This window comes from Alligator mississippiensis, chromosome 2 (genome assembly GCF_030867095.1).
Source record: "Alligator mississippiensis isolate rAllMis1 chromosome 2, rAllMis1, whole genome shotgun sequence".
In the NCBI taxonomy this organism is placed as follows: domain Eukaryota; kingdom Metazoa; phylum Chordata; order Crocodylia; family Alligatoridae; genus Alligator; species Alligator mississippiensis.
In genome coordinates, this window is record NC_081825.1 from 129,907,413 (window position 1) to 130,051,591 (window position 144,179).

At 42.5% G+C, this 144,179-nt stretch overlaps 1 protein-coding gene across 2 annotated transcripts; it reads left to right on the top strand.

Annotated features, from left to right (window-relative positions):
• The first annotated feature begins 13,857 nt into the window (after positions 1–13,857).
• Positions 13,858–82,533, top strand: PAPSS1 (3'-phosphoadenosine 5'-phosphosulfate synthase 1). Of its 2 annotated transcripts, none has more exons than XM_006274123.4 (12): positions 13,858–14,105; positions 24,213–24,327; positions 26,372–26,607; positions 30,140–30,278; positions 33,731–33,849; positions 50,714–50,827; positions 52,620–52,731; positions 58,568–58,773; positions 61,050–61,185; positions 64,703–64,971; positions 75,922–76,151; positions 81,814–82,533. In XM_006274123.4, the coding sequence occupies exons 1-12, from the start codon at positions 14,046–14,048 to the stop codon at positions 81,950–81,952; spliced, it is 1,875 nt and encodes a 624-aa protein (XP_006274185.1). In that variant the 5' UTR covers positions 13,858–14,045; the 3' UTR covers positions 81,953–82,533. The 2 variants fall into 2 exon arrangements, with proteins under 2 accessions (XP_006274185.1, XP_059578118.1); XM_059722135.1 differs by lacking the exon at positions 13,858–14,105 and adding an exon at positions 14,829–14,882.
• Positions 82,534–144,179: the final 61,646 nt, after the last annotated feature.

Genomic DNA, 144,179 nt, shown 5'->3' on the forward strand with positions numbered 1-144,179 from the left:
CTTAGCAGGCTCTGCTCGGGCTGCAAGAGGTTCATACCTGTTGCAAAGCTCCAGCGGGGCAGGGACTTTGGTGCGGTGGGCCTTGGGGCCCTTGGCCACCTTGGTCCAACCCCTGGGCTAGACAGTATGGGAGGTCCCTGAGTCCTCCCTTGTTCTGGAGGGAGACTGTGGTCTACCCTCTGCCTCCCAGGGGAGAAGGGCCTGGCAGTAGGAGTCAATCTCCTGCTCACAGTCCCTGATGGCACGCAGTCTCTGGACTGCAACCTGGAGCTCTTCCAGCTGGCGTGCCAGAGACCCCAAAAGGGAGCAGACCTCACAAGGGGAGGTAGCAATGTTCCCGGTCCCCAGAGCCTGAAAAAGTGACAGCCAGCCCCCACAGTCAAGAGCCAGAGGCTCTGTCTGTGTGGAGCCCGGAACCATGGGCTCCGTCTGGGTGGAGGCCTCTGAGGAGCCAGAGGAGGGGGCTGCAGGCCCCGAGGGGACCCTTGGGTTGCAGTGTGTGCCCATCCACGGCATGATGCTGGTAGGCCAGCTACAGCTGGGAATGTCTGCCCTAGGAGGTGCACAGGCAGGGCCTCGGGACCTCCTGCTCGCCCTCCTGCACCAACTCTGTGCTAACTCACGTGCTGGGCAGACAAGCATACCTCTTTGTGCAGCCTGTTCATGTGGCTCCCTTGGGGGCTGGGCAAAGTAGGGGCTGGGGTGGGGCGAGACCCTCCCGGGCTCCGGCTTAGCCACCTCCCCATAGCTAGGCTGGGGCTAGTCCCTCCCACCAGGGGCCCTGCTTACTTCTGGCTGCTGCTGGGGGTCGGTGGGGGTGCTCTGCGGCAGTTAGAGGTTGCTGGGGGGGTGGGGGTGCAGCGGGCTTGCACCTGCGTGTCTCGCACTGCTCCCAGAGCCTGTCTTATCTTGTGGTCATGATTGACCACAAGATGAATATGAGCCACCAATGCGATTTCCCAGGTGGTAAAGTGAGCAAAACTCTGGCTTGCATCCATAGATGCTTCTCAAGCAAATCCTAGGATTTCATCCTCCTGCTGTACTTGGCTTTGGTGAGGCTGCAGCTGGAGTACTGCATCCAATTTTGGGCTCCACAATTTAAAAAGTATGTGGAGAAGCTTGAGAGAGTCCAGAGGACAGCCACACACATGAACAGAGGGCAGCAGAACAGACCTTATGATGAGAGGCTGAGAGCCATGGGACTCTTCAGTCTGGAAAAGCTCAGGCTCAGGGGGGACCTGGTGGCTGCCTATAAGTATATAAGGGGTGTACATCAGGATCTGGGGAATGCCTGTTCACCAAAGCGCCTCAAGGGATGACAAGGTCAGATAGTCACAAACTCCTCCAAGACGGTTTAAGGCTGGACATAAGGAAGACCTTCTTTACAGTCTGAGCCTCCAAGGCCTGGAACAGACTGCCACCAGAGGTGGTACAAGCACCTACTCTGGACTCTTTGAAGAGACATTTATCTTGCTGGAATCCTTTGACCCCAGCTGACTTCCTGCCCCTGGGGCAGGGGGCTGGACTCGATGATCTTCCAAGGTCCCTTCCAGCCCTAATGTCTATGAAATATTTGGGGTATGTCATTGGTGACGCATACAGAGGGCACAGGGGGGCACATGCCCCCGTTGGCAGGGCTGTCCCCACCACTGACACCACCGGCGGTGTCTGCGGATGCTAGACAGCTCCACCCCTGCCACCAACACTGTCTGTGGATGCTTGCCAGCTCTGGCTCCACTGCTGACGCTGCCAGGAGCAGCTGCAGGAGCTCACCAGCTCTACCCCTGCCACCGACACCACTGCCAGCTTCTGCAGGTGCCCCCCAACTCAGAAGGCACCAGTCATCCATGGGGCATACTGTCAGAAATGGGGAGGCTAGCCCCCTTGTTGCCAAGATAAAAGTGCTGGTGGAGTCTCCATGCCTAAAATTAAAAGACAACTAAAGTGCTTTCTCAGGTTAACTAGCTACAACTGCTGTTTTATCCTATAGGTTTTTGGCACTTACCACCCTGCTGACAGACAAGCTGCATAAGATAGCACCCAAAACAATGCAGTGGTTGCCAGCCTGCACCTCTGCTTTTGGAGAGATAAAGTGAATTCTAGGTACCACCCCAGTATTACACAGTCCAGATTTTAGCTGGAGGTCCATCCTACAAATAGATATCTTGCAGTGAGACCTACAAGCTATGCTCTCAGGACTTTGAGGATGGAGAACACCTGATTCTGTATCTAAGCTGGAAACTCCTTTGTTGAGAACCAAAATATTCTGTGATTTAAAAAGGAGAGTTTGGTGATAAGATGGGCAGTTGAGGCCCTGCCCTTCTATCTCCTCAGGGGCCCCCCTTACTCTACTCATGGCCCATGCCCCGCTGGCATGGCTATGTGTGCTGAAGGAAGTTAACCTCCAGCTTATATGTTGGTATCTTGCAGTCATATTCATTTAACGTCTGCTGTTGCCCTAGAGCAGTATGTGCCAACATCTCACAGGGATGGGAGAAGGAAGAAGAGCTGAAAGAGCAAGAGTGAGTGAATCTCAAACTCTTGGGGGTGAAGCAATCTGGACCCAGAGGGGCTCACCTCTAGAAGCTAAAGGGCCCTCTCCTGCTGCCTGGAGAAAGGCTAAAGGTACGTTTTATTCATTTGTTTGTTTGGACCAAGGAGTATTGTTTTGTCTGGCTGAGAGGTTCCCAGGAATGCAAAGCCAGAAAGCAAGGCTGCAGGCACACAAGCCTGTTTGAGGACTATTGTTTGGACTTTCTGAAGGACTCCTAAACAGACAAAGACCACCCATGCAGCAGTAGGTACCCTAGCCCACTTATAGGGACCAGGGAAGATGGCAGAGAAGTATGAACAATTCCTTTTTGCACTTGTACCTTCCCCCTTACAGAGTGAAAAACTGGAACACTAAGGGTGAAAGAAAACAGTATTATTACTCTGTAATTCATTCATTGTTCCACATCTGTTCCAGCTTCTCTTTTTCTTTCCCAGCTATTACCGTGCCATCCACATTCATCTTCATTCAACCCATTCTTTTTTTTACATTCTCATACTCCTTTTATTTTCACCCTTGCCACCCCAAACCATTTATGTCCTTCCCAGCTCAGATCCTCCCACACATTACCTTTGCTCCCTCCAACCAATCCTTCACTCCCATAGCTGCAAAATCAGTTTCCTACCAGACTTCCTTCTCGCCAAATCAGTTGCAATGCAGCCCTCCAGTTCAGCTGCATCACTCAGAAATCTCTCTCCCTTCTTCTAAAACATGGATGCCCAACCGCCAGCCTGAGGGACAAATGCAGTCTGCAGAGCCATGGAATCTGGCCCATGGGGCTCCCCAGGGGGTGGGCAATTTGGCAATAGGGGAGGGGTGGCCATTTATAAAATTACACTCCTTTTTTTCAAATTCCCAAGCCCCAAGCCCTACACAGCAGACCGGGCTGGGCTGCAATCCCTTCCCCAGTGAGGCTGGTTTGGGGCCTGGCCATGCCTCTCTTCCCCCTCCACCCCGCAGGGCCAGACTATGTCCCACTCTCTCCCTGCAGGCCAGGTTGGGATCTGGCCATACCCTCTTCCCCCTTTTCATATCAGGGCTGGGCCACGCCCCTTCCCTCTCCATGAGGATAGGTCAAGCTCCTTTCCCCCCTGCAGGGCTGTGTTGAGGCCAGTCTGTTTTTTGCCCCCCTCTGTGTAGCCAGATAGTGCCCACTATGACTGCCCAGGCACTGGATTGGGAACACCAGCTGGATCTAGTCCACAGACAGACCAGGCACTGCCAGTCCAGTCCAGCCCACTGGGCAAAAAAGGTTGAGCACCACTGCTCTAAAACTTTCCATAGGTACAACTGCACCCTTTTTCTATCCAATCTTCCAATCAAAACTCATTCTCCTTTCCCTTCAGTCTGAAACTTTTTTCTTTCCTTTTATGTTGATGTGGCTGTCTTTATAATCTCAACATGATTTTAACTCAAAGAGTCATTACCAAGGAGGGAGATGCTGAAGTTAAAGCTTTGAACTTGCAGAAGGTCAAAGGAAACCTCAGTCTGGCTTTATATGGATAGAAGAGGGCTTGAAAGAAAAGGTAAGCTTCAAATGGCAAGTGGGGTGAGCTGTCTTCAGTCATGAGACTAACCTACATTAGGACTGAAGAAACAGATTTTCTCAAACTCTGTATCTCATGGAAGAAATGTTTGTGAAATGAGAAACCCAGATACCTGCAGAATCTAGAGACATCTGAAAGTTATTCTGGATAAAGTAACAAGTTTATTTAGACCAGAATAAGTCTGTATGTGGATACTCATGTTCTGGGATATTGGCTCCTTTTTCACTTAATTCCTTTTTCAGTCATTTCCTAAGCAGATTAGATAAACTTGGTCAAAGGTAAACTGAGTCTGGAAAAAGAGTTACTTCAGGAAAAAAAACAAACAGTGGCCTATATGCGTTGCACGTATTATGCAATTAATTGCACAATTAATTTAGACTGGCTACATGTGCAAAGTAAACGTCACACTATAAAAAGGTCCATCTAGCTATGAATTTAGAGCTGGAAAATGTGTAATAACTTTTGTAGCCATTTTCTATTCAGCCTTAATTTGCACATGTAGCAAGATAGCTTTGCCCCTAAAGCTGGGAGCTGCATCAGCTGACAGGGTTGCAGCTGCGGGGATGCACCATATGCTGCCCTGGCTAGAAGTCCCATCAGTGGCAGGGCTCTCAGCTACAACAGCTTGCTACCTGCTGGTGCAGGGGGAGCCCAGGATGGCAATCCTGATTGGATTTGATGCTGGATCCCACAGGCACACCTCTTGCCATACATGTGTAGCATAGCAGGAAGTGCAATTGTGTGGATCACGTATCAGATCCTATAATGCCTTTACTTGAATGTCTATAGGGGCCTTGTGTGTAAAATCTACTTGTACCTCTTGTCTCATTTGTATGACAGATGTATGGATTCCCAAAAATTTCATTGGACTTTAAAAACATTCAGAGGTGCACCTTGCACTAGGTGAGATTTAGTTATACAAAAGTCCCAAGACAGTTCTGTTTAGGGGATTAGCATCAGGATGGTTACAGCCATTTTCCTCTAGGCTGGTATTTCCAATCTAGTGTTAGTGACTTGAGCTGATCTGGAATTTTTGGACTGCATGCTTTTTGGCAGAAAATGCTGATTTGTTGAAATTAAGACTTTTTGCGGGAGCATATCAGTTTGATTAAACTTTTGTTGGAAACGTTTCTGAGGTCTAGAGAGAGAGAGGGAGGAACCTATCACTGCCCTCCCCTCACACTTTCAACAATATATCTGGTAGCACAGTGATTAAGGCAATGATGTGGAAGACCCAGATTCAAGTCTCAGAAGTGTGTGATTTGAAGCATGGACATAAGGGCATGTGAGTGCCTTAATCGCTAGAGAACTGGCTATTCTGGGATAGGTTAAGGTGTCCCTTGCTGCGTGGAAGGCTTCTTAGAGTTCTTGTTTTATTTTGATAGAGAACAGGAAGATTTTTGAAATCCTGACAAACATCATGGAGCAGGAAACTTCTTTCCACAATTCAGCTGTAGTGGTGACCCAAAAGTGAAAACCATGTGAGAACAGCTTTCAGATTAAAGATCTTCAGCTCCAGAGGGAGCATCTGATACTGAGGATTATTGGTGAAAGAGTTGAAAATGGAGAGGGAGGAGCAACTGATGCTTGAGACTGAAAAGCTGTAGAGAACCAGGAGAGAGGTATTTCACAGCAGTAAGAGCAGCACACATAGAAGCATCAGATGTGGACAACTGTTAACTGTGCCTATTAAACAGTGAAGACATTGATGAATAGATAAAAGAAGAATATTATTACTGAATATGATGTCTGCAGATGGCCCATTTCAACCTTCCTTCCATGTGTTTAAATATACTTTAGGAGTAGCACTATGTAATGGGCATTGTTTTGGGGACTAGGGCTCTATATTAAGTTCCAATTTCCCTCCAGTGGTAAGGTTGGCCTTCCAAATTGTAATGGGTTAGGTCATAATATCACTTCTAGTACTTCATTATTTCTACATCAGTCCTTTGGTTATTTAATGACGGCAAATTGCTGTTACTTTGGAAAAGCAGGAAATAGCCACAAATATCCTTAGAGGCAAGTAGTAGTACTTACCAAGAGTTTTTTTAATATAATGTTGAAGGCAGATTCAGAAAATAACAATACAAAAGGTTATTCTTTGTTTCGGAATTTCCCTGAAACCTCCCACTGTCTCCTGCCAATCTGTGTTGCTGTGATAACTGCAAATTTTAGTATCTACAAAGTTTAGTATATGAGAACTGTGAATAAATAGGAACTATGAACGATCACTGCTTCTGAAAATCTGGCCCTCTTTTTCTTTTGCTGTTTATTCTCCTGTTTGCACAGAGTCCATCTGTGAGATTATCACAAATGCTGCATGCTGCTGCTATTTCCTTATTCCCTTTTAGGAAGGTAAAAGAAATGGCTGGCATGAGGATTCAAATATCAGCAAGGGTCAGATATGAATCTTAGTTTTTAAGATATCAGATTATTACCAGTCCTGCCATTCTCTTTCTCTGTTGTAGGGCGGGGTTGGCAGTAATGCCAACTCTCATGAAAAAATCATGAGACTCCTTATTTCCAAGTCAAATTAACTCTAACTCATGATCTCCTTATAGAGAGATCAAATCTCAGGATTTTTTCTTCTGGTGCATGTAGAGAGCGCCAAGCTGTTAAGTCTGTGGAGGGAAAGGGGCAGGAGGAGAGGGAAGGGACAAGGGGAGGGAGGCAGATTGAGGCCCCCACAGTGAGGGAGAGAGTTGGGCAGGAGCTGGGGTGAATGGGGCCCCGGGGCTGGGGTAAGTCATGCAACAGAGCCATGGGCAGCTGTCTGTCTATGTGCGTGTGTTGGTGTGTGTGTGTGTCTGCCCCTCACTCCCAAGCCACAGCCTCCCCGGGCCTGCTGCTGCCCCTCATTCCTGACCCACAGTACCCTGCATCCTGCCAGGGTGTGCAGGGCCCCCTCCATCCCTGGTCTCTAAACCCCACACACACATGCCCACAGCCCCCCACAACTTCACAAATAACGCCCCCCCCACACACACACACACTTCAAAAAATAGCATCTCATGATTTACATTCCAGATCTCTCTATTTTTTAAATCTGTCTCAAGATTTTTCACATAGTAAAGTTGGCAATACTGGGTTGGACAGCACAGACTTTTATGCTGTCAGCCTTGGCCATTTTAAAAGGAATTTATGCTAAGCTACAGAAGTATTTCCAAGTAAACATTTGCTGCCATTAGCCTAGTCAGCAAAGTAAAAGAACACGGTGAGCAGCGTTCCCAGATGCTGAAGGAAAGAGATAAAAAGTTTTCCATTCCAAAATTGTAATTTTTCTCGAGGACAGAGATCCCAGCTAATTGGCATCTTCCAAGACCAAAGCGTAACCAGTTCAGTCCAGTTCCCAAAGTCTCAGTGAAACAAAGAAATTTGACTAAAATCAATCAGAGAACATGTATTAAAATAAGTCATAGGCAATGTATAAATATTGGGTGTAAACAGTGGGGAGGGAGGAGTTTGGGACACCTCGACAAATTCAAGACAACTTGCTGCCCATCTACATGCTTCTATCCTTCTCACTCATTGCCCAGCTGGTATAGGTAAGCATTTCTATTGTGCTGTTGCAGGAAACTAGACAGGTAGTGAGAAAAGTGCTTATTCTTGTGCTTTGGGTTGCAATCAATAAGTAGAACTAGAGACCCGTCTCCTGGTCTTTTTATCTGACCTGGGCAGTAGTAATATCCTATTTGCCAGGAAGGAATGGAGGATCATTAGGAAATGTAATTGTATCTTGATTTGGTGTACAGAAAGGGTAATCATGAAAGAAACTGAAACTGTCTCAGTTCTATAAGGTGCAAATCTACCCTGCCTTCTACTTGACTTAAGACTAACACATCTAACTATGACTCCGTAAATTCTGTGTTTTAAGCTTGCAAAACTTCCTGATCATAGATGGTCTGTAGTTTTATCTCTAGAAAAACTGAATGGCCCTGGGTTTTTGGTAACATCACTTGGATCCTCTGGCATGACTTCTTCACCAGCCCCCTCAGGTGATTGATGACAGACCCTTCGAAGGAGACTTTGTTGCCAAGGCAACCTCCCCTTGACAAACCAGTTTGTCTTCATAGGACAAGATATTGTCCAAGATATTTGTACTATGTCGCCCAGTTAGATCTTTTTTTAACATCTCCATTTAACGATCCTTTATAGTTAGGACTCCGCTACTCACATGTTGGAACTGTGGCACAAAATACAAGTAAAAAACACAAGAAAAAGATAAAGGTATGCACATCTGCAAAGGACTTAGCTTGGTAAAGATACATACAGTGTATCTTTACGGAACTCATAACCTCACATAAAATTAGCAAATTGTACAGACAGAGTCCTTAAAACATCATATAAACTTTTGTTTTTACTTAGATGAAAAGAATATTATTTTTACTTCCCTTTAAATACTTGGGAGATGCTAAAATACTATGAAGATGGGAACCACAACACTACCTAAATGGAACAGGATTGACTTACATATCTTCCAGAGACAAAAAAATTACTTAAACCTTTGTTGAGACAAGGTTATCAAAGGTTAGCATACAATCTGTACTTCAGAGTTTTGCATCAATAAAACCTCTTAATGTTACTGATTGTCTTATATATCTAATCTAAGTCTCTATTACTTTTTATAATCAGGTTTACAGCTAGAAGTATAGCTGTTCCACAAATAGCTTTGAAAAAAGTTTCAGTCAATATGTTCTTGTTTTTTCTGAGAAAGTATTATTCGTTTGGTCAGGAGAGTTATTGCTTATAATCATGTTATGAGTCTCTCCTTGCTCATCTACTTTTATACCAGTTTCTTTGCAACATTTGCTGAGGTGGGACCCAGGAATTTCTTTGCAATGACCTGTATGCTTGGATCCTGTTTTTCCATCTTTCTTAAGACTGCTGAGCATTAAGGTTTAAAGTCAATGCTTTCTCCTGAGAGCATTCAGGGAGGTCTTGTCCCCCAAACCATGAATTAATCATAAACTAGATTAAAGGTTCAGCTCTGCCTGCTTTGGGTTACTTGGATGGCACAAAGGGGTGAGATTCTGGTATTGAGTGGCCAGCAGATAGTTTTGTGCAGCAGGAGGGAGAGTCTTCATTAGCACAGAGCTGGCTCCTGTATCCCTACCTAATTACCAGCACAGATTGTGTACTGAAAAAAAGGGTGGGAATATGCAGGAGCTGCTCCACTGATCATCTATTGGTATACTTTGGAGCAGTCTTTAGGCTGCTCTAACTCATACCAAGCACAGGGTGACACAGAAATAGCTGTTCTTTCACTGCCCCTTTCTAACCTCCACACTGACCAGATCTTTGACAAATGAGAGAGTGGAACTATACTACAAAATTCAGCCAGCTTCAAACAAAACTAACACTTATATTTCTGTTCAAATTAAGTTATGTTTCATGTGATTCTATCTTTATTTTCAATCATATGCTATATATTTGGAAAAAAAATGTAAAAAAAAATGTAACTAATTAAGTCTGACCTGATTCCAAACAAATAGTCAAGCTGGAGGAAAGCTGTAAGCCTAATTTTGTTAGCTACCTGCTGCTGCTTTGACATTCTTCAGAAGTCTGTGAGAGATGATCCATTAATCTAAGTGTATCAAGAGTCTTTGTCTCTCTGTCTCTGTCAGGATCAGAATCATAGAATCATAGAAAATTATAGTTGGAAGGGACCTCAGGAGGTCACCTAGTCCAACCAACCCCCTGCTCAAAGCAGGAGACCATCCCCAACTAGACCATCCCAGTCAAGGCTTTGTCTAGCTGGGTCTTAAAACCCTCCAAGGATGGAGATTCCACCACCGCTCTGGGTAACCTGTTCCAGTGCTTTACTACCCTTCTAGTGAGAGTTTTTCCTAGTATCTAATCTAAACTTCCCTTGCTGCAACTTGAAACCGTTGCTCCTTGTTCTGTCATCTGCCATCGTTGAGAACAGTCTAGCTCCATCCTCTTTGTAACCACCCTTCAGGCAATTGACGGCTGCTATTTAATCCCCTCTCAGTCTTCTCTTCTCTTCTCCAAAGGAAATAAGCCCAGTTCCCTCAGTCTCTCCTCATGAGTCATGTGCCCCAGCTCCTTAACCATTTTTGTTACCCTCTGCTGGACCTTCTTCAATTTGTCCACATCCTTTCTGTAGTGGGGGGCCCAAAACTGGACACAGTACTCCAGATGTGGCCTCAACAGTGCTGAATAGAGGGCAATTGCTGGCAATGCTCCTAGTAATGTAGCCCAGTATGCCATTAGCCTTCTTCGCAAGGGCACATTGTTGGCTCATATGTCCACTGTAACTCCCAGGTCCTTTTCTGCAGAGCTGCGATTTATCCAGTCATTCCCCAGTCTGTACCGGTATATGGGATTGTTCTATCCTAAGTGCAGGAGTTTGCACTTGTCCTTATTGAACCTCATGAGATTTCTTTTGGTCCAATCATCTGTCTAGGTCTCCCTGAATCCTATCCCTACCCTCCGGTGTATCTACTACTCCCCCAGCTTAGTATCATCTTCAAACTTGCTGAGGGTATGCTCCATCCCATCTCCCAGGTTGTTGATAAATATACTTAACAGGACCAGCCCCAGGACCAACCTACTTTATATTAGCAGCCAGCTAGACATCAAGCCATTGATTACTACCTGTGGAGCTTGACAATCCTTATAATCCATTCATCCAAACTGTACTTCCTTAGCTTACTTGCATGAATGTTGTGGGAGACTGTTATCAAAAGTTTTGCAAAAGTAAAGGACTCGGGTCTTTCTTTATGCAAATTTGTTTTGTGCGAAGCAGGGAACAGCTGAGCTGCACAGAGAAAGTACTTGCCCCATACCGCCTTGGTGATGTGACCGCTGTGCATGCTGCTGCTTGGAGCGCAGGGTGAGCACCTTTTCCTTGCATGCCTGAGCAATACTCTTATACTTCTTCCTAGTTCTTTGTTCAAGTTTCCACTTCTTGCAAGCTGCCTTTCAGTGTTTTAGCTCACTGAAGAGTTTCCTGCTAAGCCAAGCTAGTCTTCTGCCATGCTTGCTAGTCTTTTTGCACATTGATTGGGATGGTTTGTTCTTTTGCCCTCAGGTAGGTTTTTTTTTTTAAATACAACCACTTCTCATGGACTCCTCTGCCCCTCAGATTGGCCTCCCAGGGGATCTTGCCCATCAGTTTCCTGGGTGAGTTGAAGTCTGCTTTTCTGAAGTTCAGGGTCCTTACTCTGCTACTCTCCTTCCTTCTTTTCCTCAGGATCCTGAACTCAATCATTCTGTGCTCGCTGCTGCCCAAGTTGCCATCCACTTCTTTATTCCTCATCAATTCTCCCCTGTTTGTGAGCAGCAGGTCAAAAAAAGCATGGCCCCTAGTTGGCCTCTCCAACATGACAAAGCTATCCTCAACACTCTCCAAAAACTTGGATTGCTTGTGCACTGCTGTATTGCCCTCCCAGCAGATGTCAGGGTGAATCTCAGTACGTAACAAGGGCTCATCTGTTTATGGTTCTAGCAAGTATTTTTTTCTGTCACTAAACATTGCATTAGCATGCTGGGTATTACCTTATAATTCAATTTAGACCTCAATACATAATTACAATAATTGTATTTAATTCCAACATTTCATTGAATTTACTACTAAATTTCTGATTTGCTCTTGCAAATGCAAACATGTAAATTATTATTTTCCTTTTTCAAAGAAGTTTAAATTCTTAATTGAATATGCAATGCTAACTGTAAAAACATCACCCTGACATCTTTGAAAGGTTTTTCCTAATTTCTGGATGTGAATAAATATCCTCCCTTGAACAGTGACTTTTTGTTTCTCACTAAGGAGTCAAATAACATGCAGTACACAGATTCATTTTAGTTTTTTAGTTCATTTTAGTCCTTCAAAGTACAGTATCATTTCCCTCTGAAATCTAGCATGTCATAAAGCAGTCCAAAAATATCTCCTTTTAAACTCCCATTGAGAATAAGTTCCTGAAATATAACAAGGAAGTGAACCAATATAGCCGCTTGTGAAGTCAGAGGCTATTGATTTTGTGTTTTGTTTTTTTTGTTGGTAACATGGGGTACATAATATTAGAATGGGAACATTTCAATGATTGCTTTTAATTGTCTTATTAGTTGTCATGTGTTTCCTACAGCTGTTGGCTATGCTTAATCTAATTGAGTCTGATAGATTCAACTCAAGATACATGGAAGAGACAGTTAAGCACGTGTTTTAGCTGGCTATCATTTTGGAAAGAGGATTGGGTGCATGTTAGCAAGAGAAAGGAAACAGCACACAGAAACAGACTGATAAGAAGGCCTGATAGCCTGAATTGTGTAAGCCTAGGAAAAAACTAAAGAATGAGCTTCTGAATTTGGGGTGCTGTCTGAAAGCACTTCGGAGCGGTGAGTTGGGAAACTCTCTGTTTGAATCCTCCTGCATTCAAAAAAACAGGACTGTACATTCTTATAAATAAAAGGAATTCAGCAAAAAGAGCTGACTCTGTCACCCATTACTCCTTCTCACTGGAATAACTTGCAGAACCCTGAATTTTGGCATGCCTCTGAGATCAAAAACAGTAGCACCATTCTTCTCTCCTCTTCTCTATTCCTTCCCTGTTTTGTTGGCCCCCCACCCTCCGCACTGGTTGACAGAATTGGCCAGCTACAGTGGAGAATATGCTGAATCATTTGAAGGGATTTTATGCCTGACACAGACTGAGCCCTTTGTTGTCTAGGTCTGTGAATTCACTGCCTTGACAGCCTCCTGCAAGCCTAGGTTTAAACTTGGACGGTGCTGAACCGGGACGTGTTAAGATGCACTCCTTCTTTCAAACACAATTATAACAGAACTACCACATCTGACAGTCCGTTTAAGGAGTGGGAGTTGTGTGTTGCAACTTCACAACACCACACCAATTGTGCAATCCCACGCAATGCACGGGCTCTGCCTTAACGTTATCACTAAACCAGGATGCGGGTTGCCACCATGCTGTGGCACCAGCGCATTGATTGCAACCCCCTGATCTTGCCATGTGTCTCCGGGGTGTAGAGACAGTGATGACACAACAGGCAGGAACTGCATTGCAACAGTTTCATCATTTCACCATGGGGCTGGCTTGGCCCTGAAAGGGCAAGACAGGCAGGTCGGCACCCTAGCCTGAAGTCACAAGGCAGGGTAGGGACGCATCTGAGACTGGCTGAAGCAGCGAGAGCTCTAAATTGGATATCTGGAGAGCACACGCATCTAGAAGCAGGACGAAATCTGTGCCTCCTCTTCTCTGAGGCTCTTTATCCCAATGTCTTGGGGCAGAGACTCCGCATGCAGAGGGCTCAGCACACAGGGACTCTGACCCCACCAAGCCCCTCTTCTCCCCAGTATGCCCAACCCGCATGATTTCTGGCGTTGTTCTTAAAGTCTGCGCTTCGGGAATGTGAAAAACTTAGCTCTTTCTTTTATACGTATTTATATTGCAGATTCTCCTGTTACCGTCAAGGCCAAGTGGAGACACGGACAATAATGCACCCACCCTGACTGCTAGGAAGTGGAGCAGGGCTCTCCTGAGGCGGCCGAGGGGCCACGCTGGAGCCCATTTGGGTGGAGGGAGGGGGATGGAGCCCCACCCCTGCCTTGCCCTGATTGGACCAGGTGCGGTCTCCCCTGCCCCCCATCTCCCCCAGCCCATCGGGACAGTAGAGAGGGGCGGGCAGCTCGGCTAGAACGCCGACACCGGAAGTACCCCAGCCCCCCCCTTTTTTTTTCCGGACTGCGTTCCACCCGGCGGTAGCGTCACGACTGGGCGCATGCGCTAGGGCCACCCCGGTGCGTGGCAGTGCCTGTGAGCGGTGGGGAGAGGAGTCAGCCTCCCTCTCTCTCCGCCCCAACCCCCTCCCCCCCGCCAGCCTCTCTCTGGCTGCAGTAGCAGCTGCGTCTGGGGAGGAACGTCCCGCGTGGAATTTCCCCCCTCCGGCTCCTCCCCCCCGCCCACCCTGGGATGGAACAGCCCGGCAGCCGCTGCAAGAAGGTCAAGCTGAGCAACAGGGCACAAAGCTGGGTGAGCTGGGGATGGAGATGGGGGGGGGTGTCTGTCTCTTGTCTGTCTGTTTGGTGATGTGGCAGTGGGCGGGTCTGAAATGTGCACCAAAAAAAAAAAGAAATGTGCAAAAAAAATTAAATGTGGAAATAATAAAATGCAAGCCCAGCCCCTTGGTAGCAAAGGGGGAGGGGAGAGCCTGGCTGGAGCAATGGGGATCTGGAGGCTTCAGCCTCAGGGGTGTTGGTTGTAGCTGTATTGGATGTAGGCAGACAAGAGTCTTTGGGTAGATGGGATATCCTTGATTAGACCAACTGAGTAGCTGGACAGAATTGTTCTTTGCAGGTTTTGGGGCACAAACGCTCTTCTTCAGGCCTGGAGGAGGGTGTTTGTGCCCGAAAGCCTGCAGAGAACAATTTTTCCGATTACTTAGTTGGTGTAATAAAAGATATCAGCATCTGGGAGCATTTGGGGAAGGGCAGGCGCAGATGGAAAGTGATGCACCCCCACCCCTTTCACAGCAAGGCAGAGCAGCTTTAAATGCTGCCTTTGGGAATGAGAGACCCTGCCCCTTGAGCCTCTGCCTTTGCTTGCTCTTACTTAACTTTTGCAAGCTGGAGTGGGTGAAGGGAAGCCTGTAGAGGGAGGAATTGGGGGAAGGGGGTGGGGAGGGGGCTAAGGTCTGACCATGTCTTACAGGAGGTGATTCTTCAGCTGGGCAGCCCGAGGAAGAGGGGAGGCTTCCGCATCTGGCGCACAATGCAACCATTCATGGCTCTGGGGCAGCTGGAGACTGAGGTTCTTTTGCAGTGTGGTTATTTCATAGAGTGGGCTGGGGGACATCATGGCCAGGCACAAAAATGAACCACAGCCTTGGTTTGTGAAGGTGTGGGCAGCTCAGTGTACGGTCCATGCTAAGAAAGAGGCCTTTTTCCCCATCCTGCCCCCAGAATACTGAGAGGTTTCTAATGGGAGAGAAAATATTTAAAGAAGAAGAAATTGAGCGTTTGAAAGGAGGACTCCCAGGCATGTTATGCTGAGCAGGAAGGTGTTTGAAAGAGCAACATTGTGGCACAGACACAGATTTCTTTTTATGCCTTGCTGAAAGGTAATTCAGGTCCCAAAGTTAACGTTTTGAATGAAAAAGTCTTAAATTTCTTTTTTTTTTTTTTTAATACCAAGCGAAACAAATGAGCCTCTGTTACCTCAACATAACCTTTTGCAAAGGTGACTTTCGCAAAAGCCAAAGGTGTTCTGTCGGGTATTTAACCCTAAAACCTGTTTGTTTGCACAGGTTTAGGCTGGCCTGCTTAAAAGGGATTGTCTTGACATAACTTCTTTTTCTTTATTTCTGTTTGAGAGAGCTTGGAATGGAGCCAGTGATATGAAAAAGGGAAGAAAAAAAAAGTCCCAAACTAGTAGTGAAATACAGGAATGAAGCCTTCAAAGTAGGTGTTGCAAGCTTTGCCCTAAATGGGGAAATGATTTGTCAGAATTTTAATTAATGTTCTCAGTGACGTATTTTTCTGTTTAGTGAAGGCTTATTTTTGGCTGACTTGGAACAAATATGCTGAAGAAGTGTGGTATGCTGGAAACTTTGCTCTGTACCTTTTTTTTCAGGAACTAGGTAGAATGTAACTCCATTAGCCATCTTGTCAAACGATCTCTGAAGGTTTAACTATCACTAGTGGCCAAGACCTAGATGGAAGCTGCTTGAACCTTATCATCCTTATTGCTGTCATTTTACTTGAGCAGAGTTAAGGCTGAATGGTGCTCCTGATGGAAATGTTCAAGAAGTGTAGCTCTACTGCTTTTCCACTCTTTTATTGTTCAGTATATATCTGCCCTCCAGATTGTCCCTGTGTTCAGGCTCCTGTGCATGGCTTGTCATGCTTGTTTTCTGTTCACACTGAAAGCCTAATACTGAAGAAACACACATGACCTATGCCTGTAGGGGCTACATTCACCAGTGCATTTGGCAGGCCAAAGGGAGGATGGTGCATATTATCATTGGAGCTGGTTGCATAGATGCACAGTGCCTGCAAATGCAGCATGGAGTGTTGTGAATAAGTAATGTGTTTTCTACTCCTGTAGCATATATCTTATATTGGGTGTTTTATCACGCAGTTGTATCCAAAGGTTTTAATAAAGTATTCTGTTCTTTCTACTATCACTCCCATAGCAGTGTACTGCACAGTCAGACCAGTTTATTGACAAACAAAATCAGGTCAGTCATTTTTCACAAGTCTTGCAGATAGCTCAGTTCTCTGTAAACAAAAAGCAGCCCTCCAGCATCCTCCAACAAGAGGTTAGCATGCAGAACTCCAACATTAAATAAAACTCAATATGATGCTTCATCTTCCTGGTCTGGTGGTCTATAACACATACCCATCATGACATCACCTTTGTTTCTCTTCCCTCTGACCCTAGTTCAGAGACTTTCAATAGGCCTATCTCCAGTTTCATAGTGAAGCTTTGAGCAATCATACAGCTCTTTTATATAAAGCTCAGTTCCTCCTCTTCTCCCCTTCCTGAACAGTTTATACCCATCCACAACAGTGCTGCAGTCATGTGAGTTGTCCTACCAAGTTTGTTATTCCAATCACATCTTAGTTCAATGCATAGGCAACGTGTAGGAGGGGCACAGGAGGGCATGTGGCCGCTGCCGGCTTCTGCGGGTGGTTGCCGCCCTGCCCTTGCTGCCAGCGCGGTCGCCAGTGGCTGTGAGTGGTCCCTGCTTTCTGCTGCTGACAGTGTGGATGGCGGCCATGGGTGGTCCCCGCTTGCCCCTGACACTGCTGCGGTTGCCTGTGGGCGGTTCCCAACTTGCCCTGGCCTCGCTGCCGACGTCACTGGGGCTGCCTGTGGGTGCTGCCTGCAGGTACTCACTGTGCCCCACCCCCAACCTCAGGAGGCACGCATCATTCATGGTTCAATGACTGCGATGATTCCCATTTTTCCTGCTTCTTTCCCAAGCTCTGTGCATTTGTGTACAGATGCCTGAGGTAACTAGCTGATTGTCCTACTTTCTCAGGAAGGATGAGAAGGCTTCTGTTGCCCCCTCCTGCTTGTTGCTTCCTCCAGGTCACCCTGCTTACCTCAGAGCTTTGGTCTCCGTCCCCTGGCTAACCTAGTTTAAAGTCCTTCTCGCTAGGCTAGTGAGCTTGTCTCCAAACATGCTGTTCCCTCTCTTTTATCAGGTGGATCCCATCTCTTCCTAGCAATCCTTGGAACAATGTCCTGTGGTCAAAGAATCAAAAGCCCTGCTGGTGACACCATCTGGAAGATGAGTGCTCCTTCCTCAGGCCCTTCTCCTTGACTAGAAGGAATGAGAAGAACACCACCAGACCCTCTCTGCCCTTCAGCCTTGCACTCAGATCCCTGTAGTCCCTTTTGATCTGTGCAGAGGCATCTCTGGTAGTATCATTGGTGCCAGCGTGGATGAGCGTCATGGGGTAGTAGTCAGAGGGCTGGATGAGTCTGTTTTGTAAAGCTAGACTAAAAAAGCTGGGGCAGGGGGGGTCCTTTTGAACTCTCAAACTGAATTCCACACAAGAATGGGAAAGGCAGGATGCGAGTAGGCAGTCTGTGGACAGACCACATATAAACTGGAGAGAGAAGTCTCTCTATTGCATCTTGTTCCAGTGCAGTTAATATTGTAGTACTAACAAAACAGTTAGTGGTAATGTTTCTCTCTAGTTTGCCACAAATTCATTTGAAAGGTGGTATACTGTTAGCGTAATATTTATATAAAGACATGCTAGATAAAAGGTAGAGTCACAGTTGTTGGACTCTTTTTTGGCTTTTCGTTTCTTATTTAGAGATGCTACATTGTCAACATATGCATATCTGAGTTATGCTCCCAGAATAGCTTGGTGCAATAAATTAAGTGAATTGTGTTGAGGAAGGTAGGCATATAAACCACCTTAATCTTGTCTTAATTCTTAAACTGGTTTTACAAGGCATTATTGCTTGTAATTTAGAAAACAGGCTAAAGTCATTCCTGTTTGCAGTGATTTCATTGGGTGTACCCAGAGATTGAACTTGGCTTTCTGTATTATAAGAATCTCTGCTTGGTATGAAAAATATGGGTCCAATATATTCTGCACTGCTGCTCAAAGGGAATATTGATTTTAAATGTTTGTTTGTATTTTTAGACAGCTTTTATTACTGGTTCTGCTCATGATTAAAACTGAAAGGCTTCTTAAAACCGGCTTTACCTTTTCATACGCTTCTGTGGTTTCTTTTCAGGTAGACAGCAAAACAGACTAGTGACTCCCCTTTGATTCATTTTTTCTCATGTAGTAGTTCAGTGTTTACATTAACAAAGCATTTCATTCAGTGCTTAAGAATTGGTTCTTGGATGTGGACTCTAGGAGCTGTAGGGTTGTATTAGCTTATTGAGGGGAAAAAACTCAGTAAGAAGGCAGAGGAGAGTTGCACCTTGAAGACTTAAACTGAGTCAGAGGCTCTGTTTCTTTCTTCTCATTATCTGAGATTCATTTAGCCTATAAGGTGCATCCCTACCTTGCCGCCTTAGACCTCAGAGTTATATAGAGGATAAGATGGATAGTTAAAGAAATGGATTTCAAGTTACTTGTGCTTCCAGGGTTGTGAGAATCTGACCCTGAAAGATGTGGAGGTATTGTTTAATAGTGCAAGTGTACTTACCATGAACAGCAATTAAATGTGGTGTGGTCCGCTGACGTTATTGCTTCCAAAAGGTAGCTAATTCTGAAATGTCAGCATTATTATTGTGCCTGTTTCTTCATGAAATGTGTTCTGCTTTTTTAGAATTTAAGGTGCCTATAAATCCGTGAAGCTGCTGTGATGCATTGTAATTACAGTGCGTTGGAGCAGACTCGATTAATCGAGTTTGCTGGAGCGTGCTAATTACCACACTCCAGCGTCATGGAGGTGGGGACATTTTATCTAAAGCTTGTTGAACAAGCTTTAGAGTGCCCCCGCCACCATTTTTCAGTGCAGGGATGCTGATGCACAAGATGGTCCGGGTGCTTTAGTTCGAATCTCTGCCCAATCAAGTTAGGGACCGAAGCTTCGCACAACCCTGTTTTTTTCTTGCACCTAAAGTGCAACTTGATGAACAGGGCTAAGTAGAGATGCTTCTTTTTTCCTCATTGCAGTGCCAGCAGTTCCAAATTACACACCTAACTCATTTTTCTTTGAAATCAGGAAGCAAGTGTAGCCAGCCACCTTTCTGGAGTATGTCCAATTTCTTTATATATGAACTATTTTGTTTCTTGAATATATTCCAAGTTCACATGCCCAGTGAATTAATATGTTGGCTGTGCTTTCATGAATGTTTCTTTCTGGAGGCGGGAAGAACAGGAACTGACGAATCCAGTTTCTTTCCATTTGCTGGTAATTTGGGAGTCTTCCATAGCAACTCAGGGGGCCTGAGCCAATAGAGTGAAAATTTAAACTTTTTTTTAGAAAACAACAGCAACAACAATAATGATGCTGATGATAATAATGATAACAGTAATGATGATGATAAACCCAAATGTGAAGGCATTATTCTTTTGCCTGAGGCACTTTTAATTGCTCTTAGATTTTAAATTGACCAGATCTTTTACTGTGCAAGGTGAAGCTGGCAGGACTTACGAGAGTTTCACTTGTTATTTTGTGAAAAACAAGTTGTGGCTCTCACAGGTAGTAGCCTCTTATCTCATCTTCCCTTCCATTTAGAGCTGGTACCCAACTGGTTGGCTTAGACTTCCAAGAAACATCTGGTAAATGTCTAGCATAAGGTTCACAAACTTAAGCAAAAAAACCAAAATCCATGTGTGCATCATGCATGCACTCTTTTTGTGTGTGTGTGTTTTCTTTCCTATGCTGGATGTATTTAAATACTTCCAAAGATTGAGTAAAAAAATTGAAAATACTTTAGCAAAAATCAAGGCAAGTGTAGCAGGCGGCTGTGCCTGCTTTTCCCATGCCTGTCTTCATACAGCCCAAAAGCTAAAGAATCAGTTTGTTGGATGTAGTGGAACACGTCAGGTCTGGAGAAGGATGAAGCAAATAAACTAATGTTAAGAAACAGAAACTGAGGTAACTTTCCATTACTTAGGTCAGTGGTGCCATATCTCCTGAGGCTCCAATAAGTCATTTGTTGTTGCTCCAGTTTAAGGTGGCTCAGGCTCAGTGATAATTGGTAAGCTGTGCACTTGGTTGAATTTGTGTTGCAACTGCTTCCATGTTATGCCAAAGTAAAAGCAAATTCATCAGCAGTTCCTTGATAAAGTGCTTCTGTTCAAAGCTATTCATGAGATCAGTTCAGCCCCTCTTTAAAGAGATGGAGATCTTTTTCTCACCCCCTTGAATAGGAATTTATTTGCCTTTCCGCTTGCAAAACAGAAAATAGTACAACCAATCTTTTGAGATAAATGTGATCTTATTTTTGTAGTGTCATGACATGATTGTGGGTGTTTAGTTCTGCTAGTCAAGCCTGAATGCTTAAAATTCAAAATTAGAGGAGGAATACTGAATAACTGATCAGACTGCTGTTTAGAGGACAGACTGTTTCTGTGTTTAGGAGCTGATGACCAGAGATTCTGGTTTCTCTGATTTAAAAAAAAAAAAAAAGCAAATTCTCTTATAACCCTCCCCAAATCTGTGAGTAAAACAAAAGGCCCCTTACTTCTCATTACTTCTCAACCACAGCCCCTTGGCCCTGCTGGTGCCCCGCACTGCCCCCTACAGCCCCCACAGCCTTGCCAGGGCAGTGGGGCCAGGGACCTGGGTCTGCAGCTCCCTGCCTCATGCAGGAGGCGTCAGTGGCTGCTGCAGCAGAGCAGATCCCACCCCTACCCCCCGCTGCCTACCTGCTGCAGGCTGGGGGGGAGGGGGCGGTACAGCTTCCTGCCGCTGTGTGCACTCCTGGAGGGGTAGGGGGGGACCCTTGCTCTCCAGATTTGTGCGCTGGGCAGGCTGCCAGCTACAGACTTGGGTTCTCGCCCTGCTGCCCTTCCCCAGGGCTGCTGAAGCCCAGCGGATGCAACTTGGGGCTGTGCAGGGAAGCTGCTTGCTGCTGCAAACTCCCTGTTGCCCTGGCAATGTGTCCCCTGCCCATGCGGCAGCAGTGAGGGGCACATCCCTGTACCCGTGTCCCTGCTGCTGCTGCACGGGCAGGGGATGCCTCGCCAGGGCAGTATGGAGCTTGCAGCGGCAAGCAGCTTTCCCACATGGCCCCACTGTACCCTGCAGTGCCAGGTCACAGCTGCCGGGTTGCAGAGACCCTGGGGGAGGGCAGCAGGGTGGGAGCCTGAGCCCGCAGCAGGCAGCTCACTCCCACCTGCAGTACGCGTCTAGGAAGCACAGGTCCCCCTTGCGGCCCTAGGAAGGTGCGCAGAGGCAGGCAGGTAGGTGGCCCCTGGACAAGCTGCCCGTGGCCCTGTCCTGCTTTTTTCTGGGGCCCTGCAGCTGCACATTGTGACCCTGGGCCCCAAGCACCTCCTAGCTGGGCAGCAGCCCCAGCCCTGCCCAACTCCCACCCTCCCTCCCTGTGCAGGGGCTCAATCCCTGCTCCCCAACTTACCTACATGGTGCCCCCTGCCTCACCACCCTCCTCCCGTTCCCCCCAGCCCCTTGCAAGCTGCAACTCTTGCCAGCCTGCAGGCAGCTCATCCCAAAACTGCAAAATCCACAGGTTTCTCCATTAAAATGAGAAATCTGTGTTTTTCTCCATTTCCCCATGGGAAACAGAAAACCCGGATCCCTGCTGATAACCCAGCTGTGGAGGGAGGTGAAAGGTTGGGGGTGGGGAAGAAAATCAAAACTTGGGTGTTGTAGTCTTCATCTGGAAAACACAATAGGTAATGTTCTCCTGTATTTTAAAAGCTTTAAAGATACCTCTTGGTTTGTCTGTTCCGTAGTTGTCAGGTCTTGTGGTTAACCCTGTAAAGTGAAGAGAGATGCTGTCTATGCCCTAAGGAGCTTTGCCTTAGTTTTGTTGTGGGGCATATCTTTTTACCTTCCATCTGTAATTGTACAAGCAAGTCTCTTGGTATGTTTGAGAGAGGAAAACTCAAAGTAATGCCACATCTTGTCAATACTTTTCCTGCTATAACCACTGGTCTCTCTTCTTTTAGTTCCTTTCCCCTTCTTATCACCTTTTATCTATTATCTAATGCAGCATTTCTCAACCTGTGGATCACGACCCAAAAGTGGGTTGCAAGAATATATGAAGGGGTCACAAACAAACTTTAAAAATGGATACTCCTTTAAAGGAGAAAAATGCAGGAAACGGTGGCTTTTCCCTTGCAGTATGTTGGAGTTCCAGCCTTCGAGGGGCTGCATGGGGGCCCCCCATACCTCCCACCTCCTGCTCTACACATGGTGGGGCTGGGACCTGGGGCTGGGGGACAGCGGGTCAGGAGTGAGGGGCATTGGGTTGGGACTGGCCACTGATGTTTACAAATGGGTCCTGATATGAAAAAGGTTGAACACTACTGATCTAATAATGCTCCTGCAGTGATCCATACAGTCAAGCATCCTACTGAATTTAAGAGAATGCTGAGCTAATGACTCTGCAGGTGCATAGCTTTAGATGACCAGATCCCCTGGGCATGACTCTCGTTACTTTGTGTCATTTGGGATTTTGTTTGTATAAATGGGTGGTTATACTGTAAAAATGCTTTAGGAAAGGCCTTGAGCAATGCTGATTAAAAACAAACCAATCCTACAGAATCCTTCTTCTCCTCCCCCTTACCATGTTTGTTAAGAAGCCAACGGTGTTGTTAACTTCTCTATATTCATAGTCAGGTTTGGAAATGACAGCATAAGGGATTTTGGAGGTCTAATGGCTTGAGTACAGACTTGGGAATATAGCCACAAATGCACAGTTTGCTGTGCAAGGGAACTTTTCTGAACAATTTAGAAAGGGAGCCAAGAGTAAGCTCTTTCATAGGGGAGGTGTTTTACAATTGCGTGAGACTACTCTCTCTTTAGCCTAAAAAGTTGGAGCACCAGGGAAAATCAGGTTTCAGATTCAAATTAACTAATAAAAGAGATGTTGCATTGCCTGTCTCTTTTTAAGCTGTTACTAATAGGATTTGTTTTTGCCAGAGCCCACTCCCAGGTTTGACAGGGCAACTTGTCCAATGTGGTATCAAGTGAACTTTAATAGCAACTCCAGTGCAATATTACAAGTTTCCTCCCCTTAATATGACCTGGCAAGTGGCTCCTTAATCGTTTCAGTAGCGACCTTTGGGGGCACTGGGTCTTGGGTCCTCCTCTGGATGTGTGATGTTACTGGCTTCTCTGCTGTCCAGCAGAGATGCAGCTGCTATGTCTTTTTCTCAATTAACCGTGTGCTCACGCACCTTCCTTTGTGTTAACTACTTTTTATAACTTTTTCATACCAAATTGTCCAATCCCCTGGCATTGTGCCAAGCATTTGTTATATGGTGCACCAATCCCCTGGCACTGTACCAGGCACATTCCTTATCAGGAGTGATCCTGGTTTTCTCTGATTTAAAAAAAAATCCCCAGTTTTTGGTTACAAAAAAGTAACCCCAAATCCACATTTTTTGTGGTTTAAATGAAATATCTCTCATATATCTAGATCTATATTTAGTGGCCTTTCATTTTAATCATGGAAAAATGTGGATTTACAGTTACTTTTTTGTAACCAAAAATTGGGGATTTTTTTTTTTCAGATCAGAGAAATCCAGGATCCCTGCTTATAAGGAAACTGGTGTGCTAGGCGAGCAAGGCACGACAATCTCAGCACTCCTATCTCCCGCTGCCACAGAAAGTGCTGTGTTCAATTTTATTGCTTAGTTCTGGGAAGGCGTGGACTGTGGCCAAGAGCTTTAGCACAACTTGGTTTGCCTGCTACATAAGCAACTTATATTTTAATGCAGTAGTTCAGTAACCAGCCTCACTTCAGATGCAGGGAGACAGGAGGGTACAATGCATGGAGTCCACTTTGTGTGCTTCCTGTTTGGGCACTTTAGTTTGTGCACCTTAGAATAGTTCAGGTGTTATCTTTGATTTGCTTCTAAGTCTTAGTTCGGACATGTGAATGACTTCTGACAGACTGTGGCAACTTAATCTATCATTTGAAAAGCTGACAGTCTAATCAATTTGTTCTTCTTTCTACAGGGAATGCAGCGAGCCACCAACGTCACATACCAAGCCCATCATGTCAGCCGGAACAAGAGAGGCCAAGTGGTGGGGACAAGAGGTGGCTTTCGCGGTTGCACAGTTTGGTTAACAGGTAGACTCACAGCTTTATTAAAGCTTTTCTTTTTCTGTTTACCCATTTCAGCTTCCCATTTTAAAGAGGCTTTGTCATTTGTTGTTTTGAACTTTTTTTTTTTCATAAACTTACTTTAAATTAAAACAAAAGAACAGTAGGTGTTTAATAGTTGGTTGGGTTGGAAGGGGCCTGAGCGGATCATCAAGTCTGACCCCCTACCATGGGCAGGAAAGAACGCTGGGGTCAAACGACCCCGGCTAGGTGTCTATCCAGCCTCCTTTTGAAGACCCCAGGGTAGGAGTGAGCACCACTTCCCTTGGAAGTTGGTTCCAGATCCTAGCCGCCCTGACTGTAAAGTAGTGCCTCCTGATACCTAGTCTGAATCTACTCTCAGTCAACTTATGGCTGTTATTTCTTGTTACTCCTGGTAGTGCTCAGGGGAACAGGGACTCTCCCGTTTCCCGCTGGTCTCCCCTGGTAAGTTTATAGATTGCCACCAGATCCCCTCTCAGCCTTCTCTTGTGGAGGCTGAACAGGTTCAGGTCCCGTAGCCTCTCCTTGTAGCGCCTGCCTTGCTGCTCCCTGACCATGCGAGTGGCCCTCCTTTGGACCCTCTCAATGCTGGCCACATCCCTCCTGAAGTGCAGCATCTAGAACTGGACGCAGTACTCCAACTGTGGCCTGACCAATGTTGCATAGAGAGGGAGGAACACCTCCTTGGACCTGCTTGTGATGCATCTGTGGATGCATGACAAGGTGCGGTTAGCCTTCCTGACTATGTCCTCACATTGGCGGCCCATGTTCATCTTGGAATCAGTAATGACTCCAAGATCCTTTTCTGCCTCTTTGCTGACGAGAAGGGAGTTCCCCAGCCTATAAGTATGCTGCTGGTTCTTTCTCCCTAAGTGCAGTACCCTACACTTGTAAGTATTGAATCCCATCTTATTCTCATCCGCCCACCCCTGTAACCTGTCTAGATCTAGTTGTAGCCTGTCCCTTCCTTTTAGTGTGCCCATCTCTCCCCACATCTTATGAAAACTACTGCGCTTATGAGGTTATAAAACGACTGGAGTTTCACTGGTGGCCTTTGCATTCCACTGGTGTTGTGGGACAACTTATTGAACCTCTTCAACTGTTTAATTACAGTGCCAGAGTAAACATTATCTAGATACCTATGAAGAATACATAGCAGTCAGCTTACTAGGCTTTCAGAGCGTATCATTTTTTTTCTGGGAGCTTTGCTGTTTTCCCAGTGGTTTTAAATGAAATGTAAGGTATTGCTTTTTTAATCTACAAAGCCCTTATAGAATTAGCCTGCCTGTTTGTAGCAAGGAGAGCCAGACAGGTAGTCTATCTTATTGCTCTGTAGGTTGATCCAGCAATCTCCCTTCAAAAAGAATCTGCCTCCCTTTATTACCAAATACAGTCTTCTCTACAGCACTTCCTATTTCGTATATCGAAAAAGCCAATTATTGTTGTTTTTTTTTTTAATTGTAACAACTTACTGCTGGTATAGTGCTGTACCATATTTCTAGTTCTTCTTTAGCCTTGTTGCCAGTAGCTTCATGACATGCTTTGCCTTGAAATAGTTAGAGATTAGCATCTGGCAACATACAAAAACATGTAACACATGTGATGCACATAAGCAGTCCTATTGATGATAAACGTATGAAACTCCTGTTACAGTTAAGCGTGTGCTTAAGTTCAGTGTTGGATTAGAATGATAATGAGCTATCTTAAATTACTCTTATTACTGTTTAGTCAAGGCTGTTGCAAGAAGTCTTGTATGAGCAGTACTCTAATCTGTCTCTGGTATTTTTCACATTCAGTGGAACGGAACCAAAAGAAGTGTTTTCTTATTGTAAACAGTGATGCTCCTATTTGCCATAGCCTTTCTGGCTTAGTTTCTTTTATGTTGAGAATATTTGAGGGATATGAGTGTCCACAGAGAGTCCACTGAAATTAATTGCTTTTCTTGTTATCGCTTGTTTGATCATTGTAGTAAAACAGTGAATTTTACTGTGCTCAATGTATATTTATTCTTGGGATTAATTTTTTTTAGGGTTGTCGGGGGCTGGGAAGACCACAGTTAGCATGGCATTGGAGGAGTATTTAGTATGCCATGGCATTCCATGCTACACATTGGATGGTGACAATATTCGCCAAGGCCTTAACAAGAATTTGGGCTTCACTCCAGAAGACAGGGAAGAAAATGTCCGCCGTATTGCTGAGGTGGCTAAGTTGTTTGCAGATGCTGGTCTGGTGTGCATCACTAGTTTTATCTCTCCTTACACTCAGGTAAGTGTTTTGCCAGGCTTTACGTTTATGGTCCCGCAGTGCAGCTGAATCATTAATATATTAAAGTCTCAGCACAAAAAAGATACATAGAACATAAGTCAGTGTGTCACTCAAGGAAAATTTTTTGAGTTCTAGGAGTTGTCTTGTTAACCTCTCAGATGATAGAGTATGCTAACCTGTCTTTTTATCTGCATGTGAGGCATAACCTTGCATGTGTTTTAGAGATAGAAAGCTAATGGATAATTTGCAAATTTCCTAGACAAGTTAAGCTCTTTTGAAATATTAATGGAGTATCTGCTTTTGCTGTTCTTCAGTGTGTCTCATTAACATTCACAGAATTCCAAATTCAACATCAATGGAATATATTTTGGTGGGTATTTTGGTACATAGTGGGTGCATCTACCTGAGATGCTTTATTGCAGTTGACTAATTAGCTCTGCAGTAAAGTGTTACTGTCTACACATGCACCTCTATTAGGCTGTAGTAAACTAATTAAATCTGCCCTGCTGTCTGACACAAGTACTGTACTATGGCGGAGTTATTAACCCCCTTGCAACACACTTGTAGATGGTGACCAGGGTTGGCAGAAGCACAAGGGTGCCTATAGTGTGCGGGTTGCCTACTGGCTAGCCCCACGCTGGAGCACCCTTGTGCCCTGCCCAGCTCCTCTGTAGCACATTGAGCTGGGGGTGGGGTGGGGAGAGCAGCTCCAGGCTGGCATAATGACCCCTGGACTCCGTCAGGCAGGGCTGCACCACCCAGGCTTAATGTGCTGTGGTCCTGGGCACATGTAAACGCTGTACCCAGAAGCAATCATCTGCAGTGTGAACTGTGCTGGAGTTTGTTGCAACAAATTAATATCAAGTGTACACGTGCATATGGTTCTTTAAAGAATTATTTGGAGAGTTTAAGATTGTGGAACAGAACCTTTAGAAATTAGAAAAATACTCTTTTTGTGTACTAATGATTAGTAGTCCCTGGACTCCGAATATCCTCTTAGCAGTACCATGCAAGTAAAATGAAATCTTTGGCCATAGAAGTCTTATTAGTTTGATACATGAAGAAAAAAGATTCCTTTTCTGTGGAAAAAGCATAGAGGGTGTGGGGATTTGGAGAGTTCAGATACTGAGATCCCCTTTGTGACTTCAGTGAATCATGCAATTGTATAACCGATTGAGGTAATTTTAAATATTTGAGTCAATGTGGACTATTCCATTCCACATTGTTACCAAATTTGCCCATTACTTTGGGGTGTGCTCATTTATTAGGGATAGTTTCTAGGGTCTTGGTGATTCTGTCAATGTGCTGCTTGTGTTACTATATGGAGCTGTATTTCTCCCTTCTGCAAGCCCTCACCCCCAGTGGAGCTATCTTGCAGGACTCAATCTCAATGGGACTGGGTTCCTCCAGTCACCAAATCAGTCATACACACAAACACACACAAATTAACGTGACACGCCTGATCTGGCCGGGCTGATCAGCATGGACAGGCTGACACCCTCATATGCCAAGAATCAGTTCGTAAGAGCAACAATAAAATGCAGTCAAACACAAGCACACAGGTAAACCGAATCCCTCTGAATCCGGCTGGGTGTCCAGCTGACACCCTCATGGGCCAGCATTCAGTTCATAAGGGCACGTCTGAGTCAAACTGGGTCAATCAGCCTGTACAAGCTGATCCCCTTATGTGTTTCAAACTCAGCACGTCCCAATCTTTGGCCTCTTGATGAGCAGACCCCACAATAATTTAGGCTTCACAGGGATCTTTAGCATAGGTAAAAGAAGCGTTGCTGCAGAGCACAGAAGGAAAAAGAAGCAGAGAAGGAAAAATATACCCAATTACTACCAGTTTGCCTATAAAAGTTATTTATTGCTAAGCATATGAAATGTATAATAGTACTAGTAATAGACATGCAAAAGAAAAACAAACACAAACAATGACAATACTACCCTGGTTTCACTAAGTATTTGGGGAAACTTAGCTCAAGCTTAACTGATACAGGTCAGGTTCAGAAGTTTATGCCTAGAAAGAAGAGAGAACGCTGGGAATCTCACCGAGTCCACGGTACCCAGGCTGCAGAGCTGACAGGCACAGTCTGTAGCACAATCCTTGAAGAGAGAGACGATCTGTTCTTCCAGCGTCCCAAGAACAACAGGGGATGGTGTCAGCACAGGAGTTTTCTTCTTCTTTCTTTCTCCTCCTGCTTCTTCTTCTTTCTTTTTTCTCCTTTTTTTTAAGCACACACACTTACAGATTTTTATACCCTCAGTTGAGCTGCTTTGAAGCACCCTCAGTAGTGTAAATCATTGTCTTTTCTATTGACAAGGGGTTATCTGGTTTGGACCATCTCAGGAAACTGATTGATAATCAGGAAACACTTAAGATTAGGGAGTAACCCAAATACTTGGGAGCCAGCTTGAGATTCCTATGGATGGCAGATATCCTGATGGGATATCTCATGGTTTCTTCAGGAACAATAGATAGCTTGCAGTATCAGGATTTTGGATTTTTACTTGTTGTGCACAAGCCTCAGCTTAGCATGACTTTTCCAGATTTTACTATAGTCTTTTAACAGACTTAAAGCAATTATTGGGGTGCTCATAACCTTTTGTGGAGAGGACTCCCACCAGTCGTCTCGGGAAAGATACGACAACACCTGGGATTAGGGCTCCAGCAGGCTGGATGCTGTGATGAACCCTTAACCATTGTTCAAATGTTGCCCGTACCCCCTCGGACTCGGTCTCTTGCCTCAGCATTCCCTAACCCGGCAACCGAGTTTTAGTCAATCAAGTTTAAATAGGCCTCCCATAGTGGGACTGGGGAATGTACGGCCCGAGATGCCTATTAAACTTAGAGCTGTGTGTGTGTGTCTGGGGGGGGGGAAGTCCTTAGCAAATCCAGATTAGAACTGGTCTGATAAATGCTGAGCTGGGTGTGTGTGAACATGGGTTAATTAACATTGGAAGCACAGATTCCCCATCATGCAGCGCTCTCCTGCTTCTCTGGTCCCAGAATTCACTGCAGTCTCTGCTTCAGGCTTTCTGTTTTCCATCTCTCATGTAAATGAATGGTCATCTGGTTCCATCTCAGATGCAGATGAGACCGAGGGCAGTTGTTCACTCTTATCACCCTTATCTGGAGAGTTTTAGGTGCGTCTCTCACTGCATCTTAATCAGTTTCGTTTATGTAGGGGGGGGGGGGGGGGAGTCCTTTGTGAGTCAGACAGACTGCATCCTGTGCCAGGGTTGCCCAAGAATACAGAGCTGAGGCGTAACAACATACAACTATTTATTATAAAAATTAGCTGTATATTAAAGTCCCTTTTAAATTCAGTGTCTCTCTTACTGTGTGAAGAGCAGGAAATATGTTTGTATTATGTGGAATGCTTGCATCTCATTTCTCTCTCTGAAGGTGTTAGTTTTTGCATTTATTTTAAAAAGCTAATTGTTTCCTTCTAAAATTTATTTTTCTTTTCTTTTTAATTCTATTTTTGCAATATGTTCAAATTATTTTCCCCATTTCCTCTTTCAGGATCGTAATAAAGCTAGACAAATTCATGAAGGTGCAAGTTTGCCATTTTTTGAAGTATTCGTGGATGCTCCACTGCATGTATGTGAACAGAGGGATGTCAAAGGACTTTATAAAAAAGCCAGAGCTGGAGAAATTAAAGGTGAACCTAAGCAGAGTCACTTTCTTCCTTACTAAACTTATTTGTAATCCTAGCCTCTCTGAATAAATAAATAGTCCACTCAATGCCATATCTCATTGAGAGGTTGTATAGTTCCATGGGTAAGGCACTGGACTGGCACTTAGGAAGTCTGGTTTATATTCTGTACTTGCATCAAAAGACCTTGGGCAAATTACTTTGCCCACGTGATTATTTCCTTTCCCACCCCCATACATCTAACATAGATTCCATCTGAATAGATTCAGATTGTCAAGAGGGATTACATTTTTTTTTTTTTCCTAATTGCACTGTGGCTAGCACAATAGAGCCCAATCTGTTTGTCACTTGTACACACAACTATAATGCTAATAATGACTTGACAAAAACTGTTGCAGAAAAGTAGTGAATTCTTAATCCAGAACCAGTTCATGGAAAATGCTTTTGCAAATATAGGCACTTTTTATGCTAAAATTGTATGCTGTTGTTGTGTTGCATGCTTACTGCTGCAAATAAGGGCTTTTTTTTTTCCTGAATCAAGAAAACAAAAACTGAAAAATACCTTGTAATATGCTGATCAACTGTCAGAAATTTTATTTATGGGCAGTCTTAAAGGCACAGTACCTCTTTAGCTAGTATGTCACACCTTTTAGGCATTAACACTACTTGTTTTACCTGCATTCAGGAGCTAAACAATATCTGCTACCATAATTACGATTACAGGTATTGGAGGTGACTGGCTAATTAAGTATGCTCCACGACATTATAAATGTTGCTTGTTTAATTTCTAATCCTACATAGAATATTGATTGTAATGTAAACATGGCCTAATATTTTGCCAGTATGTTTGTTTCAGATCACAGTCCCTAACCAATATACCTTTTAGCAAAACCACTGGTGTGGATGCAAACAAAGGATTCTGTCAGCTTAGTTTTTTATTTTTTGAGGAGGTGATGTAGAAAAACCTCTTTTGCTGTTGTATGCTGGATCTTCACTAAGGGACTCTGCTGATGTAGTTATGCTGGTATATCTGTAGCAGCATAAAATTTCTCTCTGAGCTATTGACATTATTAGGACACTGAGGTTTATTTCTATATGGGGTTTTTATTTGCACTATAAAATACCCCAAACACTCATGTTAATTTTGTAGTAGGTTCTGTTATGTCCTGAATAAGAGGAGGTGCATTATTTTAAGCAGTAGTGATGTTTACATGGCATGCTTAGATAGGGTGGAAGCGGACAAAATGCTTCGAAGTATTTTGCAGGCAGTAGCTCATACCTTTGACCCAGTGGATCTCAACTGGGGTGCTGCAAGGCCACTTTAGGGTTGCCATGGTGCAGGTGCTGCCACTGTGATAGCCAGGTGGAATTGTCCCACGTGCTTTGTGATTGGGCCAGATTGGGCAGCACTGTGGCATGAAAATGTGCTCCTGTCTGCATTATCTGATAAACCTTAAAGAAGGGAGGAATGCTTGGTCCTGTCATAGATCTTCCTGGTCCAGCTCTTCTTGGCATCTGCTGGAAACAGAGGTGCATAGAGCAGATGGGGCTTCTTTAATTTGGTGACACCCTAGTTAAGAACCATTGGTGTGCTGTCTCAGCTTACCTCAGTGATTTTCAACCATTGTGTAGGCAAATTGAAAAAATGTTATGGAGGGGTGCCCTAAATCTAGCAAGGTTGGAATCACTGCTTTGACCAAATCTATCTATTGAGGAAGATGACTCAATGCCCATGGCAGTTTCCAAGGAATGCCAGCAGCCATATTATATCTCCTTTATATCCCCCCCCCCCCCTTCCTGTGCTCTGTGAACAAACTTTCCACCCACTGAACTTTACTGCCCAAGGGGTGGTTTTGGCATCAAGCCAACTCCCCCTCCTACCCCTGGGGGTGTGACCTCCTCACCCTCAGGGGTCCAGCCCTGTGCAAACCGCTTGCAGAGCACATGCCAGGTAGGCAGGTTGCAGGGCACAGATGGATCCAGGAGTGCAGTCTGCATGGGTGATGGGACAAGGTAGGGAGCTGGATCAGGTCTCCATGAGCTGGGGCTTCCTTCCCGGGGTAGGAACAGTAGCTCCCCCAAAAGCACCTTCCCTTACCTCTTTGACCTCCCAGCCACCCTGGAAAGCATGACCACCAGCTTTCCCCACTCCAGTCCCAAATACCAGTTTATTAAAACATGAGAACTTCTTTAATTTACTTCCTCTTTATTTCTTTTTAAGCTCTTTTTTACTTCTTTTTACTTAATCCTTCAGTGGTTGACTTCCTTCATTTCACCACCCTTCCCAGTCCTCATTTCCTTTCCACATTCGATTTCATACCCACTCCTATTCCATTAACTCTCTACCTCCCAGCTGCATGTTTCTGCCCTCTCCCAGCACAGCCATCTCTCTCAACCCCCAACCTAGAGGCAGGGATAGAAGCCTGTCCTGGCTCATCAGCCCTGTAGTAGCAATTCCTAGCTGTAGCTCCTAGTGAGGCCCCTGCTTGCCAGCCCTCTAGTGGCAAGTCATGGTTGTGCAGGTGGGGGACCATCAAAGAGAGTTTTTAGCTTGGAGGTTAGCTAGCACTAACGCTGATTAACATTTGAGCAGCTCAGAATGTAATGTGCAACAAGGTGTTTAGGCACTCTTGATGGGAAGAGTCTCTGAAAACTGCTGCTAGCTGTTCTCTAGCATTTTATATGCCATCATTTGATCCTTCTCTTGAGGAAGATGAAGCTTTCAATTTAGCAGCCCCTTGAGTGCTTACCCACCTCAATGTTGGTTCCATGGACATGCACAATTGGAAAGGTGGCAGAGAGATTAATAATTTCTCTACTTCAAAGCAGCATGGTAAATGAGGCAAAGAAAATGATGCTGGTGGCTGAATTGGGCTGTAAATATTATTAAGCATTGTAGTCCTATAGCAGATTCTTACCTCAGTTTGCAACTTCTTGCAGTAGGTCTCTCCAATGATTATTCAGCTCTACCCTTTAGAGGTTGTTTTGCAATTTCAGGCTAGAGCTTATTAACTATGCTTGTATTGCAGATAAGGGAAATACTTAAAAGATTATTCCAAATCATGTACTGTATCAACTCTAGTAAATATTGAAGTTGCACACCAAAAGGGTACATACCTGGATTACTCAAGGCTGGTGTATATTGTGCTTTTCCAATGTCACCTCACTTTCCTCCTCATTCAGAATACATCTATACTAAAACATGGTATTTGCCATTTACTATATAAAGGTTCAACTAGATACAGAGATCTGGATGTGATAAATTACCTGCTAAGGAAGAAAAATTTCCATTCACAATAAGAAACCTGTCTAGAAAACTGTTTGCTTTTCCTTTCTGTTTGTGTTGATAGCTGGGGCAACCATGATAGATAGAGCAGTAGAAGCCATAGTCTGACATTTGGAGGCATTGATTTTTAAATTCTGGTTTGTTTGTTTGTTTGTTTTTTTTTGTCATGCAGGTTTTACTGGCATTGACTCTGAATATGAAAAGCCTGAGGCCCCAGAACTAGTGTTGAAAACTGATTCCTGCAATGTAAATGATTGCATTCAACAAGTTGTAGAACTTCTTCAGGAAAGGGTGAGGAGAAAAACTTTTCTCAAAGGGGCAATGAATTAAATTTGTCTACATATTTGACTTTTTGCTTTTATAAAACTTTTTTAGAAAAAAAAGCAGTAGAAATGTTTTGCACAATTAACCCTGCCCCCCCCCTTGTAAACAGTATCCATTAAATACACCTGCTTGATTTTTAAACCCAAGCATTGCAACAAGAATATCCTAGAAGTGGAATATTCTCCAAAAAGTGAAGCTGTATAATGGCTTTGACAGTAAAAATGAATTATCTGCAAAAAGCAGTGCAGGAACGTGAGCTTGAGGCTCCTGGATTGTGACATGCGTATGTGACAGCATATACGTGCCTTAAATAGTATACTCATGATTATATAGGAGGTCTGTGGTGGACCAGGGAGTTAAAGCCTGTCCTCATGTTACAACTCTCCACTTGTATCTCGGTCTACAACACTGAATAATGGTTCTTGGCACAGTTCAACTGGATTGCTTTGCCTCTTGCCTAGGGGACACTGAAGCTTTTTATTTCTACTCTGAGGAATGAAAGCGAGTAGCCCTTAAGCGAAAGGCATGGGGACGTTCTTGGCATTCCTCACCTGAAGGAGAAAGCGGGTGAAGTGAGAGTGGAATGTCAGTGTTGCCGAACAGGGTCAGGAGGGGTGAGTCAGAGGAGCTTACTGAGAATTTGATGACATGATAAATAAAGGATACTTTATTTTTACATGCAAGACTTCTCTTCTGTGGCAGTCCTATGGGATTACCAGCACAAAAGAGATGCAAGTTAGAGATGCTTAGTGTCAGTTTTTGTTTAAATATCTATAGGCTATGTTAAAGCAAACTCTTCAAGGTGCTAGCACACCTTGAATTTCAAATAACTACTTTTTGAAGGGAAATGTCAGAAAATTCTCAAATTTGCACCTCTATTGATTAATTTTTATGAATGCTTTAAGGATTATGTTACGCATTAGATAAGAGGAATATATATCTTTCTTCGGTATATGGGTCTTCATAATCCTGCATATGTGGGGGGTTTTTTCCATTTCATTTATGCTTTTATATCTGATTGGGAAGGTTCTGTAGCACAACATCTTAGTTAATTACCTGTGAACTACTTAGTTTCATTCTGCTTTTCCAGTGCTGTGTTTAAGATCATTGGCACAGGTGTGATCTGTGTGGTGAACAGCAGCAAGGTGCAGGGGGAGAAAAGACAAACAAGTTGAGTGGAAGAGATGCACAAGAAGATAGAATTTAAGTAGTGTGAAATAATACATGATAGTACCTGTAACTAATTAGCCCTTTCACTCAAAAGTGCTGGTAAGTCTGCAGCTTGGGTGCAATGATATTGCTACTGGTTTAGGAGTGTGCCATAGAAGAGCAGTGTGGCTTGCTTGAAGGAACCTCTGCTGGGAAGAAGTTCACTGTGTACACATGGCCAAAGTGTATTGAAAAATAGGGGAACAGAGCAGCTACATAAATACAATTTAGGATTTTGAAAGTTTTTTCCTATGGTCTCATTAATGGCTTTAAAAAGTCAAGTACCCTTGAAGAAAAGAACATTATCACCAGTGTTCCAAATGTGACTCTATGAATTTTGTATGACTTGCTAGGAGAGAATAATGTTTTCCTATTACTTATCCATCCTGCCATAATACTGATCTAACAATTGATTTAAAAAGTACTGCTTAAACTTCACTGTCTGATGTTGAGAGAGAGACAAGAATTTCTTAGTGTGATTTTTTTTTTTTTTTTTTATTTTTTTTTTAATTAGACCAGCTGTGTAGTTGGGATAAAATTAGACAAGCTTTCATATGTAAGACATTCTTCCTCTGGTCTCTAATTATAGGAAGCTAGGTACAGCAAGTGAAGCACAATGGAGGGGTGGGGTTGAGAGAGATTCTCAGGTGTAGCAGACACAATTAGCAGAAGAAAAGAAGCTGATTACTGGGAGATCAAGGCCTACCAACAGCAGGAGAAGAATGGATCAATCTTGCCTTCCTTGTGTGAAAAGAATTCATGAGTTGGATAAATTTATAATAGACTATAAATCCAATATCAGTGTTTAGTCTTTGGTTCTCTAGTTTCCAGGCAGCTTATGAAGTTTTGCTCCCAAGTTTCTTTCAAAGGTGTTAGGTAGACTTTCCTTGCTGTGTCTGGCTTCCTATGATCAGAGACCTGTGGAAGAATGTCTTGCATTTGAAAGCTTGTTTAACTTTTCCCAGGTCCATAAGTGATCCAGAAAAAGAGATTGGCTGCGCGGGCCCGGGTGAGGGGCGGCAGCAGATGCGCATACACCCAGCAGCAGGCAGGAAGGGGGAGGCGGTTGGGACAGAGGGGAGTGGGGAGGGGAGGCAGGGAGGCACCCTGTTGTTCAGGGGAGGAGGTGGATGCAGGCGGGGGGAGGGAGCCCCTGTGCCAGTGGCTGGAGGAGGAGGCGGCGGCGGTGGTAGTGCAGGGAGTGTTGACATGGCTGGCCCCAAAGAGTAAGTGGGAGGATGGGGGTTGGCCATGTAAACCCTCCTTAGTTATTTTAAATCAGTCATTCATGACGGGCAATTGGCTAGTTTTTTAATAATGATCTACAGCATATGTAATGCATTCTTAAAAAATGATGAAACGAACTAAACTTGGTGTGTATGGAAAATATAGGACAAGCCTTCTCTTTAAAGGATAAAACACCATTGTTTAATGAGAGTACAAAAATTGTTCCCATGTGTTTCATTCTTAAGTGTTGCTGATATACTGTATAGTGTGTGGTCTGTGTTGACCTGATGGAGAGTGATAAGCAACAAACATAAGGGGGCACTCTTTCAGTAGCGGGACCTTAACATACACATTGTAGGTCAGCATCTAGTCTACTGCTGTACTCATTTGGAAGAAGGTATTGCTTAACTTGATAAAATAAAGCACTGGTATATTTAGGCTAGTTGAAAGCTGTTTTCTTTTTCATACTAAAGTTGAAAGATCCAATACAATACTGTGGTGAATTGGGAACAGAACCACATCTGCTTGGCAGTGGCAGCAGGGAAAGGTCCTGCCTTCTGGCTTTTTCCTTTCATATTTGTCTACCTCCAATGTGTGGCTTGCCAATCTCCTCAGCTTCAGAGTGTTACGGAGCAGAATTCCATACTTGATTTGAGGTCTTTGATTGACTGTGACTGGTATCTTGTCCATCTGATTCTCAGCTCTATTCAGGGCAGGATGTGTTCCTCCAAGTACTTTGTCCCCTTCTCTACCCCCCGTCCCTTTTAATATAGTTTTTTTGTAGAGGGTTGCTTTATGTTGTCAGGGAGGAAGGGAACTTTGGGAACAGCTTCATCCCATTCCTGGTCTTACCATGCCAGGAAAAGGCTGCTGTGAGAATGAAATTATCTACTTCAGATCAGAGCAGTGAAAGCTTCTCCCCCTCCTTTTTCTTACTGGGGACCAGTAGAGCAAGACCCTATCTGAAACATCTGAAGTTCTTAATGGAGATTTGTCTTCAAAGCATTCCCTTTTTTACCATCCTCCAACAACTTCTATGCTTTGCAGATGGATGGCAGCCTTTTTCTTTTTTCCAACTTGAATCATTACTATTTGATCCCACACATGCTTCCAGAGTCTTTATCAAAGTGAAAGATAGTAATGATACTGGTTTTAGGGAAGAAGGAAATTAATTTCTCTTCCCAAACTACTTTTCTGATCAGATATCTGTACAAAGAGAAAACTGAAATGAAGTGATTGTATTTCATGGAACAACTCTGAATTATGGACAGACACATGGTGCCAGGGAAATTGTTTTGGGCTGAGGAGGAGTACTTTTTGGTACAAGAGGCAAAACAATAAGACATAGAGGGTACAGTGAATTACTACCTTGATAGTAGGGATGTAAAATCTTAAACAGTTGTATGGTAATTATACCATTTAACATTCACCTCTGATTCAGTGATGCCTGTTGGGGGAGCAGCTCTGGCAGGGCTTGCTTGCCTGGGCTGTAGTGTGGATTTGAGCTGCAGCATTGTGTGGTTGCTGTGGCAGGGAGGTAACTAATGGTTACCTGGGGGAGCAGAGCTAGGCAAAATAGCATGGTGGAGCAAGCAGGGCTTAAATAAGAGCAGGTGCAGCAGTGGGGCTGCCATTGGGTGCTGTAGGGGCAGGCTGCATGGGGCCAGGTATCCCTTCCCCACATAGCACCCACAGGGGTTCCTGCCTGCTGGGCAGTCATGTTGTATTCAGGTTGTGCTTCCAGCCTGTGGGCACCTGGAGCCCCAGGTAGCACCTCCCTTGGCTGTGGCAGGTGCAAGGACTTGCACCACCGACTTCCCCATATGCATGCAGCCAGCAGCCAGGCCAGCTTTGCATTCCTCCTGCTTGTCTGAGGTCTTGTTCCATCAGAGTGCAGTCAGCCTGCAGGTGGATGTCTCGGGTGAGATCCTGTGAGGTATATCTGTCTGCTGTGCCCCTGGGTTGGGAGAGCTGCTGTGGGTCCTTGCCAAAAGGCAGCTGCCAGAGCCCAAGGGATGGGTGGGAGGGAGGCACCACCTTGGTGTGGCGCAGCTGTCCTGGCAGGCAGGAGCCCCTGTGGATGCTATTAGGGGTGGGCACCTGGCTCCATGCAGCCTGCCCTTGCAGGTTCTGATGGCAGCCCCGCTGCTGCGCTCGCTCTTGTTTAAGCCCTGCTGGATCCACTAGTTACCTCCCTGCTGCAGCAGCTGCGTGATGCTGCAGCCCCGATCCATGCCGCCTTCCGGGTAGCCCCTGCTGGAGCTGCTCCCCTGACAGCGGTTGGCACGAAGCCAGGAGCCCCGCCACCCATGCAGCTGCTGCTGCCTGCCTGCTTCTGCACGCTCACTGTGGGGAGCCTGCTGCGGGCATAGGCTTCAGTCCCAGCCAGTGGTGGAATTTGCTACAATCCCACATATCACCCTTGGCTTCAGCTCCCTGTGCTGCCCTGCCCCTTTGCCATGGGACTGTTTAACTGATATAGAGGCAGTGGTATTTACATGCCTACTTAATAGCATGTTAGCTCTAGATCACTGAACTGTGTCTGTGTATGTCATTGTAATTTCCCTTAGGCTGTAGTAAGTACTGGATTTTTCTGTGACGTTTTTATTATAGTAATATTCACCCTCAGTTAACATTTGATCTCATCTGCTGGCAGAGATCAAGCAAAATGTTGTAGAATCTTTACTTCTACTACTGGTAAATGCAGAGAATCAGGTTTATTTTGAAGGGATTTTCTCAGTCCAGTTTAGGGATTAGGTACCAGACAGGGAGCATGGCAGAAATGCAGTGATTATTTGAAGTTTTAGAGCAGCTTTCCTTCCATGGTTTCCAAAACTGTTTTGTCACAGCAGTTAATATATATTATGAAAATCCTTTCAGATAGAGGAAGAACTTTCAGCCACTCTATCCTGGAGAGACGCTTTTGTCCTGGTGAAGCACGCTGCCTACCAAGGGGGAGAGAAACTAAGAAGTTGAATTAGTTGAGTGCCTGTTACAGCTAGAAGCATCTTGCTTCTTCTCATTTAGTTTGTTTGGCTGGTAAGCTTCTTGATTGCCTATAGAAGAAGTTAGTAAAATGCCTTCTGGTCTCTTAGTGTGAGGGTTTATGATGGACTGTGGTAAAGGACATCTGTCAAAGCTAGGGAAAATCACAGCTATTTATATTTTTTCAGCTGCTCCCTAGGATAATCCAAAAGAGGAACGAGCAATCAATAATGATACTGTTATGCCTTTTCTAGCTGAGGAGGCTGCGATTCTTAGGTTTGACTGATCCAGCATAAGCTCTTTGTATCTGTCTGTGCTCTGTGTTACAGAGGATGTCTCCTACTGGGTACTGGTCCCATCTTCAGGATTAGACAGGTTTAAAATGAGTACATGACTTAACGATGAAGCGATCCCAAAAGGGAAGTCAGCAAAAAGTGCTTATTCTATTGTCATACATGGTCTGTAGTCCAGTGGGTGAAGCATAGTCCTCAGTGACCTCAGCCTAGAAGGACTTTTTTGTGGTTATATGCCTTAAATTTAAGGCCATGTTTCTGTATTATGTTTTCAGTGTATAAGAGAAAAGTCTTGTATGTAGACCAACATGAATTACTTTAAGAGTGAAGTACTTCCATTACTGGTGGAATTAACTTTGGAACTACTACTGATGAATTACTTTTAAGAGTAATCCCTCTTGCTTAAGGTTAAAGGGGAGAGCAACAAGGTTGGTATGGGCTATAGATCACCTGACCAGGAGGATGAGGTAGATGAGGTTTTCTTCAGACAACTAGCAGAAGTTTCCCGATCACAGGCCCTGTTTCTCATGGGGGACTTCAGTCGCCCTGACATCTGCTGGGAGGGTAATACAGTGGTGCACAAGCAATCCAGGAAATTTCTTGATAGTGTTGGAGGCAACTTTCTGATGCAAGTATTGGAGAGGCCAGTTAGAGGCAGTGCTCTTCTTGACTTGCTACTCGCAAACAGGGAAGAATTGGGGTGGATTGTAGAAGTGGATGGCAAATTGGGCAGCAGTGACCATGAGTTTAGGATCTTGAGGAAAGGAAGAAAGGAGAGCAGCAGAGTATGAGCCCTGAACTTCAGAGAAGCAAACTTTGACTTCCATAGGGGACTGGTGGGCAGGATCCACTGGGAGGCCAGTCTGAGGGTGGGGAAAGGAGTCCAGGAGAGCTGGTTGTATTTTAAAGAAACCTTAGGGCACAGGAACAAACAGTGCTGATGTGCAAGAAGAATAGCAAATGTGGCAAGTGACCAGCTTGGCTTAGCAGAGAACTTTTTGGTGACCTTAAACGCAAAAAGGAAGCTTATAAGAAGTAGAAGCTTGGACAAACAGCTTGGGAGGAGTATAAGAATATTGCTCAGGCATGCAGGGATGAAGTCAGGAAGGCCAGAGTTCAATTGGAGTTGCAGCTACCAAGGGATATGAAGGGTAACAAGAAAGGTTTCTACAAGTATGTTGTCAACAAGAGGAAGTTCAGGGAAAGTGTGGGTCCCTTGCTGCATGGGGGAGGCAACCTAGTTACAGATGATGTGCTCCTGCCACCCACTACCCTGCGTTGTTGCTGCTCTGCATGCACTTGCCACCACTGTCCGTCTGTCCGTCCCCCCCCCCCCCCCCCCCAATGCTCCACATTATCTGAAAACCCTGCCAGGTTATTTTGGTTAACCAGAGTTTTTACTTAGTTGGCAATCCCCTTACCCCAGGGATGCTGGATAAGAGAGATTTTACTGTACTTAGAAAAGCTGGATGTGTACAAGTCCATGGGGCCAGATGCAGTGCATCCAAGGATGCTGAGGGAGCTGGCTGATATGATGGCAGAGCTGCTGGCCATCCATCTTTGGAAACTCATGGTGATTGGGGAAGGTCCCAGATGATTCAAAACTGTTCAACATCTTCATCAGTGACTTGGACGAGGGGATAAAAAGCACCCTGTTCAAATTTGCTGATGACACTAAAATGTGGGGGGATGTGGGCACACTAGAAGGGAGGAATAGGCTGCAATTGGACCTAGACAGGTTACAGGGGTGGGCGGATGAGAACAGGATGGGTTTCAACACTGACAAGTGCAAGGTGCTGCACCTGGGGAGGAAGAACCAGCAGCATACCTATAGGCTGGGGAACTCCCTTCTCGTCAGTGCAGAGGCAGAAAAGGATCTTGGAATCATTGATGCCAAAATGAACGTGGGCCGGCAGTGTGGGGACGCGGTCAGGAAGCCCAACCACACCTTGTCATGCATCCACAAATGCATCTTGAGCAGGTCCAAGGCTCGAGGGGTGATCCTCCCCCTCTGTGCGGCATTGGTCAGGCCGCAGTTGGAGCACTGCGTCCAGTTCTGGGCACCGCATTTCAGGAGGGATGTGGACAACTTGGAGCGGGTCCAGAGGAGGGCCACTCGCATGATCGGGGGCAGCAGAGGAGAGACTATGGGACCTGAACCTGTTCAGCCTCCGCAAGAGAAGGCTGAGGGGGGGATCTAGTGGCCTGTTACAAACTAGTCAGAGGGGACCAGCAGGCACCGGGGGAGTCCCTGTTCCCCCGAGCACTACCAGGAGTAACTAGAAATAAGTCACAAGCTGGCAGAGGGTAGATTCAGACTAGACATCAGGAGGTGCTACTTCACAGTCAAGGCGGCTAGGATCTGGAACCAACTTCCGAGGGAAGTGTTGCTGGCTCCTACCCTGGGGGTCTTTAAGAGGAGGCTAGACGAACACCTTGCTGGGGTCGTTTGACCCCAGTACTTTTTCCTGGCATGGCAGGGGGTTGGACTTGATGAACTGCTCAGGTCCCTTCCAACCCTACCAACTATGAAACTATGATTGGAAAAGGGCAAATATAGTGCCCTTCTTGAAGAAAGGGAAGAATGAGTATCTAGGGAACTACAGGCCAGTCAGCCTCACCTCAGTCCCTGGAAAAATAGAGCAGGTCCTCAAAGAATTCATTTCTAAGCAATTGGAGGAAAAGAAAGTATTAGGAACAGTCAGCATGGATTCACCAAAGGCAAGTCGTGCCTGACCAACCTGATTGCCTTCTATGGCTCTATGGATGCAGGGAAAGCAGTGAACATAATATACCTTGACTTTAGTTATACAAAAAACTAGAACTCTTGGTTCCAAAATGATACCTTTTATTAGACCAACTGGAAAATGGCAAGAAAACTGTCCTTTTCTGCAAGCTTTCGGGATCAAAGTCCCTTCGTCAGGCTCTGGGAAAAGTGTAGATGGTACAAGATGGTAAAAAGTCCCCATAGGTAGGAAATAAACTTCATTTTTGCACAGAGAGAGTTGAAGGTGGAAGGCTGTCCCTTTGGGTCTACGAGAGTGTCTTTGTGAGCTGTGTTGAGTAGCTCGTTGATGTGTTGATCAGGTAGAATTCCTTCCCTGGAGGTGCCAGATGGCAGGCAGGGAGGTAAAAAAACTTCCTTGTTGTTCTGCAGTGAAGTTTAAAATCCAAAATTGGCTAAAATTTGGCATCTTCCATGTTTCAGGGGTGTACTTGGTAGCCGTGTTGGTCTGAGACAAAAAGACATACAAAAAACAAGAACTCTTGGTTCCAAAGTGATACCTTTTATGATTTGATACCATCAAATAATAGGCTTTTGATACCATCTCCCAGAGCCTTCTTGCAAGCAAGCTGAGGAAGTATGGGTTGGATGAATGGGAAGGTGGATAGAAAGCTGGCTGGATTGTTGGGCTCAACGGATAGTAGTCCATGGCTGAATGTCTAGTTGGCAGCTGGTATCAAGTGGAGTGCCTTAGGGGTCGGTCCTGGGACCAGTTTTATTCAACGTCTTCATTAACGATATGGAAGATGGGATGGATTGCACCCTCAACAAGTTTGTGGATGAGACCAAGCAGAGGGGTATAGTAGATGCACTAGAGGGTAGGCTAGGATTCAGTGCCCTAAAAAACTTGGAGGATTGGGCCAAAAGAAATCTGATGTGGTTGATCAAGGACAACTGCAAAGTCCTGCACATAGGACTGAAGAATCTCATGCATCGCTACAGCCTGGGGACTGAATGGCTAAGCAGCAGCTCTGCAGAAAAGGACCCTGGGGGTTGCAGTGGACAGTAAGCTGGATACGAGTCGGCAGTATGTCCTTGTTGCCAAGAAGGCTAACGGCATACTGGGCCACATTGGTAGGACTGTTGCCAGCAGATCAAGGGAAGTAATTATTTAACACTGGTGAGGCCGCATCTGGAGTAATGTGTTCAGTTTGCCCCCCCCCCCCCCCCCCCCACACACACACACACACACACACACTAGGAAGGATGTGAACAAGTTGGAGAGAGTCCTGTAGAGAGCAATGAAAATGGTTTGTGAGCTGGGGCACATGACTTCTGAGGAGAGGCTAAGGGAACTAGGTTTATTTAGTCAAGAGAAGAGATGACAGAGTGGGGATTTAAGTGCAGCCTTCAACTACCTGAAGGGTGGTTCAAAAGAGGATGGAGCTGTTCTCAGTGGTAACTGATGACAGAACAAGGAGCAATGGTCTCAAGTTGCAGCAAGGGAGGTTTAGGTTGGATATTAGTAGAAACTTCCTCATTAGGAACGTGGTGGAGCACTGGAACAGGTTACCTAAGGAAGTGATGGAATCTCCATCCTTGGAGATTTTTAAGACCCAGCTGGGATGATGTAGTTGGGGATCATCCTCCTTTGAGCAGGGGGTTGGACTATGACCTCCTGAGGTCCCTTCCAACCCTAATTTTGTATGATTCTGTAAGATATCAACCTTATTCTAACTCTACAAGTTTGAGGCACAGCTTTGAAATCTTATTCTGTGCCTGATAATACTACTGTTTTGAAAAACAAAACAAAGAAAACTAAATAAACTTTCACGTGACATTTTACTCTTAAAAAAACAAATCAAAACAAAAAACCTTCCTGTGTTAGTGGGTAAAGCAAAATTTGCAAAACTATTTTATTTATTAGATATTATATTTAAAGTCCAGCTTTTGTGTTCTAGGACTGCAGATATGGCCACCAAGTTTCTTTGAATGCCTATTGAAGTCAGTAGGGATTGTTTTGCTGCATTAAGATTAAAGGATCAAGATTTTTGTTTGCTTTGTTTTTGTTATGTGGCTCCTGGAAAATATTGAGTTATATATAAAACTGCTTGGTCTAATTTTACATCTGGATTTTCATTATAATATAGCATAATAATAATAATTATTATTTGAAGACCAGTATGTTTCTGAATTTTGTGACCAATTTCAATGCCCTGACATCATTCAGGAAAAGTAGGCAAAGGAACCATGCACAGCCGTATGTGCCATAAAATTGAATCATTACAGACTCTCATACATCTTCCAATATTCTTTTATTGGGAAACTTACAAGCATAGGAGCCTGTGTAGGCAATATTTTTAATGTCTGTGTGCAGCATGCATAGTAAATCTTCAATGCACTGCATTCTCATTATTTGGATGTAATTTAGGCATGCAGAGTATATTTGGAACACAATTGATTATACCCATCTGCTAGTCCATTTTGAATAATTGTTTTACACAAAATCTTGTTTCCTCTCTCCCTCCTCGTTCACTCAAATGCTTTAAGTAGCCAACTGTATTCCTAGACATTCTTCACTTAATCCTTTGGGGACTCTATTTTTCAGCCAAATACCTGTTGCAGAAAATGACTGGGTAGGACTTCTTGGTAGTCATAAGAGAAAGTGTTGAATATGCGAACTGTTATGTATTTGTAAAGCTAAGGAACGGATTGGGTGAAATACAATGCAAAGGAATAAATCTGTTATCCACATTGTTTTTTCCCAAGTTTTCATTATATGCAGTGGTTGGCACAAACTGGAACATCAAGAAGGTAAGCTAAACAAGGAAATCCCTTACTTTTGAGATTTGGCAGTGCCAAGACTATCAACTTCAGTACATAGCAAGATAGCATTGGTGATGGGGCAGGGAACAATTTAATAAATTCTCAGTCACATAAATTCTATCAATTTGCCAGTTTTTTGAGGGGAGTGGTGTAGGGAAGACCCTGAATTAAAGTATTACCAGTAATACAGGCAGTCCTCCGACTTGTGACACAATTGGTTTCTGAAAAAGGTGTCTTAAGTTGAAATGTTGTAACTTGGAACCAATTTTCCCATAGGAAACAATATTAGACATGGGGGATTGGTTCCTGAACCAAGGCCCGATACCCTGTTTTCACCAAAAATAATCCAGAATGTTGTACTCAGTCAATTGTAGATGAGTAATATAGCTACATTAATGCATTTATATTTTAAATAGCAATCATATTGATTTGGAAGGACTTCTTTGAGGTGACTTTGCTGGACTTTTTGAAGGGTTCTTGGCTGGAGTCTTCCCAGGAGTCCTGGCTGCAGGTTTTTCTGGAGTCTTGTCTGCTTTCTTAAAGGAAGAGTCCAAGGAAGTTTGGACAGATGTTCTCCAGGGAGATGGGTGACACAGTGACTTGTTTGCTGGCATGGCGTCACATAAGATCAAGCATTGTAAAGTCAAAACTGACTTCATAAAGTTGAAACAGGGTGTCAATTTAGAAACGTTGTAAGTGTGAAACTTAACTTGAAACATGGTAAGTTGAAGATTGCCTGTATATCAGTATAAAAAATAGGTACCACTACGAACTTGACACTTGTTGCGCTGTTGATGCTAGCTTTGTTAGTGTTCCCTATACTGAGAATATAGAAGTAAATTTAATCCACTGCAAGCTTCAAGACCAAGGCTTGAGTGTAATTTCTATACAACACTTACTTGAATTTGATTTAACTCCACAAGTGATTCAGTAGCTTCCTTCATTAATATAATGACTACTGTTACAAATTCCAGCTTATTCAGTTTACATTATAACTAGTGCAATTGTCCGTATATCAATTTATACAGTTTATCTCAAAATCCTGGCTTTCCATAAGAATGTTTTTGTATCAAATATGCTAAATAAATTGCTGACTCTGCACATGCCAGAACAATAAAAGGAATATATTTTGTAATTATACAAATGTACAAAAAAGTGATAAGGGACATTCTCTGTAACTTTACCAATTTAATAGTGAAGTTATCACCTCAAAGTGGTCACTAGATGGCCTGCTAGCCTAGCATTTTTGCTGAAATTCATATGGTTTAAAGACCATATGGATTTTTCTTGCTGCTGTTTTTAATCTAAAGTGATGTTTTAAATACTGTTTTTATATCTACCAGGAACACTGGATTTACTAATGCTATAAATTATTTAAATATCTCTTTCTCTGTGAGATGGTTTAATACTCCAGAACGAATTTTATGTTGTACATAAAAAGCACAGACTTCACAACCTAAATTTAAAGTGCTGTCAAGACATCATTGGTTAGTATCTACACTTGGGCAGATAGATTTGTGTGTACATGTGTGCTGTGTGTGCATTATATATGCAATATATATAGTTCAGATAGTAGAGATTTAATAGATGACATAATGACTGTTCAAAGGCAAATTTGGCTGAAGAAAAAAGTACAGAAAACTAAGGAGTAAACTTGATAATATTTGATGTGGCAGCAGAAAAGCTTTATTAACTTATTAGAAATGCTTTTTTCATTAAAGGAAAGTATTTCATAAGTTGTAGTGAGGTAAAAACAAAATTCTGTTCCTGATGTTTCTTCATTTTGTGAGTTCTTCATTTCTTCATGAGATGAAGCTATAACTTTAGCTTTCATCCCAAATTTAACAGAAAGTGAAAGTAGAAGCCAGGTGTTAAAGTAAACACGGCAAAATTTAATTTAAAAAAAATAGAGGAGCTAGAACTGTTATTTGAGGGGAAGTGCTGAATATAATTTACTTCAATTTGTAATTCTTAGCTAGATCTTATTTGAGATGTTATCAATTTAAGTATGATTTAATTGTATTAATCAACTTATTCTTTCTGTCCCAGACATTAATCTCTCCTTAAAGAAATTAAAAATGGAGGTTTCGTGGCTGAAAAAGCATTGATTATGCAGGTTGCATCTCATGGTTGTTAAGATATTTTGAGAAATGAAGACTTTAGCTTTTAATTTTTCCAGGGTACATATGCATCAGGCTTTTCATGGGTGTAAAGGTACCTGACTGGTTTTCATGAGCAAGGCATTTTTGATGCTAAGGTTTTATACACATGCATGTTCATAAACATTAACAGCATGGTAAATTGACTGTTCTACATGCCATTTGGCTCCACTAGAAGTGGCATTTTCTTAGTGTTAGGGATAAGTAGGTTGGGAAGAATCAAATTAAATGGTTTCAAACTAAGAAACCCACTGATGCCCTGAATATCACTAATGCTTCTATACTTGTGGGCTATATGTAGTCCAGCAGTTTTCTACCTCTATACTCCTCCCTACAGTCTGAACAAGAAGGCTGGTGGTCTCACCTGCCATTACTGTCAAATAGTTTAAATGATGGAGAGTAACAAGTGATCTCCTTGAGACTCTTCTGGGAAGTGAATAGAGCCTTCTCTAAAAGCATACATCCTTCCTGCTGTGTTTCTTGTTTAGCCAATATTTGTTTGCTTAAAAATGATACTATGGTACTTCCTGCTGATACCTTGCATACACACATGCCTTTGGAAGCCACCTACCATTTTCTGCTGTGTCCGGCAGACGCTGACTGGGAGAGATGCGGCCACCTAGGACGTGGAGGAGGCAGGCAACATAGATCTTGTGCTTGGCTTTAGAGGCAATTATCTAGGCCAGATGTACAAAATGAATGGAGGACTGTGACCAGAATCTTATTTGCCCCAAAAGAGGTATAGCTTCCTAGCAATTGGGAAGTGAAAGCAAGTATTGTTAGAAACTGGCACTACCTCATAATCAGCCAATCTTAACGTGGGGGGTCAGATAAATATATTAGTGCTTAACACCAATTTTAAAAGGAGGCTGTGTCCCTTCCCTGAGAAGTAAAGACATGATCTTGCATACCTCTTTAATCATTTTCCCTCTCAAAGTAGCAGTACTTTAGTCTTGCCCAATTTCAGCTGAAGCCAGCTTCCTTTCATCCACACATTTTTTTGTCTTTTTCATACTTCAGTAGTGCTGACTATATCAGTTGTAATAGCTACTATAGAATTGAGTGTCCCTAGCAATACAGTTGCCAGCTGAGTGCAGATAATCTTACTTGTTACTCTAGGTGATCTTGTCAATGTGGTGTGTCTCCATTTGGAGAGAAGCTGTTACTGACCACTACTGATATCTGTAGAGAAATGATTGGAATCAGTCCCTACTCCTGCATCACATTTATGGATTAATAGAATTTTTTGTCCTAATTCCAGCCTGAGCCTACAGATCTGCCCTTAGAAAGTTGTTTAGCATCACTAGACTTGTACCCAAACCCTGCTTGTGAGGCATTCTGCATTTGTCTGATGTATGTGTTTTTTGGAGTGTGATAGCTACAGCTTTCCCTGTTTTTCTCAGAAATGGGAGGTCTTCAAAATTGTAATGCCTTTTTGATTGGATGAACTTTGTTTATTTGTTGAGAGTTTGGAGAGGGTGGTTCTGGGAAACAGGTATTTTCTGTTCCATTTAGTTTTGTGAATTGTTCTTCACGGATGTTTACTGCCTAGGTAGAAGGAGAATGTATTGCTTTTACGGGTTCTGGGTATGGGCTTTGACATGTGTGATGGGGCCAAGCTCAGTTCAGGTTGTCAGATGGGAAATACAGTTTGGTTAATAGTATTGAATCTTTTTTTTTTCTCAGATAACTCTAAATTTCTTCAGTTCCACTTGGGATTAATGTCATACCAGCAAAATATACAACATTGTCAAGGAATAGAAGGCTGATTTTTACCATGTTTACTGCTGTGGCATTTATTTATATTACACAGTCTTAATAAACAGCAAATAAAAGCAACAGCTCTTGTGCCATGCGATTGCATAATTGAGCTCTCTTCACATAATATTTTGAAAAGCACTTTATTGATTCTTTTTCTCTTTAGAGATGTGCACTGACTTATCAGATGCTCTTCCCTCTTTCTATGGCTGGTTTCTCTCTTGCTACTTTTTTGCCACTCTGTTTTTCCCCCCTGTAGATACTGTCCATTATTTGCCATGCTATATTCCTATTGCTTAGTGTAAATAGCCCTTTTTTTTGCAATTGAGCACAAGTTTTACTATTCTGCCAGAACATGAATCTGGACTCTAGTTGCAGATAATGGAAAAAAATTAGGATTGGACTTTTCTATTCATGTCGGAGTTCTGTGGTTTTCTGTATTTTGAACTCACTTTTTTCCCCAATTCCAAAAATAAAGAATTAAAAGTTTTTGCAAAAGGGCACCAAAATCTAAAAATTGTCCAGTAAGTGATGTGTTTTTTATATTTTACTGAATACTCTTGAAAGGCTTCACTGGATTTTAAAACTTTCCTTACAGAAGAGTTAATTTTCTAATCAAATTTTAGGGTTCTCCTCTCTCCCCTGCTTTGTGTCCGTCTTTTCTTAGATGGTGACTGGACTTGTATCTGTGTCCTGCACATCTGCTGGAATCTGTTGGACAACATATGTTTTAAAAAAAAAACTTCAGATATCAGTTTTTATTTTAGACTTTAAATTCTTTTCCTTTTAGGTCAGAATTGAAGTCTGTCATAGTACTTTATGGTTTCTCTGCCTGGCTTGTTATATCTTTTGAATGTGAGAGGCTGAGAGCTAAGTGGCTTGGGACGATATGCATTAGTGCTGAAAGCAAACGAGTAAGGTTAAAATGTAGGATTTCTTCATGTACATCATTTTCTGTTCAACTTTTAATTTTAATAGTCTGCATTTGTCAATACTTGCAAATTTATCTTCGGTCCTGAAAAATCTTCTTTTAAAATACATTTGTTCATGTACATAATTGTTTCTATTGAATTTAGTACAACTCTCTTGTAAAACTTTACATGCTGGTGTTTGGATTGGGATACTTGCTATCTCACTGCTCATATGTAACATTTAACATACCTTGTACAGACTTTGCTACCCTCCCTGAAGAACCCTGTGCAGTTTAGTTGCTCTGAATGTTTAAAAGTCAAATTCCAAAATTAAATTATTTTACTGAATGGCAAAAGAAACATTATAAGGGTTGATACTTGCTAATTTATAAATACAGTGTGACAACTGCATTCAGTTTCATAGTGAATATTTATCTGTGTAACTGTTTAAAGTTAAGTTCTAGATAGACACTCAGGGAAAAAAAAGATCAGGATGTTTCGCCTTCTTAGATTAATAAATCTAGCCCACAACTTGGCCAGTAATATATCAGAATTTTAGAACTGTTGTTTTTCAACTGAATAAAAATGATTTAAGATGCATACCATTTGGAAGAGTGTGTGGTGTTTTTTTTTTGTTTGTTTTTTTTTACAACAATAAATATTACTTTTTGACCACATGTTCAGCAGCCGAAAAGCATTCTGAGCAAATATTGAATTATGTTTATTCTGTTTGTGTAGGACATTGTACCGGTGGATGCCTCTTATGAGGTGAAAGAGCTGTATGTGCCAGAAAACAAGCTGAAGTTAGCCAAAACTGATGCAGAGGCGCTGCTAATGCTGGAAATAAATAAGGTACTTATGCGTCAGACATTTCTGAAGCCAACGCATGATCAGTCATTCAGAAATTTGTCAGTGTAGTACTTACCCAAGTTACCCTTTGTAACTAGTATTCATTATTTTTTCCCCTTTTTGAAGAGGACTCTAGTTATTGCTTTCCTCTGATCTTTTGCTGTTTCTTCCAGTCTCCTTGACCTCAAAAAGGGTGGGTAGCGTTTCAAGTAAAATTTTAGCTGTTTCTCTTAACATTTTTACTTGAGTCATCCACTCCATCTGCAGTCTCTTGCCTGCTTTTTATCAGTAAATGTTTCTACTTTCTGTCTAAATGTGTGTCTCCCTTCTTTTTTTCTTCAAGAAGGTTTATAACATCTGAGTGATTTGCAGTTATTTCATCCTTCGTTTTATTAATTGATGTAGTTTTTGTTGCTTGCTTTCCTTCATGCCTTTAGTTAATATGAGCTCATGTTCCTTTTTTGTTTCCGCTGAGTTTCGCTTCTTGAAGCCTTGATCTTTTCTGTTCTTGTCTGGTTAATTCTTCTTCCTTCCAGTTCAGTTTTGAACCAGTTGTTTGAAAAACCACTAGCTGCTTTTTGTTTCTTGTATTTTTTTTCCCAAAGGAATTAGGCCTTGATCCAATGAAGTACTTAAACACAAACTTAACTGTAAGCACATGAATTTTTCCTCTTGAAAGTTTTAACAGAGGTATTGATGCTTAAACTTAAGCATCTGCTTAAGTGCCTTAAGGGAGGGATCAAGGTCTCTGTGAGTTAACCTAAGCTGTTTGGAGATTTCCTAGTCTTTGTCCATGCTTCAGGGTTTTAACACTTTTCACTTTAGCTTTCGAGATTCCTTACACTGATACTTTCTTTTGAAGCTCTTTATTCCTTTGCTGAAATAAGTTCTCCCAATCACTAGCTGTATTCTCTCCTTCTGAATCACTTGGCTCTTTTCTGAAGTGTTTACTAAGTACCAAACAAGCACATAATGCAAGCAAAGGGAGAAAATCTGGATCTTGATTGTCTCAACATAATGTAAATAATGCAGTGAAGATTAATCATACTTGTATTACAAGCTTTCTTGCGAAAGGGACTTGCACAAGCTCAGCAAACTCTTCCATGTCAGAGTTGGCCAAGCCTTGTTAATATACATGCATAAATAATAAAGGCCACACATTGAGCCATAGTGTAACTCTTTAAGTGTATAAGGAGGAAATTCCTTGTAACCTGATAGGTCTTCAAATGAAATAAATTCTAGTCTGATTATTAAGAGACTTTCTCCCTTGCTCTGTCTCATAGCTGCTTTCTGCTATAAAAACACCACTTCTAATATACTGAACGATTAGAACTTTTACCAGTTATTCCCAGGATTTTGATATTTTTGGGTTAGTTTTGTGTGTTATTTTTTTAGCAAGCCACCACACAAAACAAAGCAACTTTGTTAACAAAAGGTGGCCCTTTCCATTGCAGATCTGTCTGAATTCTGCAAACTTGAGCTAGTGTGTGTTAAGATGCAAACTGATTATAATTGTTGTATGGCACCTAGATATTGCATCTAGTGGTATAATGGAAAGATAAGTTATACATCTGGATTATTTTCTTTGAGAAGGAAAGGGACATCCTTACTAATGGAAGAGATCTCAAACTCTGCACAAGTGATAAATGCCTCATTCATTTAAATGCTGTGGTTTGCTTATGTGCCCCTGAAGATTAATGTGAGGGAGATCCACATCCTGGAAAATTCTTAAGGTGCCCTGGCTTGTTGTGGGAAGTTGATCTCATATAAGTATCTTTCTTTCTCTCTCTATCAGGTGGATATGCAGTGGGTGCAAGTACTGGCAGAGGGTTGGGCAACGCCACTCAATGGCTTTATGAGAGAGAGAGAATACTTGCAGTGCCTTCATTTTGATTGTCTTCTGGATGGTAAGGCCTTTCAGTACAAAAACCCTTTTAGAGCCATCCCAGAGGGCTAGCCTTATTGTTCTGTGCTTTGTCATGTGGAAGAATTGCATTAGGCTTGTGGATGACTAGTGCTGGAGGATCAAAACTTGGAAAGGTTTAAACTGAAGACTTGTTCCTTGGTCCTTTCCTTCTTGTGACTTGATTGGTTTGTTCTCTAAACTAAAATTTTTGTTTGCCTTTACAGGTCATACATTTCAGCAGTGGACCTGTTTTTCAAATTTTCTTAATATTCTTAGAAAAAATTTGCCATTCTCCAATCTTGTTTTGTACAAATGCAGGTTTAGATTTGGATAAATAACTTTCAGGATGTGGCTCTGGGCCAGGATTGTCCAAAGGCAAGACACACGAGCTGTGATGGAGTTAAGTTTTGGATCCTGGCAATCAGAATGGAGGAGTCTTATGCCCCTTCTATTCCTCGTCTAAGGCTCTTTATTCCATTTCTGTTTGATTTTTGCTCTTTTTGCTTACTATGGTAAGTGGGGAATAATAATGACTCATTTCTGGGACTTCTGCCGTTCTTGCTTCTTTGATTGCTGTGCTGCCTCCAACACTTAATATGTCTTTCTAGTTCTAGCATTCCAGGTAACCTGTGTTCTTTCTATGCAAACACCTCTCTAAGTTCTCTTATTTCTTTTGCATATCTTGCAGATTCCAGATCACGTAATCAAATGCTGTCGCCAAATTTGCCTTGTCTCTTGGGACTTCATTCATCTTATTTTTCCTTTTTTTAATTGTTCTATTTCTTTGTGTATCCCTCCTGTGAAGCTTATGCCACAAAGGCTTTAGCTTTCTTTTGTGTCTTGTATCCCTAAACATTCAGTAACTTAGTAAAAATAATATTGGTCCTTTTATAGTTGTGGTATAATTACCACAAACCAGGTTAATGAGAAGACAGTTGATTGTTTTAATATCTTTAGAATAATAGCTGATCTTTTCAATGACTTTAAATACAGTTTATTTTTCTTTGAGTGTAGCTGTCATATTAGCTGTTTAATTTGCTGGTTTTACCTAGCTTTATTTGTAAATGTAGCAGTTATCAGCATTGTTTCCATATCTAACATAAACAAGAAATACAGGAAGCTATTAAGAGACAGTAGAATCTGGGAACAGATGCTCAGGTTAGGGATGCAAACGGTACATGCATTGCTGACAAGCCACTTAAGATCTATCCTTTGATCACGTTTTTATAATTTCAGATATGATTATTTCAGAGTAAGAACTAAAATGAAGCAGAAAAATTTAACATTTTCAGGTTGAATGCAGAAACAGAATGTTACCTTGAAAGTAATTGGGAATTATGATGCTACATGCCAGCTTTGTATCATAGACAGTTAGGGTTAGAAGGGACCTCAGGAGGTCATTGAGTTCAACCCCCTGCTCAAAGCAGGACCATCCTCAACTAGATCATCCCAGCCAAAGCTTTCTTTAGCTGGGTTTTGAAAACCTCCAAGGATGGAGCTTCCATCACTCTGTAGGTAACCTGTTCCAGTGTTTTACTACTCTCCTAGTGAGAAAATTCTTCCTAATATCTAACCTAAACCTCCCTTGCTGTAACTTGAGACTGTTGCTCCTTGTTCTGTCATCTGCCACTACTGAGAACAGTCTAGCCCCATCCTCTTTTGAACTTCCTTTCAGGTATTCAAATACTGCTATTAAATCTCCCCTCGGTCTTCTCTTCTCTAGACTAAATAAGCCCAGTTCTTTCCTTGGAAGTCATGTCCGCATCCCCTGAGCCATTTTTGTGGCCCTCTGCTAGACTCTCTCCAATTTGTCCACATTCTTTCTGTAGTGGGGGTGCCTGAAACTGAACACAGTACTCCAGATGTGGCCTCATCAGTACTGAATAAAGAGGAATAATCATACCCCTTGACCCTACTGCCAACACACCTACCAGTGCAATCATACTTCTGTTCTATGTCTTTCATTTTTTTAAGCTACGTTTATGGGTTTTCTCGTTTGCCTTGTATACACAGGGGTAGATGGAGAGCAGTATCTTGTATCCATGCCACAATAATTTATTTTGAATATCAGGAGTTCCTTACTATTGATTTTGCTCTAGAAGGGATGCAGTCTAGAAGTAGTTAAACCAGTAGCCTCTCACCACAAGAATGAACTTGAAGGACTGCAAAGGGGTCTAAATGATTTGTTTATCTTACAACCTTGACAAAAGGTCTATTGCTATAAACAGAATGGAGATAACAGAATGCTTTTGGTATTTGGCACCTGCATGAATGTTTCTTTTGGGAAGTGACTGGTTATTTACTCAAGGGTGGTGTGTGTGTTCCTGAATATGTTGAAACAACAAAAGGCCTGAAAGCTTTGGTAAGTTCCATCCAGGTCGGGTACCCTAACTTCTGGGCTGGGGGAGCCAGCCCGCTTCCAGTGTTGTCCTCATCCCCCACCAGGGTCTGTCTTGAGCAGGTGCTGCTCCTGTCCTTTTGTCTTCTCTGGACACCTTTTTTTTGGGGGGGTGGGGGGGGATGTTAACTGTTTATGGTCAATTTGATTTTTCAAAAACTGTTGGATAACTGCTAGCACTGGAGACAGCATCTTGCCAATTAATGGCCTAGCCATTGTTGACTTCACTTCCTTGAGGCAGTCAGACACTTAGGGTAAATAGCTACCATTATTTTGTTTTTATTATTCATAATATCCCCTTTGATCAAACTCACTGTAGTCAGATGAAGTATTATATAAACTTAAACTGTGGTTCAAACAGAAAATAGAACATCACTGTTGCACTGCATGTGCAGGTTTTAATAAGCTTGACACAACTTAAAATTGACCCTTTTAAAAGGCTAGTCTGCTTGAAACATTATCCTTTGACAAGTAACAAGCTTTTCTTATAGGATACTGTTCCTCTCAGTGCAGTCATTATGATTTCACAATAATAATAAATAAAAACCTTGTTGCCAGACTTCGTGCAGGGAGCTTTCTAACATGCAAAAATCCTGCATGCAAGGCTCTTAATTTGATGCATTTATCAGAATAGGTATAATTGCTCTGAAATTACAAAAATTCACGTTGAGAGGTATGTGTGGCCACGTGTGAAACGGGGACAGAGGAAAAATCTGTCAGGTGCGAATTAAGGGGGAGCTGAGCGCCCCCATAAGAGACTAGAGACCCCGTGCAAGATTTGAAAATCATAACCTGGAGGGGATCTCTGATCAGATTGATCCTTCACTTAGGTGGACTTGTTAATCAATGAACTAGTTACATTTTTTTGCAGACCACGCCAAGAGTCAAAGTGTAATTCAAACTCTGGTACAATCAGCACTTGATTATCAGAATAGTTGTTCAGCAGCTCTAAAAAGTCAAATCCCTTTTAAAGATGTCTCAAACTAGGCACCTGGTAGTAAAAGTCACTTTTTGCACAATGTGGAGAAGTCTTGAAAGTCTGAAAATAGTACTTCCAATCATTTTAAACCTCGCAGTGAACATTTACATAGCTTATTAAGATTAAATAGGTGGCTATGAGATCCTTCTGATGCTTTCTTAATAGTTTAACCATTAAAAAGCAGATTGCTGTTCCTTGTACTATTTTCAGGTTCATATAAACTATTTTTAAAGTTTTGTTTTTTTTAAATTCCATGCATGCGTTTTGATGAGGTATGGCAGTTTGACAAGTCTGTAAACCAGTCTAGTAACTGTTTTTATTAGCCGCTGCACATTGTGGATAAAACACAAATGGTCATAAGTTATACCAAGTAGCATTTCTTATTGACCGAAACAGTTTTCAGTTCTGGATTGTGCAGTGCAGCTGCATGGCCATAAGTATGGCCACGTTTGCATTCCATAGGTAACTACAGTAAGTCCATTTTTCTGAGCGCACTGATGGTGTGTTTCCCACCTCTCATCCCCCTTTTCCCCAAAAGTACTTTTTTGGCTTAATTTGGCTCTGCTATAAACAACATCGATGAAAGCAGAGTAGAGGTAGTTAAACCCATGCATTTTAAAAATCCAACCCCAGATGCTTTCAGATTTATTTATTTTTTTGAAAAGTCCCATCCGTAATTCTCGCATTCTCCAGATGAACACTACTTTTTCTGAATTCTTGGTTAAATACCTGTGTGTGTGTGTGTGTGTGTGTGTGTGTGTGTGTGTGCCTGGTCTAGCATGCAGTAGCTAATCTGAGTGACTCGATGATAACAAGAATAATAAAGTTGTGTAGTTCCTTCTCCCCCAGTATGTAGTTAGTCTTGCATAGCCTCAAGCTTACACTAGTGTTTGGGCCTCCGTGTATATTGAGTACTTAAATACACTGTCTCAGTTTACCCACCTGTACTCTAGAGAAAACCTTTAGAAGTTAAGCATTAAATAATACAGCTTTGCAAAATTCTAAGTAAGCCAGAGTGAGCAACTATTTTGACAGTCATGGAAAATACTTAAAAATTAATTTTGCCACCAGAAGTGCACAGGTAGACTTCACAAGGCAACTTAAATATTTTTGCCCAACTGTCTCTTAAGTGCTACTTGATCCTTTAACGATTTTTGAAAACAGGATCTGCATGCTAAGACTGTGCAGAACACCTTTTATTTTGGTTTATGAGAGAGGGAGAAGGTTGAAAGAATTATTGTATTTTCTCTTAACCTTTTCCACCCAACTTCATCATTTTAACTTCCTGCCTCTAGGGGCAGGTTTAAAAGAATGTTTTTAAAATTTATTTTCTAAACAGTGTGAGTTCAGCCTAGGGCCTGAGGTGAAATCCTGACCCCATGGAAGTCAATGGCAAAACTCCCGTCAGCTTCAGGGGTGGAGGGAGGGGAGGAAAGATTTTGCCCCAGGAGAACACCCAGGAGTGTCTTGCTTTTTGGTAAGTATGCTGCTTAGACCTCAAGCATTTGCACATGATTTATAATACCTAGTCCACTAACTTCTCAGACCTGACTCTTATGTTGTAGTCAAGAAAAACAAGACTTCCAGCATCTAGTGATGAAGTAAATGTGATTTAAGTAAATGTTTAAAAATGAAGACCACATGTAGCTTTAGAAGTGACTTGCATTTGGATAGTTTTCTGGGGCAGTTGATAACTTTGCAACTAAGCCAAAACATGCGCAATGCCTGCTTAACTTATCCATTGATCTGTTTTGAAATATCTGGGTACACATGTGTTAGTGTGAACACATGTTGGTTCTTTGAAGTATTACAAAATGCACTTTTGAAATAAATGAATAATATAAGCAGAATGCTTTACTCCTTTTCATCAGAATTCAGCAAGAATTTGAAGTATGGCAAATAAGAATGCTAGATGGGAGGTCGTGTCAAATCCTTATTCCACAGCTTAGTGCCCACTAGACTTGTAGGTGAGCTCTTAATTTAAGAGCAACATCAGACAGCATCAGAGCGCCAACTCTCTCTTTTTGAATATTTCTTCTTGAACCACATCCTAGCATGCAAGGCCTGTTCTGGCATCCATAAAGATTGGAATATTACTGGATTCAAAAGATTTGCACCCTTGAACAGGTTTTTGGGGAGGGGTTTTGACAAATAGGCGGCATTATGTATGTTCATACTGGTACTAGTGTATGTTTTGATGATTTTTTTATCGCCATTTTTTTTTTTCAAACGTGTTTGCTCCTTTTCTAGGACTCAATGCTGACATTTCTCTGTAATAACTGCATCTTGTACAAGAGTATAGTCTCAGCTGTTTTATTCTAGAATGTGTCCCTTGACCACTAGTGAAGTGTGATATCTTAAACTGTATATCATAGAAAATAAAAACTGTATTGTAACTTGTGAGAATTTTTTGCAATACCCTGTTTGGTAACCATTGTTATATGCGTTCTTTCCCTGAAGGGGGCGTTATTAATCTGTCAGTGCCTATAGTGCTGACAGCTACCCAGGAAGACAAAGAGAGACTGGATGGATGTACAGCTATTGCACTAGTATATGATGGGCGCCGTGTGGCCATTCTCCGTAACCCAGAGTTCTACGAGCACAGAAAAGAGGAGCGCTGTGCCAGACAGTGGGGAACAACATGCAAGGAACATCCCTATATCAAGGTTGTTTTGGACAGCTAGTTCTCATTAAAACTGAGTTTTGTGTTTGTTTTTTGCAAGACTGCAATGCAGAGTTGACATTAGCTTTGATTTTTACATTTGATCAAAGCTTCTTTCAATTTGTTTAATTCTTAGGGAAAAATAAAGCTTGATTCTCTTCCATATATCTGGTCTCTGCTGGATACTTCATACTGTCTAGCATGCAGAATTCTAACATCCCTATCTACAAGTGAAGTGAATTAGAATGTGTTGTAGATGCAGTGGTGGAAAGAAGGGGATTTTTCTTTGTTTGCATCTAGGAAATGCATCCTTCCCTGGTCCCAATTGCACTATCAGATCTTTTAAATCAGCAGATGCACATGCTTGTAAAGCAGGAAAACATCTATTCTCCCTGCACATAGAGCAGTTGTAAGTCGCGTTGTCTGGATATTCTGAAATAATTTGAAGCATTTAGGCTAGTTCACTATCTTCACAAGTCTACCTGCTCTCCTCAATACATCTCTTCTTATCGCAATGCTGACTGGCACACTGGAGTATTATTTCTTTCGTTGAGTGTTCTTCATAAATGTACTGTGGTTTGTAAATTGGGCAGACAGTACATTAAATAATTATGTATGTTATCAAATGACAGTTAAATTGCTTTCTGTAGCTAAGGTGTCTTTCATATGCTATTTTTTGGCAGGTTAATGGCTCAATTGGCTTATTTTTAAAATCTCAAACTAACAGTGAGTTTATCCTTATAGAGGAAATGCCTTGCATATGTCAAAATCTATCCATAGTCGAACATTGTTCTACTTTTTACAAAAAACTTTTAATGATGGCACCAGGACATTGACCATTAAACATTCTTGCAAAAGTGGTAACTATATCTGGAATATTACAATCTTATCTTATTAAATTCAGCCTAAACTGATTTTGGCAATTACATATTCCATCACATACAGTGTCAGGTCTTGTACATTTGGTGGATGGATGTAAGTGTGTCATTTAAATGAAAATAGAAAATAACTTCAATTATCACCAAACAGTGACATTAAATACTACAGTTTATTCTGAAGGCCTTTAATTATGCCACCAACTGCAGTGCAACTTGGTAAGATTGAAGAATGTGTGCCGTGTTCTCTGTTCTGTTCTGGCAGGTTTGTACCACGGTGTCGGTGGAAGCGTCCCCTCTCTAAGGGGGATTCTCTGGGTGGCATGAAACTGATATTTCATATTCTCCATACCCCTTTCTCTCTTGTCCTCTGGACCTGCAGATCAGGAGACTTTTGGGAGATAGAGGCACCCATGGTCCTAGCATCCTTAAGCCCCAGTAGTTTTAGCTCCTAGAATAGTCCCTATTGGACTATTGGGAGAACAAGGTAGGATAGAGCAGTTAAGTCTAGGTTTGTATCTTTAATATCTTGACTTTATTCCTTCATGTTTTGCATGCAGTTTTGGCACTATTTTTGTATTCTTCATATTCCCTGATCTTGGAAAATAATGGTGAAATTTTGTACACATGCAGGGACTTACTGGGTCGTTTGTTCTTTCAAAAGGGTAGCCTTTTGTAAATGTGTGGTTTGTTTATTCATTTATTTTGGTAAAAAATCTATAAGCTGCTAATGTTTTGTAAAGATTGAAGTGTACCAACATGTCGTGTCTTTAAAAAAATACCTTAATAAAGTACATGATATGACCGTGAATAAAAAAAACATGGCCAAGATTTAAAAGATTTATTTTCAGACTTCCAGTTTTATTCATAAATTGAACTGGGAGAATAATCAGTCAAAACCATTTCTTTTACTTGCTACCAATAAGTGTGTTATATATTGCTATTGTATCAGCTAGATTTTGTGACCTTCAATCCAGTATTGAATTATTTGAGTTTTGAATTTGCGTAAGACATGCAACTTTGTTAAGCTTCACATAGGTCATTTCCCAGGGATGTATGATCTTTTGTCTATGGATGTTGACTAGTTATACTGGTCCGTGTTGGTTACTTATGTATATTAGTACATTTTTGGATGCTTTGAAGAGAATTGCATGTGCCAATCCATATTAGTTTTGCTCACTCTCTTTGCACTAGGGCATAACAGATTCGGACCATATTTCAATGATTTTGAAAATTACTAGCTAGACTATAGAGAATTTTTCTCAAATGGATTTAACTCAGAACAGCTTTTTTGGTAATCAAATGCACTTAAGCATAATTCTTTGAATGTTCAAGACAGCTGACAGTCATCTGTTTGTAACGGAAGTGTAGTTGTGTTAGTTTATATGCTGTTTTTTTTGTGTAGATGGTTATGGAACAAGGAGACTGGCTTGTTGGTGGAGATCTACAAGTCCTCGACCGTATTTATTGGAATGATGGTCTTGATCAATACCGTCTCACACCTACTGAACTAAAGCAGAAGTTCAAGGAAATGAATGCTGGTGAGTCCATGTTGGAATTGTCTCCTAGTACACCATATTATCCTGCCATTTCCTATATTGGATTCAAATTTGTGATGTACAGACACCATTCTGCATTGTCATTGCACACACATGCTGAAGTGAAGCACCTTTTCTGTTGATTTAATTTACAATGCCATAGTCTTGACACCTAATTCACTAATACTAATGTAGAATACTAATTCAGCAGAAATACACTAATAGTAATACTAATTCAGCAGAAATTTAGTTGCCAATCAGTTTATTTTCATATCTGTTTTCAGTTAAAAGTAATCAACATTTCAGGACAGAAACATTGAAATGGTACAGGATGTTCTAAACCAGAATTTTTGTTTAATTTTTTTTCAGAAGTGAGAGTTCACAAATCCATTGTGATACCAGAAAAATTAAGTTTGCTGTTTTTGCTCCTTTCTGATGTAAAAAAGAGCTGCTTTTGTTCATTAGAAATATTGCCTTGCCTTCCCTGCCTCTCCCTCTCCTTTTGGAAACCTAGAGGAGTGATTTTTCTTGGCTTCCTTAAAGGCAGAGATTTGAGTAATTTTGAGTTTAGAGAGATTTTTAGTTAGGTTATCTTAAGCTTTGTTTTCCTGCCAAACTCTAAGTGGGGTGGGAGTTGCAAAGCTCTTGCACACTTTAAAAGAAGCAGAGATTTTTTTGTTGAAAGAAGTTGTTCTCCTCCTCTTCCTCCATTTCTCTAAAGAGGATTATGGTTATTAATATTAAAGATTTATAACAGGGCAGACATTTGACCAAAGGAAGGGAGAAAGGGGTGGGGTAGAGAAAAAGAAAACTTTCAGGCATCCTTTTTTACAGCTTTTTTTTTTTTTTTTAAGAAAAAGACATAACTATATTCTTAAAATTGGTGGGTCATATTTTAATGACTCCTGTTGTTTGTAATTATCCAACTGTTGGTGTTTTGTATCCGTTTTTATTTTCTAGAATTATTTCAAGTATTTTTTTTTTTTTTACTTTCGAATTATCTTCATTTACTTACACAGTTTTTAATTTTGTTTCATGCTGCTCTTTGGGAACAAAACCCATTAGCGTTGCAAATATGTAGTAGCTTAGCAACAAGTATTACAGTTCTTTTCAAAGTATTTCAAAGCTGATTTCTAGCATTGCATCAGAGAAGAGAAGCCAGAGCGCTAGTTTATTTGTTTGCCATTTTATTGTGTTAAATAAATAACTAACAGACCAACTGGTAATAGCTTGGCAGGGTACTTGTTTGTTCTTCACATCTCTAGTGCAGCAACAATAAGCAGGCTGCTACAAAAACAGGTTGCCTCTTTTCCCCCCTTATTGTTACAATGAAATAAATTCATTGTTTGCACATACAGAGGTTTGCTGATGGTTTGCTTTAACTTTTGTTACCTATTGTGCAAGCATACTTTTTGACAGGTAAAAATCCTGTTCTCTAGGTTGCATTACTTTTTTATAGCAAAGTATTCTAGGCAAAATTGTTATGCTGTTATGTATGGTTCCTCCCCCCCTCCCCCCCTTTGGTTTATAGTGGAAGGAGTATGAGTTTTGTTTAGTTTGATGTATTAATGGGCTAACAACTAGTTCAGCTGATTGTAGTCTGAACCGGCTACTTACATTAGTAAATGTTATGCCATGTATTTTGTCACAATGATAGTTAAAGGTGAAAAAGACATATTGGGTTGTGCTAGATGTCCTTATTTTTTTCATAGACTAGGTTCTAAATCCTTTCTCACTAACTAGACCCTTAAGTATGATCATCTTGCACAAGTCCCTGAACACTCTTTAATGTAACATTAACATACTGTCATCTGAATACTTAAGAAAACATTGTTTTTGTAACATACAGTCAGTTTTAAGAGTAAGTCGCAAAAAAACAGCAAATGGGAAGAAAACCCACTCCCTTCTGTATTAACCGTTTCAAGGAGTTAAGCAGGGTGGATAAGATTTGCACTGGGATGCCAAAGTCTGCATAGCCACTTAATCTATGGAATAGGACCTGGCTCTTCATTTACCATTAAAATCAAGTGTAGAATCTATTTAGTCTTGACACGGGCAAGATGCGTGGGCTTTCTTTTGAAATTCAGTTTACATACTTCTGTACACTTAAGGGAGTTTGAACAATTTGAAGAGGAGACATAATTATTGAGGACATTATAGACTTCTGACAATATGATTATTTGAAAGATTATGTGCATTTTGTTTTAAAGCCTCTCGTTCATTAAGTCCGTAAATGTTCAAAGCATCTCTGTGACCTGGAACCATTACTAATGTGATGTTTATTTAGTTGAGGTCAGTAGAAAGCTACTTGAATCCATATAGTTAAGGCGCCTCTTGAGAAAATAGTTTGCCTATGTTTTGTTGGACCTCATTTTATTAGAGATCACTGCATGAGTTACCAGTTCTCCTGTTTGTGAGTTCTGGCATAACCTCCCACCTCACATTCCTGATAAAAGTACAATAGGTTCAGTAGAAAAGTGGTTTTAGAAGTCTTGTACAGACATTCATTTTCTCCTGGGAGTTGCTGTTTTCCCTGGAGAAACCAGGAGTTTGCAGATGTTCAGGCTTTTTCTCCCAGAGTAAAAATGGCTGCTCCAGGAGAAAAATAACCTGGGAACAACCGGGGTTAAATTGCTCCCAAAAGAGTTTCTCTTGGGAAAGTGGAAGTCTTTTCCCCTCCGGGGAGATAGTATGTCACGCTTTGGACCTTGCTGATCCAGTAGGGAGCAGAACAGACTTTCTTTGCAATCTCCACATTATGCTGTAGAAAAAAACAGGTTGACCATAGGCAGTCTGGTCAACCAGTTGGGGTTGCCCTATGCACGGATGCTATTTGTCGCCAAGCAGACTAAGGGAGTATGCAGAACGTTCTGAGTTGTGTGCACAGGGACCCCCTGGCTGAGCATTGTAGGAGATTGCAAGCTCTCCACTCTTCATGGCCTCAGCATTTAAATGTTTGTACACATGTCTCTGGGTAAGCTTTTCTACCAGGAGAACAAGCATGGGAGAATTCTCTCAGATTATTAGGTTGTATATATGCAGCAAGTAATATTTTACATATTTATAAAGCATATTTAGTTAATTTCAGCCACTGGAAATAGATGAATAGGAAACATGAAACCAGGCAGTCATTGGATAACTGATAAATATCATGAAGCCTAATGATATGCTTCTGGAGAGATGTCTAACTGAGTAACTGCAGCCTAAATGCACTTTCTGAATCCACTTAAGATGTGGTCCTTTGTAGAGTTCATTATAATAGTTTCCTGAAGCAATTTGTATATTTATACAGCAGTTCATTGACAAAACTTGGTAACTAAAATAACTAAAAACTATCTTGTTAATGGTTGCTCTTTTTTGGCTGCTTCACTGGGATTCCAGTTTGAAAGTCCATAGTGTCTTGTTTGGCCAGTTCCAAGAGTCTGTTAAAATATGTAGTACATATATGTAGAGTACCACTTGTGAGCTGAACTGTGCAGATTGTAACTCTAAATATTTTGCCCCTCTCTTCTTTCCATAGATGCAGTCTTTGCATTCCAGCTACGCAACCCAGTGCACAACGGGCATGCTCGTTTAATGCAGGATACTCATAAGCAGCTTTTAGAACGAGGGTACCGCCGTCCAGTTCTGCTCCTGCATCCACTTGGTGGCTGGACAAAGGAGGACGATGTTCCGCTGATGTGGCGTATGAAGCAACATGCAGCAGTACTTGAGGAAGGAATACTGAATCCAGAAACAACAGTGGTGGCCATATTTCCTTCTCCCATGATGTATGCTGGACCAACTGAGGTAGACAAATTGTGACAATACAGAAAAAACCTTCAGCAGTATCCTGTCTTTGTTTTGTGCTGTGTTGTTTTTACTGGCAGTTGAGCATTTTAATAACTACTTTTAGCATAGAAAATCCCTTTCTGTACAGGCAAATATGTTTCAACAAAGAATCTTCCAATTCATAGGGTTTTAACAGGGCTAGGGAGAAAGCACGAGCAAGCAGTGCTAGATTTTTAGATGCTTCTTTCCTTTTGCATGGTAAAAGGACATGATGACACATTAACTCTTCCTCTTTTTTCACCTTTTTCAGATGGAGTCATGAGGTCTAGTAGCACATTGAACAAATGCCAAAAGAAACAAGAGTTTTAGAGATTCAAGTTTTATGACCCAAATAAAAAAATAAAAGAGGGGTGTTGGGGGAGGATGTACACGAATTAGAAGAAATGGCTTTGTTTATTTTTTGGCAAACAATCCAGGGAGAATTGCTTCAAGGTATTACATTAAAATTCCTATGAAATAACTCTTTGGCAAGACTTTGTTTAGAAGTTAAGGCTTGGATTGAATCCCCTTGAGAATGTGGGAGTCAGCAAAGAGAATAAGTGTTCACATTTGGGGGAGATTGGTTGGCTCGGGGGTATAGGTTCTATATCCCACTATCGTTTTTTTTTCTCGAGGTCACAGGAAGTTCAGATTCTGACTAGGTTCCCAATAGCTGAAAATTAACCATCTGATGACTTTTTGGTCATCTTAGCCACATTACCAGGAAAAAGGGGTCCCCACAGCAAAAATAAGCCATTGTGGTAGCCATTCGTTTGTTTTCCTTGTTGGCAAGTTCAGCAAGTATGGAGACCTGAAGTATCTTTCATTCTACAGAGAGGAGGTAGTTCCAGATCACAGTTGAGCCTGTGAGAGAGGTTGTGCTATGTGCTGCAATGGTTGTGTTTTGAAGATTAACAAGTCTTCAACCTCCAGCTCTGTGGCATCTAGAAGTTGATTGATGCAATATATTTTTAAATACTTGTTTTTGACATCTTATTAATAGTGTTCTCACTTTTTAAGATTTTTGAAAGATGTTAGCATTCTGACTGCTTTGGCTACTTGGTGACACTGTTGTGGTTAAGAAAACCATATGCAAGTGAATTGAGTTGAACAATACAACTTTCTTACTTCCTTAATTTCTAGTGTGAATCTTAATTATAAAAGAAAGAACAAAATTCTTCCCACAACCTTCAGTCATAATCTTGAATAAAACAAGAAACATCTCCTAATTTATGAAGCATTTCCAATGACCTCAGAAAGCAGACTGCCAATAACATATTTTTAGCCAACTAATAAAAAAGACACTCTTCCTTTAATCATTTCTGTAGGTCATTTAGAAGACATTGGTACCAGATTTTTCTGTAGCGCAAATGATTTACAGAAAACAAGCAGCTGTTTGAACCAGCATGGTTATCAACAGGATGTACATGGTTTTCCAGTCTGTAAAGATTTAATGGGCATGGTTCATAGGTTTCAATTTACTGTGTTTTTGTATTTTAAAAACTTTTTTATGGATTGTTGGCTAACCAACCAAGAAACTATATCTGCAGTCCTGACAGTTTACCTATAATGGGAAAAGATCAACTTTGGAAGGGCTAATGTTGTGTTAAACCTTAATTGCTCCACCCTGCTTGGGAAGATGAGCACATTGCTAAAGAATATAAACATGTAGAACTTGGACAACAGCTGTTCTTCCATTTCAAACTTATGCTTTACTTGATTCTAAACTCTTCTAGATTCATTCTACCCAAACACCACTTGTATCTGAATGAGGTCCCAAGTTTTGGGATTTCCTGGGTGCTATTACCCAGATGGCAATAAAAGTTTAAAATTTTCCAAATTTACCTGTGTTTTAGAAAACCTAACACAGTGGCGGCACATGTACATACCATTTGTGTTATAGATTGTCTGCTTGTGGTGTACACACATACAAAAGATGTGTCTGGATTCTGTTAGTCATGCTATTTCTACAGACTCCACAACCAGAGAAAACTTATGTATAGTGTCTAACTGTGGTCAGAACAGCAGTGTCCAGTTGATATGGATTCCTAATTTTGTATTTAGTTTTTGATTGAAATATTTATCAAATACGCAGAGACCTTTTTACAATACTTTTTTTTTTAAAGTTATTCCTGTCTCATTGATGCCATTAGGAAAAAAAAGTTACCTTGCCTCTAACTGCATGCTTTTGGCTGGGTTTTAAAGATGAGATGGGTAGTTGCCCTTCTCTGACTTCCAGTGAGATTGATGCTTAATTTTTCTGGAAAACACGCAACCTAAGTCAAAAAGAGTACATCTACATGTTGCTTTTAAGTCTCATTAGCCATTTTTAAGGTGTATTAAGGGTGTGGGTCTACATGTGTGTGTCTTTAATGTGCCTTTAAAATGGCCATTTTAGGTGTGAATAGCTAAAGTGCCTTAATGCACATCTAGATGTGCTAAGGCACATTAATGCTATGTATGTTGACTAACTTGGGACTAACTTCACTTAGAAAGAAAAAAAGATCCTGCATCTGCTGGGTCTTTAGGAGGCTGGTGTCTTTCTCCAGTTTCTCCACAAAAGATGATATAAACACTTCTTCAGTGCTACTGCTTGTTTTATTTGAGAATATTTGCACGGAAAATGGAAAAAATATTGTTGTCTATGATGAACAGTTTGAGGATCTCCTGCACATCTTGAAGTTGTTCTGGATAGCAACTGTTCTTTTTTTTTATATAGGGATGACCATACTGTATCAGATATAATTCCATCTAGTTTGGTATCGTGTCTCATAAAGTGCTCAGCCCTACACGCTTTAAAGGAAATTGCAAGAAATTTTGCAGTGGTCTGATAATGGGCAACACACTGACCTGAAAATCTTAGCCAGATCCCCTTTGCAGATGTAGTGTTTTTAACTCTGAAAAGTGAGGTGGTATTTCCTTTCTACTGCAGGTTCTTTCCTTGTCATTAACTAATGATGAATGCTTTCCCAAGTGAGGAATTCAGAATGGTCAAAATTGTCAGTCTCATATATCTTAGTTTATGGCTGGCCTTCCTACTTGCCATTACTTTCAAATGACAAGGCTTATGATTAGTTACTTTATCCATGCAAGAACCACACTGTTGCTGTGAGAATTTTTTTTCATTGTGACAGAAATCTTTATGTGCAAGGCAAGTTTTTCTTCCTGTGATTCCTGAGAAAAATAGACGTCTAATTGTTAGCACTCCTTTGAAAGATTGTGGCATAAATGGACATGTCCCATGCTGCAAGAAAAATGGTGTATGGGTGTTCAAATTATCCTGTTGTTCCATCCAAAGTAAACTTCCGTTCCTCGGCAGAGGTGCCCATTTAGCAGGAAGGTGGTGGTGAGAGGGCACCCAAATAATTCTTTAAATGTCAAAGCTCTTATTGTACTATAATTACAAAGATTGCTTTTCTTTTCTATTCCAATTTCTGTCATTCACTGCTTTCTATCAGTGATGACTGAAGAAAGCAGCTGTGCAGTAGATTGATGATCGTCTTACCTCCTAATCCAGGGGTCAGCGACCCCCCTGGCACGTGTGCCAGAGCTTGGCATATAAGGCCATTTTACTTGGCATACCACAGCCAGCCTGGGCTCTGGGCAGCTGCCATTGGCAGCAAGTGAGGAGGCTACAAGCCCTGCTGCAAGCTGCCCAGAGCCTGGGCTGGCTGTGGCAGACAGCTGGGAGGCCACAACCAGTGCACTGGAGCCCAGAGCTCCAGGCTGGCTTTGGGCAGTGGTGACTGCATGCATGCCTTGGGGTGCATGGCAGGGAAGGGGCTGGGGCTGGAGCTGGGGCAACACTGGGCTATTCCCAGTGCGGGTGTTGGACTGTGCTGTGCTCGGTCTGGGCAGTGGTGCTGGCAGCGGGGCTACGGGGTGAGGCACCCAAAAATTCGTCGTAGCCCTCCTCCCAGCTCTGCTGCCACCTGCCAGAGTGCAGCGCAGCCCAAGCCCCATCAGAAAGAGCCAGCAAGTCTACTCTGCATGCAAGTTTATGTGCCTGGTGCTACATCGTGTGCATTTGTATAAATGCACACGATGCATGTCAGCGCTGGGCAAATGGCAGCAATCCGCTTTTAAAGTAAAACACCTTCGCTGTGTTTTAGTTCAAAAGTGCACCATTGGCATTTTCTGAACTCGAATGTGCATTTTGCTGTTTATACAAATGTATGTGACATAGCGTTGGGTGCTTTAAAAAAAAGTGCCTGGTCCTCCATCGCATACATCTAAAAATGCCCTTAGTGGTTGTAGAGGAAAGAACAGACAATTATGAGTTGGAAATTTCTCATTCCAGTATTGCTTTAATTACTGTCTCAAGTCATGTCTAGCCTGTAGACTTACTCAGCCTGGAAGTGACACTTTTATTCAAACCCTATTGTTGTGTCCTGGACAAGAGTGGTGTTGCCCAGAGCTGAGGGTAGGATAAGTAATGTTTTTGATTAACAGTGTCACTTTGCCCACCCCTGATACCATGTAGACGCTGTTCTGCTACTAGAATCCATGGAGCATATTTGAAGGAATTGCTGCTGGGTGTGTTGAGTTTGTGATGCAGATGTGCCCTAGAAGTCATCTACCAAAAATTACTATTTTTTTTCTTTCTTCATAGATTTCATAAACATTAGGGCTGGAAGGGACCTTGGAAGATCATCGAATCCAGCCCCCTGCCCAAAGGGCAGGAAGTCAGCTGGGGTCATAGGATCCCAGCAAAATAAGCATCCAGTTTGCTCTTGAAGGTGTTCAATGTAGGCGCTTGAACCACCTCCGGTGGCAGGCTGTTCCAGACCTTGGGGGCTCGGACAGTAAAGAAATTCTTCCTTATGTCCAGCCTGAAATGGTCTTGTAGTAGTTTATGACCGTTTGACCTCGTCATCCCTTGGGGCGCTCTGGTGAACAAACGTTCCCCCAGATACTGGTGGTCACCCCTGATAAACTTATAGGTGGCCATCAGATCACCCCTGAGCCTGCGCTTTTCCAGGCTAAAGAGCCCCAGGGCTCTCAGCCTGTCATCGTAGGGTCTGCTTCCCTGACCTCTGATCATGCGCGTGGCTCTTCTCTGGACTCTCTCAAGCTTCTCCACATCCTTTTTGAATTGTGGAGCCCAAAACTGGACGCAGTACTCTAGCTGCGGCCTCACTAAGGCCGAGTACAAGGGGAGAATGACATCCCGGGATTTGCTTGAGAAGCATCTATGGATGCAAGCCAGCGTTTTGGTCGCTTTACCAGCCGCAGCATCACACTGCAGGCTCATGTTCATCTTGTGGTCAATGATGACCCCCAAGTCTCTTTCTTGCATAGTGCTAGCCAACATAGCACTGCCGAGCCTATAAGGATGCTGCGAGTTTTTCTTCCCAAGGTGGAGAACCTTGCATTTATCGGCGTTGAACACCATCAGATTCTCGTCCGCCCACTTGCTGAGCCTGTCCAGGTCAGCCTGGATCATCCGCCTGTCTTCTGGTGTGGATGCTTTTCCCCAAAGCTTCCAGTTCCCCTTGGCTCAGTTTTTATTGTTTGCTGACTCAAGCCACTCTGAAAACCCTTGGTTTTTACTGCTAAAAAGGGGGAAAAGGGGAAACAAGGGTCTGCTGGCATTCAGCCTTCTGGCAGTTGTTGCTTTCTTGCCATCTTGCAGAACTTTCCAATTGATCAAGCTTCAGGATGCCAAAGGCCTCTTGATGTATTTGATCACCCAGCGTTGTTTAGAAGGCCAGGAAAGCTCAGATGAAGGTTAGCATATACTTTGACTCTAGCTTGGCTGAAATAAAACTTCTGAAAATGAGTAAATGTTTATTACATAGGTTAGTTAATCAGTATGCTATAGTAACGCTTGCGAATCAAATATGTTTACATAACTTTTTTTATTGCCCTGATGGGATTTTTGGCAGCTTACTAATGGGCAAAATTCATTTTTAGAAAATGAATTAATTTCATTTAAAAAAAAGAGATGTAGAACCAGATTGCATTTCATTCCTGGAAACACTTCCTCTGCATTAATCCTTCATTGTATAGCAGGCCAGTAAGGGAAAAAAGAAGGGGTGAGGGGAGGGAGTTACAAAGTTTTTTTTCAGAGAAAATGTTAAGTCTTTACAAAATGAAAAGCACAAAGTTTCTTATTTTTCTTTCTGACTTTTTTTTTTTTTTTTTTTTTTATATGACTGTGTGTATGGGGGAATGGGGTGGGGGGAGAAATTCAAAAGTGCCTTATCATGAGATTGTTCAAAGATACCCACATATGCAGTTAGGCAGTGGGCTTTTTCTAAAAGCAAATAAGCAGAGGGCTTTTTCTAATGGCAAATAAGCAGCTTATAAACCTGGTTCCTGTTGGTTGCTGAGTGAATGAGGCTTTGGGGAGCATGGGGCTAACAAATGTTCAGGTGATTTGGTAGTATGTGAGGAGTCAAGATCCTTATCACTGAGGCACTTGTTGCTATCTCCACTGTTGCTTTGGCTCCCAGTGGACCAAGCTGCAATTCTGAATGCTGAACCTTCACCACTGTTCAGAGCTTTTCATGCAGAAAAAAAGTTCAGGTTTAACGGCAGCTGTATGCTAAACATGGAGTGAACTGGTGTATTACAGTGGATGGTAAATATGTGGAGTAGATTTTTATTTGATGGCTCCGTTAGTGGTGCACTGTATGGCTTCTGAGCCAGGCTGGGGCTCTGCAGACCCCCGTTCAGCTGCTTGCAGCCTCCCGGCTGCCTGTCACAGCCAGCCCAGGCTCTGGGTAGGCCCCTGCCGCCTGCCACTGGGCTGCTGTAAGCAGCTGTACTAGGATCTGTGGAGCCCCGGCTCGATTTGTTGCTGGCAGCAGGGGAAGGAACTTGTTGCTGGCAGCATGGGGAAGGAACTGAGACTGCATTGTTACAATAAGGATTGGGACCTTCACAGCTCCACCACTGTCTGCTCTGAGGCACATGTGCCAAGCAAAATGCCTTCACATGTCATGGTCCATACTGCGTGCCTGGGGTTGCTGACCCCTGTTGTATTATATGCATTTCCTCAGTCCTAAGCTGTACTGTTCCAACACTAAATTACTCGTTTTAGTGGTGTAAACCTGCAAGAAACTGAATCAAGCCCATATGTCCGGGGATTGCCTGGAGATGTAGTAGTACTTGCAGGCAATAAATACAGAAGTGATAGCGATAACTGACTCTCTTTGTTTGTGGCTGGATCTATGTAAAGAATTGCATCTATTTGTTTGATGTAAAGCCTTTTCGTAAGGTTGGTGTTTGGAAGCCGTTGCTATATCGTTGGTCAGTCTGTGGTTGTTCACTGAAAAAGTCTCTTCTAATAAGGGGTGTTAATTCAAATATGTATTAGAGAATGTCTGAATCAATGGTTATCAACCTCTTTGGCCTTGATGCGTCCCTCATTGGACTCGGGGGACCTTTCCATAACTTTTGTGAATTGAGTGCCACTCAATTAAAAAAAAAAAACCCTAATTGATACATTATAGTGCTTATCATCTTATACATAGGCTGGACAGTGAGGGTGGGGGATCAGCCAGGCAGGAACAAGCTTGAATATATGCTTATCTTCTTATACCTCACTTAACCCTGGGAGGCCAGTATAAGTGAGGAAAAGAGTCCAGGAGAGCTGGTTGTACTTTTAAAAAAATGTTACTGAGGGCACAAGAACTAACCATCCTGATGCACAGGAAGACTAGCAAGTATGGCAGAAGACCAACTTGGCTTAGCAGGGAACTCTTCAGTGAGCTAAAACACAACAAGGAAGTGTACAGAAGTGGAAACCTGGACAAACAACTAGGGAGGAGTATGTTCAGACATGCAGAGATGAAATGTGGAAGGTCAAAGCGCAACTGGAGTTGCAGCTAGCAAGGGACGTGAAGGATAATAAGAATTTCTACAAGTATGTCAGCAGCAAGAAGAAAATCTGGGAAACTGTTGGTTCTTTACTGCCTGGGGGAGGCCACCTAGTGACAGATGATGTGGAAAGGGCTGAAGCATTCAATTGGAGGTTTTTAAAGACTGGCTATACCAAGCCTTGGTTGGGATGATGTTGTTGGGGATGTTCCTTCTTTGAGTGGGGGTTGTACTAGATGACCTCCTGAGGCCCCTTCCAACCCTAATTTTCCATAATTCTACTTCCTCACACTTTGTGACACCTTCAGAGCATCTGGCAGCACCCCAGGCTGGAATGGCATCCTGGCTGAAAATCACTGCTTTAAATTTTGCTGTGTAGGATCTGTTTGCTATTGATTTCTACATAGCAACTGCAAAACCTCAGCTAAAGAAGCACATCTTGATTTTTATCTACCTGAATAGGATTTTTGCCTTGTTTTCTCTTTACAGATTAATTTTGACACTTCAGTTATACATTTAAATTGTAATGACTTATGCAGCGAGTCTCTGAAGTACCTTATTCTTGATGCTGGTCAATTCTTGTGTTTTTGGAGGAAGGTGTAAAAATCCTCTAATTTTATGCTTACAGTAACATTGCAATATTTCACTTCAAGGGAAAACTGTTTCCCGCCCCATTTGGAGGTGAGCTGAAGACCTGAAGACTGAAATTTGGCAATCCTTGTATTAATGAAATTTGAAGTGAAGGCTACTGTCGGGACCCAGGGCAGCCGGCCAGCCGCTCTCCCTGACTCCCACCCGGGCAGATAAGGGTCCGGGGTCTTAGAAGGCTGTCAGGCGGGTGGGTACTTGTGACGTTTGGAGTGGAATTAATTAGGCGGACGCTTATCGGTTATAAAGCAAGATTATTTATTCATGCCGTCAAGGTGGTGAAGGAGGGAGGTCAAAGATATTTGGTTAGTTATAGCTTAAAGTTCGTAGGTCGTAGGTCGGTCTGCATAAGAGTTTGGTGGTTGGGCAGAGAAATGGTCGGGCCGGCAGGTCGTCGATTTAAGTCTGAGAATTGGGTCGAGACGGGGGGAAACTGACAAGTGATCAATTTGTCAGTTACTCTCACACATACGTTCAGAGGTTTTTTAGATGTGTGCGCAGAGGTCTCCCACTTCACGGAAGTGAAGACTGGTTTTATTTGTATAATAGCCAATTGGTTTTCGCCATGTCATAAATCTAATTAGAATCGCCAATTATCTAGCGGTCTTCGCTAGGGTGTTATCATAGGGTTACTCCTTGTTTTCTTTGACCAATTATAATGATTTATGTATAGCACATAAGGCTAAGTTGTATCTCTGTTAGTGGCGCAGCAATAAATTTTTTTTTACATGCACAGCAAAAAGGCGGTTACTGGCAAAAACTTTTGTTAACCCTTAGTTAACTTAGTGTAAAACAAAACTGCTTTGAATGGTTTTATTTGCTTGAGACATGGGCACTACTTAATTTGGTTGTGACAGCTACAAGTGGTGTTATTCATGGGGATAGCTAATGTGTTAAGAATCCTGCTAAGCTCTTTTCTTTGGCCCTGTCTTTTTTATAAAACAAGGCTATATTTTTTAATATTTCCTCTTACAGACTCTTAATTTAGACCCCTTCAATCTGAAAGTTCCTGCTGTTTGTTCCATTCAGGATTCTTTATGCTGCTCTTTTAGAGCCATGTCGTCCTTTTAATTTCTTCAAGAAGCTTCTGTCTATGTTTCTGGGGCAACCACTTGCTTTCACTAGCAGGGTTATATTCAGTGTATTATGACTCATCTTTTAATAGCTAGAGTTATAGCTAGAAACAGAAATCCAGCAATGTGACCAGTTATTTCTTTATGGCAGGTACTCTGTTGAACTGTCATAGTGATCCGTAGATTGAGAATTGCTTACCAAATTGAAATGTTTTGCTTTAATGAAATTGCTGTAACATAGGGCACGTACAGACGTTTAGGCACCCTGTCAGGGAGGTGCTCTAACTGTGGCACTTTACACAAAAGTGCCATGTGTTAGAGTGTCATTGTATCCAACAGGTGCTTGTCTTTTGGTGGGAATGGGGGCAGCTCAGAGCCTGGCTGCACTGACCCAGGCCAGTAGGCAGGGGTGCTCCAGCAGCTTCCCAGGAGGCTATCAGACCACCCCTCTTCCCAGCCCCACCCTCCTCCAGCTGGTAACTGTCAGCAGCAGCTGGGGGATAGGGGGGCAAGAGGGAGCCCCCCTGCTGCACAGCCTTCCTATCCTCCCCCCAAACTACCCCTGTTAAGGTCTTAGGGGCAACCAGGCCTGGCCTGTGTGGTGGGGGGCGCTCCCTCACTCCCCCTCCCCAAGGATCTTGACAGCGGCAGAGACTGCTGCACCTGGAGCTGGGGTGGGAGGAGGGGAAACGGAGCCTTCCATCTTGCAGGCCTTTCCTGGCTGCTTCTGCGGTCTGGTTCTGTTTCCCAGCCCCCCTGTCCAGCTCCAAACATAGCAGCCTCTGCCACTGTCAAGTTGTTTGTGCAGCAGGTGGGCAGGAGGCCCTCTTGCTGCATGGGCCTGGCCCTGTTCCCCACAAGACCTTATCAAGGGTAGCTGTGGCAGTGGGGGCTCCGTCCCCCCCACCCGGCTGCACACGGAGGAGACAGGGGGTTTCTGTCTCCTCTTTGTGACAGACCTGCAAAGTCGCTTGGGATGCAGACAGAATCACCTAAAACTAACCTTTGCAGGGAACCTGTATGCAGGATCCCTAAGTTCCTCTGCCATAGAGTCTGGTAATACATCAAACAAGGGTTAACTTTTCATGCAGTAAGCCACTTTAAAAGTGCTCTGCAGCCATGAACATTTGCTGTGTAATGGCTACAGAGCACTTTTCGGGGCTTCATTGTGCAAGAAATGTAACTTCTGTACACACCTATAGTCTTGCTACAGAGTACCAAAAAAAACTAATATGTGCATTGCCCAAATTTAATTTTGCAAGTTTGATGTAATGAAGTGTTGATCATAGTGATGCATAATAATGTTAGTTTTGTATTGTTGCTCTGTTCCTCTCCCTCCTAACTTTGTCTTCTCAATTTGCTTACCTGAATGTTGCCCTAGGTACAGTGGCACTGCAGGTCTCGGATGGTAGCTGGTGTTAACTTCTACATTGTTGGACGGGATCCGGCAGGCATGCCACACCCAGAGACTGGGAAGGATCTTTATGAACCAACCCATGGTGCTAAAGTGCTGACTATGGCCCCTGGCCTCCGAGCACTGGAAATTGTACCCTTCAGAGTTGCAGCATACAACAAGAAAAATAAATGCATGGATTATTATGACCCTGAACAGTAAGTTGTGTTTTGAGTTGAAAATCATCCTGAGCTGATGGGGAGGGGGGTTTGCATTTGTTTTTTGTTTGCTAGCTCTTTCAGCGTATCTGCCATAGTTCTAAATTAAATTTTTACTTCTGAAAGACATGAGCTGCTTTTGGATTACATGTGCAGTTTAGTTTCAGAAGACTTAGTCTCTCTTCATGCTTCATCAGTTTTACTTGCTTCATGATCTTTACATAGAAAACATGGTTTTAACTTCATTTTATTCCAAACTGGTTCCCCAGTTTTGAGGGATTTGTTCACTGTTCACTGAACTCTGTTGTGAAAAAGGATGATACATTGCAGGGCAACCCAAACGACTGGTTAATCTTTTTTTGTCAGTGAACATAATGTTGGGGGGGGTGGTTTTTGTTCTGTAGCTTTTAGCAGAAGCACAGGTGTGTTTTGTAGGAAGTAGCGGGCATCTACATTTGTCAGTAGGACCTCAGTTAATAAGCTACCTTAGGTAGGTGATGACTCACAGGGGAGGGAGTGTTTATAGAACACTAACAGGGATGATCTGTCAGTATCAGTAGGAAATGACGCAGCCATTTGGATAATCCACATAGCCATCTTGTACGTGGCTCTTCTGTGATACTGAGCTGACGTTTTGGGGTGGTTAAGTTTTTTTTTTATTCATGGGGGGTGATATTTTCAGAAGTAGCTTAGACTCCAAGATTTAAGTACAGATAGTCAAAAAACCCGAGGCTGAGTTGATTCAATCTTCTCAGGTTAGTCTAAGCTGCATAGATGGAACTAGTGCTGTCTGTTCCAGCTAAGTGAGTGAACAGACATTCACTTTTGATTCTGTAAACGCAGTCATATACTTGGAGTGCCCCAGGCCAGAAGCTGGGGGATGCTAGAGCACACCTTCCTACTCAGCCAGAGCAGACAACTTGGGCCAAGACTAGACTACCTACCCTGTGAGGTAGGGCCCTACTCAATTCAGATTCGGCCTGAATCAGGGATAGTGATTTGATTCATTGATTCAGATCACTGTCCCTGATTTGATTCAGCCGAATCTGAAGATTTGATGCTGATTTGGAGAATCAGCGATTTGGACAGACACAGCTTTAAAAGCTTTTTCTACATACCTTGAGGTAGCAGGCAGCTCATGATTGCTGTGATGCTGGGGCAGATGGAGTGTCCCACAGGAGTGCGGGGGTGTAGGCCCTCCATGTGCTTGACGGTGAACCCGGAAGTGGACCAGAACTACTTCTGGTCCACTTCCGGGTCGGCCAGGGAGCAGGCTGGGGAGCCCCCCTGCACCCTCCCCAGCATGGCAGTTTGCTGCAGAGGGACCCCGGGTTTCCTCCCCAGACCCAGGAGACACTAGTTGCTGAGTGTGGGGGCCCTCCCGCACACTCCCTGGCGGGTCTGCTGCTGAGTGCCCTGGGGAGCCCTCTGCACTTCTGTGGGATGCTTCATGTGCCCCAACATTGCAGCATTCATGAGCCACCTGCTACCTAAAGGTATGTAGAAAAAACGTTTAAAGCTGTCTCTGCGTCTTCAAATCTCCAAATCTTTCCCAATCTCTCTGAATTGATTCGGAGGGTTCTGATTTGATTGAGAGATTCAGGGGTCCTCAGATTCAATTTGGATTCGGAGATTTGGCCACCGAATTGGGCTGAATCTCCGCCAAATCGAATCGGGGACTGTAGCTTCACACAGTACTACTGTGAGGGGGTGTGCAGGGGGAGGTGCAAAGCATCCTGGAATGCTGGCGGGGATTGTTAGTTAATTTGAATCTGGAGGGGATCTGGGACAGAAGTTTAGTAAACCTATTTAACCTAAATCAATTAAGTCTGATACTACATCCATCCAGGTTTATCTTAAACCTGTTCCAGGCAGTTTATGTACACTGAACTTCTGTTGTGTTACAGGTTTGAACCTGTTTCAAAACAATTGTAGTGATGTATGTGTAATTTCTGTTCCTAGCCCAAAGAGCCTAAACTACTTTGGAAAATGGGACTTAGTCAAACTTACATTTCTGTAATAATTTTGAGCATTTACTCTGAAAAGCATACTTTTAGAGGAATTCCACCAGGGAATTCTTGCATGCCAAAACGAAGGGTTACAGTAGTACAGTTCTATGCTACTTTTAATTCAAACTGTAAAAGTTTACTGAACTTCCTTTTTTGAATTGATATTTGAGTCAATGGCATATGCAATAAAAATGAGATGTAGAGAAGCCTTGCAACTGACTTCTAATCCTCATGAAAATGCACCAGATGTGTGCCATATTTGCAAACCACTCTTACTTATTTGTCAAAAAAGTTGTATTGTGTCTTCATCAAAAACATAAAAAAGTATGTCCCTCGGGCAAGTGTGACTTCTCAAGATTGTACTTTGAGATTTAAGCTGTGGTGATTGTTTGGGAGATTTCCGACCCTTTATGGACTTTCCTGTAAAATGTGGCCACGGGCGGCTGCTGAGGAAAAAAACTCTAAGAAAGAGAATTTGTGTAACGTTTGAAAAGAAACCGCAGCAATCTTTGGGAAAACTAACAATCCTGCCTCTGGAAAGAGCCAAATAGAGGCCATAAGTAAGCAGGCTGTTTGTGGTTTCTGTAAAAATGGGCACCAAAGCCTGTATACATGTAAATATAAGAAGTGTGTTTGGTTATTTTGTTTTTGACTGATGAGCTTCAGACACTTTTTTTTATTTAGCCTCTGCCCTTGGGCCTAATAATGGTTTTTGAGGTTGCCAGTGAAAAATGAGAAATGTGTACTGTATTCTTCCCCCAAAACTGTTGGGGGAAGTTAATATTAGGGATGTTTATTCACACCCATTGATGTAGCCTGTTGTCTTAAAGGAAAGGAAAAATGTTTTGGGAAGGAAAATGTTTGGAGAGAAAGAGGGAGAAGAGAAGAGTGACTTGTTGACTGAACCCAGTACTGAACATTTCTGAAGATTTGTGAAAATCTTTAAGCATCAATGCTTATGATTTTTAAACTTCTTTAAAACTATTAATGCAGCACATTTGTCAGCAGGCCCTTATACCTTTTCTTTTAGGTCCTCAACCTAACCATTTGAGGTGCCTTGCTTTGTCTCTAGGTATGAATTCTTCCTTAGTCTCTTGGATTCTTTGGGCGCTTTTACTCAAACGTACAATTATGGCCAAGGAGAGGTCAGAGGCTAAACATGCTTTTATTAATGTGCCCTTAAATAGCTCGTCTGTCTCTTAGAATCGAAACACTGGTACTAGGGGTGCACCAATAGAGATTTTTGGGGCCGATACCAATAGTCGATTTTTAAGGAGGCACATTGACTAGTACCGATCTGGTTTTCGATACGTAGCCTGGTAGCTTGAAGAGCTGCATCCAGCTGGTAAATCTGTTGTGGTGGAAGGGGACAGGGAAGAGAAGGGGCTTGGGGGGCAGATCAAGGTCCCCACGGTGAGGGAGGGGCTGTGGCAGGCACTGTCCAGCTTGGGCGGGGCATGGGATGGAGCCATGGCTTGTCTGTGGGCATGGGGCTAGGGGGGTGGGGGGAGGTGGCTCCTGCCACTGCACGCACCCCAGGAGGGCATGGGAGGCATGTGCTTCTAGATCTGCATGGGGCAGGGTGGCTGCTGCTCCAGGCTCGGGCTGGGGGTGCACTGGGCTGTTCCTGGCAGGGGCCGGGTCAGACTGTGCTTTGGGAGGGGGTGGAGGGCTGCAGGAGGGCTGCAGCCACCCCAGAATTTGCCGAAGCCCCTCCAACCCCACTCCTGGCACTGCCGCAGCTTGCCCTGAGGGCAGCCTGGCCCAACACTCCAGTGCCGGCAAGAGCCCAGCCCACAGTGGCAGTCCGTGCAGATCCACAGGCATACACTCCCCTCCTGTGCCCTCCCAGGGTACATGCACACCCCTTCTGGTGCCCCCCAGTCAAGCCGTGGCTCTGTCCTACTCCTGTCCTGCCCTGGCTGAGCCCCAGCCCTACTCCCTCCCTCATTGCAGGGGCCTTGATCTGCCCCCCCCTCCACACCCCTTCCCTCCCCACTTCCCTTCTGCCACAGCAGACTTACCAGCTGAACGCAGCTCTTCAAGCTGCAGGGCCGTGCTCCTCACAAGCTGCACTGCAGCTGCATGCGTATATGTGCATTTATCGGCTTAATTATTGGCCACATCAGGCCATTTTCCGATACAGTCAATTATCTTTATATTGGTGCCAATCTGATATCGGACCAATGAATCGCTGCACCTTCAACTGGTACACTTCTCTCATTCCTTCTGGGATCTTTCTTTTATTCAGAATCCCGCACCACTTCCTTGCTATAAAACAGCTAAGGGTTGATATGTCTACTGTGCTCAGATTTGTCGGCCTTCCACTGAGAGTTATGTGGAGTCAATACCCTTATAGATGCTTCCTTTTCTTTTTCTTTTTTAAGTGACAATTGACTGTAAATTCAGTAATATTTGTTTACCATGAGAAATTTACCTGGATGTACCCTTCCCAGAGCTATCATAGGAAACAGATTGGTAGACAAAACTCTTTCCCGTGCAAGTATTGAGAGAGGGACTGATGCTAAGGGCCTGCTGATGCTACAGATGAAACTTGATGAGACCTATTTGTTTTTAGCCGTATTGATACGGTTTTTTTTTTTTTTTTTTTTTTTATTCCCCTATTCTTGTACCCATTCTTTACAAGTTCAGTTTAGTTCAGCTTTTTTGTTTGGGGATTATGTATTCTTTGTAATTAGAGCACAGTGAAAGGTGTGTTTGCTTTGTTGTCACATTTTGGGGACCAGCATACAGGTTTTGATTGCTGTGAAAAAAGGAATACAATCCACATCAAAAGTTGCAACGCTAATGGTTTGTACAGCAAGCATTGTGAGAGACAGCTGTGAAATGCCTTTTGTATCTTACTAAGCCCCATACCATACTGAGCATTGCTTGGCACTTAAAGCCAAAATCTGCCCTCTGATGAACATGCTTGGCTCTCATTTCACTTTTGAGGCATGTACATCTGAGATCAATATTTGGCTTTTATTTCAAACAGACCAGTGAAGAATGAGTAATGAATACATGTTCCAAAGGGAGTGAGAAAAATTGCCGCATTTAATTTAAAAATAAATTATTTTGCTTCAGAAAACTGGCTAGACTTTTTGCATTAGGTTCTTGGGTTTTTGATTGTTTCACTTATATGTAGAGCAAGTTATTCTGGCTAAGGATCTTCAATTTTCGCTTCTTATCAGCTCTACCATTATGGATTGCTGTTGGTGTCTTTGATAGTGTGAACTAGCATAGAGTACTAATATCAAGTTGCTGATCATAAATAAGCCCAAATAGGCCTCATTTGTCCATCTGGTCTTCTGTAATTAATCTTTAGAAAAGACAGCTGTGAGAAGATATTTTTATCCTATGTCTACTAGTTTGCCTAAGAATTTCAAAAAACAAAGGCACATGTATGTGAAACGATATATGTATTCATACTCATTTGTTATTTAGCTTTGGAAAATAGTGAATGTTTATGTGTGTATTCAGGATTGTCTGCTCCTGTACAGGAGTGGCACAGCCACGGTTGTGTTACTAAACATTACAATCCAGAGTCGGATCTTACTAATGTGGTATGAACTTTATTTTTTCCATCAAAAAAGGAGAAAAGAAGATTGGCTAATTCAGGCTTTTAAAATGTGTATTCTGTTTTTCCCCAGGCATGAAGATTTTGAATTTATTTCAGGGACCCGCATGCGTAAGCTGGCTCGGGAAGGGCAAAACCCTCCAGAAGGTTTCATGGCCCCCAAAGCCTGGACCGTGCTGACAGAGTACTACAAATCCTTGGAGAAGGCTTAGGCTTCTTATTAACTGCAGATCAACCTTTGACGCCTGATTTATTAACAAGAAGGGGACCACACAATCACCATTCATGCTGCTTTGTTGTGGTGTCTGTCAGGAAGTTCTTCCCTGAAAACAGACTTTCTCCCTAACTTAGCATCATTCTTTGCTTGTCTTATGGGTTCTATTATGTACTGGCACCTACCAAACTGCTGTTTTTAATGTTGTCGTCTTTTATTACAGTTAATATTCTTGCAGTAGGATTTTTAACTCTTGTCTTTTTATATTTTATTGCCTCTGTGCTATGAGCTCTGCAGCCATTACCTCGATGCAATTTTTTTCACATACTGTTTACAGTCTGATTCCTTTTTGATTTTGTTTTGCAGGATGAATTTAATGATTAGATGAACAATGGATAGATGATCTATAAATGGGGGAGGGGAGGAAATAGATTTTAAAACTATTGTAAAATTGTACTCAGTATTTTTCTGTCAATTAGTGATCCCAGAAGTATTTAACTTTAAGCCTTAGTTGTATGTAATCTCATAGCTAAAAGTTCTTTATGCAGCACAATTAAATTTTTTTGCTTTCTATATTCATTTTTTGAGTTCATTGTTTTTGTCTTATGCTTTCTTTCTGTAGCAGAGTACAAAGCAAAAGAAAATGTCTATTTAATAAGTAGAAGGAAATATCTAGCTTTCTCTACTAATATTTCATAATAAACCAAGACATTAGCTACTGTTAGATTTCTCTCTTTTTGCCAAGGCTGTAAAATACAGTTACTGTAAATCACATCCACTTTGATTTATTTTTCCAGTGTTTGGTGCCAAGCATAATTATTGACCACAATACCAGTTTAAAAAAATGATACATCTATGATTCTGTATCATCTTGCACATTTGTAGACACAGTTATTGCAAAAAAATACTCAACTCTTGACCAAGTTTGCAGTATAAATTCCCTTTTAGCCTTCAAAGGTTAAGGAGATATCTTTTGACTTGGATAGCCATAAAATACTGAATCGTGCAACTGGTGGCCCATGGGCTGCATTAGGAGTTGACATGCATGCCGCCACCCAGCAACTCCTGCCCCTTGTTCTGACTGCAGCAGCAGCCTGGGGCTTGGGCCTTCTCTGTTTTTCCCCCTGGCTTCCACTGCCTGACGCAGCCCCGGAGGTCAGGGCAGTCCAGCCCATGGTACTGGGTGAGCAGGCAGCCTGGGGTGCCCCTGCAATGTGTCAAGGGGGAGCCTGCAGGGAGCCCCATATGAGATGGGGAACTCTGCAGTTCAGTGAGGTAGTGGAGCCCGCCCATGCCTGGTGTATAGCATAGGGGCCTGTGGCCCCCACTGGTGCAATTTGTGGAGTGGGCAGCCCCCAACTGCTTAGCAGCTGGACAGCCCTGCAGTATTTAAATTAATGGTTACTTAAAAAAATGGGAAAAGTGCATCACATCAGCTTTTTAGGTGCTGAGCCAATTTTTAGTATAAAGTTACATGGAGCCATTCGTGGTAGTAATGTCTTGACAATTTCTTGGTTTCCCTAAGTGGCCGTTCTACAGTTAACTCTAAACCTCTCTCTGTTCTGTTCCTTACCAAAACTCCTGTTTGCCATGTAAAAGAACTTTGATGAAGGACCAAAAGAATCATTTTTTTAAATATATGCAGATACTCCATAAAACAGTAGAAAGCCAGTTAGTGCTATGTTCAGAATGCAATGCATTTTAATTTTACTTCTAAGTTTTTTCAAACATTGGTTAATAGTATTCCCACTTGTGCAAAAGGGGCATTACTGGCAGACTCTGTTTTTTGAGAAGTGCAATCACAGAGACTAATGTCTCCAAAGCATAGTATTTAAAAAGCTGGGCTTACAAATTTGATTGGAGGGTTATGGGTAGGCTCATGGAAGTGAATCACCCATTGAAGTCAGTTTTAGGGACAAGAGTGCATGCAGGTCAGTTAGTACAAGGCTAAAGAGCCACTTTGGCTTTTAGGCTGCTTACAGACATAAAAACAGAAAACTGGTGTTTTACTTTAAACTTGGTGCTCACTTGCTCCAAGTGCAGCATATGCCCAGATGAGGCGTTGCGTTAGTTTGACCCAGCTCACCCAATGTCTGTATAGATTGGGCGCTTCAGCAGAGCTTTTTGGCACTTTTACCTAATAGTTGATTGGCAGTTATTAGGTAAAAGTATCAAAAAGCTCTGCTGAAGCGCACAATGTATACAGATGCTGTGGCACTGGGTGGAACCAACACCCTGCCTCTTCTGGTAAAGCAAGGGTGTTTTAGGGATTTTTTTTTTTTCACATCTGACAGCAGCCTTATAGTCTAGCTCCTTTAAGACTGAGGCTTAATTATGGTGTTTAATTCTGGATGTCTTTAATGTCTTTACTTTAACAAGCTTTCAACTTTGTTGTTTTTAAACAAGCTGTGTGTAGTATTCCCACTATCCCTTGCTGGCTCTGAATGCTGAGCAAAGATCCCAGCCTCAGGTGTGTGGGCACAACTGAGTCTGAGCATAGCTGCTCTCTGGTAACCTATATGCTTTGACTGCATCTTAATTTTCTCTCTCTTACTTTTAGTGTTCTCCCTATACTCTCCTCCTCAGTGGGCATGTCTACACATGAATATTAAAGTGGTGGTGCAGTTCATGCTAGAGTTTATTGCTTTCAGGCACAGCATTTACATGTGCACCTGGGGACCACAGCACGTTGAACCAGGGTGGCACAGCCCTGACTGTCAGGGGGCCCTGGAGTAGTCAGCCTGCTAGCCTGGGGCTGCCTCTCCATCTCAATGTGCTGTAGAGGGGCTGGCTAGGGCATGAGGGTGCTTCAGTCTGGGGTGCTAGCCTGCAAGTAACCCCCGCACTGGAGCACCCTCAAGGCCCAGTCAGCCCTGTCAGCATCTACATGTGTTGCAGTGGAGTAAATAACTCTGCTGTAGGACAGTACTTGTATCTGGCAGTGCTAACCTACAGCGGAGTTAATTTACTCTGCACATGTAGCTCTGCACATGCAGACCATTGATGCTTTACTGCAGAGCTAATTAAGCAACTGCAGTAACCGTCTCCATGTAAATACACCCAGTGATGACCAGTTGTCAACTAAAGCTGGCTCTTCTGTGCAAAGATCAGCCCCAGAGAATTGCTTCTCCTAGCTGTTGATGCCTCTGCTGTCCTTCTTTATTCATATCTATTCATTGTTGTTATATAGTACCTGTTTTAGATTGTGTGCTTCTTAGGAGAAGGCTTTTTTTTAATGTTGTAGTAAAGAGCAAGCCACACTCCCGTAATTATTTTAGTTGTTACAGGTGTAGCAGCATAAACTAAACCTAGTATGACTGGTTTCTTTGTCCTTGTTTTAGAATTGTCTTAAGTGTCTAGTTTTTTCTAAATCTTTCTCTTTTTAAAATGCTAGAGAACTTACGGTAAACAAGAAGTGTATGTTTAGCATGCTGGTATTATTGGATATTTCTTTTCAAGGTAAGTACAAGCCAATGTGATTGGACTAGGCCAATAGGATTACAAGTTGTGAACATGTTAACCTATACCCACCTTTTTTAGTTAAATTGAGCTCCCTCCAATCAAACTCCTGCAGCAGACCAAGATTTGGTAATGCATGCTGTGATTTCTTATGGTCCTAATCAGTAAACTAATTGAGCTTTTCTTGGATTGATCTTTAAAACTTATAATTTAGCCAAGGGTCACTGGTGTTGACCTTTAAAATCCCTTTTCTACTTGCTCTCCATTTTAGCTAGAGGAAAGTAACAGACTCAACATTACCTAGAGCTGATATCCTTCCCTTATTCATAGTGACTGCTGTCTAAAAGGAGGCTGAGACCCTTTTGAGGAAACTTAGTCTTTCAGGAGACAGGAAAGGCCTAGTGGGTTACAGTGATGTGTATATTATCAAATCCGTCTGTGTATCTTTTGGCATTTCATGTAACTGAAAACAGATAGTCTTAGAGCCAACCTGAGCTCTGTTATCCTAGCAATTAGTGAAATTAATACCACTTCTGCAAATATTGATGTAGATCTGAATCGCACACAAAAAAGCATTTTATTTATATAGATTTTTTGCTACTTCAGAACAAAAAAAGCAGCCATACAAAGATGCCCTCTGCAGAAATCATTTTGCTATAATAATGGACAGGACTTGGTTACTCTTGTTCAGTGAAATTGCATTTAGGTTTAAAAAGTGTTTCTTTTTCTTGCTCTCTAGCCTTTACAAATGAGCTCTCACCCTCCCCTTCCCCTTCTGACTGTTCTGTGATGCTTTGTGCACAGTCTTGGACCTTTTAGTTCTAGTAAATCATTCTGCCATATTGGGCGTAATGGTTATGGAAGTCATAATAATAATAATAAGTACCCTTCCCACTGATCTTCAAAATCCATATCTATGATGCAAGGACAAACTGGACCCAGCTTTTGAAAAAAAATAAGAGTTAATGAGGTGGATGGAGTTTACCCAGCCCTAGTCTTTGGGATTGAATAAGTGCAACAAAATGATTATAGCTCTTCAGTGAAATTATTAATTCCAGATGATGCTGTTTCTAGCAATGTACTATAAGCAATTGCAAGCAAAAAATTATATGAGCTTTCCTGTGGGATAGCAAAGCAGCATAGAATAAGGATTTCAAAGCTTTATGCCAGCTTCCGGAATAGAGAACTCAGGATGCCTATGTTCAAGTTTTACCAAACTTCTTGAGGGTGTGGGTTGTGTGGGGTAATGTTCTGAATCAGATGTTGAGGTTTGTGATGCAAAAGCAGCTAACAAAGACAGAGGGTGCTGGCTCCTCTCTGAATTTTTCAATAAGGGATCTAAACACTAACAACTCCCTAATATGCCAGACATGGAAAATGTGGACTAGGTTGCATAAACTATTAAGGCAATGGCTTGGAGATAACCCAAACTTCTACATCTGGAACAATTCTTCAATAAAAGTAGTAAGGGAAATAATATACTGGCTGTCTTAGATAGTGTGGGGGAGGAGGGGGAGAGCAAGTGATTTTGGGTACTAATATGGAGCTTAAAATCTGTGAAGCAAGTTCTCCAAATGTCAAATGCCTTGCATATGGACCTTCCCCTCATTTAAATTTTTGGTGAGTTCTGTAAATGGACCACTTGTAGGATAAGACCCACTGTCATTTTGTGACTGAAGAGAAAAACCCCTAGATCCTTGTGTGTGTAATGGGCATCTCAGAAAATGCTGTCAAGGAAACCCTGGTCCCTTTCTGTTCCTGATGGAAAATTGTTTCAGAGGTACAGGTTAGCATTTTGCTGAAATAAGCATACACTGATGAGCAGCAGATTGGTTAGGTGCATCAGCTAGAACAGCATTTCTCAACCCATGGGATGTGACCCAAAAGTGGGTTGCAAGAATATATGAGAAGCAACCCACTGAAAAGCTTTAAAAATGATCAACAAACTTTAAAAATGTTTTTTCTCCTTCAAAGGAGAATCCATGGGAAACCATGGTTTTTCCTTTCCAAGTTGGCTGAGTTCCAGCCTGTGAGGAGCTGCTTGGGGACTCCCATGCCCCACCCACTGGCTTGGGGGTGGGTGCAGTGCATCGGGAATGAGTGGCACTGGGTAGGGACCAGTCATTGATGTTTATAATTAGGTCCTGGTACAAAAAAGGTTGAGAACCACTAAGCTAGAATGCTGAAATGACCCTAATGCAAACACTCAACTACCCTTCTCTATGTAGTTCTTTATTGCTTAAACCCCCCCCCCCCCAACACTTTGTGAGCCCAGGCTGCTGGTTCTTCCTGAGATTGGTGTGCAAGATTGCTGCGTTCTAACTACTAGAATCTTGAGCTGTCATGCATCACCTTTGGGCTAAGCCACTTGCTCTCAACTGGGAGGCTCTGTTAGCCCCTTCCAGGAGTCCTGCAATGTGGGTGCTGCTACGCGCAGGTTAAAATGCCCCACATACCTCCTGCAGTGGCAGATCCGACAGAAACGGCTGTTGGAGCCTGTGTTCTTCCTGCAGCCTTGCTGCTTTTCCCACATGCTCCTCCTTGAAACAACGATGTTTGGGCAGGTGGAGCTGTCCTGTGCTCCTCTGTTTGTGGAAGGAGCATGCAGGCACAGATTGGTGAAGGGTATGGAAAGAGTATATGCTCTGGCCCCCGCCCTTTGCACCAGCTCTCCAGAGAAGTCAATCAGGGCTGTGAAGCAGCCTTTTGCACTACCTGCCGGGAGGGGTCAGCCTGTCCTTTTATATTGTTGAGTCAGGGCGGATGGGAGCAGCTGTTTGCACTGCCTAGCCTAAGCAGCTGTGTGCAGGGACACCCAAGGCAGTAAAACCACTCTCCTTTCCCCTCCCACTCTCCACATACACATCCCAGGTGCACAGGGGAGTTTTCTCCAGGGTGCAAAACTCATTAATTATGCTTCTGCTTCTGCCTTTTTAAGTTTATTACAAACCCTAATCCAGGGAAGAGCCACTCCTGTTGAGAACTACTGAGGCAAGTGGAGGCAGCGTAACAGTGTCACTAAATTAAAAAAGGCAACTGGTTGCTGACTTTAAAAGGCTGAGAACCACTGGGCTAGGCACTATGCAAACACCAACAGAGGTTGTCCGTGTCCCATGAAGTTCAGACTCTTCCCTCTGCCTATAGTACAGATGGGGGAGGGAGGAAAGCTTCCTTCATGGTACCAACCTGAATGTTAAGGAAGAGCAGGGTCAAAGCAATCTGTATCATTCCTTTGTTTAAAAGGGCAAGGAATACACAGAAAAATGGCAATGCCAACTGAATCTGTATTAACTTGCCAGGAATCTATCCATCCTCTTACATGGAGTTCACTTTTGTATCCAAATGTCTCTGCAACATTAAGCACTTGTGTGCAAGAATTAAATTCCACCCACTCAGGTGGAGTGGAGTTTCTCATCAACTACTGAAACAGCGAGAGATTTTAGTCTGAAATGGATGTGCCAGTTGGCTATAACGCGTATGCTTGTGGTGACTTAAAACTGCCACTGTGTCCTGGTACATGAATTGGTCTAAGTTACAGAGTCTATGTGCTGTAAAAGGTGATATTGGTATCTGTTACTGTTCTTTCCAGCTTATACAGTATTTCCTTGCATACAGCATACCCTAGAATATGACACAAGTTTTGTCTTTGAAAGGCAGCATGAAAAAAAAAAGATATTTCCAGGGGTATAGCTGCATAGAGCAGGGACAGAGCCCAATCTTCTGTTGATTTACCTCTTTCCTGCTTAACAGAAGTCGAGATCCTAGCTACTAAAGACTCATTTCCATGGCTTAAGTACAGAGGTTCAAACAGCCGGAGGCAAAATTGATTCAATCTTTGCTGGTTTTTCTAAGTGACATAGATTGGACCAATAACTAACTGAAATGACATTCAGCATCCCGGTGACAAAAGCAGGTAGAAGCCTGCAGTGGCCCGAGCCAGGAGCTTGGAGGGAGCTCATGCGTGCCTCCCGTCACACCAGGCGCTGCTCAAGGCTGCCGAACCCTGGCAGCCCATGCCTGATTGGCTGCTGGACACATGGTGCCACCCATTACTGTTGGCCACAGGGAGGGAGAGAGCCAGCAGACACTGGCTCTCTCCCCAGCCTCACCCTCTCAAAACTGCTCACCTACCTGAGGGTGGGGGATGCACATGCCCCAGCCCAGCACAGGTTTGCACGGCATGGGGGGCAAGTCCCCATGGTGGGGTTTCAGCAAGCTGGGCAGGAAAGCCCCAGTGCCACCCCCTTACCAGCTGCCAGCCTCTCTGAGAGGCGGGGTGGGGGGGGTGCATTCCCCTCTCCCAGCACTCCCCACCCCTGAGAGAGGCCGGTGGCTGGTGAGGGGGCAGGGCTGGAGCTTTCATAGCTCAAGGACTCACTGAGCTGGGAGGAAAGCACACTGTAGGGAACTGTGTTGCAGGGCCAGACTAGGGGGACATAGGGGTCCATTCCCCTGCCCCTGATCTTACCAGGCTGACAGGTGCAGGCAGGACACAGGCTAGGAAGCAGAGGCTTGACTGCCTCAGCTCCGTGACAGTCGGGGTGGAACTGGCCCTGCTGCACTGGACCAGATGGCACAGCCCAGGGCTGCAGAGCATCCTGGGCTGCTGGGGGACTTCAGTTGGGAGGTATCTTTAGTCAGGAGGAGATCTGAGACAAATTCGATAGACTGATGTAACCCAAGTCGGTTATGTCTGATACTACAATCCATCCAGGTTTTATCTTAAAACTGGTTCTGTCATTTTGAAAGCAGTGTATGTGTAGTGAACTTCTGGTATGTTACAGGTTTGAATCAATTTCCGACCCTTTATACCAATTTGTGAATGACTTCTGTTCCTAGCCCATGGAGGGATCTATGATTTTGAAAGGAACTGAAGAGTCCCGAAGGCTGTGAAATAGGAGAACAGGGACAAGGAACAGCTGGCAGACCAGTAAAATTGCCCAAAAATGGTTACTTTGATTAGTGGAACAGCAAGACAATTAAAAAAGAAAGAGGATTTTTAACACCTTTTGGAGTGAAAAAAATGAATCATTTTTCATTGATTCCCTCCGCTGCCTGAATAGTAATACAGTGGTTGCTGCGCTATGAAGCAGGAATCAAAGTAGGGTCCTTCCATTCCCAGGCAGAAGATCAGCTTCCTTGCTTAATACATGCACCCCACTTGGGTGGGGAGGGGGCTGATTTTGGGGGAAAATGTGTTTGTTGTATTCAAGAAAATATGGTAATTTTAATAGGATGTCTTGAGTGGATTGACTGTATGGTGTAACCTTTTCAGAGTAAAACCCTGCTGAGGTCAGTTTGTCTGCTAAACAAGGGAGAGCTGCTCTGTTGTCAGTCGGTACCCTGTGTTGGAAAACACAGCTCAGCTGTGTTGTTTTACCTTGAAGAAAGCCTGAGGGCAGTAATAGCAGGGCCTCTCAAATTTGCTTTCTGCTTTCACAATGAACTTTGTTTTGATTATGAATAACATTGGGTTTTTACACACAAGCTTTTTGCGGGGGGTGTTTCTATCCTGCCTTATGTCTGCCTTTGCAGCGTTCAGGGTTTTACCTGTATCCCTTTTGTTAGTTAGCTTTTATGAAAATTGTTGCTTCTTTTCTTTCTCCTTTGCTTGTTTATGGAGAGGTACATGCATGCACACATGCCAGGATCACTCCTGTGACATTACCGGAACTGATTGCCTTAGAAACTCCATCTTGATATCATTTGGAAGCTGAAGGGGAAGGCAGCTTCACTGAAAACTAGAGTAGTGCTTTAAAGTCACATCTGGAATTCTTAAAGACAATAAATGATTCCAAGTTATAACAGAGTGCAGAGGTGAGCCATAAAACTCAAGGAGTCTTGGAGTCAGTCAAAGGACCCTCATTCAAAGATTTTATATGCAGTGTGATTGGTGTCCAAAGCCTACCTGTGGATAAAATGCCATTTTACTCTATGTAAGTCACCATTGGATATAGGATGCATGGTCCTTGTGCTGCTTCTATGTAGATAAGACGTGTCAACTGTGATGTCCTACACATACCAGTTATAACTACATCAGTCTTTGCAACTATTCATAGTCATTTCTACCTTCTGCCATTGTTGAGTTATGCCAGCAGTTCAAATATTTCGGTAGGCTGTGCCCTAGTTTTGGACCATGAACAGCTACTTAAACCATCAACTTGTTTCAGCCTTCCCTGGATCTCCATGCTTTCCTTTCGGGTGTCCCATGCCTTGATCTCCCTTCTTGATCACCATTTACAGGAATTCCTTATTTAAAATTGTGAAATAAGCATGAAGTCATCAGAATTAATTTCTGGATTCTCAGCCCTGTCTGAACAACTTGGGGGGTTTGGTGCTATACAGAACATGAGATTCTAATCTAAGGGACAAATCTTTTGCATCCCATTGACTTCAATAATGCTGCTTATGAAAATAAAAGCAAATAAGATTTAAGACCTTAGAAGAAATATTTAGGATTGATTTGAATCTAGAGTTTGAACCGAAGCCTACTGAAGTTGATGGAACACTTAACTTTGAATCAGCTCTGCATCAAGTTAAGTGTGAAGAAGGGTACCTAATAAAAGAAGGAAAGAGGGTGCAGGCCTTTCTGGTGTAATGAGTGATATAAACACTGATTGAATGTATAAAAGTTTTGCTGGGAGGATTGACTGAAGGCTGACCTTATATCACTAGGGTGCCTTTGGGAGTACACCTGACAGACAGCAGAGTGTTAAAGTTGATGGTTAAGGTGTTAAAGTCGGTTGTTAGGAGTAATTAATAGGACTGGTGTTAAAGAGTATGCAACACACCTGGTGATAACAAAGTCTGAAGCTTGAGGAATGTGGTAGAGGTGTTAATGTTTTGTTACGTAAATGCATGATACAAACAGAACGGCTTTATGTATAACAGAAAGCCTGGAAATATTTAAACTTTGTATTAGGCTTAGGGGACAGAACGCATTGTGAGTTATGTCTGTGCCTTACCTCTAGGGCTAACATCTTATAGCCCTGTAGACAGGTGTGTTAGTGAGTAGATACTGGGCAAGTCTACATGTTCATTTGTGCCTTTGCTACTGTGCATTAAGTTTAGTACTACTAATATGAGTTACTAGATAAAGGTGCAGTAGCTGTACTAATGTGCAGTAGCAAAGGCAAACTTTTTTTTTGTGATACTTAATGAGCAGTAGACTATTTCTACTGCGCATTAGCATGGTTTTTGCTGTGTGACGTGCTAATGCACAGTAGAACAGGCCACTGCACATTAAGGTGTCTCGTGTAGACACACCCACTTTGTAGGTAATAAACTTGGTGGAGCTTTTACTGTTGAACCGGTCAGCGTGGTCTTTCTTTTGGAGTACTGTGCAGACAACAGACAGAGTACTCAGACACAAACGGAAACTGCACTGACCAAAACAGAACATGGAGGAATAACGGAAGGAAGGCTTTAAAGGCAGCTCATTGTAAGACACATTTAAAGATCATTTTGAGTTTTATTCTATAGATGACTTGAACAGTCAGATGCTGGTCAAAGACATACAAGGATACATTAAAAGTGTAACTTTAGATTTGCACTGACACAGGTAAGGATGTAACTGAACACTAGTATGAGGTTTTAGATTTAGCTTTCTAACCCTTTCTAACCTACTAACAATCTCTTTCTACTATATTCAGGTTTATGCTATGGTTATAGTTGGACAGTTTTGTGTTTCTTTATGTAAGTGTGGTCTTATACAGGGAATAACCTGCTTGGGTATAGAAAGTTTTCTTCAAATAGAAGCCACTAATGAAGAAACATGGGCTGATTTCTTTCTTATACCATCCTTCAGCTCATTGATCGCTGAGTTTTTATTTGTTGCATGAGTTACTTGTTCTCAAACGCTGGCTTGATGTGGGAGAGTTGGTTTTGACTGGTGAAGGTGCTGAAACGATATCAATGAAAGACCTACTCTGTCATAAATAAAATAGGCAATTGCATACTTTACTGCAGAATAGTTTCCTTATACCTTCAAAAAAGGCAGCTTCTGACTGATTTTCTATAATTTGTGCAGTACTTTTATTCCCAAAGGTAAAAACAAGCATATTCATATAGGTTTAAAGCAGTCACTAATTGAAAGAAATATAAGTGAATGGATGTCCTTTGGTCTGTATATAGGCAAGTGACCAACTGGGGAAAAATCGTCCTTTGACTCTTTTGAATATTCTCTACGCAATGAGTATTTCCCTATCAAAAATGTTTTGGTAGGGTACATAAAAATAGCCATATTATTTAAGCAAATTAACTATCAGTTGGAGATAAGGTTTGATGGTTCTGACCTGCACTGTTTGTATCTCATCCAGAGCTGGATTGTCATTCAACAAGAGGATTTGCTGACTGTTTTCACTGAGCTGAAAATAATTGCTTATATTGATAAATCAGCATCAGATAGTTCAAACATAACAACCCAGCTTCTCGTTTCACTTAAATGCTATTCTACACATTTCACTTGAGTTTAAAATTTTTTCTAACTTGTCTTGCAACCAAGGGAGTAGAATGGATGCATGTTTCTGGTCCAGTTATGTAGACAGCCATAGACCTCTATGTTCTGGCAACATCCTCTCCCTCCCTGCCAAGAGGCCTCTCTTTCCCTTCACTTGAACTCCCTTCACATCATGGATTCAGGTTTACAGCTTTGGAGCACGAATTTGACACTGGTGCCATGGAAGCTTCTACCTTTTCCCATCAACTTTATGAAACACACTTTGCAGAGTATCAGCCAGCTATCTTTACTTTTTTTTTTTTTTAAATGTCATTTTGAAGCCTTACACTTAGCTACCAATGAGCAGACCTTGAATTTAACCTCACTGCAAAGATGTCAGATGGTCTCGTACTTTTTTTTTTTCTTGTGACAAAGTGGGATAGTGATGCACAGGATTTCTTCTATGACAGAGAATGGGGAAAACCACCATGTTTAGAAAAAATGATATGATTGATTGGAACTTCATGGTGACAAAATTGGCTTAGATCGCTAAGTGAAGCTACAGTCAAGATTTTTAATATAGTTTAGTCTGTAACCCGCAAAGTGACCAAAATGTTGTCCGCCATATCCCACAAACTGGAGTGCCTTCAATTCCACTGGGAGAATGCTGTTAGCCTGAGGAATTCTGTTTTCCAAGAAGACTCCGCTCTTTACACATTTACTGTGCATTTTATGGCTGCTATGGGATCTTTACTGTCTACTCAACCTCCACGTGCAGTTTTAATAAAACATGTGCCCATGGTGCATTCCACTCCAGTATCCTGTTTTGCTTTTCTCATAAAAGGACAGTCCTTTATTGTTTCAGTCTGGAAGTTTATCTCTCGCTTGGACATATATGTGGAGGTGTAACTAGTAAGATTTGCACCTTTGGTCAAACCTGCTGCAAGTGGAGGCTCTGGGAATAGGGGCTGGGGCTTGAGGCAGCCTTGTGCTGCTGTCAAGGAAGACATTGCTGCAGCAGTGACAGAGTTAAAAGAGTAAATTCAGTGGCAAAAAAGCACCCAATGTCAACCATGAAAATTGCGTTTCACCAAAGATTTGTACTTAGTAAAAAGCCACATGATTACTAACACTAGTCACATGCATAATACAGCTCCTAATGGTGAGGATGCCTTCCCAGACTGGGTATCTCTTACTAAAAGGGTGGGGGAACAGATTATGTTCACACAGGATAAAATACTTAATGAAGTTGAATCTGGCTGGATTGGGTGAAGAAAAGAGTACCAGCTTTTCAGTACCCAGGGAGGCCAGAGAAGCTGAAGTAATAGCGTAAGCATGCTCTCCTAGGAACATGAGAAGGTTTGAATTATGCTTTTCTCCTAAATTTTGTTAATTTTATTGTTGCTGCCTCCTTCCAACTCACCACCTCTTTCTGTTCTGCCTGGCATTTCTATTGTGAGCAGTCTGGGTCAGCATATGTTTTCATTCTTACTTATCTATAAGTTGCCTAGTCTAGTGGGGTCTTGATCCTTCATGGCAGTACTATAACAGATAAACAAATGAGGGAGGAGAAGAGCATACAATTATACTCCATCTGGCAGCACTGGGCTGACAAAGTATTCCCAGAGCTGTTTTAACATCATCCATAATCCTGATACAGAAACCAGGAAGTAATCCAAAAGGCATCTCCATTTCAAGCTCCATTAGAAACACAGTGAAGGAAACAACCCGGAGCACTCCAAACAGAAACATACTAAGTCAGCAGTGGAGGGTGGGTGAGAATATTTTTAAAACTCCTTAAAGACTATTTGAACCAATATGGAATAAAAGACTAAAGGAATTAAATGACTAATATTTGGCTTGATCAAGGGAAAATTCTATGACCTTGCATATGTTAAGATCAAGCCTGTAGTTTTTTTTAGAATCGTGAGTGTCATTATTTCTTGTTCTAAAATTAGCATTCAGTCATAGACTAACAGCTGCCAACTTTGCTTTCTTTAATCAACACCATTTTTTAATTAAGGGTGTATGCTTGTGTGTGGGGGAAGCATTTGAAGGTTGTAAATGTTCAGTGTTTTCTCTTCCCCGCCCCCTCCTTAAACACTCAAAGAACTTTTTAAAAGCTGAACTGTGTATCTTTTAAAAAATATGTAAATAAAATGAAATACTATACAATTAATGCATTGGCTGAACTTTATTATGGCAATGTTTGTTTTAAGTTAATCTTGTTTTTATTTCATGCTGAAACTGAAGGCAATTTTGTACTGAGCCAATATGATACAACTGGCATTTAAAACCTGGACTGAAAATGTAAGGTTGGGTCTGCAGGTTATGGGCATGTGTCTGAGGGTGTTGTAAGGCAGGCCACTGCACTTCTCAGCTCTGCTACAGCCTCTGGGCAGGGTCAGCTTTCCCTTCCCAACCTACAAGTTCATCTCAAGGAGGTAGAGCAGTGCCTCTTCCATTGAAGCAGCACCGTACCTAGACTCCTGGTGGCCCTGGGCAAACTTTTAGTATCAGGTCCCCTGTTGCCAGAGATAATTATAATAATAATCAGACAACAGGAAAAAATTACTATTTTCAGGCCCCCTTTCTGTCTGGGCCCCAGGCGACTTTCTGGTTCACCCATGCCTGTGTCCAGGTCTGCATTGAGAAAGGGTTTTTTTTTGTTTTTTTTTGTTTTTTTTTTTGTTCGAAACTTGTCTAATGTCTTTCTCAACTATAAAGTTGGTCCAATAAAAGATTTTACTAAACAAATCTCACTTGTAGCCTATTTCCTGAACCATCATGGCTACATTATGACTTGTGATTGCTCTTGTTTAGGCTTTAATGTTATGGGTACAACACAAACACGGCCCAGTGATCCATAAGAAGGTGCCATGGGGGTACCTGAATCTGTATTTTCTTGCTGCTCTGGTCATTCTCCTTTTCTATCAGCATTGTCTGCTTTTTGGGGGGGGTTCCCCCTGGAACTTTTGAAGGCTGCTTCCTAATTGGCTATCACAATCTCTCCTCAGAAGTTGTGCTTTTAGCTACTGGGGCCGCCTTCTGCAGTCTATACTGAAGTGAGTCTAACTCCACCCTAACCCAGTATGGTTACTGTGTTAGTGGGAGTGCTGCCTTGCTGGTTTAGAGAGTCCTTGATCTTTCGTCTAACATTGTTAAATAAGTCTTGTTACAAATGTAATGGGTAAAATTTGCCCTTTGGCGGTGGCCCTCCCTTCATCCTTGAGGAATGTTGCCAAATCCTGTTTGCCACCAGGATGTCATACTGCTGAATACAGTGGCATCTCCCCCTGCAGCTGTGCTGCCCTGATCTCTGAACCCTCCCTCAGTGTCCCTCAATTCCCATTGCTGGTGCCCCCTTTAACTTGGTGCCTGGAGCTCATGCACCAGTCATCCACCACGAGGTACACTACTGAACCTTGTTTTCTTTTGCATTGGAATGACTCCGAATTAGAAGGCTAAACCATTGCCCAAATGTCTCAGCAATGTTGTCTTATTTTTTTTTTTTACAGGGATTTTTTTGTTGCCCTATTATCTGTGTAGTTTTGCAAAACTGTACAATTCTCAATAAACACTTTTACTCTTCTGTGTCACACTATCACTACACCCATTTGTAAGCAAGGGGGACAGTAACAATCTTTTACATAACCACATGAGCAGGCCTGCTGTTCCTATGCAAGATACTTATTTCCGTTTTTGTTTGAGTTATTGTACAAATCAGGAATGGGATTGGATTTAATTGCAGGGCCATCGAGCTTTCTTTCATGCAAGCAGCCATAGATTGAACTTTTAATGCAACAAAATCGATAGCCTGTGGAACAGATCTGGCCTGCAGGGCCATTGTACCCAGTCCATGGAGCTGCGGGCCTTTTGCAGCATTTTGGTAGCAGGGAAGGGATTTTCACCTGCACAGCAGCTGGATGGTATGGAGAAGTGGTGGTGGCACTGTGAGGAGGATCACTGGCAGTTGTGATGGAGGTAGTGGTGCATGCCAGGTGGAAGCAGCCCATGTTTGGAGCTAAGCTCTGTTAAAGTGTACCCCCGCTACACTTCAAAAGGTTGCTGACCCTGGAATAAAGCCTTCAAAACATTGTTCCTTTCTTCCTTCCACATTCTTGTAAGAATAAGATGCTAGTGTTGGCTTTTCTGCAGGAGTCCTACACAATGGTGCTATAGAATCAAACTGTTCTTGTTTATAATTATAATTTAATATGTCTAAGTCCTAGGGGAGGAGAGTTTGTGCAACTGTATCTGTTTGTACTGCACCTATCATTGTCACACTGCTCCATCAGCTTTCTAATCATGGATGCTTTCTAATCAAAGTAATATTTCTTTTTCCAGGGCCTCATTTACCAAACTATTGGCTAATGTTGTCAAAATCAGCTTTTCAAAATTCCCTGCTCCTGCATGTTTGAAGTGAGCGACTGTGGCAGTGCACCAGTAGTGCCTGCCACTGTGAGATCAGCAGGCTGGTCTGGGGACATCTGGCCAACTGCGAGAGGACCCCCCGACCCGGAAAGTCAAGTTAAGGGGGGAGGTGTATGGCAGGGCACAGTGGGTGCCTGCCACTTTGAGGCCCAATCAGCAGGCTAGAGCAAGTGTGGCAGGTGAGGCTGACCCTCCTTGAGCAGCTTGCCAATTAAGAGGTGAGCAGGTGCAGGCAGTTAGGGGCCTCATACAACTACCAGGGAAGAAACGGACTGAGGCCAGTGCAGACAGCAGTCAGAGTTTCAAATGAAGAACCAGGGGAGTTGCACTCCCCAGCCGGGGGACTGCAGCTTCAGGAACACCCTGAGGAAAGGGTAGGAACTATGTGGATGGAGGAGGTCCCAGGGAACTCTGGGAGGGTTCCTAGCCTGGCAGATGCTGTGAGTGGGGCAACAGGAGCAGGGCCCCAGAGTACACACCCTGCAGGCTGAGAAGCAGGGGGAGGTGTAGCATTTCCTGGGGGCTGCCCCTCCACCAGCAGTCCCATTACATCATCCAACTGCAGCAGGGTGTTGTTTCAGGTCTTACCCAGGGCCAAGCAGAACCTCTAGTCCTCTCCTTGAGCTCTCCCCTGTTCTCTGGGTGCCTCTCTACATACCTGGGGTCATTTTACCATCTCTGGCCCTTATTCTGCTGCAGGCCTGGCCTTGTACATCTCTTCCTTCAGGTCGTCCTACTGACCCCCCTTCATATGGGCACAGGTGGCCCCAGCTTTCACCTCTCTCAAAAAAAATAAAAGAAGGCTGAGATAGCCAACATAAAATAAGACTAGACTAGTCATCTTTTGAACCAAACCATTTTTCAATTTACATTTTTGCTTCCATCCACTTTGTATTTTACACATTCAGCTGGGACTAGCAGCACGCGTGCCAACATATTACAAGACCTGCTTAACCTGTACTTCTGAACAAGAAGTACCAGAAATATCTTGAGAGATTTTGTTCCTCGAAAATTTCTACCCTGATTTGTAGATGGAAAAAAGTGAAGTCCCAGTCATTTAAAACTCTTCTTTCCCCTGCAGGAAGGGCATGTCTTTTGAAGTAACTTAGTTTCATGCAGTAGAATGGTGTTCACATTTAAAGTGTAGTTATGGTCAAAAAGGAGTTCACATGAAGATGATGCCCTCTTACTCTTGGATGTGTTGCCTTTATGTTCCATCTGTTTCTGTTAAAAATGTGTGCTTACTCCTCATGAGGTGGCAGATCCATACAACATGAAAGAGTCAGCTTGATACCAATTCTGCATCATCACCCAAAGAATTAGCTACATCATTATTGCACAGTCTCTCAGAGAAATAACACAAACTCTTTTTTCAGATTCCCAGTTGTTTGCCGTGAAAGCATTTAAACACACCTACCATGCATTTGAAACTACTTTTAATATAAAAGTCAATGATACTGAAAAACCCTTGGAAGCCCGTGCAAGATGTAAAAGCACTGTTTACAGATGGATCTCTTGTTTAAGATGTAATAGGGGCATGTGTTCACAGCAAAGATCACCAAAATTCCTGAAGTCAGCACTAGAAGACGTCTAACTGTGCCAACATTAAAAATTGTTGCTTTCATGGGTGTGTGTTCATAAATCCTTACCTTTGAATTTGAGCTAGAATTCTTGAGCTTTCTCATGGCACTAATAGTTTGAAATAGAAATGTATTCTTGTCTCCCTGCTTTTCCTGATTCTTCTCTTCCACTCTTTCACCTTTCCAGTCAATGTGCAAGGGACCTTGAGGATAAGACATAAAGCGTTATTGAAAATGTAATTATTGCTATTGTACATAATGTATAGTTTAAGGTCTGCATGTGGTAAGTCTATAAGGAACAAAGGGCCTATTGATGAAAAGCAATGTTTTTCATGGACTGTAGGTTGGCACAGGAATCTCTATTCTTTTCAAGTTGATTTATCTTAATGATACTGCCGGGAAAAATCTTAGAATCCTGCATAATGTCTTTTCCAATTAGAGACGTACACTCTATGAGGCTTTGTACGACTTTACTTTGACTGATTTTTCTTGGAAAAATTTCGGCAGGATGCACAACAGAAGAGAGAGAATGAGCATTTAATGGTTTTGAGCAAAGCTTTCCTGTTAGGCCCAAAGATAAAACCATGTTAACTGCTATTAGCATTTATTACTGTTCAAGCTTTTACAAAGCCTGTTTTAAATTCAAACAAGACTTAATTTCTTTCCTTCAGTTATATAATACAGGAAAATCATGGTTTGAATTAGCTTTATATTCATATATGGAGAAACTTCCATTAACTCTTCCATAGGCCAGATACAGACATTCAAAAAGCCTGAGACAGAATCAATTTAAGTTTTTCGGTTTTCTATAAGTGGCATAGTTTAGATCAGCAGTGAACAGAGCACATTTGCCCACTGGTAGGGGGAGCATATCTTAGATTGGGTTCTGTCATTTTTAAACCAGCCTACATGTGCCAAACTTCTGTTCTTTTATGGATATAGACTGGTTTTGTGTGCTGAACTTCTGTTCTGTAATGGGTATAGAATGATTTATGTTCATTTATACCAGTAAAAGTGTAATGTGTCTACCTTGCCATGCTTAGAGTATTTTAGTCAGTTGGCAGAACTCAAGATGGAGTCATACAACAGCAAAAATCTATATTTTTTAACTTGTAAAATGTGTGAAAAACATGCTGCAACATGCATGTGTACTCCACCTTTATAATGAACTTTTTGCTCAAGTTGAGTCCCCTTAAAATTTGGAAATGTAATACTTCTAGTAAAATAAAGGTATTTGTGTGCGTGTGGGGGGAAGGCTAAGGTAGGGGTGTGAGAGAGATGCTTGTTTTATGTAGATCAGTGGTCTCCAACCTTTTTAAGTAGGAGATCACCTTTGGCTTTAAAAGCAATCCAAGATCTGCCATGTGTCGCCACCCCTCTCCTTCCCTCTGTCCAACAGGTAAGTCTGTGGGGAGGGGGGGGTCAGATCAAGGCAAGGGGAGAAAAAATTATTTGGGGCTGTGCCTCCCCAGCAGGTAAGTCCCACCTGGCTGGAGCCCCATTCAACTTATCCCTGTTCCTGCCTCTGCGGCACTGTCCCTTACTGTGGGGGCCTTGATCTAGCCTCTGCCCCTTCCCTCCCCCACGGACTGACCTGCTGGGCTGGGGTGCGTGCATACATATGCGGGCACTCAGTCCCCCACCTCAGCCTTGGTTTGACTCCAAGAGGCTCTTGCAAGAGGCTCTGAGATCTACCAGTGCATCGAGATCCACTGGTTGGTGACTACTGATTTGGATGTAACCAAAATGAATGAACAGGATTTCTTGGGTCTTAATTGCTATTTTCCCCCATGTTTATGATTACATCGGTAATATTAGCTAGTAGAGATTCTGGAAATGAAGTGGAAGGCAGGGAGATGAGAAGAGGGAACGGAAGCAAGGTGAGCATAATTCATTCTCTTGATTTTTTTTTTTGATTTTTTTTTTTTTTTTTTTTTTTTTTATGCCTAGTCTTATGTCGATGAAAGGCAACTGAAAAACTCTTAAGTTGAAAAAACTGCAAAAATATAAATAGAGGATCACAAATATAGATGACAAAGCCTGAAAAAAAATATAAGTTCAATTTGCGAAATTTTCTGGCCCCATCTAAAGGTCCCTGTTAGATATTTGAGTTAAAATTGTTGCTCCTTCTTCCTCTTTTCTTCCTTACCTTAATCTGCCTTTTTTTTTTTTCAAATGCCTCATGGAAATCTGTGCATTGGGAATATTATACTTAATACGAGAGACTCCTGTGATGTGTAAATACATCTTGGTATTTGGTAAAGTACAGTACCTTTGCTTTTGTATCTGGCATTTAGAATTTATTTGGTTTGTTTAAAAAATATGCTTTTAACAAATGCAAGGTGCAAAAATGCAACCTTACTATTTTAAATGATAACCAATTTACAATCTTTAAAGGGTTTTTTTGTAAAATTAAGAAAAGGCTTTTTAAAATGTTTAATATTAGCCAATAGATCCCCATTTTTAGTATGGTCTCCATGTTAAATTATGTGACAGATGATGACTCATGGTTTAATATTGGTGGCAGTGGAATACCTGAAAGATTTAAGGCTACCATGAATTAAAGATGGCAGAGTGGATCTTTCCTATTGTAGCATCATCCCTCATTAGCTTTGTTAGACCTTTCACTGCATATCCTGAAGGTAACATTCATTCCTGTTTAGGAGGCTAGCACAAGATCTACCCACCTACTCATTGGGACAATTCTCCCTCTGCAAACTGGTGTTGTTAGACCAGCTGGAAGACTCTGACTTCCATAAAGATATGGATTCACACCAGCTAAGGATCTGACCTTTGAATCTCAAACCCTTGAGGGCTCAAGTGGGGCACAGGCCCAGGGATGAATTTTACCAAGTGTGCAATTACAACCCCATCTTTACATGAAAGAGCTTCATCAGTTTTTACCATATGGTAAAAACATCTATTCATATTTTTTTCTTTTACCTTCAGGCACTGCTTAGCAGCTGGTATTAATGAATAAAAATAGCCAGTGAAATCATGGCATGTGGTTGCTAGGAAGGAACAATTTATAGCCAGGAGTATTATAGATTACTAGAAAAAACCCCAACATATGACCTCTGAAAGCATGTATGATTTCTGTAGTTCATGTAGATGTAGGACACCTGTACCGCTCAAGGCAACAGAATGTTGGAGTGATTAGCAAGTATTAATTCTGTTCCTACTGCTGATGACCATAGGGAATGGGAATTCGAGATGTTCTGTTTTTTAAGAGACCTTTTACCATAATTTGTGTTCTAGTCCCCAACAGTTTGATGTCATTCATTCAAGGCACAGATAGCTTTGGAAAAGAAGCTGGTTTCCCTCACATTCAGTGCTTATCAGAGTAACGCAAACATAATCCATGAGGTGATCCACTGAAGGTGGCTGTTATGATTTAGTTTTAATGTAAATGCACTGGCATTTGTGATGGTAGATGAGAATTCATAGATTTCCCGCCCTGAGTACATCTATACAAGATGCTACAGCACAGTAGCAATGAGCTGTTGTGTCGTAGCTAGTTGCTAAGGCATTGCCAGGCATGAACCATGATGGCAATGCTACTACCCAGTAGTAAGGAGCTACTGCACAGTAGCGTCTAAAATAACCATGCAGCGACAGGATTGCACAGTAATGCTGGTTACTGCACAGTCATTTAGTACTTGGTTAAGCAAGTACTAAATGACTGTGCAGTAACAACTGTACAGTCTGCAGCATGTGTAGATGCGTCTTCTATATAGTAAGGTTCAACAGTACTTTAGTGCTTCTGTTTCATTTATAGAGAGCAGTAACAAATTGTAGAACTAAACAGTATTTGACAGGCAAGAGTTAAGGCACAGTGACACCTTAGAGACTAACTGTTTCAGAGAGGCATATGCTTTTACAGGCAGTCTACTTTGTCAGTTGCTAATTTCAGAGTAACAAAGCTAATTATGTCTCTATACAATGAATGAGATAAAAAGAAGAGAACAACAAACAGAAGAGTGAAAGTTACTGGCTTAGTGCAATTTCACCACGTATATCAAAATCCATAGGTTCCCACTGATGAGTAGAAGGGAATACAGAGATACAGGTGAGGAAAAATGTTGATGGGCTGGCTTAATGGTATCTTTTTCTTCAAATACGCTGTCAATTGGAACATGGTTGATTGGTCATACAGCCACAATCTTCAGGACTGAGCACTGAGAGGTGGGGAGGAGTAGTAGTACTAACATAGGGCATGTTCATATCTTGGCTGATCACCAGGCTTCATATTCATTGCTGTCTTCTGCCTGGGGAAATTGGAACTTCTTTCTTCAGCAAGAATGGTAAGTGACTTCTAAGTGCAATCTTCTTTACAGAGGAGGTGATGAAAATGGCCACTAGTCAATAAATCTGCTTTGTTCAGACAGCGTCTAACATCTTCTTATGGTGTTTCACTACTAAAAGGTCTGAAGCAGTGGATGAGTGGATCAAAGGAGACTGGGGCTCTGCTGTATATTCATTGCTCTGTGGTAACCTGTGTGCGTGCACTTGCCCTGTGGAAAATGAATGATAACTCATGGTGGTTTGGCACTCTTGTGGAGGGTTGAAATTACCACAGCTTTGCTTTTATTTATTTTGAGGTAAGAGGAGGCACATGGGTAGTTATCAGTGAGCAACAGATAAACAGTAACTGCCTTCACCACCTGCCTTTTCCTTGTGGTAATTTGTGGTAACTTGTTTGTGCCTATATCCTGTAGCCTATGTCCTGTAGATATTGCATGCCTATGTCCTGTATCTTGTGGTAACTTGTTTGTGTGCCTATATTCTGTAGCTCTCCTAACATTTCTATCAGCCAATAACATGTAAAGAGAGTTAATGTGGTTCAAAGCAGTCTAAGGCCAAAGTACAAATCACCTAGAGGAAACCATGGGCAACTGGTGCCGTCTTAGTCGGGGCGGTGGGGGGCATGTCCCCCCACCACGGGTGATTCTGTGGTCCGGGAGGGGAGTCCCCTGAGGGCAATTCTGCTTCCAGGAGCAAGCGCCAGCTGATTGCTGTGGTGGCAGACACTCCCAAAACCAGCGTTCCTGTGGCATGGCCATCAGGGGGTGCACTAGCACTCTCAGGGAGTACACGTGCATCGCCATTGGAAGAAACCATGTGGTCCAAACTTAGCATAAAAATAAGACTAGAAGGGACCTTTGGAGGTCATCTAGTCCAATCTGCTCAAGGTGGGATCAGCCCCGCCTAAACCATTCCAGCCTATTGTTTGCCTATCTCTTCTTTAAAATTCCAAGGATAGAAATTTCATAACTTCTCTCGGTAATTAATTCCAAAGCTTAAGCACAACCATCCTTGGAAAGTTCTTTCTAATATCCAGCCCAAATAGCCTTTGTTTCAATTTGAGACATCACAAATTACACTGTCCCCAGTGGACAGAGAATAGTGTCCTCTCCTCTTTATAATAACTCTCCATACAGATATATAGATTGGTATTAAATCCTGCCCTTAGTCCTCTTTGTATGGACTAAATAATCCCAATTTTTTCCTTGTAAGCCATGTTTTATAGACTTCTAAATATTTTTGTTGTTCTTCAACCAATTTGTCTACATCTTTCTTGAAGTGCAGTGCCCAGAACTGTACATAGTACTCCACTACTATTCAGTAGCGGTGAGTCCTCACCGCTACTGAATAGACAGGAAGAATTATTTCCTATGACTTGCAGGAAACATTCCTGCTAATATGAACTGGTATGCTGCTATCTTTTTATTGTTGCAACAATAACGTGTTTTGACTTATATTTCGCTTGCAGTTTACGATCTTTTCTGCAGTGCTGGAGCCCAGGCAGTCATTCCCTATTTTGCATTTGTATGTATTCAGTCTTACATACAAAACTTTGTGCTTACCCTTATTGATTCCACCTGCTAAATTTGGGGTCATTTTTCCAGTTTGTTAAGGTTTGCAACTGCCCCTGGGTTGGTGCCATTTGCAAATTTACCCAGTGGGAACTCAAACCCATTCTCCAAGTCAAGTCATTAATGAAAATATTAAACAGTACTAGACTCAGGAGAAAGCCCTGGGGAACCCCACTTCATACCTTCTCCCAGGTAAATATTTAGCCATTGATGACTGCTTTTTGCGTACACTGCTCTAAACAGTTATGTATTCACCTTACATGGAGCTGAGCTACCATGGAGCTGAGGATGGCAACCCAAGTAAAGGACAACAAGAAATTGTTTTTTAGATATATTGGGAGTAAAAGGAAGGCCCAGAGAGGAATAGGGCCGCTGCTAAATGGGCAGAAACAATTGGTGACAGATAGGGGGGACAAGGCTGAACTCCTCAATGAGTTCTTTGCCTCAATGTTCCTAAGTGAGGGGCACGACAAGTCTCTCACTGGGGTTGTAGAGAGGCAGCAGCAAGGCGCCAGACTTCCATACGTAGATCCTGAGGTGGTGCAGAGTCACTTGGAAGAACTGGATGCCTTTAAGTCTGCAGGCCTGGATGGGCTCCATCCGAGGGTGCTGAAGGCACTGGCCGACATCATTGCAGAGCCACTGGCGGGAATATTCGAACGCTCGTGGCGCACGGGCCAAGTCCCGGAGGACTGGAAAAGGGCTAACGTGGTCCCCATTTTCAAAAAGGGGAGGAAGGAGGACCCGGGCAACTATAGGCCGGTCAGTCTCACCTCCATCCTTGGTAAAGTCTTTGAAAAAATTATCAAGGCTCACATTTGTGAGAGCCCGGCAGGGCAAATTATGCTGAGGGGAAACCAGCATGGGTTTGTGGCGGGCAGATCGTGCCTGACCAACCTAGTCTCTTTCTATGACCAGGTTACGAAACGCCTGGACACAGGAGGAGGGGTGGATGTTGTATACTTAGACTTCAGGAAGGCCTTCGATACGGTATCCCACCCCATACTGGTGAACAAGTTAAGAGGCTGTGATGTGGATGACTGCACAGTCCGGTGGGTGGCGAATTGGCTAGAGGGTCGCACCCAAAGAGTCGTGGTGGATGGGTCGGTCTCGACCTGGAAGGGTGTGGGCAGTGGGGTCCCGCAGGGTTCGGTCCTTGGACCGATACTCTTTAATGTCTTCATCAGCGACTTGGACGAGGGAGTGAAATGTACTCTGTCCAAGTTTGCAGATGACACAAAGCTATGGGGAGAAGTGGACATGCCGGAGGGCAGGGAACAGCTGCAAGCAGACCTGGATAGGTTGGACAAGTGGGCAGAAAACAACAGGATGCAGTTCAACAAGGAGAAATGCAAAGTGCTGCACCTAGGGAGGAAAAATGTCTAGCACACCTACAGCCTAGGGAATGACCTGCTGGGTGGCACAGAGGTGGAAAGGGATCTTGGAGTCCTAGTGGACTCCAAGATGAACATGAGCCGGCAGTGTGACGAAGCCATCAGAAAAGCCAATGGCACTTTATCGTGCATCAGCAGATGCATGACAAATAGGTCCAGGGAGGTGATACTTCCCCTCTATAGGGCGTTGGTCAGACCGCAGTTGGAGTACTGCGTGCAATTCTGGGCGCCACACTTCAAGAAGGATGCGGATAACCTGGAGAGGGTCCAGAGAAGGGCCACTTGTATGGTCAAGGGCCTGCAGACCAAGCCCTACGAGGAGAGACTAGAGAAACTGGACCTTTTCAGCCTCCGCAAGAGAAGGTTGAGAGGCGACCTTGTGGCTGCCTATAAGTTCATCACGGGGGCACAGAAGGGAATAGGTGAGGATTTATTCACCAAGGCGCCCCCGGGGGTTACAAGAAACAATGGCCACAAGCTAGCAGAGAGCAGATTTAGACTGGACATTAGGAAGAACTTCTTCACAGTTCGAGTGGCCAAGGTCTGGAACGGGCTCCCAAGGGAGGTGGTGCTCTCCCCTACCCTGGGGGTCTTCAAGAGGAGGTTAGACGAGTATCTAGCTGGGGTCATCTAGACCCAGCACTCTTTCCTGCTTATGCAGGGGGTCAGACTTGATGATCTATTGAGGTCCCTTCCGACCCTAACATCTATGAATCTATGAATCTACAGTACTTTCATCTAGGTTGCATTTCCCTGGGTTACCTTTGATGATCCCAATCCTGCAAACATCCATAGAGGTTGAATTTGCTGCTAAGATTATTGCTGAGTGGATCCCTGATCTCCAGCCAGCTGCTAGAGGGATGGAATAAATGAGCTTTCTGATGAGAACCAAGGACTTTTTCCCAGGAAAATTCTTGGAGAATATGGAAATCAACATTATAAGCAGCAGCACTGCCTGGGGCACTATGATTAGTTTGGGAAGCAGACAAGTCTGGTTGGCTTCTGATTACTTTTCTTATTGTTATGTTAGCTCTAGTAAAGTATTTCACAGGTCACTGTCAAGCACTCTTCTGAAGTTTGATGTTTTCATTTATTCTTTGTTGTTAGCAATGGAAGCTAGGAACTGTATCTTTCTCTCACCAAGCTTGTTCTTTTTCATTTGCCAAATACCAAGTGTGTGTGTGCCTGGTTCTCATATGTTGTAGCCTGGTTTTCCTAGGAGCTGGTCACCTGCTGCCCCTACTGACTTGTGGTGGTGGTTATTGTACTCTGAGAACCAGACCATACTTGAGGGTTTGGTTTTATAAAGCTGCTGAGCACACTTATCTCCCCTTGACTTTTGAAAATGTCACAATGTAGTTGAAAACCTAAACTTAACTAAAGGCTTAATAGAAAAAAGAAAAGAAAAAGTACATTATACTATCAGTTTTCCATATTACAAGACACAGTTATGTACATGAGATCAACACCCAGTTGATACTTGGGTGTTATAAAGTAACAGAATTTTCCAGTAGCTGGATGTGAGGGCCGGGGGCGAGCCGGGCCCGTCTTTGCGCACGCGGGCTGTGGCCAGCAGCCCGGGCACGTGGGGCCAGAGAAGACCGGGGGCGAGCTAGAATTAGTCACGGACGCGTAGTGGTTGATTTAAAGATTGTTTACTTACACCAAAGATGGTTGTGGTGTAGGCTGGACAATTTCCAGGTTCAGCTCCGCTTAAATCCTCGTTAGAAGTCTACGACAATTCGTTCTTTGCCCCGGAGTTATTGAAGCTCCGCGGGTTCAGTAGTTTCTCGTACAGGAAGGGATACGTCTAGGACTTTATCGGTGATGGGGAGAGGCTAGAGGCTGTTCGTTCTTTTCCCCGGAGTTGTTGAAGCTCCACGGGTTCGGTTATCAGGCCTCTATTGCCTTTTAAGAAAAGCATTGGGTCCGAAAGGATCCACAGCGCTTAGAGATCTTCACGCTCTCCCTCTCGAACTCCAATTGCTCTCTCTCCAACTTGGGCGGAAACCACCCAAGCTCTTTATACGGCTAGCAAGCCAATTGCTAGCCGCCACGTGTGCATGTATTAGAATCGGCCAATAATGTGGCACGAATCTTCATACAAATGATGGGAACTCCTTGCACCGTGCATTTCTTGGATGCAAAAGAAATGCACCATGCAAAGAAAGCTACAAATTTGGCGGGAATATTCTGTTGCACTGGGGTTCTCTTCTGCAGCAGAAAACTCTACCGTGTAAGGAAGCTGCAATTTAGCGGGAAAAATAATTTAGCAGTGCCGAAGCGCACACAAACAAAAAATCACAACTTTGGGTTGTGACACTGGAGATGTATAAACTTTTACCACAGGTTTGGTATTCAAATTTGCCATATTTTTGCTAGGAATTCACAACCTCCATTCCTAGGTTCCCACATATGACCCATTTCTTAGCACACACAGCTGAAACTTGATGGGCTGGCTGCCAACCTTGAATCCAAATATTTTTTTGGGTGTTTTAGCTGAAAATGTCTTTAACAATATTAAATTAGTGTATCTACCAAAAACTTGCATTTTCAGGGGTTTGGAGCAGTTTCTTTGGCAAGTTCTCACCCACATACTATGATTTATTTATTAGTGTGGCCGGGGTAGGGTAGATCAATTAATTCTCCCCCTCAGGGACTCTCCTGCCATGCCTTAGTTGTTGAGAGAATAAAGAAATATGTTATGCCCTGAAAAATCATGCAATTAATCACCTTGATATTAAACAAAATGAAAATTGGTTTTATTTGGTTTCTCAATTACAATCACCGCCATGGCCATTTCTCTCTCAGCTCATGGCTCCGATTCCCCTTCTATCCTATGTTGCCACCAGAGAGGTTCTGTCCTGACCTCTCCTCCTGTTTCTTCTTTTCTTAGCAAGACTCATCTGCCTATCCTAGTCTTCTAAAGAACTCCCTTCGCCCAACGTACCAGGTAAGTGATCTCCGTACAGCTTCTTGGTGAGTGTGGGGATTATGCTGCAGTTTGTCTCACTTGGTGCATGAGGTTCCGTTGCTCCAGCTCAGTCGTGGCTGCTCTCGATGGTGCTGGCCTCTCTTTCTTCTGCATTTCTTTGTGTGCCCCCTGGGGTAGTCTGTCGCCCCTAAAGTCCTCCCCTTTGTAGCCCCAGACTCTCATTTCCTGTGTCCGTCTCCCCAGTGTGTAACAAGGCACAGCTGTGCCTTGCACCAGCATCTATGCCCTTTCTGTGATCTGGCTCCCCCCACCCCTTTCTTTGGGAGAGCAGCCCTACCAAGGAACAGGGTTGAATATCACCCTGTTACAATTAGCATGGGCTAAAAATGCTTGTGCCTTTGTATAAAACAAAAGCGGGTGAACTTTATGCTAAGCAATGCATGTAGTAATATCTTTAAGCTAAACACCAGTGCATGCTAGCATGCCTCCTACTGTACAAAGTTTCACTCAACTGAATGGATTCATTGCTTCACTCACTTTGGTGAGATATTACATGGTAATTAAATGTTTATGTAGCAAAAAAAAACCTGGACTAGATCTTCCACTACATTATGACAGTTTTACATTGAGCTTCAGATTTACGCCTGTGTAAAATAAATGTAACAGAGGAGAAAAGAGTAAAATACTTGCAGGTGCATCTTTCATAGTTATGTTTCCATTCTGCAAGCTACTTGGCAGACGTTTTGCTTTAGCATGTGTATTGCTTTGCACTGTAAACTCTACTTGGAAGAAATGGAGGCACTTGTATCATTGATTGGAATAGGATACTCCTTTGAACTATTCTTTAGAATGAAATCCAGACCAAAACTAAAACTTCAAACCATGGACCCTCAAGCACACCTGACTCTTTAGACACTATTGTTTCAGATATATTTTCTGGCCTGGCCTGGCCTGTTTTTACTCGCGAGCATGTTTGCAAACATGCTTGTGTGTTCACACACAAACATGTGCATGCATCCATTTGTGCACATGCACACAAGTGCACTTGCTATTGTTGAGTTGCACTACATTTCCTTTTCCAAGTGAAACAACCTTCTACAGGACAAGTCATCAGCAGGCAATGAATCTAGGACCTCTAGTTTTTTAACACAGATCTCTAGCACTTGAGTCAAATATTTCATTCCCTTAGAGTTTAGTAGTAGCCAGTATCTTTTCTTTGTGGCTAAGTCATGGAGGATGCCATAACCACTCTTGGATAGCATGTAACTCCCTTTTAAAAGGAGAGGAAAAATCTCAGTTTAATACTGAGGCTGTTTCTTAATGCTAACAAGATCTCAAGGGGAGTGCTGGAAGCTCTTGCTCACCATGAGCCATGTAAAGCTAGAGTAGACCAATTCTTTCCTTAGCAAGGCAATGGAGAATAAGCTGCTTTGTTCAAACTAATTACATAAAATATTACATAGAGTGGTGAAGCATAGCAAGAATGATGCAACTCATGGCAGAGTACTGGTAGTGCCTGCCACTTTAAGGGTTGAGTCAAGCAGCCAGCAGATGCTTGATTGCGGCAGCCATTTAAAAACACTGGCTACCTATATAAACAGGGCAGTTTGCTGCTGGCAAGCTGGGCAGGAACATCGTCTGGCTGAACTGTTGCATGGAACTTCTTGCAGGCAGAAGCTGGAGGCTCTTGGTCCTGGGCACAACCTAAAACTGCACCCTGCCAGGGATGAGTGGCCTGGTGGGGCTCCTGGTGGCGCGGGAGTCCTCAGGAAATACCAGGCCAGTTACCACCCCAGTGAATGGCGAGGAGGGGTGCCTTAACCTCAGCCCCCACCTTCAGGTGCATTTTGGAGGCAGTTGGAGGAGTAGTGGGGGCTAGGTATGCCCATGTGTAGGTGCCTGAGTCCAGCAGGGATATGAGACCTCAGAGTGGGTAATGGGGAGAACATTGGGAGATCCCGCACAGAGTAGGGCTGAAGTTTGAGTAGGCCTGAAGGGCTGTGCATGTGAAGGGACTGAGTAGACCTGAAGGACAGCCCAAGGGGCGCGTTGAGTAGGGTCGAATGGGAATAAACTTGAAGGACAGCACAAGGGCCAGCCCCATGAGAAGTGGTGCCCAGTGAGAGGCTTGGGGCAGAATTAGCTCAGGGTTTGGCATAAGGCCGGACCACGTAGAGTAGGGGAACTCATGGGAACCAAATGTCCTCCTTAGCGAGGCCAGTATGAGAGTAGCAAAGCCTGATGGCCCAAGAGGGTCCACTCAAGCAGGAGCAAGGGCAATAGAGTGTGGCATGGTAATGGGCAGTATGCCAGAGGCTCCAGTGGGAAAGGGACGGGGAATGGAAGAGGCTTCCTACGAGAGGGGAGGTGGTGAGAATGTGCATGTGTGGAGCCTGACTTTGGACTCAGTTCTCTCCAGTTTCAGACTGGGAGTAGTGTTAATCTGGATGCCATCTGTGAGGCATGGCTGCAGTGTAGAGGAGGTTGGAGCCGCAGATAGTGCCCCCTGGCATTGGGGCAGTAATGGGCAGTCTCCCGCATGTACCATCCATATATGGGAGCAACAAAGTTGTGGCAGGTGGGATCAGGTGGAGTGCCCCGTAGAGACAGGTGGGTGGGTTGACAAGAGACCCAGCCCTGAGAGATGCCCCCTGTTACACATTTAATGCTGATTCAGAGTGGATTGGTACAGCATTAAATTAATGTATGTGTGGACCACTGTTTAAACCCAGGAGAAAACTAAATGAAAAATATTTTGTACTAACATTAATTAACTAGGAGGTTCTTATCATTAAAAGGGGGATTTAGCTACTTTAGTCTTATTATAGACAATGAGAATCTTGCAGCTAAAACTGTTGTGCAACTATGAGAAACAGCTACTCTTACTGTATGCCTAAAGATATGAGAACATTTAGCATGAACTGTTCAGCAGAATTATATTTGTGATCAGAGAACTTTCCAGAGTGGATGGTCATACTTTATCCTTAAGGCATTTCATAATAAAAAACTATTGTAGCTGGCATGATTTTGTAACTGCTCACCTTCAGAACAGTACATTTATTTTGCTTCACATTGTACTACCAATCAGTATCTAAACGTTTTTATTCCATGTTCTTGGGAAGCTCATGTTGAAGGTTCATGCTGACTTGCCCCTAGGTATCTTTATTATTAGAGTATCAAACCTTCAAATTCTTATTCTTTTTTTTTTATTTCAAAACTGTGGACAGTGATAGACATGTCACTGAGTAAGACATGAGTAAAAACAGCCTCCAGTAATAAGAAGAGGGAACAGGATTGCCCTGGAGAGTTTCTTGCTCGAGCTGGCTTTATCAGTGTAGTGCCCTCAAACATTGGAGAATCTTGGGAAACTGGATCTGGAGGGAAACCAGGACTATCCAGTTATTCTTCAGTTGTTCCCTGATACCCCCTGGAATCATAAGGATTCTCTTGCCCTCGGTGCCCTCATCAAGGAAAAATGGTTATAGCACTCGCACATTTCTTTAAAATAATTTGTATTAACATAAGAAATAAATAAGCTATACCTTAGCATATAGAAGCCCATGACAGCTTTCCCAGTGAAAGTAATCAGTGACCAACAATCACCAGCACTTTGGAAGACTTCAGAAAAGTGGAAAAGCTTAATGTTTTAATTTGCTGAGGCTCAGTTTTTCAGGATTTCCTCAAACATTGGGTGCTGAAAGTACAACTCTTATTTTAATGCTTACGTGGGTACTTGACCTTTCTGGAAAACTAATAATTGGACTATGCAGTGTTTAATAAGATGGGATACGCAGGTATAAAAATAAGCTGCAAGAGTTGCCTAGAATGCCTTAGCATGATTACAAGCCTGAAGGCCATTTTAGAGAGAGTACAAAAAGAATACACAAAGCCTAAGATTTTTTATGATCACCCTCTTTCTGGTGCTGTTTTTGCCTGGTGTGTGCTGTGTCTGAGACTCTTATTGGCTACGGAGCTAATTATTAAAAATATGTTTCCAATAAGCAAATCAGACAGAGGAAATTGATGAAAATCAAATGTGTGCAATGTTATACTACCACTCAGATTGAATGCATGTCTGTCTCATTATCACTTACTGTAGCTGTCTTCCACCTGGATCAGTACTTTACTGCTAGATGTGATTGGCTGGCAATTGTACAAGTGTCAGAATATGCTGTTTGGGATGGAACGCCTCCCCTTTTCCTTTGGTTTTTCTGTGGAACCCTTTCTATAATTTCAGAAGTACAGTGTGCTAGGAGTAGAGAGAAACACATGTAGGAGCCATTGTGGGACTTGTTGAGTAAAAGAACACAGCTTTCCCCATTTTCTCTTCTTTATTGATTCCATTCAGACTCTCTAATTTATACCTGAAAATAACTGTTTCAAATCTTAACATACACAAACTATGATTATGGGGGTCATCAGCTAAGGGTAACTGGTGTCATAGAGATCACAAAGGGCTATGAGCAGTGTAAGAGCAGCATGTTGTTGAGCCACTCCTGGGCAGCCTACAGCAGACTGATTTGGAGGTCAAAAAGGTACTGCTCACTCTGTGCTATTTCACAGAGGGAGGATGCCATCCTCGGCCTCACTTTGGTGTCTGCCTTCCCTGGTGCAGATATATTTTGTCTGGGTTGTCTGTGGAGGTAACTTTGACTCTGCCCGGCTCATGCCCTTTTCCTTAGGTTGAAAGGATATAGAAGCTTCCTTTACTACTATTTGTGGTGTAGAGCAGTGATTCTCAAACAGGGTCTTGTAGCTCCCTGGGGTGCCTTGAGATCCTTTCAGTGATTTTCATTATAAACCAAGAGATTTTAAATAAGAATCCATAGTATTAAAAGCATTCTGGTCTGTTGTGGCCCTTTGGAGTTCTTTGCTGTGGAAGAATTACTCTTTTTGTTTCTGGAGTCCAAAAAAATAAGTGAAAGCTAAGAACTGGCATTTTCAAAGGAGTGGCTCAAGCTAAAAAGGCTGAGAACCAATGGTGAGGAGAGCCCAAAGGGGGGCACCATCAGCATGTTACTGTGCCTCTGTTTGGCCCTTCAATAGGTAGAATATTAACAAAGGAATAAAATAGAACTAAAAAAAATTTCCAAAATGTTAAACATGGGCTCCAATGACCACTTTAAAAGAAGGGTTGTTTAATGACTCTCTGGATATAGGCAGTCTAGGCTGATGTCCGCTCTGTGACTCTCTCCAGCCCCCTTCCTCCTCTCTGATATTTTATTTATTGTGGGTTCAGTGTATTTCATGGGCCTTTTTTTTGCAACACACCAGGCATTCAGGCCACCATAAAAATAGTGAATCTGCAACAAAATTTACAAATCTGCCTCAGAGAAGTTTCTGATTGAATCAGCAACTTCTTTCTGATGCAGGAAAATCACACAGCCATTTTAATGTCTAGCATGTCACTTGGGCTCTAAATGGACTTCTCATTTGAGGCCCTGGGTTTTGACAAAAAACAATTTTGGCTCAATCATTTATAGATGTTGCCGTTCCAACTTGCATTGCTTCTCCTCTGGCGGTAACTGGCATGTAGCAGTGCACAGCCTGGCCAGCTAATCCCTGGAATAACCCTCAATAATTCTACATGTACACATGGCCACATTCAAGGAAAAAAAAGCATTAGCTCATTTTAGCCCGCATACTTCAGCGAGACTTGAAGTAGGACAATAGATTTATACATCTGTAAGACCCTGAGACAAAAAGGCTTTCTCCTGAGACAAGTGCAACATCTATTTACAGACTTTGTGTGGGGAGCCTGGACACAGGAGCTGCTACCCAGTGCTAGCCTGCCTCCATGCCCTTTAAAATTCCTGGTATGCAGGGAGCCCTGCATGGGAAACCAACCCCCCTCTTCCCATGCCAGGATGCCCACATTCTCATATAAAGTTCTCAGTGCACAGGGAGCCCGGCACTGGGGAGCTGCTCCCCCGTGCAGGTGCTCTGCACACTGGCATGTTTAAAGGGCACGCGTGTAGCTGGGTTGCATGTTTTAAAGGTCCAGGCAGGCAGAGTGTCTGGGATCAGGAAGCAGTCCCTGACCCTGGGTTCCCCATATGCTAGGAAGGTTAAAGGGCTCACAAGGAGCCCAGAACTAGGGAACTGTTCCCTATGGGTGGGGTCCTCAAATGCTGGCAAATGCATGGGGGCAGCCCTTGAATGTCTGGCATGGCATGCTGCAAGAGATTTAGGGTCTGGGATAAATTCTTCAGATCCCATTATGTGATTAAACTAACGTCTGGCTGGTGCCTCCCTTAGCTGTGAGCAATGGACTTTCTGGAATGCTGAGGTTCAGCAAATCACTTTTTCCACGACTTGGAATTGCTGTTTCCCTCCTGGGTGAATTTGCAAACAGCTTTGTGGGTTATTTCACCTTATTTTTGATGCCTGAAAGATCTGCTTGGTCTGTAAAGTTAGTTATTGCAACATTTGACTGGTTTCCAATATGATTTGTAGGGGAGCCAAGTGAACTGTGGACTCTAAACTCTAGTTTTGGGATAGTTGGGCACTGGGTCCTGAGTACTGTGTACTATTAGTGGGGATTTTAGTTTAACATCCAGCTTAGGCTATCTCATCTTTATACTTGATCTCATGGCTATCAATGCCAAGTCCCTTAGCTGGGAGTTGGGAGGGGGATATGGAAGAACCTGCTTCCTTGTGGTTTCAGTAATATCTGTGGTAATTATTACCAACTTGAAATGCATGGTGAACAGTCCTATTGTGTCACAGCTGGGGGCCTGTTAAGGTTCAGTTAAGGGTTATTTAATACAATTGTGGCCTTTACATTGAACCCACATAACTATATTTGTGTCCCTTTCTGTCTATGACCAAATCTCACAACACATGAGAAAAAACCACTAGGTTCTAAAAATGCTACAAAAACTTATCCAACTGAACACAATTATTGGCTCTGACTTATCTGTCCCATCATTTATCAAAGAGTGGCAATGAACGTTTCTTGTTAGCCAAAATACTTAATCCCTTAAAACTTCCACAACAAATACCTATTTATTTCCGTTCAAGAAGTTAGGAGGTTATAGTTTCATTTTTCATCTTGCATGTTTGTTACACAGATGCTTCTAAAGCAACTCATGCTGAAACTAAAAATTGTCTTTCCAGTGCCATAAATAGTATGTATAATTCATCTTTCAAGATTAGCCAGGACTTGGCAGGGAAAACATTGCTATACTAGCACTAGCATTTATAAAATCTTGGATGTTTTTTGCTCTTCAGAAATGCTTGCTCTTTTTAAATGCTTGTTTCCCTGACTACCCTGAGGAAACACTAAAAGTTAATTCCCTTGAAAAGAGCATCATTTGAAGAACACTCATTTTGAAATAAAGAGTAAATGAAGTAACAAAGAACTGTATTTTGGTTTTTAAATTTAAATGTAAATTTAGATGCTCAAAGAGATGTAGAATTGATGGACAGAGCAGAGCCAGGAATAGCCCAACCACATTAATCACACAGCTTTGTCCATATAGTTCATTCCAAACTTGCAGAACTCTCTGTTGCCTACCCCACTGAGCACCGCTGATCCACCTCAGTAGGTGCGTCTACATGAGACGCTAATAGCGCAGTAGCCTAATAATACTGCTCAGTGGTGCGTCACAGCATGAACAGTGCTAATATTCTACCACATAGTATTATTAGGCTAATGCTCAGTAGCATCACTTAAAAGGCATTTACTGGCACTACTGTGCAGTAACTCCAGTTACTGGACATCTATTTAGTACTTGATTATACAAGTACTAAATTAAATGCACAGTAACCACTGTGCATTAATGAACATGTAGACGCATCTAGTTTTGATCTGTGGCAATGGCTATTTATTGTGCTGGGCTGTATTAACAAATCAAGAGAAGTGATTCTTCTGCTCTGTTCACTCCTGGAGAGCCCTCACCTGGAGTCTTGCATTCAGCTTTGGGACCCATACTTCAAGAAGGATGTGGACAGATTGGAAAGAGACCAGCAGAGAGCAATATGATTAGACGTCTGGGAAGCATGACTTATGAGGAAAGGCTGAAAGAGCTAGGGTTATTTAGTCTGGAGAAGAGAAGATTTGATAGGGTAGGTGGGTGGGAATTAGTAACAGTTTTCAAATACCTGAAGTGTGATTATAGAGAAGATGGATATGGACTTTTATCTGTGGCTGTAGGGGACAGGACTAGGAGCAATGGCTTCATGTTGCAACAGGAAATTTAGGGTGGAGATTTGGAGGAACTTTCTGACTATGAAGGCATTCAAGTATTGGAACTGGGTATCTAGAGAAATTGTGGAATTGCTATCCCTGGAAATTTTGAAGAGCAGGTTGGCCAAGCACTTGGCTAGGATGGTTTAGCTAGGGATGATCCTGGCTTGAGCAGGGGGTTGGACTAGATGACCTTGTGAGGTGCCTTCCAGCCCTGCTTTTCCTATAATTTAACATGTGCGGCTCCCCATACTGGCAAGTTTAAAGGGTGCATGGGAACCCCAGCGCTAGGGACTAACTCTCTAGTGCTCACTTACATGTGTGCCCTTTAAACTTGGTGGTGGTTGGGGACCCTGGGACTGGGGAGCATTTCCTCAGTCTTGAGCTCAGTGTATGTTCAGATATGGTTATGGGATCTGAGGAATTTTATCCCAGACCCCAAAAATCTCACATCCTATTATGACATATCTTGAATGTCTGGCATGCGAGGACATGGGATTTTGGGGATGCGGGATAAAATTCTTCAGATTCTGTCCTACAAATAAATGAATTGCTGGAGGGGGGCCCCAATCTTCAGTTCTGAGCTATACAATATCAGCTCTTGAATTAGGTCTTATTCAGAGTTCACCGAAGTCAAGGGAAAGTTTCCCATAGACCTCAATAGGCTTTGAATAATCCCTCATTGCTTTCTAGTGCTCAGACCTCTCTGCTTACTTTAATGTTGTAGGCTAGCACCATGGAAATGTTTAGATAGATGTCAAAATGGCATATTCCACTGTCCTGCTGAATGTTACCTTTTAGAGTCAGGAACCAGGAGCAGCAATAGAAGTACCCCTGATTCATTTCATTCATCAACTTTATTATTAACCTTTAGGTAAAATACTTTAGGGCCACATTTTAATTAGGGCCTCTGGATTATACTGTGAACACTGATCCTGAACAGCTATCCTGAGAACCAGTCCTGAAGAGATCAAGAGTTAATGATCATAACTAATGTTAGGTGATGGTCAGATAAGTCAGGCATGGACACCAGATGGGTCAGTTGGTTTTGTTTCAGTACACTATGAATTAATTCACAACATTAGAGAGAACACATTATAACACACTTGTACCAGCACAAACAAAACACTTGGTATTTTCCAGTACAAAATTTTTCATAATTAAATCATCAAAAATATCATGCTGTTCTAATACACTATGTTGATAAAAGCTTTAAATCTTGTAATAAATTGTGAAGTCTTTTTTTTTAATATGAAGTAGACATCTTAATCCTTTCCCCAAAAGTCCTTTTTCTCAAAGAATTTCTTCATAATTTCCTCCCAAGTCTTGGAATTATATAAATTAATGACTCCCTGGGTCACAATAAATATTGGGTGAATGATCTTTTTAAACAACATTTTAAATAGTTTGGTCTCAACCCAAATTATTTGTAAATCAAACAAATGCGAACATTTGTCTTATTTCTCACACTGAGCCAGTCCATTCTCCCACAAAATGTAGACGACTGGGACTTGACATCACACCCAGAATTAAAGTGTACTTTAACTGACTTGTTTAACACATCAGGTTTTGATCGCAGAACTGTTTATAGTCCCTGCAACAGTGATATAAATGTTGTGCTGTTGGAGAGTTAATTTGCTTATGAAATTTCTAACTTTGAAAGGCATTGTAAATCTGTGTGAATGAACCAGTGTCTGAGCATCTCTTAAAGCAAGATGTCAGAATGCCTTTTCCAGTTCTCTTGTTGTGTGTTGCTCGGACACATTCTTTTCTTGAAGTCTTGAAATTTGGAATCCTAAAACCCACAAATAGTAAAGCACCAGGACTATTTGTACTTAAAATTATTCAGGTGTTTAAGACTTTTGTTGGACTGATGTTCAGGGATAAACCTCTGATCACTTTGATGAAACGTTTGCTGATTTGGGTGTCAGAAGTGAGTGGGAGAAAGAAAACTGATGGATTTGCTTTGGAATAAAAGTGGTTGTTCTTTGGTTATTGCTGTAATTGAAGCAGCAGGTGACAAAAAGGGTTTTGCTTGTGTTAAATGACTTGGTTCCATACTAAACTCTGCAAGCAAAGTTTGTTCAGAAGAGTATTCCAGAGGCAAGGGGAATGAATGTGACTGGCTCCATCTGCTTTGGTGGTTTTTGAGCTACTGAATTTCTCTATTATGGTGTCTCTGTATGCAGGAATGAACAGTCCAGTCCTGTCTACCTCCCTTTATAACCATGCTATTTTCAGAAGGGGAAAAGTATAGATCATTGGCAACTTCTTTTAACTATCCTGTCTTTAGAATGGAAAATTGGCAACAGCTACTTCTTTTGCTAGCATTAAACATTTATAAATGAATGTATAGTGTGTTCCATTTCCACCATTTTCCACTTCTATTTCTCATGCCAGTTTGACTCACCTGTGTTTTACAGCAGTGGTTCTCAAGCTCTGTAAAGGAGATCTCTCTCCTTAAAGGAGAAACCATTTTTAAAGTTTGTCTGCAACCGTTTCATATATTCTTGCAACCCACTCTTGGGTCATGACCCATTGGGTTGAGAAACACTGTTTTACAGCCATTCTGAGTTAACTCTCTATGCTAACTCTCCTGGCCCAGCCAGAAACTATGAATGGGTGGTTATATTACTATAGTGCTAAATGAGCTGCTCGCCTGGAACTGAAATCCAAGCCCTTGGGCAATGGGACTGCAAGTGACACAACACACTCTCATTGTCTTGCCAGATTCTTAAAGTCCTCCCCACAACCTTTTTGCCTTACTCCTCATTGCAAAGCGAAAAATAAGTGAAAACAGAAAAATGTCATTTTGGCACAGCCTCTCTGCGTTATGAAATGTTTTCTTTCCCCCTCCTTTTCTATTCCTTTAAATGTCTCATCCTGCCTGCCTGTTGGGCTGATTTTAAGCAACTGCTGTCATGCACATGCCTTTTTCATTGCCACTGTCCCTTTCCTTTTCATCCCACAAACAGCAGCATGAATCATATGCCAGAACCCAGATGGAAATTGTATGAACATGTCCTGTCCTGTGTTGTTTCAACATCATTGCCAGGTGCTGAAATTGGCAAAACCCAAAATGTATTCACATAGAAAAACAATTAAAAAACCATTAGGAACTGAATTAATCTGGTGTTATGATGTGAATTTATTCGACTCCTTGAAATAAAGTTTGTATAAGACTCACAAATGTTGTATTTCTGGTTAGGTTGAATAACCTGAATGCGGCACCTGCTCTTTTTTATGGATTAAGTTGGTTCATTGTTCCATGAAGAGTAAAGTTACCTATCTTTATTAATTCATTTGAAATTCATTATGATAAATAGGACATTGAAATATTAACATTCATGTACTGGTCATCAATGGTACATGCACTTCTGCCACTTTTCAGGCATCTCTTATAAATTATTTTTTCCTGTTCAATATATAATTAAAACATGGAATAAGGAAGATATTGCATATATATATTCAAAAGTGAAAATAGGCAATGATATAAAAATGAACAACTTCACAATTTTTATAGAAATCTAATAATTCCAAGTAGTGAAATTAATCCCATGACTATTTCATTGGATCATAGGAAAGGAGGGCTGAAAGGAAAGGATGACCTCACAAGGTCATCTAGTTCAGCCCCCTGCTTAAGGCAGAATCAGCTCTGACTAAACCATCACAGCCAAGTGTCTGTCCAACCCGCTTTTGAAAATTTCCAGGGATGAAGTTTCTACTATTGCTCTAGGTAGCCTGTTTCAATGCTTGACAACCCTAATAATCAGAACGGTCCTCCTAATCCCCACAGATGATTGTTCAGGAAATGTACAAATAATTAATCTGGATACACCAGAAAATAAACAGTCTTAAAATATGTTTAGACGTTCAGCATGGACAATAATTTCACTACTGTAACGCAGATGTAGCTCCTAGCCTTTTGTCCTAATGGGGTTGTCCTAATGGTATTTGAGACACTGAGTTACTGTAAATTTTCTCTGTAGGAGCTGAAAACTATTAAATCTCACATCACTGCTCTCAGTGAGCTGACCTCGGTGACATCTTGCATATTTTCTGGCTCTAAGATCATTAGTATATGTTGGGATCTGTCTCTGTGAATCCATTTTCATACATTGTCTATGAATCTATTAATCTATTTCTCCTTCAGCTGTGGTTTTTGAGCTACTAGTCTCCTCATTCGCAGATTGGCGTAGCTTAATTTACCTGCTCTTGGAGTTGGAATCCTCTCAGGGTAAACCAAGAGCGATTCCATGTAAAACTACTCGCTTTGAGAGCTGTCAAGAGAAACTCAAATCTGTTTGAGCTGGGAGGGCTTTTGTGAATCAGGGCTCTTTGTCTCAGAATCTATTTGTTCAAAGTAAGAGCTGCTTGGCATTCTACCCCTCCAGCCACAGGAAATGGAAGGCAGTGAGAACTGAGATGGATACATTATCTGATACTTGCAAAATGTTTTGGTAGAGCAAGGAATGGGATTACTTACATGATAGTTACTATGATGGTATGAGACATAGGGGTATACCTTTTACCATCACTAAGGACCTTTTTAGCAATTATTGAGGCCTTGCTATTGCCAGATAGAAATTTTTGCTCTTTGAAACATTTATATTATCAAGATTCTGAAGTGACAGCTTTTTGGAAGTGTATTCCCTTTAAAAAATGGGAGTGGAATGTATAACTACTACTTTGCTATAAAAAGGGATGTTCCTAAGGTGGATGTATTAGCTTCCCACTCCAGAAGGAAGGCTTATGCTTTCTTTTCCATGTTCCAGGATTCCCCAGACCTTAGATCAGTTGGTCTCTGCAGTTCCCAGGGGGTTGTCCCAGCATTCAATACTTGTTCCAATAAGAAAAGTCTTTAAGGTACCAGTCCACCCAATCCATGATGAAGTTTAAGCAAGGGAATAGTGCTTTTGACACAATGGGAAATACTTATATACCATGTTTACTTGTAGGCCACATGCACCTTTTCCCCAAAAATTAGCCTTCCAAAATTGGGATGCCTATTTTCAGTGGGAAAGCTGATTTTCTGCTCAGAATAGAAGCATGGAGTTGTGGTAAGATGGATGCTGCTTCTTCTCTTCCCTTTCCTTCAGTGGCTGTATCGAGGGAGAGGCCAAGTCATCAGGGACAGATCCAGGAAGGGTGCAATGGTGCAGTCACACCCCTGATTTAATTCTTCTCCAATCAAAGTTTAAAATCTAGGTCTGGCAGCACCTGCAGCATTTTTATTCAGACTTGTTGATAGAGTCAATGGACTTCATGGGTTTTTTATAGTTTACCTGATTACTGATAATTGCTCTTCATTCCACAGTGCTAATGACTCTCTCTTCTTTTTAGTGGTTTTGAAGTTCTATGGATCAAATTATCCTTTGTACAGCAATTTCACTATCTGTTAGCTATTCCTAAATAGCTAACAGATCTTCTATTCCACAGCCCTGGAGACCATTTTTAGCTCATTTAAAAATCCTAGATTTACCTATGGAGTCCAGTCTTTAGCAGCAGCTACACTTTCAGCTTTTGGCTGAACAAGCCAAGAGGTGCTGCCTATTCTGCTGTGAAAGGGTTAGAATTGTAACTTTTGCCTGACTAGGAAAGGGATGGTGAGTGAGCTGAAGAGGCAGTTCTGTCATCCTCCTTCGTAGCCAGAACTCTGGAATTTTTAACTAATTCTTCCTTACCCAAAACAAGGTGCATGTCTCACTTGGAGGGGCACGTTGTATGCAAGAAAATACAGTATTTAAAGTCTGTGGAAAAATGCGGGCAACTCCATAAGCTATGCCAGTCAGTTTAGACCTTGCAGTTTAGAAGAAAACCTAAGCAACTACTTGTCATACAGTCACACCTTCTTCGTGTTAGAGACTTTCTGTTGTGTTAGAACCTAGTGCAAAGCAAGGAAGCATTACATTTTTCCTGCATTTATCTGCTGGAAGGAGGCATTACAATCCTCTGTGCCAGTGGTTTTCAAACTTCCTGGAATCATGGAAGACTTTTCATATCACTTCTTCTGCCATGGAACTCCTACTCCTATCCTGAGTGCTAAGATGGAGCCAGGTAACATGGCCCAGAGATGGCCATGTACCACCTCCCTGCCCTCTCTGTCATTACCCCCCATGTCTTTGCAGAACCCCTGGGTTTCATGGAACACAGTTTGAAAACTAGTGCTTGAAGCTTTCACCTTAAGGGAGCATCAGATATAACCTATTAAGATAGGACCTTTTTCTCTGAGAAACTTTATAAGTCCTCTGTTGGGGTTGTTGTGTTTAGGGATTTGGAAGCATCCTCTATTTTTTACAACAAATTCACATTCAAGCCAGCACCTGTGAAAATACAATGATTGTATACCCAGAATGCTGTTTTCTTCTAGATGATAGTCTGGTCCTATAGAAGGCAGTCAAAAACTTTCATTGGGTACAGGATTTTACCCTGGTTCTAGATCTTGTCCAGAGTAGTGGAGAATGAAGAGATAACAATGTGGTGGGAAACAGAGAAATGTAATGAGAGAGAATCATTTTGTGTGTAAGACAAAACAAATTTGGAGCCTGATGGCCATTGTTGACGTCACTGTTGTTTAACCTGTGTTATAAACACTGTGGTCACTTTTGAGCAATGCTAACTTTGGCAGAGATAGATGAATATTTCTGAACTGTTGGGGATACCTGAAAATAATGCAAATACTGAGATAACCTTATCTATCTATCTTCAGCAACAGGAAAGATCTTCAAAGTGATCTTGTTGTGGCTGATATGAACATGATAGCTGATAAATTCCAGGGGGAAGAGTTTTGCAAATGTTTGAGTATTTGAGCTATTGTCCCAATCCACAGCATGCTGAAGTCAGTGGAAAGAATCCTATTGACTTCTGTGGGTACTCAGGATCAGGCCCTAAATAAGCAACTCATGCAGATCAATAGAAAGAAGTGCCAAGAAACCTCATTGGGCAGTAGTCTCAAGAAAGCTTCATACAGACAACTGTATAGGGAGAGGAACTTGGGGCAGACTGTGACTACTGTATCAAAACCATCTGCACAGGATTTGGCAGAAGTAAAACAAGGCAAACCAAGTTTCCTATAATGTGTAAATGCTGAGCATATAGCACATCAGCTATTGGTTATTCAGGCATTAAGTAAGGCACCAGTGAGAGTGCATTTGGAATATTGCAAGCAATTCTAGTCACCATTTTATTGAGAGGAAATTACAGAGACTGAAAACATGCAGCAGGTGGCAACCAAAATGATCTTCTGGGGACAGGAGGGAGGAGGGTTTAAATATATATGAGTTATGCTGATAAACTTTCCAATATAGCTTAAGGGAAAGAGGCTGGGAGAGAAGGGAAGTGAAAAAAGTAAATAATTTCCTGAGAGGTAAGGAACAGATTGATGTCAACAAGCTGTTTGAGTCAGAGATAATAAATAATTCCAAATGAAGAGGTCATGAAACGAAGTTAATAAACCTTTCAAGCAGAGTCTGGTAAATAGAAACACCCGCTTCATCCCATGCTGAGACCCAGGGGGGGGGGGGGGGGGGGGGGGGGCTTGAACCACAAGTCCTTTGTTCCTTGCAGAGGTGGTTTAGTGGCCTTATCTAAAATCCACTGAAGTCAATGGGAAGAGTTCTATAATTATCTGCTTACCAAGGACATGATTCTGTCACTGCTACTCATATTGAACAGTTCATTACCTTTGGAACAGTTCAGTTGTCTTTCATATGAAGGAGGGTGTTAGAATCTAATGGATCATGATAACAATATAACATCAATCTGTCTATACCAGGATGATACTACAGCAGGATGTGGTGAACAGAATGTTATTGTCCATTAAGAGTTACATGAAGTTTTGGGAATATTATATATTCAAGGTCAATATTAATTATTTACTAATGATAGACCTGTCTGAAGAATTGGTAATGAATGATTACATTTGCTAGAGATGTATGCACTTTTTCAATCCATGTCAGGGGCAGAAGCAGGTTTACTCAATGAATGTGATATCTGAGCAAAGTTGATGCCTGATTATGAGTCACTGATATTTGTAGTGGATGGCACATTTATAAACTATAATGAATGTTGGGGGTGCACCTTTAAGACACTGGAACATTATGGATGCATAACTTAAATGAGATCCTTTGCAGCTGGAAGCCACTGCAGCTGGATTTGAATAAAATAAAACATAATTAAAAAGGACTCATCTCATTATCCTAACTCAGTTACTTTATTGTTGTTCTTATTTTAAATGCATCAAATTCACTGCAGAGAGGAAGCCAGACTTCAATGTGCACCACTTTTCAATAAACCTGAACTTTAATGTTTCTCATTGAATGCTTAGTCTTACCTACTTTCATATTTATTAGAATACTGTCACATTCATAGGGATTGTACATTCAGATAAACTCAGATGGGGTTATTTTAGTGTTAGTGATCTCTCAAATACTTCTATGAATATTTTCAGACTTGCCTAGTGATATCCATGCAAGTTATACCTGTTTAAATTAGGCCAGAGTGTAGTCCAGTGTGTGTATCCTAGTATGACATAGACTACATGTCCAAGCACACACTGGACTACATTCTGGCCTAATTTAAACTGGTATAACTTGCATGGATATCACTAGGCAAACATAGTGTTGACCTAAATAATTCTGTTACACTGAGATGTAGAGGTTTAGCTTCAGGCCCCACTGTGCTTACACTGGAAGGCCATGTCTAGATGACTGTAGCTGTATGGTATATGACACTGCAGACACGTCAGTAGAGCCACACATTGCACATTCAGGTGTTTTCCATGCTGCAAAGTAGCAGCATGGAGTTTTTTTTTCTGACCTTGGGAGATCCTGGGGTCAAAAAACCCTGCACAAATAAAAGTAGGCAACACATCTGGGGGCAGTGTATACTGCCCAAAACCGAAGCCTAGCTGGCTGGAGCCACGCTGCAGCTGCAGGCCAGACTCTGAGCAGCAGGATTGCCATGGCTGAAGCCCGGGGAGGCCCCCAGGACCCCATGTAAGGCTGTTGGGGCCAGCTCAGTACTGGCCCCAGCCTGCCCTAACCCACCCAGGGTAACCTGCCACGTGCCAGAGGGAATGTAGCACAAATGTTCCCCGGGGACAAGTAGCAGTGGCACAAGGTATGCTGCTGCTTCTTCATCCCCAAGGAAACAAATTTCCACGCTCATATGGATGTGGCCTAAGAGGTCATCTCAGGACCAAACAACTTCTAGTCCAAGTAGATGAGACAGATGGTTATATGTCAGGGAGGTGGAGTAAGCTGCCCAAGGGCCCAAACAGTTTCTTGTGCAAAACGGAATCCGAATATATTGCCTTACAATAATCAATATTTACCTTAAAATAATCAGCAATTGAAGACTAGGACTAGGACTACATAGAATGTTGATATGACATCTCTATGGACAATAGTATCTCAACTTCTGGAGTTTATGCTCAAGCAAAAGTTCTGTTGGAAGCAAGGAGAATTTTTTTTCAAGGAAGACTTCAGGATGGAGCTCAATAGTTTGCACATTGTCTACATGCTGATTTCTAGTAAATAACAAAATATATTTTAGAACAACTGACATTGCACACAGGCACAGATTCAGATTGTTAAAAATGTATGCTTTTGGGAGTAGAAAGTGGAGACTTGCCACCTAAGAGCTTGCCTCATCCAATCCAAAGTGGCTGCTTTCTCTGTTTGCTTGTATCTTGCAGCAAGTAAAGTTAAGGTGTAATATAGTTAGTGAATTATTGCAGCTTATATTCCACCTACTGAAGGGTAGAGCAGAGAAATGAAACTTTTACCATAGATCAGCTGTAAAGTGCTGGAATTTTAAAGTATTTTAATGTTACACGTGTCCACACACTGACTTCCTAGCCTTTGTCATTGATTTTAATGATGGCAAATGTAAGCCCTCCTAACAGACTTCTTCAATAAAATGGCAGTTTTTAGAGAGAGATAATAGAACCATACATAGTTTAGAGAGAGATTAAAAGAGTGACTGAACTTATAAAATATTTTTAAACATTAGCTGTAGATAGAAATAAGCAGAACTTTTTGCAATATTCATTTAAGCAATGATAGGCTTTCCATTGCAATGGTTTCTGGATTGAGGGCCTTCACTTGGTAATAATGTAACAGAACTATATTTTTTGAAAAATAATAAAATTGATGATTTTCTTTTTAGAAACAGTAAACTTATCTACAACAAAAAAAAATTCTGCTCATCTGTAGCCTGAGAACAACTTGCCAAACTATCAGCTGAAGCAGGAGGTTCCAATTTTGAAGAGCTTTAGGGGCTCCCGGCAGAGAGAGCTACATGCTGACAAGTACAAGATAAGCAAGTTTTCCACTCACTGGGATCTTGTCAGTTTAATTACCCTCCAGTGCCTATTTGTGATAGCCACTTGGGAAGTCAGTGCCCCTGATACAAGCTTAAGTCAGATTTTGCTAGTTATCAACTAGTTACACAATTCGACTGAACAAATGAGGCTCAGATTAAACAGAAGAGAAAATACTACTGTTGATAAGCTTCTAGAAACCATCTATCTTAAATCACTTACTGAAGTTAGCCTCAGCAAAATTCTGGAACGAAAACACTCCGTTTAAAAAACAAGTTAAAGTGGCTAAGTGACAAAAAGTATCACATTGTTTGTGCAACCAAGTACATCAACTCAAGGATATTGATAGTTACAGATAAGTCTTATACATTCTACATAATAAACATAAACATACTCCTAGGAATTCTTGTTATGGGCCAGAGAATTTCACTATTACAGTACAATTTGACCTTCACTCTTACCCTTGGATGATAGGATTCAAGTAGCTTATGCCTTTCCAAATTTTGATTTTAGTAGAAAAATATATAACATGATTGATTTATAGCAGTTATACACTATATACTATAGGATCATAGGAAAGTAGGACTGGAAGGGACCTCAAAAAGTCATCTAGAAGCAAGATCATCTCTGACTAAATCACTTCAGCCAAATGTCTGTCTAACCTGCTCTTGAAAACGCCCAAGGAAGGAGATTCCAAAACTTCTCTACATAGCCTGTTCCAGTGCCTGACCACCTTCATATTCAGAAAGTTCCTCCTAATTTCCAGCCTAAATTTCCCCTGCTGAAGTTTGAGGCCATTGCTCCTAGTCCTGTCCCTGACAGCTGGAGAATGCCAGAGGAAAGCCCATCTCCTCTGAAATTGCTCTTCAGGTATTTGAAGACCGTTAATAAATCTCCCTCTCCCCACCCACTTCCTCTCTTCTTCAGGCTAAACAGCCCTAGTTCTCTCAGCCTTTCCTTAAGTCATGCTTCCCAGGTTTTTTCTTTCCCTGTCTTTTCTGCCAACAGTACTCATCTGGGAGCCACCCCTGTTTGTAAAAACCAAAGTAAAAAGGGGTATTAAATACTTCATCCTTTTCTGAATCATCTGTAACTAGATTGCACCTTTTTATTGCCTTTCATTTTCCTTGCCAGCTGCATCTCAAATTGTGCCCTGGCCTTCCTAATTTTTCTCTCTATGCCCACATGATACTCTTATACTTTCCTCTAGTACTGTGATTAAGGTTTTACTTTTTGTAGTCAAAATTCAAAACCTTTTTGAATTTTGACTCATTGAAGACATTGTTGTCTAGCCAGGCTGGTCTTCTGCTACACTTCTCATTTTTCTGTTTCATTGGGATAGCTTGCTCCTGAGCCCATAAGAAGGGCTCCTCAAAGTACAGATAGCAGTCCTGAATTCCTATCCTCCTCCTACTTGCTTCCCAGGGGATTCTTCTCACTAGTTTCCTACGTTCTCTAACATCCGCTTTCCTGAAGTACAATGTACTTATTATGCTGCTCTTATGCCTTTCTCCCTTTAGGATCTTGTACTCTACCATGTCATGGTCACTGTCACCATGTTACCTTCCACCTTCACATTCTCAACAAATTCTTCCCTGTTTGTCAGCAGTAAGTCAAGAAGAAGTCCCCCGTCCCCCCCCCATTGGTCTTTCTACCACTAGTATAAAAAAGTTATCCCTAACACACTCCAGGAATTTGATGGACTACTTGTGCACTGCTGTTTTTCTCCCAGCAAATGTCCAGATAATTAAAGTCCCCTGTGAGAACCACATCCTGTGATTTGGAAGCTTCCATCAGTTGTTTAAAGAAGGCCTCACCCATCTCCTCCTCCTGGTTTTGTGATGTGTATCGGATGTCTATTATGATATCTACCCTGCTGCTCTCCCTTCTGACCCAGAGACACAGGAAAGGCTGGCAGGGGTAAGGTCTTTGGTATTGTGATGTTTTCAAGCCTTCCTGTTGACTATACTGCTAGCTCCTTCTTCCTCTTCTGCTGTATGTTTTGGGGAAAAACCCTCTTTCCTCTTCACCTGCTTCCACTCACCAAGCTTTCAGTGAAGGAGAGGTGACAATGAAATTGTCTAGGCAAACTCCCCTGTTCCTTGGTCTTGTGCCATTGCCCCCCTATTGCTGTGTGACGGGCTGGCTGGTAGTGACTTAGCCCAGGGGTTTTGAAAGGGCAAAAGATGATTGGAGGACTTGGGATTCCCTTTCCTCACCAATCAGGCCCCAGAGACTCACCCTCCATGTCCCCTGATTGGCCCCTTGGGTCACCTGGAGGGGGATGAAAGGGGCAGTGCGGCTGACTCAGGAAAGAGACCAGCGAGGGACCACAAGGAAGGAGCTTCAAAGAGCTGACAAGAGCTGAGCCAGCAGGGCGGGAACAGTTGCCCCAGAAGAGCCTGAAGGAGTGGGACCTGCAGGCAGCAGTTGGACCTTCAGCAGCGCAGCGTGTGGCCAGCAGGAAAGGCTCCCCACTGGGCTCCAGGATCCCCTATGAGAGGCTGTGGCTAGCAGGAGAGGCTCCCCAGTTCCAGCAAGATCTGAGCAGTGACCTGAGGTGTTCCCAGCTTGGCTTCCAGCTCTTCCAATCAGAGGCCAGGCAGCTCGAGGTGAAGCCAAGGCTTCAGGAAGGTCAAGACCCCCAGCAGCTTGGAGTAGTACTGTGGCTGTGTGGCAGAGTTTCTGCCATACCGTATGGGAGATCCAAGTTCAAGTCCCAGCTTTGGTGACTTGTTGTGAGTGAGCTACTAGGGAGAAATTCCTCTTGCAGTGGAAAGGGGCTATTGTGTTTTCTCCCTTGCTCCTCCTCCAGGTACCTAGGCCCTATATTCCTTGTAATTTGACATTTTGTATTTCATGCCTTTTGTATTTCCAGTAATACCAACCAGTATTGTTTGTTCTGCTGTTTGTGTTTTACATTTTGGTTAACCCTGTCTTTTGTCAACTGGATGAATATGTCTATGATTGTAAGTGTCTAACCTTTGTTGAATCCTGCCCCCTTGGGGCATTGTAGTGTCACCTATACCCCCCTGGTTTATACTGATTATGTTCCCAGTATTATTCCCTCATTAAAAGGTATATGGTTAAGTCCCCATTGGTGGTCTGGCTCTGCTGTATAGGGGGAGGAGAGTCCCTACACCTCCCACAGCACTTGTGCTCCTGCTTTGATCCCTTCAACTGGAGAGGGGGTACCTCTTGGAGTACCGCCCAGGTTATAGTTGACTTCTGATAAGCGTAGCCTTTCTGCTTAGACAAGCCCTATCTTCCAGCTCATCACACACAATCAGCTTACTCCTCCAAATAAGCCTGCAGGACAGCTCCCAAACTATAATACATTATCAGTGTTATCTCCACTATACTTTATACCATATGATGCATTTGAGTGTGATTCCTTTGTTTATGTTAATAATACATATCATTCTATCTTTCTCTTTCATGAGTATGTTGTTTGGATTTGCTTTCATATTCCAGAGTCCCAGTTCTCAATATCTGGGAGTGGTGGGTTGAAGGCTTTTCACTTAAAAGCTTGTAATTGTTATGTGTTTTTCTTTTTCTATTTAAAACAACCCTGTCACCCTCCCAATTGTTTTTGTTTTCTCTGAGTCCAATATTATGATATTTTCCTAGTAATGTACTCATCAGTGGGCAAAGAACCGAACACATTGTTACCAGCTGTGATCTTGCCAGATAAATAAATAAGAGAAGAGCCCTTACCTCTTTGTGGTGTGGTAGCTGTACAGTTAAAGTGCTTTCCTGTAGTGCCAGATAGAAGTTCTAGTCTTGTTCTAGACTCATACTGAAGGCCACCTACAGTCGACCCCTCTGTATTAGGGCTGGACATGTGAGCCATATCACACCCTTGTGTGTTGTTGGTTACAGAAAATGTCCTGCAAGCCTCAGGTGAACCTTTTGACTTTTTTGATGGTTAGGTCTCTGATCTGTGATGTGATGCTTCTGTGGGGTCACAGCTTACTTGCCAGGTTTCCTTTCCTTAGATCTGTGGTTCTCAACTCATGTAGGCTCAAGGCAACCCTTCATAACTTTTCTGAATTGAATGGCACCTTGTTTCAATAATTCATTTGTTTATTACTGTGTTTATTTCAATGCATACCGCATCACCCTTAGAAACATCTCATGGTGCCCCAGTCTGCTGTGGCACCAGGGCTGAGAATCACTTCTCTGCTGTTACATTTTACTTCAGTGCTGTTACATTTTAAAACCAGTTTTTGCCTTGCTGAATAATGTAGTGGAAATAGAAGTCATTTCCACAAATACAGGGTCCCCAAACAGATTCATTTAATATTTGGAGGATATAAGCTGGTGAAGATTTTGCCTCATAAATACTCATGTAGCTTACAAACATGGCAACAGTGTCAACATAGTCCCCTAAGTTGACTTTTCAAGTCAGGCTATAATTAAGTGTTTGGTTTTTCCTAAAGATTAGTTGTGATTAGTTGCCTATGGAGACCTTTTCACTAGCATTATTGTATTGAAGAAAAAAAACCCCCTTGATTTCTAACAAGCACCTTTATTCATGTGCCCTCTGAAGATCCTGGCCAGTGCCTCAGCTGTGTTGGACCTAGGGGGGCCATCATAGAGGACATTCCAGTTTTCTGCTACTCTGTCCTCTGTCCTCTATTGATATGAAACCCAACACCTTTATGTCCTCTATTTTTCTCTTCAAGAGAAAAGTAGAGGACATAAAGGCATCTGGTTTTGTATCAATAGAGGACAGAGGACAATTGGACTGTCCTCTATGATGGTCACCCTAGTTGGAGCTCAGGCCAGTGCAGCTAAGCAATAGAGTGTGTTGGCAAAAATGGCTTTCAGCTATCTTTGTGTGCTGGTGATTCCTGGTGATACTTTTAGTGGGAAATAATTTTGCTCCAGGGATATTTTGGAGCTGCATATCTATAAGGTGCATGATAGAAAGATATACCTCTGCTCCTGAGGGGGCAAGTGCAGCCCTTAATGCCTTGGCTGTTTGTACAGAAATGTATATGCTGGGCTGGGAGTAATTTCCTCCTGTGGCTTCTCCCTGCTCCAGCTCCAGGAACATGAGTGGAGAGAGGGGACAAACTGGGCTGAAAAGCTTGGCCCTACATCCCCCACCCACCCACAGCAGAGACGGGCGCTCAGGGCACAGGGTGGCTACTGCAGAATGTGCTCTGGGGTGGCATAGAGTAGCAATGGGAGCAGGAGTCTATGGAGAAACAGCTGTGGGCAGTGCTTGTCTCTGAGTACCAGGTGAGGAGGAGAAGTGAGTGCTTACCTCTTCATATAGGGGCTGGGTTCTCCAGCACCCTGGTTGAGAATCACTGCCATAGATGCTGGGAACTATAGCTAGTTAGCTACTTCTTTTTTGCAAAATGCCTGGAAATGTTGGGCTCTGCTTGTGACTGGGACATTTAAGCTGTATATTAATATGAATGCATAATAACATTAATACATCTCTTTTGACATTTCTTTCTTTTTTCAACTGATTTGTTTTTAAATAAATTTTCCCAGATGCATCCTTGTTTGTCATTTTTACTTGTATTTACAACTTTTCTAGGTCTCTCTTGGATGATTTTTTCTGTCCTTAATGGAGTTCTCAACATGTCTCAGATTAGCATCATCTGCAGATTTCATTAACTTGCTTTTAACTTCTTCTGTAATTAATGAAAATATTAAATAAGGACCTGTTTTTTTTCTACAGCCACCAAGCTCTCCTCCCATGATGATGCAAGCCTGTTTATTACTGCCATTTGTTTAGGAGCCTTCAGCAACTTTTCAGTTCATGGGATAGTTCATGTTCAAATCCAAGTTGCCAAATGTTTCACTCAAATTCAGATACATGCCAATTCCATTCCCTTCTTCCACTAATTTTATAATTTGTGTCAAAAGCAATCAAATGCTCTAGAAATGTTGTGCTCTTTCTACTTGTGCCAGTTAGTGGTGATGATCCCATCATTCTTTATTTTTATTCAAGTTTAAAGATCTGGCAAAAGTCCTGTCCATCTGCTAATCCCTATATTAGGTTCATGTTCAAACATATCATAGAATACTTAGGATCCCTGTCTTTCCCCCCTACAACTGGGATTAATTTCAGGTTTCAGGTTTTTTCCTTTGAATTATATAAAGAGACAAAGTTAGCTCTGAAAACCATGTCATCTTTTGAGTATTATATATTTGGCTTTCTGGCAACTTAAAAAAAAGGTGCTAGATAAAAATTGGGGGTAAGCCTTCAGACATGGATACTCAAAATTAGGCATGTAAATTTCCCATTTTGACTACTAAATAAAAAATGGCTTGGTTTTATAAAGGAATTAAGGAGAATCCACTAGGAAATAGTTATGCATCACAGGTGTGTAGTTAGGCAGTGAACTTCATTTCCTGACCCCAGTCACAAAAGACATGCAGAAGTCAGTATCCATTGACTGCAGCAGTTCCAGTCACATGCAAGTTTGAAAGTCTGCTCAGTGACTTCCACGGATTTCAGAATTCGGGGGTGTGGGGGCTAAAAGCTGAGTAACTGCCAACATTAAAAGTTCAGGACCTAATCACAGTCCCATTGAAATCAATAGCTAAACATTATTGATAGGCTAATCATAAGGAAATCTGGGACATTCATCCAGGACATCTGGGCCCCTGCCCCTGCTCCCCCACTTCCTCTCCGCCCTTGGACATCCATTATAATTCTCAACAGGCCATGGGGATTGGCCTCTGAAATCTGGGAATGTCCCAGCTAAACTGGGACATATTGTCACCCTAGTTATAGAAGCTGCAAGGAGATGGCTGAGCCCCAGAGTTTATTTGCCAGTAATTAAACTGTGGTCTTTCTGTTTGTCATCAGCAGGAGTAAAGAGTTTGGAATCAGAATGTAATTGCCAATCAGGACAGTGTGTGCTCCCTTTTGTTGCTAACAGCCCATTGATTTTGCATTGCTACATTATTAGAACCTTAATTTTTGTCAGTAAATGCAGATGAAACTTGCAATGCGCCATGTATAGTCACATATCATCATTTTTACAGATATGTTTCCCACTCAGAATCACAGTTTAAGTTTGGAATGGACACCATATGAGGAAGTAGATATACATGACTGAAAACTTCTTAAAAATAATTTCTGCAATGCCAATTTCTCTACTTGTTCATCTTTTCTCTTACTTTCATGTCAAGCCAGACATATCTCACAAACTAGAAGACTTTACAGTTCCAGATTTTATAGCATCTTAGAAAAAATACCATTGCTATCTGAATGGAAAAGGCTTGACATTATTACTCAAGCAAGATTGGTTTTATACAAATACATATGGGGCTAAACTAAAACCCTGGCTCTGTCTATTTCTGTATGTTGAGAAAGTTTGGTCAAGATCCAGATCAGAGCTTCACTGCCTGGGTCCCATCTCTAGTTAAACCTAAAAGATAAAAAATCTACCTTATAAAACTGTCTTGCACAAATAAATAAATCTATTTTATTGTTTATATAATGGCAGAATATCACTGATATTTCAGATGGAGATTATACTGAGCAGGCTCACTTCTTCAGTACAATATTTATGACACTCTACTGGATAGGATCAGAATTGCATGATTAGGTGAGAGTCCAATAGAGATTCTTTTTTGCTTTAAATGGCAGAGGTTATTTCTCCTAGCACTACAAAATCCTGAGTGTACATGTTATGAAGCAGTTGTGATGCCCTAAGTGGTAATGGATTTTCTATATATATTTACCTATATGGATGCACCTGGGTGGGCAGAAAAACTCCAGGTATAAACTGTGGTGTTGTTTTGTTAATGAGGCAATCAGAAGAAAGACAGAACCCCAGTTTACATAACAGTAGTTGGACAACTACAGCCATAGAAAGCCAGGACTGGACCATGAATCACTATTGGTTTCCATTCTGAACTCAGACAAGAAAAACAAGTAGCTTTGAAAGTTCCACATCCTCCTACTTTTGTTACTGATAAGATGGTCTGGTCATCTCTGTACAAAATTCTTGGGTAAATTATTCTCCTCTTTGCATATTGTAATGCACATTCTCCTCAGTAAGACCAAAAACATAACATATCATATACTTCTCCTATGCTGTCTTGGAAATTAAGAAAGAAAAAGGCATTCAGGAAGAAGTATCAAAATCATTCAGAAAAAAGACAAGAACTTTCTGAAGCATTGCTCATATATCTGTACCTGAGGGCATATACTAATACAGGACATGCCAAAGTAGGTTGTTGCCTATGAAGACTTGTGCTACCCTGCCTTGTCTTCCACCAGGACATGCCAGTAGAAAGGAGAAACTATTCCAGTCAACACAGACCATCTGAAAATAGTCAACCGCTCCAAGTCTTTTCTTATTAAAATTTGGAAAAATCAACACACAGGCTCCTGAAATGTTCTTGTGTGTGGAGGGTAGAAAGCAAGGTTTTCCTCACATGCTCGGAGCATGTGTTACCATGTTCAGTGAGGCAGATGAAGACTAAGCATTGTAAATTATTTTCTTATTTCAGGTTTTGGTATTCCTGACCACCTTTGAGCTCAAAAACAGATGCTCGGCTTCAGGGGAGGGCTTCTAAGTGTTGCAGTGCCCAAAGCCTCAGCGCATATATGAGTTTGACTCTTGTTCATCATCTCAGTCAGTGGTGCATAACCAGAGGATCTCACCTCCAGGAAGCAGTGACTCACCGACTCAGCATGTGGGTGAGGATGAGGGGGTTTCATATTGGGCCTTCTGCAGGCCCATCTTTCTTTAATCTCAGAAGCTATCCCACCACAGCCCACATTTCAACAGCTGTGCATGAAAAATTACAATGCAGTTAAAAAGGACAGCTGGTCTCTGTGGAGGCTGCAAACAATGCCTCATCATGACTGGATGCTAGTGGCAAACACAACTCACCTACATTTTATCCACTCCTGTTGTTTCCAGTGCTTCTTCTGGTAATTTTCACATCTGTTTCCTGCTTGTGGTAATGCCTGGAACTACAGTAATACAGGTACATCTTTACTGGAGATTAACTTGGGTTCAACTGGAGATTTTCTCCTTAACATACTGTGCACTCACATATCAACATATCTCAGCCATAGTCATGGCCCTAGGGAAGCAGGCACTCCATGTTTCAGGATCAGGCAGACTTGATGCTTGCTTATCCCATGTGTTGCTTACCTGAGGCATGTAGTGATCCCTGGTAATGTCTCTGATGGCCAAGAGCTCCCAAATCAACAAGAACGCCAAGTGCACAAAGATAAAGATATGGACACCATTTTTTTCATACAAAAGAACCTTACCTGAGGTAACTGCAATGAAAATTCATGGCCACTGCTAATCACAACTGATAGTCATCAGCATGCCTCTCTATTTTCACAAGCCCACTGTCTTATCTCACCACGTCTCTCTGCTTTGTTCCCTAACTGGTAATGGGCTACCTTCACATGCATCAGCTTGGTTCCATGCTGCTTACAGTTTATCTGTGTTCAGTAATCTCTAGTCTTTGGCACACTGACAAGAAGAACATTTGGTAAGAAAACCATATATTGGTGTGATTAGAGTATTAATTTTCAACCAGGGTACTACTGGCTCCCTGGGGTGCCATGAGATCTTTTTAAGGGTGCTGCAGGGTGCTGCTCAATATTAGCATTGTTAGGTGTGCAAACACTTGCACATGATTCACAAGATAAATCCAGAGGTTTCAAATAGGAACCCATTGTGTCAAAAACATTCTGACCTGTTCTGGTCTTTCTGAGTACTTTGCAATAGAAGAATGGCAATATAATTTTTCTGTAGCCAAAAATTAAGTAAAACCTAAGACATGGAATTTTCCAAGAGATGCCTCAAGTCTAAGGAGTGGGTGCCAGGAGTCTAAAAGGCTAGATACAGACATTCAAAAAAGCCCAAGGCAGAATTGCTCTAAGTTACGTGGTTTTCTTTAAGTGGCATAGTTTAGATTGGTAGCAAATAGATAGTGCTCTGCATTCTCAGTTTTTATTTAAACAAACAAAAAAAAAATTGGAGAATTTTTCAGGGTTTATCTTTGAAACAAAAACTGGGATGAAATCGGGGTAAAAGGAAGAAGAGGGAAAAAATCAGTTTAAATCAGGAAAAATCGGCAGTGAGGGAATAAGGCTGGGACTAGGGGAGAGGTGCAGCACAGCCCATCATCCGCTCTTAGGGCTGCAGGAAGGAGCAAAGGGGGGGGGGAGATGTCAGTGGGTGCGGGGCGCAGGGGGCGTGGCACTGGCATTTGGGGGGAAGAGGGAGTGGCACGCAGTCAGCTTTGGGTGGGGGACCCGACCCTGGCACCTCCCACCCCGCCTGGGGTCAGAGCTGGGAGTCCCGCACCCCCAGGCAGTGACTCCAGCCCCTCCGGCCTGTGCAGAGCCGCTGGGTGCAGCACCTACTGCAGGGAGTGGGGCCAGGCTCTCCTGCCTGCCCCCCCGGCAGGGCTTGCAGATCCCAGTGCATAGGACGGCCAAAACCAGAGCTGCCAGGGTGTAGCTCAGACCTGCGTGCCCTGGGAGCAATTCCCACAGCCCACCCTGCTCAACCCGGGGTCAGAGCCGGGAGCCCTGTGCCCTCAGGCAGTGGCTCCAGCTACCCTCCTCCGGCCTCCATGCGGCCACTGATACTGCTCTACCCCCTGCTCTGCATGCAGTCACTGCCACTACCCCCCCCCCACCCCCGGTCCGGCTGGAAACCTGTGCCTCAGGTAACTGGCACAGCGGCAGTTTTAGCTTTCCAGCACCACCTGTTTTTCAGTTCAAATCCCTGTTAACTGGCACAAGTGGGGAACGGGACATTCCCCAATCATGCTGCTTAATGGGGATTTGAACTGAAAAATGGGTGTAAATCAGTAAAAACTGAATAACTTAAAAAAACCATGGAATTTATCAGTGAAAATTGGTAAAAACTGAGAATGCAGAACACTACAAACAGAATACACATTTACCCTTTGGTGGGAGGGTGGGGGGCAAATCTTAAATCAGGTTCTGCCATTTTTAAACCAGTCTATGTGTGCCAAACTTCTGTTCTGTTATGGGAATGGACCAGTTTTTGGTTACTTATACTAGTAAAAGTGTAATGTCTGTACCTGGCCAAAATGTACTGGACTAGAGAACTGACACCAAAATTTGAGGGCACATTTGGGCCTAAGTAAGCACCTGCATGACTTCAGCTCATCAGAAAGGAACATCCAGCTGTACAATTGTGTATGTTGGCAATTTGCTGGCCTGTTACAGAACCCATTGGACTACAGAGCAGTGTAGGGAAAAGTTGAAGATGCTCAAGCAGAATGACAGAAGGCCAAGGGTAACAACTTCAGGTCCAGTGCTACTGCCAGGAGCTATCTGTTTTTGAGGAGCTGGATTACACTTGAAACAGAGAATTCCATTACAGCAGTGACTCACCTGCACAGCTGGTATAACTGAGGATTTGGTACTTGGTTATTTGTGAGGACACAGAATCCTTCCCTCCCCAACATAACCAGCCCCCTGGAGAGAGTTTCAACTTTATTTTCTAGCTTCCACATCAGGATGAGTACAGTGAGATGGAATAGCCTTACGTGGAGAATCAGGGGAAGATACAGCATCACAGCAGGGTAAGATAGGTGTAGTCATTTCCACAATTATTATAAAGTATATTACAAAATATTTGATCAGGTTTTAGCTGGTATATTACAAAATATTTGGGCAGATGAAGCACCATCAGGTTTGTCTCCCTTTTCTGCACTCTCACCTGTTTGTCTCTCAACCACGTTTTGCAATGCTGAATAGATGGAGAAAAAATTAATAACTCCTCCTTAACAGGTAGCTTGCTATAACACAATTTCCCTATAAGACAATTCTAGGAGCAAGGTAAGATTAAGTTGGCCATACAACCCACTTTTACTCTCCTGCATGCTAAGCTGAGACTGGAGCATGGAACAGCTGAGGATGCTGGTGACCCAGGGCGTGGGGTTGAATAAAGTTCCATTTTGACACTCTGGGAAATATGGTCACTCTGAGTAAGGCAAACCCAATGGTATACCAGATGGTTTATTGATGAACATATGTTGTTTCATTGTTGGAGAGTAACAGCCTAGGACTGTTCAGTCAGGAAAAATTCCAGATGGTCTGTTTTCTTGACTTTGGTCATTTTTTGCTTCCCTTGTAACCAGCAAACTCTCTTCAGTCATTTATAACTTCCTCTGTCACAAGACTTGAGAAGATTTCCCTGCTCCTTCTTGCACACCATGCTAGATCTTCCAGGACTTCAGTTGCCTAATCCACTCTCTTCCGCCAAAAAAAAATTGGAAGGTAATTCAATCATTTAGTTTATTTGAATAATAGAAAAGGTTTGCTTGGTCAGAGATCAGTGAAGGGAACAAAGTATGGGTTGATAGCTTTTATTTGAAGTTGCACAGAATGAATATGACGTTTTCCAGGATACTCTCAAACTCTTTTCCCTAGTTTAAGACTCTGAGATGGTTTCAGACCCAATGAGGAAGAGGAAGATACAAAGACTATGATTTTCAGGTTGCAGAATTTATGGTGAGAGAAGACAAAGATTATCTGCTACTGAAAGCGCAGTGCTGTGGCAACAGCTTCTTGACAGCACAGACATCAACAGAACATAGGAGGCTAGGTTGAGTTGAAAGGAGAAGGAAGAAGAACATGGTCTGGACAGCAAGATGAAGGAAAGAGGACAAGAAAAAGGAATTGTTTGCTTCTGAACTATTATTTAACCATCATAGTATGAAAGGAAAATAGGTCTGGAAGGGACTTCAGGGGTCACCTTAGTCCAGCTGCCTGCTTAAGGCAGGATCAACCCTCACTACACCATCCTAGCCAAGTGTCTATATAATCTGCTCTTCAAAATTTTTAGGGATGGAGATTCTGTAACTTCTCTAGGTAGCTTGTTCCAATGATTGACTACCATCATAGGTGGAAAATTCCTCCTAAGTTCCAACCTAAATTTCCTGTGCTGTAGCTTGAGGCCATTTCTCCTAGTCCTGTGTGCTATGGTCACCAAGTATAGTCTATCTCCATCTTCTCTATAATCTCCCTTCAGGTGTTTGAAGACTATTATTAACAGTATTCAACCACAATTTTCAAATCCAACCTCAGTGTTCTCTTCTGCAGGCTAAATATGCTTAGCTCTTTCAGCCTTTCCTTATAGGTCATGCTTCCAGTCTATCCACATCTTTCTTGAAATATAGGATCCCAAACTGGACACAGTACTCCAGGTGAAGCCTCACCAGTGCTGAATAGAATCAAAGAATCACTTTACTTGATTTGCAAGAGATACTCCTATTAATACAACCTGGTATTCTGTTGGCTTTTTTTTTGCCACAAGAGCACATTATTGACTCATATTCAGATTATAGTCTACTGAAACCCCCCAGGTCCTTATTTGCAGTACCATAGATAAGCCAATCATTCCCCAGTTTGTATTTGTGCTTGCAATTATTTCATTCCAAATGCAGAACTTTGTATTTGTCCTTATGAAATGTCATCTGATTGATATAGGACTATTTCTCCAGTTTATCTAGGTCATTCTGGATCCTAGCCCTATCCTTCATAGTGTCTGCAGCTCCACGCAAATTGAAGCTCAGCTCTATCCAAATCTGAAAATGTGCTAAGCATGAACTCAATCTCATTGTACAGATTATTAATGAAGATATTAAAAATACTGGACCCAGGATGGACCCCTGGGGACCTCCACTCATTATGTCTTCCCAGTTAGATTTTGGGCTGTTGATGACTATTCACTGAACAAGATGATCAAATCAGTTCCATATTCAATTTACAGTACTTTCATCTAGTCTGTATTTGCTTAATTTATTAATGAGAAGGTTACAGGAAACAATATCAAAAGCATTGCTGAAGGTAAAAAATATCACTTCCATTTTTCTCCTTTCATCATGGAGCCTGTTCCCTTATCATAGAAGGAAATCAGACTGGTCAGGCATGATTTGCTTTTGGTGAATCCATGATAGGTTTTCCTGATTGCCTTGTCATCTAGGTGCTTTGAAATAAATTTCTTGAGCATCTGCTCTATGATCTTTCCAGGTATTGGAAAGACCTACTGATCTCTTAAGTCCTGGATTCTCTTTTTCCCCTTTCTTAAAGATGGGCATTGTGGACATTTATAAATGTGCTCCGAGGGTGAGCGTGGAGGTTACTTTAATTAGAGTGGCTTTGAGAACCACTCTAATTAAAGCATCCAGAGCGTCTTATGTATCAGCATCCCCATGCTTCAAAATGGCAGTAGGAGTATTTTATCTAAAGTTCCTTTGATGATGAAGGGCCTCCACCACCATTCTGAAGCATGGGGATGCTGATACATGAGACTTGTAGGCTGGTTGGAGCACGGTAATTACCATGGTCCAGCAGACTTGATTAATCAAATCTGCTCTGTCATGCTATAATTACAGTGTATCGGAGTAGCCTCTGAACTCATGTATAGGCACCCTATATTTGCTCTTTTCCAATCACCTGGGACTACAGTCAACCTCCACAGGTTCTCAAGAAGATTGTCAATGGCTCTGAAATGACCTCAGCCAATTCCTTTAGTACTGTAGGTTACATCCTATCTGGCTTGAGAGTTTATTGCTTCTGTAAGTATCCCGTAATTTGTTTTTCCAGTAGTCTACTCCAGGGGTTTCAAAGATATGGCCTGTGGGATGGATCTAATCCAGAGAGCCCCATCATTTGGACCTGAGTGTTGCCCCTGGAACTGGCCCTGTTTGCAGAGACTGGAGCACACACTGCACATGGTGCCTTCCCCAGCTGGTTCAGAACTGAACTGTATGCAGCATCTGCTCTAGCATGACTAGGATCCATGCTACACATGGTGCCACCCACCCTTCCCCGTGGCTGGTCTGGGGCACAAGCAGCACCTGTGCCAGTGGATCAGTGAACCATACTGCATGCCACATGCAACCTGGGTCTTAGACCAGCTGGAGTAGGCATCACGTGTGATGCAGTCCTGGACCTGGGGTGCTGCATGTAGTGCAGGATGCAGACTGCCTGGGGTGAGTGCTGTATGTAGTGTAGAACCTAGAGCAGGTGCTGCAGGTACTGGATATGGCATTGAGGTGTGGGGAGGGTCCATGGGCCTGACCCAGCTCGTGAACCAGCCCCAAACCCTCATCTAGCCCACAGATGAGTTTAACACCCCAGGTCTTGGCTGTTTGTTTCCTTCTCTGTCTTTGCTGTAAACTGTACTTGTCATCTGGTATCTGATTTTTTGTGAAGACTGAAGTATAAAAGACTTTCAATACTTCAGCGCTCTCTGCATCATCCATAACTAGATTGCCTTCTGCATTCACTAAGGGACCTACACTTTCCTCAATCTTCCTCTTACTTCTTACATATTTGTAGAGTCACTTTTTATTATCTTTTCTGTCCTTTGCCGGTTCCAACTAAAATCATTCTTTGGCCTTCCTGCCTTCCTGTTTTTCTGCCTGCATGCCCATGTAATACTTTTATACTCTTCCCTGGTACTATAGCCAAGTTTACATTTTTTTATAAGATTCCTTTTTGCGTTTCAACTAATTGAAGAAAAGATCACTGTTTAGCCAGGCTTGTCTCCTGTTGAACTTCCCATTCGTCCATTGCATCACGATAGCATGCCTC

What these genes read in the sequence shown, in the direction of transcription:
- PAPSS1 (XM_006274123.4), top strand. Translation starts at nt 14,046, where the DNA reads ATGGAACAGCCCGGCAGCCGCTGCAAGAAGGTCAAGCTGAGCAACAGG. An exon ending in TTATCTCTCCTTACACTCAG is followed by an intron (nt 26,608 to 30,139) that starts GTAAGTGTTTTG and finishes TTCCTCTTTCAG; the next exon opens with GATCGTAATAAAGCTAGACA. An exon ending in GTTCAAGGAAATGAATGCTG is followed by an intron (nt 61,186 to 64,702) that starts GTGAGTCCATGT and finishes TTCTTTCCATAG; the next exon opens with ATGCAGTCTTTGCATTCCAG.